At 42.8% G+C, this 144,179-nt stretch overlaps 1 protein-coding gene across 4 annotated transcripts; it reads left to right on the top strand.

Moving 5' to 3' along the window:
• Positions 1–74,136: 74,136 nt before the first annotated feature.
• On the top strand, positions 74,137–140,581 carry hif1aa (hypoxia inducible factor 1 subunit alpha a). 4 transcript variants are annotated; one of them, XM_078562259.1, is made up of 15 exons: positions 74,137–74,431; positions 106,445–106,635; positions 119,578–119,744; positions 120,089–120,173; positions 122,807–122,919; positions 125,160–125,362; positions 127,798–127,904; positions 128,255–128,402; positions 129,084–129,301; positions 131,486–131,757; positions 132,146–132,268; positions 133,354–133,787; positions 134,848–134,965; positions 138,133–138,244; positions 139,093–140,581. In XM_078562259.1, exons 1-15 carry the CDS (start codon positions 74,403–74,405, stop codon positions 139,248–139,250), a joined length of 2,478 nt encoding a protein of 825 aa, XP_078418385.1. In that variant the 5' UTR covers positions 74,137–74,402; the 3' UTR covers positions 139,251–140,581. The 4 variants fall into 4 exon arrangements, with proteins under 4 accessions (XP_078418385.1, XP_078418386.1, XP_078418383.1 ...); XM_078562260.1 differs by having other exon boundaries at positions 106,442–106,635; positions 119,599–119,744; XM_078562257.1 differs by having other exon boundaries at positions 106,442–106,635.
• Positions 140,582–144,179: the final 3,598 nt, after the last annotated feature.

Below are 144,179 nucleotides of genomic sequence, written 5' to 3'. Positions count from 1 at the left end.
CAAGATCTACATGTGTCCTCCCCAAGAGGAGAGCACCACCAATACAAATAGTCTATTCAGAACTAAAATATATATGGTTATATTTTGATTTGCCATGAACCAGCCTATTATATACTTTGCTGTTCAAAATGCACATAAGGAAATGGTGAAATATCCTGCAATGACCAATTGGTTGAAAAATGTTTTTCTAGACATTATCCTGCTTACCACTCACTTTATATTTTATGCTTCAAAAGTAGCATTCCCTGCATTTTAAATTTATGGTATAACACAAGGAATTATTCTTTGTATTTGAATGTTGCAACATTACTATTCATCAGTTAGCACCTTTAATGGTGCAGGTAACTTGCCCTAGTGTGGTGCCAAGAGTGTTTTAATGAATGAATCAAGGTTTACATATGCAAGTTTATAAAATAATCAATGTAGTATTTTAGCATGTATTTACTTTTATTTCCAATTTGGACCCTAAACTGTCTCCCTATTTTAGCATTCTGTTTAGGAAAAGAAGGAAAGGATTAATTGGAGACAACAACAGGAACAAGGAGCTCTTAGAAATTTACAGGTTTTATTATAAGTAATATGATAACTGGGTCTTTTATGGCCTAATGAATCAAGCAAATGTTGTTCACTTATGGAGTATGAAGGGACAGGATTCATAGATGCAAAGATTACACAAATGGGGATTGGCAGTGATAGGTTTGACTGTTCACCCTTAATTAAAAGTAGACTAATTCAGAGTAAGAAAGTTTTTTGTCCCTAAAGAACTCCTGTGAGGGTAAATGACATGGCTTAGTTTTTACACTGCTTGGCTTATTGGTACAAATTTAGGTTTCAGTTCACATACAATCACATCTTGCAAAGTAGATAATGCAAAATGGCTGATTATCAGGAAGACAGTTATTACCATCGTGGACCTGAACTTGCATTGGCATTCTGATGCAGCCACTTTATGGGTGCATCACAATCTCGTGGTTGCATCAGAGCTTGTCAGAAACAGCAAAGAATATTGGATTTCTGATCAAGATTCATCAGTATTGTGGTTAGGCAACCTATTACCATAACTTGAGCACTCTTTTCTCTCCTCCACTAGTAAACCATAGTAAAGTTCAGTCCCACGGATAAATGAAGTCCTTTACTATCCCATCCACATGACAATTCTTCATGACCTTGATATTAATGCCTCATAACAAGCAGGAGAGGGTCAGGGGTGGCGGAGGGGTTGGTTAAATAGTTTCATATGGGAAAGGCAATCCCAAAATTCCACTGGCATTTTTTACAGCAATGGATTCTGCGGCATCTGTGTGATTCATTGTGGAGAGGTGATACACTTAATTGACATCAGTATGGTTCTGTGACTTAAAGAGAGGAGGAGAGAAAGAAGCGCTCAGGTTGGTTGCATAGATTGCCTAACCACAATGCTAACATTGATCAGATTTCCAGCAACCTTTGCTGCTTCTGCCAAACTTCTGATATATCTGTCGGATATCATCAGCTGCATGTTCCTCTCTACACTGTGGGTGCAATATAGGTGCAAATTCAGTGAAAAAAGCATGTGTTCCACTTCTTTGTAGTGCAATAGTGTTGACTATTTCCCAGGGCTTGAGAAAATTGACAGTGAAAGGGCAGCAGGAGCTGCCACTTCCATGAGGTAAATACATTTTTCAGCACACCTTGTGGGCCAGGAGAAGCAGGAGTGCTCCCTCCTAACTCATCAAAAAAGTCTTCAATCTCCCACAGCCCTGATTACCTGTTTCCCCCACCATTAGTGCCCCTTCCCCAATACTACCTTTCCTGAATGCCGGCCTCTCCCACCACCTGATCGGGGACTCTCTCCCTCTCCTGACTGAAGCCTCTCACCCCTTTTCTGACTGCTGACCTCTCTCCTTTCCCATTCCTGCTCATGCCTCTCCTCTTCCCTCCCTATTGAGGCCTCTCCCCGCACAACCGATTGTGCCTCTCTCTCCCCTCCTGATCACAACCTTTCTTCCCCCTTACCAATTGGTGACTGCCCATGATCTAGGAACTGCACTCAAGGCTCCCCAGCAGTGGTCTCTTGTTGCTGGTGTTGCCCCTCCCGCGCCAGCCAAGCTGTGCATCTGGCGGGATATCGGGTGGGAAACAGAAATGAAAAGTGTAGACAAGGTCCTGCTGTTGACCCTGACGCCAGGGAAGCAACATCCTGGATTCAGCCTGTGGCTGCAAAAACGCTTGTCTGTTCTACTGAATCCAAATCCATATTAAGGAAATTAGTCTTTTGAAGCCATTTCAACTTTGCAGGATGTAAATTAAGAAGCAGGTTTTAAACACTGTGGAGACTGAAACCATTGTTTCCGGTGTCCATTCTAAACTTCTTTCCCAGCCACCGATTCTATCCCCTTCTCTGTCAACAGTTTGCGATTAAGCTAGTGTGTTCGCAATGTCGGTGTCACATTGCAAACTGAGATGAGCTACTGGCCTCTCATTCATGCCATCACTAAGATCGCCTACTTCCACCTCTGTAACGTTGCCCAACTTCTCTCCTGTCTCAGCTCATCTGCTGCTGAAACCCTCATTCATGCCTTCATAATCTCTAGATTTGAATATTCCAATGCACTCCTGGCTGGTCTCCCACATTCCACCCCTCATAAACTTGAGGTCATTCAAAACCTTGTGTCTTAAATCGTAGCAAATCCCAATCCCTAATCACCCCATATGCTCGCTGACCTACATTAGCTCCCGGTCAAGCAATATCTTGATTTTAAAATTCTCACTCTTGTTTTCAGATCTCTCCAAGGCCTTGCCTCTGTCTCTGTAATGTCCTCCAACCCAACAACCCTCTGAGATATTGAGTTCCTCTAATTCTGGCCACTTGTACATTCCCAATTGCAATTACCCCACCACTGGTGGCCTTGTCTCCAGTTGCCTAGGCCCAAGCTCTGGAATTCCCTTCCTACACCTCTCCACCTCTGTACCTTGCTTTCCTCCTTTCAGACACTCCTTAAAACCTCTCTCCTTGACCAAGCTTTTGGTCATCTGATCTAATATTCCCTTAAGTGGTTCGGCATAATGTTTTGTTTTATAACCCTCCTGTTAAGTGCCTTGGGATTCCTCTCTATGTTAACGGTGCTATATAAACATAAGTTGTTGTTGTTTCTGAGCTTAGGGCTTTTCAATGACCTGAGCACACTGAATAAAGAAGAGTAGGCTGGATAGACACATACACCTCTAACTGAGTCCACACAGATTTTTTTTCATTAAGTAAGAAGATGGAGTGGGAACTCTAATGGGAGTGCTCCACTAGCCCCAAGTGCAGGAACAGGAAGATCTTCCCTTAAGTGTTCAAACATTAAAAACTAACACTGAAGAGCTAAAAATTCACAACAAATAAAAATATTTAGAAACTAAATTTAGCATTCCTGAGGTAAACAAGGTTTCAAACTTCCACCTCATAAATCACTATTTGTGTTAAAACCTTTTGAGTTGACGGAGTCCCTGTAAATCTCACACATTGACGAAAGATGAGCCCCGAATTAATGGCCCTTCTGTAAACTGGTAATGCTTATGTACTGATGTAATGTCACGAGAACTGGCCACACATAAGTGAGGCTCAGAGAAAACCCACCAAAATCTAAAGGATCTTCCGAATTTACTAAAATTTGGCTACTTTGGTCAGACTTGGATTGTGTTAGTTATGGATGCAGATGAGTGTAATTTGAGTTTCAATGACAGAATGGAAATAGAAATGAACATTTATTAACATTTATTTTTCTTCCGAGCTCACAGCAAGAATATTTTCAGTGGCTCAAACTTGGCCTGTATTTGACTGTTTGTTCATCCCTAAGTGCATGTGACTCAATCCTTGGCATCAAAATGAAACTGCTATGGGGGCATATTAGGACACTGACCCAAAGTAAAACTGAGAGTCATCTAAGATTATTGAATTTCACTTTGCAACTGGAGCTTCGGAATGTCGATTTTTTTCAGGAAAGAAAAAGGATTGTATTTTATTGGCTGATGGACCCTGAAATTTGCAAGTAATTAACCTGAGCTTCAATTGATCCCAAGAAGCTTTACAAGCAACTACATTGTGGCAGGGCTTTAATGCCAGCAATGGGCTCCCCTCACCCCCACTGGTTGGAGAACTTACGACAGCCCCATATTGCTTCCTTGAGGGTGGCCCCGGTATGTTTTGGGCACTTAGCTGGCCAGCACCAGTACTTCCATAAAATCAAAACCCCAGTGGGGTGGAAATCCCGCCCCTGAGAGCTGCTGGCCAATCAGAGGCCAATCAGCTCTACATTGCCGGCAGTGCCACCGGGAGCAGCAGCTGCTGCTGCTAATGTGCCCAGGCCCCAGTTTGAGGATTGCGGGGGTTGTCATAGGAAGGAGGGGGCAGCAGGGTGGTCAAAGGCAAGGGCATGGGGTGTGTATTTCACTGCTCCCACCATTTCTGAAGTTGGGTTGTTCAATCAGGCACTAAGTGCCTGATAATGGGGACATCCCCCCACCCAAACCACACCCCCCACCCCCCGCCCCCTCACCTCTCCACCACAGCAAGGCCTGACAGGATTTGCTGGACAGCATGGGAGAGCCCTGTGAGTCCCATTAAATCCCTGAGCAGCAACAGCAATACATCAGTTGGCGCCAGTGCTTCACAAACAAGCTTTTAACTATTCCACAATATATACTGCAGTGTAGTCAATTTTACACTCAATTCAAGTGGGTTCAGGGATAATTGCTCTCGTGACTCATCGATGAGCCCAATTGTCATCCCGCTGCCGGTGAGTAGGATTCCTGCATCGGGCCCTTTCCACCCCCAACTTGCTTGGAGGCAGTTTTCCTGACGCCGGGAATCCAACATGAGTACTCCCGCCTGATCCTCCACTTCATTCCAGCTCCAGCTAGCTCCATTAAATTGCGCCCATTTGTCATTTCTCACAGCCGAGTGCTCAAACAGAGGCCTTAAAAGGACAGCCAGGTTAGCAACTAACATCACAACCATGCGTCAAATCCCAGCCTACCCATGAATAATGCCAAAAGAGATGTGGGCTGCAAAATACGTAATGCCGGTGGTTTCAGCGCTAGCAGAGCCGGTTGAGGTTAAAAAACGAATCAGGGCACTGCCAGTGTATAACTTCGATTTGATACCCAACCTACCACTTTGGACCTTGCACTCTCGTGAATACCCTCTCTTAAACATGAGTTGTTAATGTGGAATTCAGCTACAAAGAAGAAACATCAACCCCACCCCCCACCCCCATTCTGCTGCAACAGAGCTATTTAAAAGCATCACTATCTAACTTGAAGACAAATTGCTTTGACTATCTAGCTGCTGTTGCAAAGTTAGTGGACATACTGGGTTGTTGGAGGAGTTGTAAAGAGTTGAATGAGTCAGCAGTGATTATACTGGACGCTGTGAAGGTGTTGTGTGATCCTGAAAGGCCTCTGAATACACCACTTGTTCCCAGTCAAGGGACTATATTTGCAGTTCCTCTTGGGCTGCAGCATCCAAGGGAGACGGAGCTCTCTTTCTTGTGAAGTAAGATTACCTAGTACACATTGTACCTCGAGCACTGTTCAGGTTTTGAGATCTGTAACACTCACTTTGGATTAAAGGTCGTACAAATATTAGATGCTGTATAAATCCTCCAGTCTCTAATCTGCAGATGCTTCTAAATCAAGTGACATGCCCCAGAAATAGATTGATTTAGTGAACAGGATGAATGTTAAGCTGCTTAAGCCATCTGTGCCCTTGCCCCATCAGCAAAATACAGTCTCAGCCCCCACACCCACCCCCACTACACTTCAAGTTCAAATGTTTGAGCTGTGTTTAAACAATGCGCGCTAAAGATCTATTTAGCTGAGGGTTAGTAACATTCAGGAAATCATTTACATATACTGCCTTGATCCAGTGGGACATTGATACAAAATATTTGTATTCTTCCTGTAAACAATAACGTTGTGGGTTTTGCAGAACAGCAATACATCAGTTGGCGCCAGTGCTTCACAAACAAGCTTTTAACTATTCCACAATATATACTGCAGTGTAGTCAATTTTACAATTGTTATCATATATAACAATTAAACATTCAGGCTTTTTCCTTCAAAATTTTAAGATACTCAGAAACATAGGGCGGAATTTTACGGCCCCGTCACGGCGGGGGTGGGGCTGTAAAACGCGGTGAGCCATTCAAAAGTCCATTGACTTCGGCAGGACAGTAAAATCCCGTCGGTGTAAAATTCTGCCTGTAGAAAGATTTACCGCACAGGGTGTCATTCAGCCCATCATGTCCATGCTGGCAAAAAAAAAAGCAGTCTAATACCACTTTCCAGCTCTTTGTCCACAGCTCAGTAGGTTATGGCACTTCAAGCACAACTATAAGTGATTTTTAAAGTTGTTGAGTGTTTCAGCCTCTACCACCCTTTCAGGCAGTGAGTTCCAGACATCACAACCTTCCGGGTAAAAAAGTTACTTCCCAACTCCCGCCTAATCCTTCCACCAATCACTTTAAATCTATGCCCCCTGGTTATTAACCTCTTTGTTAACAGAAATAGGACCTTCCTATCTTGCATATTGCTGAAAAAAGAGACATGCTGTCAAAGCTTTTCATTTTGCACTCATCAGGACAGATGCAAAAATGCCAAATTTCAAAGGGAACAACAATTTATACTGTATGAGAAAAGGGTGCTGATTGGTTGACAAGTGGACTCTTACTGGTCAAGGCATTCCCATGGAGAATGGACCAGGGAAAAATTGCCCCCATGCTTTTGTTTAATTGAAAAAGGTACAATGCCTGGACATGTTCTTTCTGCTTGCAGAGGACAGGGCCATGCGTATGAATATTTGCAACTTCTAGCAAGCATAAGTGAGTAACATTGCAAGCCCAACTGATAGTCTTAAATTGGTTGTTAGTGTAATTATTAGTGCAATTGGATTGTTCAGCAATTGTTGTCCAATCACAAAATCACATCTAATGTTGGACACTATGTTCTGAGTTTTGAAATCATAGGCTGGTTGAGTACGGTCAGTACTCTGTCTGTTGTGAACACCTGTAGGGATATGCTGTTTGCTATGATCCACCAGTCTTTGGGACACACAGCCTACATGCCTGGCATCACACCGGCACTGAAATTCATATACCACATTACTTATTTCTATGGTATCCAGTCTATCCTATCTACTCTATCTAGGCCCTCATAATTTCATATCCCTCAATTATGTCTCCCCTTATCCTCTTCTATTCCAAAGAAAACAAATGCAGCATATTCAATCTTTCCTTATAGCTAAAATTTTTCAGCCTTGGCAGTATCCTTGTGAATTCCATCTGCACTCTGTATAATATGATCACATTCTTCCTGTACAGTGACCTAAACTGTATGCAGTCCTCTAGCTATGGTCTTACTAATATTTTATACAGTTCTATCAGAACCTTCCTGCTATATAATAGCCCTTGGCTAATGAAGGAAAGTATCCCATATGCCTTCTTGACCACCTTATCTACCCATCCTGCTATCTCAGGAATCTGTGGACATACATTCTTAAGTCCCTCTGTTCTTCTACAATTTTCACTATCTTACCATTTATTGTGTATTCCCTTGCCCTCATTTGCCCTTACCAAATACATTGCCTTACACTTCTCTGGATTGAATTCCATTTGCTACTTTTCAGTCCATCTGACAAATGCATTGATATCTTCCTGCAGCCTACAGTTTTCTTCCTCATTATCAACCACAGCCAGTTTTCATATCATCTACAAACTTCTTAATCATTTCCCCTGCATTAAATTTTAAATCATTGACGTATACCACAGACTGCAAGACACCCATTACTGATTCCTGTGGAACACCACTGGAAACAGCCGTCCAGTCACAAAAACACCTTTGATCATAACCCTTTACTCCCTGTCACTGAGCCAATTCTGGATCCAATTTGCCACTTTCCCTTGGATTCTATGGGCACTAATTTACTGACTAGTCTGCCATGTGGAACCTTATCAAAATGGTTCCAGGGCTGAGGAATTTCAGTTAGGTAGATAGATTGCAGAAGTTGGGACTGTTTTCCTTGGAGAAGAGAAGGTTGAGAGGAGATTTGATAGAAGTATTCAAAATCATGAGGGGCTTGGACAGAGTACATAGGGAAAAACTGTACCTGCTGGTGGAAGGAGTGAGAGCAAGGGGGCACAGATTTAAGGTTATTGGCAAAAGAAGCATTGGAGGCATGAGGAGAAACATTTTCACACAGCGAGTGATTAGGATCTGGAATGCAATGCCTGAGAGTGAGGTGAAGGCAGATTCAATTGAGGCATTGAAGAGGGATCGGATTGTTATCTGAAAAGGAAGAATGTGCAGAGTCATGGGAAGGTGGGGGAGTGGTACAAGGTGAATTTGCTCGTTCAGAGAGTCGGTGCTGACACGACAGGCTGAATGGCCTCCTACTATAACAATTCTGTGATTCTGTGAAAAGCCTTGCTAAAATCCATGTAGACTGCATCAAACATGCTCCCTTCATCTACCATCCTTTTTATTTCTTCAAAATATTCAATCAAATTAGTCAGTTACAATGGGCGGTATTGAATTGAGGTGACTGGAATCTTGCCCACTGGCCGGAGAGCTGTCAAGAGCCCCGTGTCACCTCTTTTAAGGAGGCCCAATGGTGCTTCAATCGGGCACTTAACTGGACAGTGTCAGGCCTTCCCTGGGTTCAAGACTTCTGGGGGTTGGAAATCCCACCCACAGAGAGCTGCCGGACACTCAGAGGCCTGCAGCTCTACTGAGCAGCAGCGTCAATGGCGAGGCAGGAGCTTCTGCCAGTGTGACACCCACCCAAGGTGTAGGATCGTCAATGGGTCCCAGGCCACAGGAGGGTGATGGCGGGAGGGGATCGGGTGGTGGAGGTTGCAGGGATGAGGGGGATGGCGGATTTGTAGCAAGGGCAAGGGAGTGGCTTTCACTGAGCCTCTGCTTCCCCGATATCGGTTCCCTCGATCAGGGACCCTTGATTCAGGTTCCCGCTGGGAACCAGCAAGCAACCCCACACAGTTTTGCTTGTCATGCTCCCCACATGGCAAGCCTCCTGCCCACTGCTGGGTGAATACCAGTAGCAGCAAGATGAGGCCATTAAGTGGGCATTAATTGCCACCAAACTCGCCAAGGGTGAAGGAATTAAATTCCGGCCAATCTTTCTTTAACAAATCCATGCTAACTGTCCTTGATTAATTTGTACCTGCGCTTGTCCATCTAGGTGGTAGAGATCATGGGTTTGGAAACTGCTGCTGAGAGGAGGGAATTTTTAAGATGGTGGGTGCGGTACCAATCAAATGGGCTGCTTTGTTCAGGGAGGTTTTGAGCTCCTTGAGCATTGTTGGAGCGGTACTCATCCAGGCAAGAGGAGGGTATCCCATCATATTCCAGTCTTGCGCCTTGAAGATGGTGGACGGGTTTTGGAGAGTCTGGAGATGAGTCACTCACCCAGAATTTCCAAACTCTCACTTGCTTTTGTAGCTACAGTATTTATAGGCTGGTCCAGTAAGTTTCTGGTCAATGTAACCTCCAAGATGCTGATGGTGGGAGATTTCAGGAAAGGTAATACTGTTGAATCTCAGGGGAGGTAGTAAGACACTCTCTTGGAAGATGCCCACTGCCTAGCACTTGTGTGGCACTAGTGTTAGTTCCCATTTATCAGCCCAAGATTGAATCTTATCCAAGTCTTGCTGTATGTGGGCATAGACCACTTCATTATCAGTGCTTTCTGCATGTTTCAGCAAGCTACTTTTATAATTCTTATCTTTAACTTACGTATGTAATAAGGCTTTGCCTTCAAACTTACTTAACTGAGTTTATCTCCCTACAACCCAGAAGTGAAAAAAGTTAAAGCAGCAGCTAGCAGTAGTGAAAGTCAGCAGTTTCTTTCGCAATCAAGATGTTTCACAATCAAGAGCAGACAATCGTTAAACTTACATGAGGGCATTAGGCTTGGCCGTGAGTCACTTCCTGAGCTCATTGTTATCAGCTTGCCACTGTCAGGAAAAGCCGGACAATTGCTAATAGATGTAATAGGTAATCTGATAATAACATTGCACTAGCTTTAAAAAGGAGGAAGGATAGCCTGTGTAATTCGAGGCTGGAATTCTGGGCGAGTGGCTCATCTCCAGATCCAAGTCAGGAATGTGATGGAATACCCTCTTCTTGCCTGGATGAGTACAGCTCCAACAACACTCAAGAGGCTCAATACCTTCCTGGATAAAGCAGCCTTGATTGGTACTGCATCCGCCATCTTAATTATTCCCTCCCCTCACCACCAGGGCATGGTGGGAGCAGCTGCAGCAACTTGCCAAGGCTTCTTCAACAGCAGTTTCCAAACCCACGATCTCTACCACCTAGATGGACAAGGGCAGCAGTTGTGTGGGAACACTACTACCTGCAATTTTTTTTTTTTTTTGAAAAATATACTTTATTCATAAAATATCTGGAAGAACATTCCAAACCATTTCAAAATCACCATCACAAAAGTACAATCAGATTCAACTTTACACATGTATCACAAGTTGCATCAATACAATCAATGAATATTACAATCATTTCAATATGGTCAATGCAGACAATCAGACAATGGTATTGGAGTTATCAACATACATCATGTTGCACTCTGAGATGCTTCAATACAATTATAATACAATTAATATTCAATGCAGACATTCATTTTGAGCTGTACAGCCCGAGGGGCTCTCAACAGTTCCCAGTCCTTCGGTGCACTGTGGCAGAAAGGTCTTAGACAGCAATCTTTCCCCATTGCGCCTTTGCAGCAGCTGCCCCAAGCTTTAGTGCGTCCCTCAGCACGTAGTCCTGGACTTTGGAATGTGCCAGTCTGCAACGTTCGGTCAGGGACAACTCTTCGCGCTGTAAGACCAACAAGTTTCGGGCAGACCAAAGAGCGTCTTTCACCGAGTTGATGGTCCTCCAGCTGCAGTTGAGGTTTGTCTCAGTGTGTGTCCCTGGGAACAGCCCATAGAGCACAGAGTCCTGTGTCACAGAACTGCTCGGGATGAACCTCGACAAAAACCACTGCATCTCTCTCCAGGCCTTCATTGCAAAGGCACAATCCACAAGGAGGTGAACAACGATCTTGTCCCCACCACAGCCACCTCGAGGGCAACGTGCAGAGGGGGTGAGACTCCTGGCGTTTTGGAAGGATCTGACGGGGAGGGCCTTTCTCACCACCAGCCAAGCTACGTCTTGGTGCTTGTTGGAAAGTTCTGGCGATGAGGCATTCTGCCAAATGACTTTGACAGTCTGCTCGGAGAACCATCCCACAGGATCCACCCTCTCCTTTTCCCGCAGGGCCTCTAAGATGTTACGTGCTGACCACTACCTGATGGACTTGTGGTCAAAGCTGTTCCTCTGCATAAATTTTTCCACGAGGGACAGGTGGTACGGCACAGTCCAACTATTTGGAGCGTTCCGCGGCAGCGTGGCCAGACCCATCCTTCGCAACACCGGGGACAGGTAGAACCTCAGCACGTAGTGACACTTGGTGTTTGTGTACCGAGGGTCTACGCACAGCTTGATGCAGCCGCACACAAAGGTGGCCATCAGTATGAGGGCGATATTGGGCACATTCTTTCCCCTTTATCTAGAGGCTTGTACATCGCGTCCCTGCAGACACGATCCATTTTTGACCTCCAGATAAAACGAAAGATGGCTCGGGTGATCGCCATCGCGCAGGAGTCTGGAATGGGCCAGACCTGCGCCACGTATAGCAACAGCGAGAGTGCCTCACTCCTGCTGACCAGGTTCTTACCCACAATGGAGAGGGATTGTCGCTCCCACATGCCCAGTTTTCTTTGCACCATAGACACTCGCTCCTTCCAGTTTCTAATGCATGCCCCGGTCTCTCCGAACCATATCCCCACCACCTTCAGGCCGTCAGCCCTGACGGTGAAGGGGACAAAGGATCGGTCAGCCCAGTTCCCAAAGAACATGGCCTCGCTCTTCTCACAATTTACCTTGGCTCCTGAGGCCAGTTCGAACTGGTCGCAGATGTGGATCAGTCTGCGCACCAACAGCGGATCCGAGCAGAAGATGGCGACATCGTCCATGTACAGGGAGGCTTTGACATGAGTGCCTCCACTGCCTGGGATTGTCACTCCTCTTATGCCCGGATCCTTCCTGATGGACTCAGCAAAGGGTTCTATGCAACACACAAACAGGACAGGGGAGAGAGGGCAGCCCTGCCTGACTCCAGATTTAATAGGAAAGCTATCTGATTCCCACCCATTGATTGAGACTGCGCTACTGATGTTAGTGTAGAGCAGTTGGTTCCAATTGCGAATTCCCTCCCCAAACCCTATTTTGGAGAGCACATCCACCATGTAGGTGTGCGATATTCTGTCAAAGGCCTTCTCCTGAACCAGGCTGATGAGGCAGGTGTCCACACCCCTGTCCTGCACATAGGCACTACCACCTGCAAATTTCCCTCCAAGTCACACACCATCCTGGTTTGGAAATATTTTGTTGTTCCTTCATCATTGCTGAGTCAAAATCCTGCAACTAATAGCACTGTGGGTGTATCTACACCACATGAACCACAATCATTAAGGAAGGCAACTCAGCCCCACCTTCTCAAGTGCGATTAGCAATAGGTGATAAATGCTGGCGTTGCCAGTGATGCTTACATCCAACAAATTCATTTTAAAATTTTCAATATGCTAATAACATACTAATATTTGCCTATGTAAAAGTTTGTCAGTATCTGTCAGCAAGTTTGCTGGTTAGATAGTGGGGCTGGAGGCTATTGGAAGGAATCTGTTCAATATTACTTTATCCAGTGCACAAGAATTCAAACTGGAAATACTTTTAGGTCAGCTGATGGTTTCTGAGAATTACATTTACAGCTGCATTTATTTAAGTGCTTACCCAAAAAGGAATTATATGTAGTAAGTAAGCTGCTAATATGTTTTTGTTTTAAATCCTTAAAGGGCCTTTCAGAAACATATCTGACATATATTTTCTGGGATATTTATTTTCTTCAGGATGAGTTGCAGATGTCTTTTTGAGTCAAGTTGTTCCTGCTGTGAATACATTAACTGGCTTCATTTCAGCATCCATTTCATTGCAATGTCGAGGTTTAGAAATCAAAAATATTGGGCAGAATTTTACATTTGGCATGTGGGCGCGGGCGTGGGCCCGAAACGCCGGAACGCAAAATCACGCACGATGACGTCGGGCATGCGTCCCAACATCACCATGCACCATTGCGATGCTTCTCTAGGCGGGCGTGTGCTGAGGACAGAGGTGCACCCACCATTAATTAACGGGCCAGTTAAGGCCCTTGAAGCACCAATTGTCTTTGATTTTTTGCAGCCTGTGCAATTTTCAGGGCGTCATACGGGCAGGTGGGTAGGCCACATTTTCAAAACCTCATCCACGGGCGGGATAAGAAGGGTGAGTGGGCTCACTGATGCGAGTTGTTAGTACTTTAGCTTATAACTTACTGCTGCTTGCTTGTGTGAACAGGACAACTTCATTTTGCTTCAGAGCTGCTTTGACATAAATAATTGGCTTCAGTTCAGGACTCCGGAGGAGTCATACCATTTGCGGCCTTCCAGGCATCAGACAGCCTTCCCTTACCCTGGGAATGGGAATTGTGGTCTCTGCTGGAGGTACTTCCTCTGAGGAGGAAGAGAGCGCCAGAAGAGGGAGGAGGCCAGGTGTCCCTATTCAGCCTCCAGGGGAGCGACCTGTGGGAGGACAGGCGCAGGCACAAGGGGCGCAGGGCCAGCAGGAAGTCCAAGGCAGAAGCGGCCACAGCAGACGCCACTGTCCTGCTGCCAGGGCTTACAGGTGGCGATGCAATTACCTCAATATGTCTGAGGTGCAATGCCAAAGGAGGCTCCACCTCTCAACGGAGACTGTCACCTCCATCTGTCAGATGATCGGCCCTGAGATCAGCTCCAACAGTGTGGGTGGACACCCCATGCCAGTGGCACTGAAGGTTACAGTGGCTCTCAACTTCTATGCCCCCGGCTCTTTCCAGGGATCGGTGGGTGATCTTTGTGGAATCTCCCAATCAGCTGTCCACAGTTGTGTCAAGCTGGTGACAGACGCTCTGTTCAGGCGTGCATTGACTTTCATTCACTACTGCTCAGGCGAGGCCAGCCAGGCAGAGTGAGGCAGAGGCTTTGCCGCGATTGCTGGCCTCCCCCGTGTCCAGGATGCAATAGACTGTACACATGTGGCCATCAACGTGCCAGCTGGTGAGCCCGGTGCCTTCGTCAACAGGAAGGGCTTCCACTCCCTGAACAGGCAGATAATGTGTGATCACAGGATGCTGATTTTGCAAGTCTGTGCAAGGTACCCTGACAGTTCCTATGACGCTTACATGCTGAGACACTCCCAGGTGCCAAGACTCTTCAGTGCTCCAGCCCGGCTGGATGGATGGCTGCTGGGTTACAAGGACTATCCCCTCAGAAGGTGGCTCATGGCGCTTCTCCGCCATCCAAGAACAGAAGCTGAGCAGCGGTACAATAGGAGCCAGGGCACCACGAGGGCTGTGGTAGAGAGAACCATCGATGCGCTTCAGATGCCTGGACTGTTCAGATCATGTGTTGCTGATAGTGATTGCATGCTGCGCTCTGCACAGCCTGCCCCTGGAAAGGGGGGACACAGTGGAGGAAGAAGATGTTGACACAGCTGCTCTGACAGCAGACAATGAGTCCAGTAGTGAGTCTGAGGACGAGCACACGCAGGAGAATGCTGAGGGGATAGACACTGACCTGGGAAACCTCCAGGGAGACAGGGACACCCAGGGGGCTTTGATCCAATGCTCCTTCAGCTAGCCTACCAAAGATGAACCACAGCCATAAGCCAGGGCTGCAGGCTCCATACTCGATACCTGATGGGAACATTTGCTTGGTGAACAACACGCACTATGTGCCATTTCAATTAAGCTCAATAATAAACAAGTCACTTATAACATCATGGGTTACCCTGCAGAACTAATGAAGCACCCAGAGGCTTGTTGAACACAAACAAATTTAATGGTGTGGTGCCTGGCATACATAAAACAAATTAAATGGAAAGGTGTTCTCCATCACACCTACTAATAATTAACGTAAAAGTGGGGGGAAAAAATGTCACCAGTTATAAGTCCGTGTTGTGCTTAAGGTGCTTTAAGTTTTTGTTTGCGGATGCTACATCTAGGTGCTCCCCCCTCACTGGCACCGGCAATGGAGACAGCCTGCTCACTCTGCTGTCCTGTTGGCCTTGATGACCTTGGCAATGTGGGATTGTGACTCATGATCTGCCTGTGCTGGACTCTCCTGGGAGGGAGTGGCCAGTGCCATGGCTGGCATCTCCACAGTCGCCGCAGCCTCATCGGCTGCCATGGTCACTGGCAGAGGGGCTGCTGCCATCATCCAGGGTCCCCTGAGAGGAACCCGCAGAGACAACAAGCAGCTCGTGCGCCAACGTCAGGTTGCTTTAGACCTCCCTGCTCACCAGTGATGGATGGGCACCTAGCTGGGATAGTGGGTGCCCAATTCATCTCCCACACTGACAGTGACCACCTGAGGTCATTGCCGGTGTGAGGGCTTGCAGGACCAAACGCATCCCCAGGAAGCCCTGATTCAGCTCCTGGAGCAGCCTCTCCATGAGAGTCGCCACTCTCTCCATGGAGGAGGCAGTGCACTCGGCCATGAGGGCCATTGCATTGCTGATGCTCCGCATGGACTCCTCCACAACGGAGACCATGGCACGCATTCCCTCATGTATCTCCGCCAGATCCGCCCACACACCCTGCTGGACTTCCAGCATCTGCTGCCTCAGGGACGACTCCAGAGGCACATCATCAGCCACCGACTGAGCATGTTCCTGGCCCCCAGCAGTCCTCCGACTGCCAGTGCCCTGGGCACTCTCTGCCTCCCCCTGCACCTCAAGCAAGTGTGAAGTGGCCTCACCGCTGCACACCAAGATATTATCCGCCGATCTAATGCCCACTGAGGTGCTGGTATCTGCGTTGGTGCCTGCCTGGCTGTGACTGGTGCGTTTATATCATCTATCGCCTCTGGGGTGAGCAGCGGGCCTTCAGACTCCTGACCCCCGACGGGCTTCTGTGAGTCTGAAAGGAAGAACAAGGACATGTGATTAGTTGAAGTCATTACACTGTTACCATGCATGCCTGGCACCCGGATCAGGGCGTCCTCGTCTTTCCATTAGCAATGGGGATTCCATGTTCGAGGCTCACATCAATATAGAGACAACAGTGGAATGGTTGCCATGACAGACATTCTGACCTCAGTGCACTGCACTCTTACCTCCCTGTGGCACCCCAACCTCACCGCGGCCGGATGACCTAGGCGCATGGCGCCTCGCCAGCTCAATTGCCTCCTGCTCGTATCTGGTCAAGGTTAGAAGGTGGAGCGGTTCTCTGCCAGTCCGCAACCTTTCAGCATTGTTGTGGGATGTCTTCTCCTGAAAGGAGAGAGGAGCATTGATTAGTCCACCCTATACCTGCATTGTCATTGCAGCCTGGCCAACCCCACCTGAGGAACACCTCGCAGGGCTCAGCCAATTCGTGACCCTGGAGCTGCAAGACACTCATTCCAAGCAGCCAGGGCTCACCCCCTTGCCCAGATGCTGCCTCATTGACATTTGCCACTCACACTCTAAGAACTCGCTCCTAACAGCTGTGCTAAGTGACCCATGCCAAAACAGTGCTCAACTTTGCCAATCACAGGAGATCATTGAAGCACCTACAGCACTGCACCCATGTGCGCCTCAACACATCATGGGAGCTCACCCTGGATGCCACCTCCTCCCAGGCGTTTTTGGTGAGGTGGGGGGTGGGGGGGGGCTCCTCCTCCCGTCCCTGGGGGTAAGTATATCCCGGCGTGCTGCCACCTCCTCCAGGAGGGCAGCGAGAACCTGTCGGAAAACCGCGGGGCTGACTACCCCGCCAACCCGCTCTCCTGCCTGCTGCATTCAGCACTGACGTTCTCCATAATGAGGGTCCTCCGAGTCAATGGCAGCCCTCGCATGGCTGCCGCAGTCGCTTTTGAATTGGTCGCCGGTTCGCCATTGGACCCTGCGGACACTGAGCTCCCGCCCTCGCCCGCCCTCGCCCGCCCCCTTCTCGCTAATGCCAGAGTCGTATATTACGCTGGGCGGGCCTTAATTGGCCCGCCCGTGTAAAATGGCGGTGCGGAACTGATCGCGGGCTGCGGTCAGGTTCCCAACCACCCCCACCGGCTCCCGCCGAGCCCACCCGACCAATGTAAAATCCTGGCCAATGAAATATTGATGAGTTTATTTAGTGAAAAGAATAGCTTGGAAAATGGTTTTCAATTTGTTTCCATGCTGTTGGTGGAGGTCTCTTTTACTACTATGTAATGACCAGGCAGAAAGCCTACACAATCCACATTAAAGTGGGAAACATCCAAGGGGAAATGCAAGGAGTGACATTACTGATCAATGGGAGCATATCAGATTGCAAACTGCAGAACGATGGCAGTGAGTCAGGCCCACTGAATGCATAAAATTCAGTCATTCGGTTCATCCTCAATATTCCCAAAAATCATGGGCTAAAAATTTATTTGCTCCTGTTTTGGGATGTGGGATTGTGACTCATGATCTGCCTGGCCTGATCCTGTTGAAGTGGGCAGTACACAAACTTTGAGCTGCCTCCTCATTTCCATGATTATAATGTTTAACTGAGTGCGACCCTCACTGCTGGCTGACAGAGCGCTCAGCAAGGGGCCCAGCAATGTGTGTGGCTAGCACATGTTCCAGCTAGCCTGCCCCTTTTAAAAGTGAGCTGCACTGATTGTAAGGAAGCTGCTGCTATTGTCACTACAAGAATTGGCTGTGAGGAGAAACAGCCAACAGGGAAGACAAACGACTCCCAGGTTCCGAGATGTGCTGCTGGAGGTCTTAGTCCAGGAGATCGACAAGCCCCCAGGAGGAGGCTGTACTCCACATCATGGGACCAGCTGTTACATAATATCCAGTCCCACCAAGACCATTCAGGATAATGATATATTCTTCTTTTATTCCTCTTCTCATGTTCCACCTCACTTAAATTCTGCTATTTAGCATGAAGTAGAAGCTGCAGATGGTGTGATCATGGATCTCTTGCTTTCCACCTCATTCCACTTTCTGTCATCCCATCCCTCCTTCTGATTTTCTGCTTTCAGGCACTCAAGAACTGCGACTTAGCTAGCAAGTTCAGCCTCATGAGGAAGAGCAAGAGTCGCTACAGATCACTGACGAAGAAGTATCATCACAATACCTGACAAACTCCCAGTCACCAGCTCAGTTACTGGCACTGTGCAGCCCTTACAGAGTAGTATAGAGTTGAGGCTTGCATGTGGTGTGCACTGAGCATGACTGGGCTGAAGCCAGGCCAGGGGGAAAGGACAGTTTGTACGACAGCTTCCCGGAGCACGAGGTCACAACCAAGTTCTGCTACAGGGGACTTGGATGAGGGCTCTGATGAGGCGGCCAACAGGAGAACAAAGGATGAGCATGGACAACGAGAAGTTTGGTGCATTGGCAGACCTGTCAGACAGCCTGTTGTCACTGACAAGAAGTGTGGAGGAGACCTGCTCCAGCTCAGCACGGGACTTTGTCCAGAGTTTAGATACCATCCTTTCCAGTGTAGCACTGTTGGCCAGTTTAATGTCAGCATTTGGACACCCACTCGTGATGCAGCATCTGATGGCTGCTGGTCTCAGTTTCCACTGCAACACAGGCAGAAGCCAACCAATGTCTCAGTGGAAGCTGAGATTGAGGTCATGAGATCTATGCAGTGCCATGTAAGCTCAGACTGCTGTCATGAGGCTGCAGATCTCACTGCTCAAAGGCAGCCGCAGGTTCTCACAGCACTCCAGCACACTGACATCCAACAGATTACTAGGATAGCTGAGACAGCAACCTGGGCGAGTGACAGTCAAACACAAACCTTTCTCAGGATGACACCAATAACGCTCCAACCTCTGCCACTTGGCCAGTGCCCTTGCTGTTGCCTCTCAGCAAGCCAGCCCAGGGTACTGCTGCCCGTGCTGAGGTGGTGCTGTCCAAAGCCAGACCCTCAGGGTCCAGAGCTGCTCGAGATTGTCTTGCAAGGCCATCTGCAGCCTCCCCAGTGAAAGTCAGCAGCCTTCCACCAGCCATGCTGCAACCACTGAGTTAGCATTGTGCAGGAGCACAAGGCCAGGCAAAGGCACCCACAAGACAGGCACTAACGGGATAGACAAGGGTGAATAGTTCATTTTAGAATGGAAGATTGGATGTATTGTTGGATAAAGTTTGCCATAAAATGGTGACTTATATTGCCAGATTTTGGCTGAGAGGACTTAGTGATAGGACGTCACAGATGGATGGGAAGGTGGGGAATTCTAGAGCAATGGTGGGAATAGGACAATATCCTAAGGGAACTGGGGTCTCAGTATGCACTTACAGACGGCTTATCCAGAGTGAAAGGGACGCGAATGCCTCGTCCTCTTCCCCTTCTTCTCATCCGGTGGCAATGACCGGATCCTCATTATAGCAAGATTGTGGGGGACAAAGCAGGCCATTACAAACTGGAAGACAAGCACCAGCGAGTATTGTAGGATTCTTCTGAGTTATCCAAACAGCAGAATCATTGCTTGAAAACGCTGGTGGTGTGCTCTCTGATGTTCCTTGTGGTTGCATGGCTCTTGTTTTATAGGCATTGTCCTAACATGCTTGGGTGGCAAAGGGATGTCATGAAGAGAGGATATTCCTTGTCATGTAGCCAGCCTCTGGTTTTTTGCACTTCCACAAGGACAGTGGGAATATCAATATGCTTGAGGATGAAGGCATGTACATGGCTGCTCCATCACCAACATGATGAATTGGACATGATGGTACACTAATTGTACATGAATGGAGTACTTTGATGTACATGTGGGGCCTGCAGATTCACGTACTTGCAGTCAATAGCTGCCTGCACCATTGGAATTCCTGTTACCCTGGCAAAGATACTGATCCTGCATCTCTCATAAAAGAGAAAATGCTGAACTCTCTTCCATTACATGGCCTCCGTCATCTCCCAGATGCAACAACAACTTGCATTTATATTACGCCTTTAATAAAATAAAACATCCCAAGGATCTTCACAGAGACATTATAAAACAAAATATAACACTGAGTCACTTAAAGAGATATTAGGGCAGATGATCAAAAGATTGGTTAAAAAGGTCTCCAGGACCATCTAAAAGGAGGAAAGCAAGGTTTAGGGAGGGAATTCCAGAGCTTTGGGACTAGGCAGCTGAAGGAATGGCCACCAATGGTGGAGCGATTAAAACTGGGGATACTCAGGAGACCAGAATTGGAGGTGTTCTGATATCTTGGAGGTTTGTGGGAGGGATGTATAATGTACAGCAAACTGGAAGATATTTACAATATCGCTTGCTCCCGCCTAGACTGATCCAGTCATGTAAAAGTTGAGAGTGAGGTTGACTTTGACGGCTACTGGCAGCACCGCCCTCACCCTGCTGTCAGGCTGCAGGTCCTGTTGAAGGAGGTGGCACAGTTCAGTGATGACCTCCTTGATGAATCTCAGGCACCTCAGGCATTGCTCCAGGCTGAGTTGGAGGAAGTGCTCCCTGGAAATGCTTCTGTGGAGAGCCATCCTATCCTTCCCACAGTGCACAGAGCTTCCCCTCTCTTCAGCCTCAGCTCCATTTCCCTGTCATGTTACAGCCCCTATAATAGTTGTTGCAGCCATTCTGTGGACAGGTCACAAAACTCCTCTGCTCTCCCTTTCAGGGTGCTCCAACAAAATATAACACTGAGTTACTTAAGGAGACATTTGGGTAGATGACCAAAAGATTGGTCAAAGAGGTCTCCAGGAGCAAATCCTTTCGAATCCAACAAGTCACCACAACCTCTCCAAAACACATCACAGTACTTTCACAAACCTTGCAAGAGCAACAGTAAGTCAAAGGTACCCCACCTGCAAGTTGGAAACTGGCCCTTTAAATAACAGCCAAAGGGAGGGGGTCCCTCGTCTATGTTCAGCTGTGGGTGGCTAGCACAGTGCATTCATTGGGCCTGTCAAGTCCAAGCAGAATGTGTAGCCTGAGAGGCTGTTTGAAGTCGCGATCTGCCCACTGTCAAAGCTTCCAGTGCATGTACACTCACACTAGTGCCCATCCTGGCATGTGATGCCATATGGATCACACTGGAAGCATCCAGAAGCACCACATTTTTCATTTTAAGGACCTTTGGTTTCCGTAGCAGTGGTACAGAGCTGAATTTGCGGCCCATGTTTATTATGCATTCTTTTTAGAGAATTCTTAGGGTTGCCATGCAACCACTTGCAAATGAAGTCACTTTCGGACTGGGTGCCTCTGATGATGTCACACCTGTGTCAGCCCCTCTGATGCTGTCACTTCCTCAATAGATCAAACTTGTAGGGTTGATGAATGTACAATGGTTTGTATTTTCATTGAAAGAAAATAAACCTTTTTGAAAGAGTCAAAATTACAATTGCAGGCCAGGAATGACCTTAAGTGTTAACAGCCTATCCCTTCCTAACAGCACTGTGGATGTACCTACTGCACATGTACTGCAGTGGTTTAAGAAGGCAGCACACCACCACCTTCTCAAGGGCAATTAGGAATGAGCCAAGCCAGTGTCCCTCACATCCTTTGAAAGGACATTAAAAAAAACCTAAACAAACTCAAATGACTCGATTTTACTCAAGCGTGTTAACCCATTAATCTTTTAAAAAGTTAACCACCTTTTTTTAATAATAGCAGACAAAGGAAAGCCATTGAAGTGTGTTAAGAATTGATCTGATAGGATTACCAACAGCGATTTCCAACTTTGTGGAAAGTGTTTAAAGGTCACAACAAGTTGATCGCTAACCAAAAGAGTTGAAAACAGATTAATGGTTGGGTGTGACCATTCATCAGGACTCAGTTCTACATTTTAGTTTCAGCAATATTGACTCACCCCTTTTCTTCCTGAAGATACTTGGAAATAAAAGGTGCTTATTTCAAATAGTCAAATCAGCCTGCCATCAATTCAGGTAATCCTGCGTCTACATCCTGGGAAAGGCAACATTTTGGTTCCTGTCCTTCTCCCTGACTTTACTCCTCCACCCTAGACAACATTGCCCAATATGACAAGCCCCTTGCTGATGCAGGAAGAGAGTGCATGGGGTTAGGAGCAGAGACATATTCTGAGCTAGTTTTTCCCTGTGTACTGTTGCTCGGGATTATTGTGGGTATTTGCTGTAAAGATTTCAGATCATAAATTGTCAAGTATGTGGGAGTCAGGTTAACAGAATCCAGTGAATTGCATTGAAGTTCATAGAATTGCTTTCATTTTCATAATTATAGTATCATTCATTATTTTTGGCTTCTAAGAGAGAATTCCAGTCAACATTGACATTTCCTGGGGATGGTTCCAGGTTCCCTTGGAAAGTAAATCTCATGTGCCTAGCATTCACATCTCCTAAAAGTAACTTCTAAACACACCACTGCCATAGACTGCACTCTCCTCCAATAAAAGCGACAAAATGCTGGATGCACCTACAGCTTAAGTTATAACGAGGCCAGTCCCATAGCAATTACAGTCCTTTTTTTTGTCAATGTGCAAGAAGGCAGGTTATGTGTCATAATGTCTGTATTTATGTCTGCCAGTTATTTTTGGAAGTGGGGTGGGGTTAGCTGTCACTTAGCTTATGCCAATTTTCTAGGTATGTGTTTACCCACTGACCTAGTGGAGAAAGCATTGGATCTGCTGGCATAGATGCCACTAAAATGTCACAAGGCCTGTGTCCTGAGACGGAGGTTGACTGAGGCGAATGGTGTTGAAATGGCAACTTGCAAACTTGAAGATTTGCAATGCTAATGTTTTTTTCTCAAAGGGGCCTGGGATTTTTGACTGCAGTACCGGGTAGTAAGTGGGCTACTCAGGGGAAAGGCAACATTTCGGTTTCTGTCCTTCTCCCCAGCTTTACTCCGCCACAGTAGACAACATTGCCCAATATGGCAAGCCCCTTGCTGATGCTTCACCAGGAAGAATATGCACCAGATGCTGCTTCCATCCCTGTAGGGAGGTGTTGAGGCAAGATCAAGGAAGTATTGGGGACTCAAAGACAAATGCCTTATAATCCATGGCATTGTTTGTCACTGTCGGCTGTCCCTCGATTTGAGGATGATGTCTACTCAGGGTTGTGAGTTTCTGCCATGGGTCTTCATGTGAAAATATAGGCCAATTAGCCTAACATCTGTCATAGGGAAAATGTTAGAAACTATTATTAAAGATGTTATAGCAGGGCACTTAGAAAAATTCAAGGCAATCAGGCAGAGTCAACATGGTTTTGTAAAAGGGAAATCATGTTTAACCAATTTATTGGAGCTCTTTGAAGGAGTTAAATGTGCTGTGGATAAAGGGGAACCAGTGGATTTACTGTACTTAGATTTCCAGAAGGTATTTGATAAGGTGCCACATCAAAGGTTATTGCAGAAAATAAAAGCTCATGGTGTAGGGGGTAACATATTGGCATGGATAGAAGATTGGTTAGCTAACAGGAAACAGAGAGTTGTCATAAATGGGTCTTTTTCTGCTTGGCAGGATGTAATGATGTGCCACAGGGGTTAGTGCTGGGGCCTCAATTTTTTGCAATTTATATAAATCATTTGGATGAAGGGAACGAAGGAATGGTTGCTAAATTTGCTGACAACACTAAGATGGTAGGAAAATAAATTGTGAGGAGGATGTAAGGAGGCACAAAGTGAAATAGATAGGTTAAGTGAGTGGGCAAAGATCTGGCAAATGGAGTATAATGTGTGCAAATGTGAAATCATTCATTTTGGCAGGAAGAATAAAAAAGAAGCTTATTATCTAAATGGTGAGAGATTGAGGAACTCTGAGATTCAGAGGGATCAGGGTGTCCTTGTGCATGAATTTCAAAAGTATGCAGGTACAGCAGGTAATTAGGAAAACTAATAGAATGCTATCATTTATTGTGAGGGGAATTGATTACAAAAGTAGGGAGGTTATGCTTCAGTCGTACAGGGCATTGGTGAGACCACAGCTGGAGTATTGTGTACGGTACTGGATTCACAGTTGAGAAATTGTTAAAAATGTTCTTAGCAGCATTGATGAATGGCATAGTCATCATTAATAAGAGAAGCACCATGCTGTGAGCGAAGGAAATTTTGTCCATTTGACCTTTGTCTATAAATAGCCCTAGTGCTTCTAAAAAGTTTCACATGTCATGACGGTCAACATATTGTTGGATCTCTTGGGCTTTCTCTTCCCATCACATGTCCTTTTTCTTCCAGATTTGTATAGGGTGTCAGCCTTGAGCTGTTCCAATGCTGCCTTCTTGGCTTGTGACCTTGGGTTTTCTGCCTGGCAATGAAGGCTGCTAATTTTTGTTCCCAGAAGTCACATATTTCACCATTGTTTTCATCGAACCAGTCCTGATGAAGATGATGCTCAAACCCAATGGCCTGGACACAGGAGTCTACTACACCTGACTTTATCTCACTGTTCTGGAATTGAGTAGATGTGTGAAGATTGTCCAGATTGGTTTTGAGTTGCACCTGGAATTCCTCTCCTTGGTCAGGCTGCTTTAGAGCTGAGACATTGACCTTCTTCCTCTTGGGCTTTTGGACCCTGTGATATCTTGGTGCTAGTGCGATGTTTATTACCAATCGAACAAGCCGATGAAGTGTCCAGCAGGCATCAGCCTCCACATGGATTGAGTGACCCAAAAAGTGACATAACCCAGGACGTGCTAGTGCTTTGAACTAGAATGCCTCCATGTGGTTTTATATTTGTCGTTCTGGCAAAAAAGGATGTTTAATATAATAAGAGCACATTTTGCAGCAAGAAGACACCATTTTCATTGGCTTTTCCCACCCCTTTTTTCCCAAAACTCAGCTCCAGATATTGGAGTTGCGGCCAACCCTGGCATTAAAGTTCCCCAGAAGGATAATCATTTCTTTTCCAGGATGGCAATGAGGACCTCATCAAGGTCAGAATAGAACATTTCCTTAACATCTTCATCAGAGTCAAAGGTCGGGGCATAAGAACTGATGATGGTGCCATGTTGGTTTCGGCTGAGCTGTGGGTGAAGTGTTGTGATCTTTCATTTATACAATTGGGAAGTTCTGGCATTACATCGAAAATCCTATTTTGGATGGCAAAATCAGTCCATGGACCTGAGGGTCATCCTTTCCTTTCTAGTAAAAGGTATATTACCTTGCTTGTTCCTTCAGCTGCCCCTCCCTCCCCAGGAAGGCGGGTCACACTGAGGGTGGTGATGTCAATTTGGAGGCTTGATAGCTCACATGATACGAGTGCAGTTCTTCTTTCCAGACGGTCACTCTTGAGGTTATCCACCAGATGGTGATCTGACAAGGTGTAGTTTCCCAGCCAGGAGAAAGTGGGGCAGCCTATTTTTACGGCATCTTTTCTAGCCCCCTACCCATTTGGAGTGAGCAGAGGGTATTCTAAAGAAGACTGCTCAGTCACATATGCTGCTACCCAAAGACACCTCTGTCCCAACAAAGGTAGCCATCGACTGTCATGTATCTGCCATCTGTGTGCAGATTCTCCATTAGCAATTCCTAGATTCCCAGTTGCCAATTCTTCATTGCCACAGGACTTGGAAAATGGACCCTGGTAGAAGTCTGCATGTGACTTTGTTTAACATGGGGACCTTGGGGTGCCGTCATTGTCTACACAGTCTTGATGGGTTGGTGGTCAGATTTCAGTGATGTGTCAAACCATGGTGACCAGGCCCGCCTTATTGCTTCAGCCTTCTTCTGCCTTCACAACTGGTGAGACGCATAGTTTTCCTTTGCCTGTTTGCTGTTGAGGAATTTTTGGACCACACTTTGTCTGGCACCTCCCCCGTCGTGTTTTTATAATGATGTAAAGGCACCCATCACTAATAAGAGATGGTGTGTTTATTTATTTGAAATAGGCATATGTGAACATATATACATGCATAGAAAGCATGAGGGCATCAGCAGCAGGGTCGTGTCTGCTGTGTTCTGCTCCAGGCCAAAGCAAGGAGCTCCCGCCAGCATCACTCAAGGGGTTGTTGGAATGCACAGGTCTCTCCACAATACCAAGGTGGCGATCCAGAGAGAGGATCATGGCACCACCTGACTGGTTTATCAGGTCGCTATTATACCATGAATGGTGTAGATGATATTTTGGATCATTTGGCCATCTTGGCAAAAGCCTCAGAATATTTTTTGCTGAAAAGAGAGACATGTTGCCAAAGCTTTTCATCTCTCAATCATCAGGACAAATGCAAGAATGCCAAATTTCAAATGATCACATCAAGTTATTCTACAGGAGAAAGGGGTGCTGAATGGTTGGTAAGTTGAGTCTTATTGGCCGAGGCTTTGCCACAGAGAAAGTAATGGGGCACTATAGCTACCCAAGTTCCCAGGTAATTCAAAAAAGGTACAAGGCTTGAACATATTCCTTTTGTTTGCAGAGAACGGGTCCCTGCGTATGAATGCTTATCGCTTCTAGCAAGCGTAAATGAGCAATGTTATGAGCTCAACTGGTTATCTTAAATTAGTTGTTAGTGTAGCTGTTAGCACACTCAGGATTGTTCAGCAAGTGCTGCCAAATTGCAGAATGACTTTGTTTTTGAGGTAGTTTTAATTAAATATTTTTCTGCTTCACTTTTTTAAAGTTACTATAATTACCCATGGAGGTAAAATTTGGAAATATTAATATCCATGGACAGGAATATTGCATATGTAGCTTTACACTGACGTTTCTTTAGGAAACGAGATAGTCACCTTTTCAAATGAAGGTGTCTATGTTAATGGTTGATCACTATAAGCACTCCTCCCATTGGAGCTGAAGAGTCAACAGCAGTTTGATGACTTGCTGCAAACTGCCACTTCATTTATATTTTGTTTTTCAAGTAATTGTGAACAGTCCTGTCAGAAATCAAGGGCTGAATTTTTGGGCCTCGCCTAAGTCAGGAACGGGTTTTTTTTGCAAGGCAGATTTGGGGCCAGCAGGGCTTACCTGCCCCACAAGGCCAGCAGCCAATTAGGCTCATTGAGAGCCTTGTTAACTACCGTTAGAGGAGGCTGAACAGGATTTTCTAGTCAGCCTCCAGTTTCCCAATGCAATAGGGGGGATGTTTCACTGCCTGGAGGTGGTCACCCTGCAGCAGACCAGGCTGCCAGCACCTCCCTGTCTGCCTTGGTGTGGGTGCAGCCAAAGGCTGTCCTGTAGAGGGATGCGCCCCCCCCCCCAACACCTCCCCACCAACCACCACCACCATCCCTACCATGGTGGCCCGTATCTGTCTTTTATTTAAAGTTTTAAGAAAGTTGGTGAGAGAGTGCCTCCCCTGTTGAGGCGCCCTCTCAGTTACTAACACTTTACTGCAGCTGGCTGCTCCTCTGAAGCTGGAAGGTATCAGATTGGCCACTCAACCCACCCATCACTCTTAATTGGACAGGGAAACTCTCTCCATGATAATTAATGGGAGGCCTGAGTCAAAATCCTAACAGTTACTGTTTCCGCCCCCTGGGGGTGAGTTTGGGAGCAGGAAACAGTCCTAACTCCTGCTTCCCTCCCACAACCCGAAAATTCAGCCCCAAGTATTCGTAACTAATTGATGAAAAACAGACTCTTTCAGATGTTGTTCATTAAGCCATCATTTTGGAAGCACTATTCAAGCTGAGAGTGAAGGGTCTGCATGTTGATTTTCCCCTGAAGATTCATGCAGAATTTGAAAGAACAAATATCCTCTTTGCATCGCTGTTATTGATCTTGGCAGCAATTCAAATGAGGTCATATTCTTATTGCCTGTGGCAGGGGGCACCAACAAAAGATATGGTTACAGCTTAAGTTTTTGACAACAGTAATGCTTACAGCAACATAAATCCTAAACATCTGGGCAATGGAGGCAGCTATGGTATTATTCTGGACAGGAGCATTTTGAGTGTTGCTAGAAGCTACATATATTCATACACTGCGAACAGTTCTCTGCAAGCAGAAAAAACATGTCCAGGCCTAGAGCCTTTTTTTGAATTAAACTAAAGCATGGGGAATGATAGTTCCCTGGTGCCTTATCCATGGCAATGCCTCAGCCAATCAGAGTCGAATGGCCAACCAATCAGCACCTTTTTCTCGTGCAGTGCACTTTTTGTTCCCTTTCAAATTTGGCATTCTTGCATCTGTCTTGATGAGTTCAAGATGGAAAAGCTTTGACAGTATGTGTCTCTTTTGAGCAATACTTTGAGTGTTCTTCTACAAGCTGAAAAAGTGAACCTCCCCCAATCCCTATTCATGGACAGAACTTTTAACTTCATGAGGGAGGCTATAATTCTGGCCACAGTGGATCTGCCACTCATTATACACTTCACTCGACTTTCCATCCCACTGATTTTAACATAAAGTGCAATCCCAAGCCAGCTGTCCAGCTGCCAAACTGGAAGCTGCAACTTCTGGGAGTCCAGGACATCCACCTGAAACAGATATTAGCCTCCTTGAACATGCTAATCCCAAAGTTTGTCTTTGACATTCGGCAGATACTGGATCTGCTGCAGTTTAACCAGTGGCCCTGGAGCCCACTGGCAGATGGTTTCAGAGAGCTTTTTAAAAAATTTATCTTAATGTGGAGGTGTTAAATTCTACAACAGTACTGCGAGCCACTACCAACTTAGGTTTGCCCCCATCCCATTTACTTCACCCCACCAGGATCTACCTGCTGGCTTGTTCGGCAGTCACACCATGCAATTTTACAAAGGCCCATAGCTGGCAAGCTATATTTAGACACTGGTTTTAAGGAAATGAGGTTCGAGGCCCATTTTGGAACTAGCCTCTGACTTACATTTCAGGCCAGCTGCCTATAATTTCTGGCAAAGCCAATTTTGCGTCCTTTATTATGCTAGGAGTTTCCACATTTGCTTTTAAATAATAGATCTTAATAATAAACAGGACAGTTAGAAACTATTGCTGTGATAATACACAGGAGCTTTACCATAGCTGGAATCTTACATTCAGTCATTCCAGTCATCCGACTGATTGGACAGCTTACAAGGGCCGACAACAACACGAGTAGGTTGTAGTCAGCTCCTGAATGAACACTATTTGTCATAACTCGCTGCAGGCCATGCCTTTGAAATTTAAGCTGGAAAATGTAGGTATGTAAAATATCTCATAAGAGCATAAGTATTTGGAACAGGAGTAGGCCATACAGCCCAGGAGCCTGCTAGATCATGCCTGATATTTGACCTCAATTTAACTTTCCATACAGATGCCCATACCCCTTAATTACCTTAAAGTCCAAAAATCTATTGTTCTCAACTTTGAACACATCGAACAACTGAGCATCCACAGCCGTCTGGGGTGGAGAATTCCAAAGATTCACAACCATTTGAGTGAAGAAATTTCTCCCCGTCTCAGTCATAATTGGCCATCCCCTTACCCTGAGACTATGCAGGGGCATCTTTCAGAGTCTTACAAGTTTTTACTTTATTCATTCATGGGATGTGGGCTTTGCTGGCTAGGTCAGCATTTACTGCCCATCCCTTGTTGCCTTTGAGAAGGTGGTGGTGAGCTGCCTTCTTGTACTGCTGCAGCCCATGTGATGTAGGTACAGTGCTGTTGGGATGGGAGTTCTAGGATTTTGACCCGGCGATAGTGAAGCAATGGCGATATATTTCCAAGTCAGGATGGTGAGTGACTTGGTGGGGAATTTCCAGGTGGTGATATCTATCTACTGCCCTTGTCCTTCTGGATCGTAGCAGTCATGGGTTTAGAAGGTGCTGTCTAAGGAGCCTTGGTGAATTTGTCTGTGCATCTTATAGAGGGTGCACACTGCTGCTCTGTGCATCGGTGGTGAAGGGAGTGAATGCTTGTGGATGTGGTGCCAATCAAGCGGGCTGCTTTGTCCTGGATGGTGTCAAGCTTCTTGAGTGTTGTAGGAGCTGCACTCATCCAAGCAAGTGGGGAGCAATCCATCACACTCCTGACTTGTGCCTTGTAGATGGTGGACAGGCTTTGGGGAGTCAGGAGGTGCATTATTCATTGCAGGATTCCTAGCCTCTGGCCTGCTGTTGTAGCCACAGTATTTATATGACTAATTCAGTTCAGTTTTTGGTCAATGGTAACCCCCCAGGATGTTGATAGTGGGAGATTCAGTGATGGTAATGCCATTGAATGTCAAGGGGCGATGATTAGATTCTCTCTTGTTGGAGATGGTCATTGCCTGGCACTTGTGTGGTGTGAATGTTACTTGCCACTTGTCAGCCCAAGCCTGGATATTGTTCAGGCCTTGTTGCATTTGGACATGGACTGCTTCAGTGTCTGAGGAGTCCCGAATGGTGCTGAACATTGCACAATCATCAGCGAACATCCCCACTTCTGACCTTATGATGGAAGGAAGGTCATTGATGAAGCAGCTGAAGATGTTCGGACTGAGGACACTACCCTAAGGAACTCCTGTGGTGATGTCCTGGACCTGAGATGACTAACCTCCAACAACCACAACCATCTTCCTTTGCGCTAGGTATAACTTCAACAAGCGGAGAGTTTCCCCCCTGATTTCCATTGACCACGCCCAGCCCCTCATCCCCCACCCCCCCTTTGAATCAGACTTTTTAATTTGAATGACCCTATACCAATTTGTGCTTACTAGTAATCAGCTAGAAATCCTGAGATTATTATCTTTGTGGTTCTGTTTATTAATTTGGACCCTAGCTCCTCAGGTTCCCACTACAGAACTCCTAGTGTCGCCTATTTAATAGGTTCCTATGCGGACCATGACAACTGGATCTTCTCCCTGCCACTTCAAGCTTTTCTCCAATCCTGAGGCAATCTTTAGGTTTCAAGGTCACATGCAAGGCATTAGTGATCTGGAATAAGAAAAAAAAATGCCAGAAATACACAACAGATCCATCAGCATCCTTAAAATGTTGATATACCAAAGTACAGCATATGAGAAATCAAACTGAGGAATGAGAAGCTTGAATAGAAATTGAATATCATGAAATAATAAGTATAATTGAACCTTGGCTGCATCAGTATCAGAATTGTCAATTTAATATTCTTTTAGTGAGGCCGAAGGAAAGAGGTAAGGCAATGGATGGATAGCAATATTAACAGAAATAATACCACAGCATGGAGTAATAAGAATTTACATAGAGAAATGATCCAAACAGAAATCCTTAGAAATGAACAAAGAAAAAAGCAAGATCTCATTACTATGAGTGTATTATAGCACAGCAAATAGTGGATTGGAAGTTGGCGATGAAATTTGTGGACAAATTGAAGAGGTACTTCTTGACAAAAGAGTTATAACTACAGAGGATTTTAATTATCCAGAAACTGACTGGGTTACAAACTGACTGTAATAAAGAAGAGGGAGGTTTTTTTGAAATGCATCCATGGCCGTTTTCTCAGTAAATTATGTTGCTAAACAAGGAAGGAAGCATGACTTGACTACAATTGAATTAAGTACTTAAATGTAAAGTAATTTTTGGGAAACAGTGACCACAATATAATCAAAAATAGATAAGTTAAGGAAACGGATTTTTGATGGGGAAAGGCAAAATATAGCATGGATTTTCAAGGGACCAAGTGCCCGGATTAAACAGAACAAAAATTGGCAAACCAAATTGTGGAATATATTTAAACAGTAAACTGAATGGGTACAATTTAAGTATGTTCCAGTTAAGGAAAATGAAAGTGTGTTGAAGACTAGTGTTGCAGGGTTTTGGTTAACTGTATGTATGTAGGTTAACTGCATGTTTTTATTAACTACAAGAGCTATGGCCAGGATTTTCGGCCCCTTCCACCCAATGGGATATTACGTTCCCGCTGAACTGAATGCAGATTTAAATGGCTCGCCACATCCACCAGGGGACACGCCATGGCGGGGCCATAACATCCTGGCTTATGTTTATATACATAGTATAGGGTTCAAGCTGGGAGCTGTCTCCATGCTTAGTTATGCACATGGCTTTGTCCTACACTAGACTGATTCCTAAGTGCAGGTCATATGTTCTCTTACATCACTCTGTGGGCGGTACTGTACCCAGTCCCACGTTATTCACTATATGTGCCAGACCCTTATACTACAGCTAGAGTGCCATGGATGAACAGGAAGATTAGGGAATTTTAAGGTAGAAATCGAAGCATTTAGCATTTACAGGGCATATAAAAAAGACAAGAAAAAAACAGAAAGTGCAGGATAGTTGCGAAAGGGAACATTGGAAACAAAGAAGTCACATTTTCATAATGCCTTCCATGACCTCAGGACATCCTAAAGCACTTCACAGCTAAATAAGTTACTTAATGAAATGCGGTCACTGCAGCAATGTAAGCAAACTTGGCAGCTGATTTGAGCACAGCAATGTCTCACAAACAGTAATGAAATAAATGACTGGACTATTGGCTTTAGGTGTTGGTTGAAGAGTATACAGTAGAAATTTGACTCAGGTGGCGGTGCAAATGCGGGCAATATTGGATCAATTGCCTATTATACACAGGTCCATTGACTGCAATGGAACTGAATATCAGGCATTGCATATGATGGACAACCGATCCGATATCACTCATTTTACACCACCAGCCCCTGAGATGAATTTCAACCCCGCATATTTGCCAGGACACTGGGTCAACTTCTTTTCTTCGAATAGTGCCTGCAGATCATCTTAAGTCCACCCTAAAAAGCATATGACAGTGCAGCACTCCCTCAGTGCACTGAAGAGTCAGCCTGCATTATGCGCTCAGGTGTCCGTTGTGGGGCTTGAGTTCAGAACCTTCCGACTCAAAGGTGAAAGTGCCCCCAATGAGCCAATGCTGGCACCAGAGTGGTTAAGAGAGAGCATGAAAGAAAATTAGCAACAAAAAAGGGCAGTAACAAGGATTTGTATGGGCACATTAATAACACAGAATAGTTAACGTATGGGTAGGATCCCAGCGTATGACAGAAATACTAAATAAATACTTTGGCTCAGTTTTCATAGAAACAGTGGATCCTGAAATTGTAGAACCAGCAGATCAGTTTAAAATAGTTATTGAAGGTCATGGTATCAAAGAAGTTACTGAAACAGTAGGTATTCACAGGAAACTTGGTGGTTTACTTGGGTCGGAAGCAGGATAGTGGAAGTAGACCAGGTGGCTCCTGCCAAGAAAAACACCAGCTCAGTGGGCTGCTTCTGTTCTTCAAAACTTGATGATTGTGAAGAGAAATTATAGGTTATCACTACATACAAAATGAACGACAGGAGGTGATTCGCCAGTTCATTGAGACTGTCCTTCACTATTGAGGTATATGATTACCCCCATCAGCCTCCTCACCAGCAAGGTGATCTCCTGGGAGAGGCAAAAAAAAAAGGGAAAGGAACCTTAGGCTAATTCCAGAAAAAAGCTCTGGGAAATTCCTCTCCAACCCACAAACACATGTTCCAGGAGACCACAGTGACTGAGAGGTACGCCTCCCAATACCCAAACGTTGCAGTTATGATGGCCACACTCAGCCATACATCCAGTTCCCCTTTGAAAGCCTTCAGTGAATCTGCACTCACCACCCATGCTGAAACTTGTTTGGTAATAGCTTCTCGTTCTGATTTCGGTTCTGATGAAGGTGCTACATCTGATTTGTTAGATATTTTGTCCCTTTGTCAAAGTTAATGGACCTGCTCTAGACCAACATTTGCATTTTGTTTATGCTTTTTATATTTTTAAATGATTTTAATTGCTAAAATTATCTGAAACTATTAGTGATGTGTGTAGAGGTGGTCTCAGCATATTGTGCGTCATTGTCACAGTGAAAGAACATGTCCCTGCAGTTTCCTACTTATTTCATGATCATAACTGTGTTGTTTTGGAGGCTCACTGACTCCCCAGCCTTGTGGCCAGTGCAAAAGCAACATTAGCAGAGGCCCAGAGGCTGATCTATTGCATGGATCATGCAAATTGTGGGGCCAAAAATGCATTAAAAACGGCGTCAGTTCTGAATTCAAATGATTGCCGCTGACGTGCTGGGACAGGAAGCAAAAGAAAACTTGTATTTACATAATGTCTTATCACATTGTGCCAAAGCATTTAAAATTATTTTGAAGTGCATTCACTGTTGCTATGTAAGCCAATGAGGCAGCCTATAATGCACAACAACATCCCACAAATAGCAGTTGCTCACTGTGGTGCCTTTACCTAATGATTTTTTTTTAACAGACAGAAATGGATAACTCAAAAATAATTTGTATTTATATAACTCCCTTCATTAATAAAACATCTGAAAGTGCATGGCAAGAGAATTATAAAACACAATATGACACCGAGCCACATAAGGATATATTAGGACAGGTGATCAAAAGCTTGGTCAAAGAATTGAGTTTTAAGGAGTGCCTTAAAGGAGGAAGGAGCGGCAGGGAGGCAGAGATGTTTAGGGAGGGAATTCCAGAAATACAGCCCAGGCAGCTGAAAGCATAGCCATCAATGGCAGAGTGGCTAAAATGAGGGATGCTTAAGAAGCCAGAGTTAGAGGAGGATATCCAGGAGATTGTGGGGCTGGAGGAGATCACAGAGATGGGATGGTTGAGGGCTCTGGAGTGATTTGAAAACAAAGATGAGAATTTTAAAATCAAGGCATTGCTCAACTGGGAGCCACTGTGGGTCAGCGAACATAGAGGAATGGGTGAACAGACTTTGGTTCAAGTTAGGATAGATAGGGCAGCAGGATTTTGGATGACCCCAAGTTTCGGAGGGTATAAGGTGAGAGACCAGCCAAGACTATGTTAGAATATTCAAGGCTAGAGGTAACCAAAGCATGGATGGGCATTTCAGCTGTGGAAGAGCTGAGGCAGGGCTAAATTCATGCAATGTTACAGAAGTGGAAATAGTGGTCTTATGTAAGGTGCAGATGTGTCATTGGAGGTTCATCTCGGAATCAAGTATGACAACTCACAAACAGTACTATAAGCAAGAATTGAGGAGGCTTCAAAACAGCAGATCACATTTTATTTCAATTTCCTTACCAATTTGTAATATTTAGAATCTCGTTGATTTGATGAAAAAATTTTTTTTTATTTTTCCCTTCCTAAAATGAGTTTTTACTTGGCATTTTCCAGCTGATCATTGCTGAAATTTGCAAAGGCATGATTAATTAAATGACACTTATACTACCTGACATAAGGCAGAAGGAGGAAGACAATGGAAGACAATTAAGTAAAACATTGTGTAAAGAATATATCTTCTTATTTCTATTGGACTGTGGATTAAAATTACAATGGCTGCAGTTTGAAGGACATGTCTACTGGAACAGTGTGAGGTATATAAACACTGGGCAGAATTTTGCCCTTGATGGGCAGGTGGGCCCGACTGACTCGGCAGCAGGCGGGCAGCCGATCGGCAGTGGCCCCGCCGCCATTTTAAGTGGGCAGGCCAATTAAGGCCCGTCCAGTGTGCCGCCCGACGGGAAGCGCCATGCGCCTCCTGTGCAGGCAAGGGGGATTCCCCAACTGCGAGAGTGCGCTCTTTTGCGCACGAAAGAGAGCACATCTCCCTGAGGCAAAGTGCTGCCTCAGGGAGATTGCTGAAAGGCTGTCAAATATTAAAAATAGAACAATAAAAAATTCATTAACATGTCCCCCTCATGTGAAAATGTCACACGAGATGGGACATATTAATGAAGTACACAAAACCTTTATTAAACGTTTCTAAATCCGATATCAAACCTCATCCCGGCACTGGATGAGGTTTGTAAAATTATCACTTACTCGCCTGCCCGTTGGGCCCATGTGCCGAGCCGAAGTTTGCATGGGCCCCTCAAAATCCTGGTCAATTGGAGAGTTAATGGCCTTAACAAGGCCTTTAATTAATGGCGGGCGCATGTCCCGCTGCATAGCGTGCCCGCCGACTGAAATATCGCAATGCCACGTGCTGACGTCTGGACGCTCGTGCGACATCAGCGCGTGACATTTTAAGTGCTGGCTTGCAGACTCCGCCGCCCACACGCCAGCCAGAAGATTCAGCCCACCGTTGCTGTCTTAGAACAGACTGTGCCATGAAAGACAGGATGGTGCCATGGAGGAGTCTGGTCTAATGGGGGACTGCCTGGCAACAATGTTTTAATGGGCTCCTGACCAGGTGACCAGGGTTTGTGTGAGAGCAGTGAAGCAGAATAGCTCTTAGCCTGAAAGGAAAAGGACCTAAAATCTCTGTCTCCTGTGTGTGTAAGATTCCAGTAATTATACAATAATAGCTAGCTGGCTTTTCCTCCTCATATCTCAAAACCTGCTCTCTCTCTGAAAACTCCTGTCAAGAGGCAAATGGGAAAATCACTGTTAGAGACGTTGAAAGGCAAGTGCTCAACCAATGAACTAAAGACTGAAAGTGCTGGAAGACCACCTCATGTCATCAACAAAGAGCTGAAAGGAACTTGGAAGACATCGACCAAGATCAAATCATCGAATCCTGTACTCTGGAATTGGTGCTGTTGAACTGTTTTATTCCACCCTTAAAATCCATGTTTTTGTGTGTCTTATGTGTTTTGTGTGTGTGTATAGGGATTTAAGAAGGGGTAGAGTTGAGGTTACGGAGTTAGAAATTAGCAGTTCATATTTCTTTCTTTTGCCACTGGTTAAAGACAATTTGATCAATAAACAGTTATTTACTTATTAAGTTTACAAACCTGGTTCTTGTATTCTGTTAACCTAAATTAAACAGCTAGGTGGGTTAATCAAACTTTTTCATGTTTGTTGTGACTCGGGGAGCAGTGGGGCTTGATATTGCAGTGCACTATCCCCAGTGAGTCGTGACAATTGCACAACAGGTTGTATTTATGTAGTGCCCTTACCTAGTAAAATGTCCCAAGATGCTTCATAGGAGCAATTATCAACCAAAATTTGATACTGAACCACAAAGGGAGACATTAGGACAGGTTGTAAGAATCCTAGGAAATCTCTACATCATTTTTCTTGCTAATTAATGAACACTAACATAAATACTAAGGCGCAGAATTTCGTTCCAGGCTGGCGTCGCTGAGTCGGGAGATTTCCCTGCTCAATGAGCCCGACCTTGAATAATGGTCGCTGGCAGGTGGGATTTTCAGTCAGGTTGGGGGTGGAGGGGGATGGGTGGAAGGGGGGATGGTGTGGGAGCGGGTTGAAACAGGAGTCGGGGCGGGCAACCCGGAATGCATAGGCTGCCGGGTGCAGAGGCCAACCTCTGCGCCCCAGCTCTGTGTTTAAATAACTAAAAAAATTAAAAAACAAAAAACATTCCTCCAGCCTTCACCCCACACCACAACCCCACACACTCCATATACTCCATCCATGCCAACCTATGCCAATCCATGCCCCTCTATCCTCCATAGCCCCCATATTCCCATGCCAACTTAATGCCCCTCTACCCACCCTCATTGCCCCATACCTCCTATGCCAACTTAGTGCCAATTCACGCCAATCCATTTTCCCCACCCACCACCCTTTGGCTCTTACCCCTCCCTGCCAACTCACCTAGTATCCTTGAAGTATTACTTGACAGCTTTTAAACTCCCTGGATAGTTTTGACAGCTTTGACATTTTCTGGAGAGATTTGACAGGTTTGACAGCTAGACAGTTTCTTGACAGCTGGACAGCTCTTTAACAGTTCCTTGAAAACTGGACAGCTCTTTAACAGCATGACAGCTCCTAAGATTTAGTGCGTAAAAGGTGCATAATTATATTTACTTCTAACAATCCAAAAGGGTGCCTTAACTCTCCCAAAGGGTACCTTACTTCTCCAAAAGGTGTCCCGGGACCCTATCCAAAGGGGTACCCTGGTTATCTAAACACATCCACTAAGTTCAGACCTCCTCTTACTTGTTCCAATCTGCACCTTCCGGATTCCACATTTCTATTGTTCCAAAATCCCACTTCAGTGGAGGCAGCTGGTGATTTAAATGGCCAACTGCCTCTGTGAGTTGCGTGAACCCCAGTCTGACTCCAGTCCTACACCGGCGAAGCAGGGAAATGTCAGGTGTGGGGAAGGACTTAGAATTTTTGGCCATTTCCAGGATTTTCGCAGAGTCTTTCTGTCAAGATGAAAGTCCAGGCCCATGACTGGCTGCACATTTCTTTAATTTCATTGTTCTACTTAATCTTATACTGAGCTGCATTTTTAATCCTGCTGGTAATACACTCTGGGCAAAGGCAGCTGAGAGTGACACAATTTGTGTTTTGGCCTATCATTGACCAAATGTTATATTGGCCTGAAAGGTTTACAAGGGACCAAATAATCAAAAAGCAAACTTCAACTGAAATCCAGCAGGGCATGAAAACAGGAAGCCTGCTGTGTGAGAACTAAAAGATAAACACTTTAACAAAACCTCAGAGACCCAGATGTAGGTAGAGCTGGGACAAAATAGCCGGATGCCAAGGCCACCAAGTTTTTCTTTAGTCAAGCTTGGCATTGGAATATTTACAAGCTAAGAAGGGACTGGAGGAGTCTGTCCTAGCTTGGGCAGGTCGATGGGCAAATCCAAGTAGACAAGTAAGTCGTGAGCCATAGTCCACAAAAGGATCTACCTCCATTAGAGAGAGACGATTGATTATATATAGCTTGAGGGGCAACAGGCCATTTAAATAATAGTGAGGTAATTATTGGGTTAAACGGGTCTCCTTAGGCTTTGCTGTGTAAAGAAAATATTAGAAGGGGTTTCATGAGCGGAGAGGGTGGAGGTATTCAGCCGGAGGAGGTTTTGGACCATCCTGCAGATGGATCCTTGAGGAAGGACCTGGCTGGCAGAAGGACCATGTGTACAAGTCACATTGACTGTCTCAACATTGCCTGGTGTACAGCCATTTGGCATTGCCATGTGGCTTTTACCTAGAGCATAATATTGCTTTTGCGCTTTGATATTACTGCTCAGATATTAGCATATGTCAAGTCTTATTTATACTGAATAAAATATAACTACTGTCACCAATAAGGGTTATCACTTCAAATCATTGCTGAACTTGAGAGTGAAGGAGTCAAAGGGTTAGCGACAGTGAAGGGGATAAACTGTTAGTTACCTGTTAACCCAGTCCCAATGAGGTGAATATGAACTTAATTTAAAGGGTGGGTTTTAAGGAATGTCTTAATGTATGAAAGAGATGGAGAGAGCCAGTGAGGTTCAAGGAGTGAATTCCAAAAGTTCAGGCCTAGGCAGCTGAAAGCACAGCCATTAATGGTGGAGTGAAGAAATAAAAACAGAAAATTTTGGAAAAACACATCAAGCCTGGCAGCATCAGTGGAGGGAGAAACCAGGGTTAATGTTTCGAGTCTGTGTGACTGTTCTTCAAAGCTAAAGAAAAGTAGAAATGTGATGGATATTAAATTGTTTAAGAGGGGGTGCATCAAGTGGAGCAATATAGGTCAGGGATAGGTGGGAGCTCAGGAGAGATTGACAAAGATGTTGTGGGCACAAGACAAAGAGTGTGTTAATGGTAGTGATAAAGACTAAAGAAGGTGCTGATAGTGGCATAATGGTCAGATAGAATGTGTTAATAGCAGAACAGGGTCAGTGCTCTGTGAATGCACAACATCGAAACAAGTGGCAGATGGCCCTGTGGGGTGGGCGGGGTGATGGGGGGAGAAAAGGGATAAAAACATTTTAGAAAACATAAAAAACATATTTAAAAAATGAATAAAGAAATAAATATTTAAAAATTGGATTAAAGAGGAGTAAAAATGGGGGAGAGAGTTCATGGTCTGAAGTTGTTGAACTCAATGTTAAATCCAGAAGGCTGTAAAGTGCCTAATCGGAAGATGAGGTGCTGTTCCTCCAGTTTGTATTGGGCTTCACTGGAACATTGCAGCAGGCCAAGGGCAGACATGTGGGCATGAGGGCAGGGTGGTGTGTTGAAATGGCAAGCAATAGGAAAGTCTGGCTCATGACTGGGGACTGAGCAAAGGTGTTATGCAAAGCGGTCACCCAGTCTGCATTTAGTCTCCCCGTTATAGAGGAGACTGCATTGGGAGCAGTGAATACAGTAGACCAAATTGAAGGAGATGGAAGTGAAGCACTGCTTCACCTGAAAGGAGTGTTGGGGGCTTTGGACGGTGAGGAAGGAGGAGGTAAAGGAGCAGGTGTTGCACCTTCTGCGAATGCATGGGAAGGTGCAGTGGAAAGGGGATGAGGTGTTGGGGTGATGGAGGAGTGGACCAAGGTGTCATGGAGACAACGGTCCCTATGAAATTCTGACCAGGGGGGTGGTGAGGGGAAGATGTGTTTGGTGGTGCCATCATGTTGGAGCTGAGGGAAATGGCGGAGGATGATCCTTCGAATGCGGAGGCTGGTGGGGTGAAAAGTGAAGACAAGAGGAACCTATCATGGTTTTGGGAGGGAGGGGAAGGGGTGAGGGCAGAGGTGTGGGAGATGGGTTGGGCATGGTTGAGGGCTGCCAGACCTGCTGTGTTTTTCCAGCATTTTCTGTTTTTCCTTCAGATTTCCAGCATCCACAGTATTTTGCTTTTATCTTAGTGGAGTGAAGAAAACAGGTGGTGTGCAAGAGGCCAGAATTGGAAGAATGCAGACAGCTCAAAGGATTGCAAAGCTGGATAAGGTTACAGAGACAGGGAAAGGTTAGACCATGGAGGAATTTGATAGCTAGGACGAGAACTTTAAAATGTGAACCATAGACTGGGAGCCAAGCTAGGTCAATGAGCACAGAGGTAAAGGGTGAGTAGGACTTGGTGCCAGTTAGGATATGGGCAGCTGAGTTTGGATGTAAAGTTTCTGCCTATCACATGTAAAAAAATGGCGTAATTAGGAAGGTATTCAATAACTGACCTCCAGGTCAAGACACCCCTGGTTTTGTTCCCAGTCTCCACTGAGTGAGAGGGCTTCAGGCAGCTAGAGTGACAGTAAAATTGGTACAACTGGTACTTAGTGTCTCTGGACTGCATGTCAGCCTTGGTTCAGCTGTAGCCGTCTTCTTTCTAAGACGGAATATTGTAGTTCAAGCCATAAACAGCTAATCTAAACTGAAATATCAGTACAGTACTGAGCAAGGAGCTATCTTAAACTGAGGCCTTGTCTACCCTCTTAGATAGATGTAGAATATCTCGTGGCACTCTCTGAAGAACAGTAGAGGCATTGTTCTGGCCAACATTCATACCTCATCCATGGCTCTTGGCCAAAATATCAGCGGTTGATTGAAATTTTAGGAACTGTATGTCAACAAGGAGACGACAGGAAGAAATCAGCCAGGAACAAAAATGAACATAAAAGTATTTTATTTTAATATTATAGACTTATTTTAGATAGCCATTGGGGCATTTATAATATAATTCTGACATCCATCTTGCATTTCACTTTTCATAGGATGATTTTGCTATTTATAGGGTTAAGTGCAAGCTCATAAAGTCTAACTTTTATGAACATTTTTACCAGCAAAATAATTAGGCACAAATACATTACTGAATGCATTATCCATTTACACAGCACTATGTCTGATAAGCAATACTAAAATATGGCAGTGCAAAAACCAACACAGACTACAACCTGAACTTTCTACACAATGGTTCCTTAAGGACAATTCGACACACAGTTAAACTGCACTTAGCAATTCGCATTATAACAGTTACACTTTCCTTTTAGTCCCAGTTACCTCTTACCTGCTGCATTTTCCATGTACTCCATGTACTCCAAAATGACCCTGAGTCACTCAAAATTATAGCAGGACAGAAATATTTTCCCTTGAAAAGCTCAGTAATCAGTATTATACTTTTAAGGATAGATTTTGAGATCTCATATATGATGAGGAAATTTGTACCATTGCAAGTCCACATTGGAAAATGGGGACAGGGGAGATGTGTGGAGGGGTAACATGCCCATGGTGCACCCATGCATCCTTACAGCATTTGAGGCACCTTGTATGAGTGCTTGGAAAATCTACTTTATATTGTGTTTTTCTCCGAATCTCCATTATAGTGCCTTAAAACAGCACAATTTCAAGCAGTTGCAAGTACATTAAGGTCCAGGCTAATGCTCTGGGGACATGGATTCAAATCCCACCATGATAGCTGATGGAATTTAAATACAATTAATTAAGTCATTAATTAATTCATTGTTTAATTACTAGTCCCAGTAATGGTGGCCATGAAACTGTCATTGAGTGTTGTAAAAACCCATCTGGTTCACTAATGTCCTTTAACCTTATCCGATCTGGCCTACATGTGACTCCTGACCCACTGCAATGCGGTTGATTCTCAACTACGCTTTGAACTGGCCTAGCAAGCCACTCAAATCAAGGGCAATTAGGGATGGGCAACAAATTGTGGACTTGCCAGCGACGCCCACATCCCATGAAAGAATTTTTAAAATCTAGAAAAATAAGTTATTGGATATCTTATAGGATGTCTTTGAACATTCATGTACATAGAATGGAGGAAACATTGCTGTTGTTGTTGTATGTAGCAAATTCAAAAGCAATATTTGAATTTACTTGATGCAAAAAGTGACTTGAGAAGCTCTTTCCCTGCTGTCCCTTTTCTACCCACTTCTGTTCTCACTTCCACCACGTCTGAAGAAAAGGCTGCCAGAAATTCTGAAACACTTAGTTCAGGACTAGAACCATACACCATTTTCTCTGACAGTACCCTGGCCCCATAAGCATTTGACCCACGTTGACTGTTTTCAATGAAACGTCTTTTGCAGTGCGTAAAACCAAGTAGCCCACAATAATAAATAAAAACAGGAAGTGCTGAAAATACCCGGCAGATCTGGTAACATCTGTGGGGACAGAAACAGAATTAATGGTCGGAATTTTCCAGCCCCCCCCCTCCTCCCCCGCAGCAGGTTCCCCCCGTGGTGGGGCTGGTGAGCCATTGAAATCTCCATTAATATCAGTGGGACCGGAATATCCTGCCGGCGAGAGGGGCTGGAAAATTCCGGCCAATATTTCAGGTTGATAACCTTTGATCAGAACACAGGTCATCATAGTTCAGGTCATCGATCTGGAATGTTAACTCTGTTTCTCTCTCCACAGATGTTGCCTGACTGCTGAGTGTTTCCAGAATTTTCTGTTTTTATTTCAGATTTCCAGCATCTCTGGCATTTTGCTTTTGCATTAGTCCACAATAGTCTTGAGGTACCCTGTACTTCCAAAAGTCCTTTTTCTGTTTAAAAACTGCTATTTTTGAACTGCTGGTGCAATTATGTGGTACTTAATTCCATGGTGTTATCAATGTCTTTTCTGCTTAAAGAATTGGACAGGATCTTGGGGTACATAAAGGGAAGAATTTTCCTTAATGCGCGTTAGTGTGTTCAGCATCTAATGGAGGAGTTAACATAATGGAGGCCAAAGTGACACTAAGCAACAGGTATTAACATCTTAAACCAGAAAAATGTGTTTCCCAAGCGAAGAAGTATACCCATCAGTCAGTAATTTCTTGTCACATTACTCTTAACCAAGCAGAGGATCTTGTCCTAACTAAATATGGTATGATTTGTAAGTTCTTAGGTGGCTCACTAGATGATACACCTTTGAAAACAGTTGGTGGGGGTGGAACTGGAATAACCCCATTACAAACAGACTGTTTGGAGACTGAGGGACTGCATGCCAGTGTTGTTTAAACTAAAGCAGTGCTCTAACTTGTTTGTGTGTTGAAATCCATTGAAACATAAGCCTCGAGTTCCAACAGTATAAAGTGAATGTTCAGATTCTCTGAAAATTTCCAGCATGTTGAAAAGAATACTTTTCCCCCATTTTAAAACCATTATCCAAAGCAAAGGGTTAACTGTGGTACAGGATAGTGCATTTTGCTTCAAAGTTAGTATATGCTTTTCCACATATTGGTGGTTTTTAAAAATGTTCGCATCTAAAACTCAAAAATAACCATTCTTCACCTCCTTGGACTAAGTAAGTGACATGCAAGGTACATGTTTCAATAGGTCCATGTAAACAATTCCACTGAAGCAGAAAGATCTTGATTTTTCAAAGGATGGTTTCTTCTGCTTTGATGAAATGAGCTGCTTTACTATCATATAATTGGCACATTTGGTGTTGCTACTTTAAACTAACAGTTTAAATTATAAACATTTATATATTAAGTGCTGATTTATTAGGTTATAATGAAAGAAAACAGTCCTAGATCTCTACTGATTAACCATTTGAAATGTTAACAATTGTAGGCCTGTCTTCCATCCATGCTTTAGTTTGAGCCTATGTCCTAAACAACAGTATGGATTTTCCAAGGATAATAATGGTGAGGCCTGCACCCCTCATTATTATAATGGAGCAAATCAGGCAGCAACTTCTGGCATCCGCAAATGTGCAGTTAAATGTTGAAATCAGGAAGTTGCTGTCAGAGGTATCCTGCTCTTCACTATACCAGTTCTTGCTTGTAAACTTGGCAATGAAATAAGTAGAATAGCATGAAGCTGAGTACTTGTCCACGAGTTCTCCATTAAACATGTCAACAAAAATTAGAGTTGGTGCATTCAGGGGTAAGGGAGCTTTCAACAGCATTATAAGTTATATTGACTCAAACAACCTTTCCAGTATTAAACATTTAGTTTTACAAATGTGGAGTTTCATTCCTTCAGAAGTTAATTAGTATTGGAGATTTTTAATTTTTAAAATCTTTTTCTGTCTCTCTTTTATCTCTCTCTCGCTCTTTCTCTCTCTAATTCTATCAGTCTTTTCCGATCTTTATTGTGCTTTCTATACCTGATTTAAATCTAATTTCTAGTTCCCGCTTTATACTTCCTTGTTTAGAATCTGCATGGTTCAGTGAGGATTCTTCAATCTGATTGGTTGAAGACCCTCATGGTTTCGTAATCTGTTCACAAATTCCACAGATTCTCTGTAGAGGGTGCTGCTCTGAATCAGAAACAAGATTAGTGCAAGTCTCCACTCTAAAGCCTGCAAAAATCTTGTGAACTACTGTCAGTGAGGTGAATGGCAAGTTTGTAAGAGTAGCACAAGCAAACCGTGATATACCTCAAATCCCACGGAGATGAAATAACTTCTAAAACAAAATACACTGGAGGTGGGAAATTGATCACATGTTGCATATTTCATGGATGAACTTCAGTAACATGTTCAAGCACTAAATGCTCCAAGGTGGCCAAGATGAGCATCTTGAGCTTAGCACTGATTTAGCCTATGTTCAGTGATAGATGCCATCATGGTGAAGGAGTTGAAGCCAGGGCTAGGTTCACCTACCCAGGTGATCGCTCATGGGCTGATGCCTGCCTCGTTCATGCCTGTTAGCACTCATTATTGAGGCTACAAAACACTTTGATGGCTGGCGCTTATGCTAACACCCTCTTCTAACAGCAACCAGCTGGTTGGGAGTGAAGCAGGCAATGATTTGGATTTCAAGCACAACTTAAAGGGATACTCACCATTACATACAAAGCAAAATACTGCAGATGCTGGAAATCTGGAATAAGAACAGAAAATGCTGGAAATACTCAGCAGGTCAGGTAGCATCTGTGGAGAGAGAACCAGTGTTAATGGCCAGAATTTTCCAGCCCCGTTGGGGTTGGGCGTCATGGCGGGTGGAGCCATGATGTGGCAAGACAGCACTAAATCGGTTTCACGGTGGTGTGAAGCACAGCGGAATCATCCGATTGTGTCCGTCATTGCGGAATGCCGATCCCACTGGAGGCATCCCAAAGTAAGGCCCAACCAGAATCATCCCCCCATGCCAGATTTACCATTATGCCAGCGGGAAAACATGCCAGCCCAGAACATGTCTGAACATGTGTGGGATGTGCAGAAGTCAGGACTTACCGTTACGGCCTTGCTCACATCGCAGACATCAGAGGAGCAGAAGATGCTGGAGCTCGACAGCTACCAGACCCTGGAGGAACACATGTATCACATGTGGCTGGATTCCCATGGCCTTGGCTCCACCACGAAGTAGCTCACAGAAGGTGGGTCTCCGTTGATGTCTTGGGTCTGCTTCGGAACATCACGGTCTTGGCCATGGGCTGCTATGGTTGATCAGCAAAGGAGTGGGAGAGGGAGGTGTACTGTGGGGGGGTGGGGGGGTAGGAGAGGAAGGTCTACGTTTGACTGGGAGAGGAAGGCATACTGGGGAGTGGGCAGGGTGGGGGACGAAGGTGTCAGTGGGGTGAGGTTGGGAGGGGGATGGCAAAGGTGTCGGGGGTGAGGTTGGGAGGGGGAGGAGGGGGTACAAGGGTAGGAGGGGGTAACGGGGGAGAATGCGGCAAATGGGGAGGTAGGTATAAGGGGAAAGGAAGGTGTAATGGTCGGACCTCAGAGCGGGGAAGAAGTTCAGAAGGGGGAAGGAGTCTGGAGGGAAGAAGGAATTTGGAGGGGGGAAGGAGTCCAGGGAAAGGAAGGTGTCCGGGGGAAGAGGGAGTAAGGGTGGAGGAGGGAGTCAGGAGGTGGGGGTGCCCAGGTGAACTCACAAAGAAGGGGTCTGTGGAGGCAATGACTGCCTCCTGCGGAGAAAACTATGGGTGGGCATGGTAGGGAGAATGGTGAGTACAAGAGGGGGCAGAGAGTGGGAAGCTGAGGATGCGATGGTAGTGGTAGAAGGCCTGGCGCGGGTGGTTGGTGCGGACTCGGAGATAGACACAGACCCTGGGGGTGGGAAGGAAGAGGTCGGGGATGTTAATGTGGATGGGGGTGGGATTCTCAGGAAGATAGGGAATGTGCACATTCACCTGGATATCCGGGAAAGAAAAGGGTTCAGGTTGATCGGTGACGTGGGGGATGGAAGGTGATGCCAGGCGGGTCAATAATGGTGGGGGCAAGGACATGGATGACTGGGGAAGGAGAAAGGATGGGGGAGCTGATTAGAAACTTAACAACCACCATAGTTGTCGAAATCGAAAGTGAGTGGAGCTTCAAGTTGGACGGGCACAGTTGCTGTATGGGAGTGCGATCAGTGGGCGGGCGGAGATGCAGGTTGGCTCAGATGGACAACAGAAAGAGAACCCCAGTAGGCAGCATTGAAAATGCTCGGGACAGTGAGTTGAGTGTGAAGGATGAAGAATCAGTGTGAGTGGGAGAGTGCTTGCACGAGGCTCTGAAAGACCCTGCCACAGGCACACTTCTCCTTCCAGAATTCACTCATAGTCTGGCAGTGTGCAGCTCAACTGCTAGTGGGAGGCTCAGGGATGCAGTCGGGAGGATTTGTGAAGCCTGTCAACGAAGTTGAAAGGCACCATTACACATTCAGTGAAAGTGAATATATTTTCAGATTATAAAGTGGCAAAATCTGTTCACCCGTGCAACCACTTTCTAGGCCTACCACTTCTTCTAGGTGCTGCCCTGACATCTGCAGCAGAGGTGGAGACAACCTGTGCAATGGTTGGCCTGTTGCCTCTGATGATTTTGGTGTGCATCCTCTGGAGGCCTTGAGGGCCCCGGCTTGATTTGACTGTCCTCCTGTGGGCCAGCCGCTCCCTCTGTGGTGACAGAGGACAAGGCTGAGGGGGGGTCACAGGCAAAGGGGACTCAGAGGAAGAGGTCAGCCTCTGAGATTTCTGATTGGATGACCAAGGGAGGTCCAACTGCTTCCACTCCTCCCTTCAGGGGTCCAAGGGTCCCAGCCTGACTCCTTGAAGGGAAGGGGCACCTGGAGGGATGTTGAGGTGCCCTGTTTCCCTCTCACGTTGCCACTGCAGGAACTCACCCATGGCTATCACAATGGAGTGCAGGTCCGCGCACATCTCTGCATTCTGCTGGACCAGGGTCTCCATGGTGTCTGCCATCCTTCTCAGGGAGACCTCCAAGCGTGCACATGTGTGCACCACTTCATCAGAGAGCAGGCGGACACACTCCTCCGACTCGCATCCATCTCTGTTGAGGGTTTCCAACAGCTCTGTGTGATGTTCCCTCGCCTTCAGCTGGTTCTCCAAGATGAGTTGGATGGCTGAATCCAGAGGCTCGTCACCTGACTCGGACCTCACAGATGCCTCTTTCCCAGCAGTCCTCCGAGTGCCAGGGAGCTCAGCTAAACCTGCCTCCTCCTGCTGCGGACATGTGCCTGTGCAGTGACTAACAGATTGTGAACCTGAGCCTGCTCTAGAGATATGTGTCTTTGCACGGGTGGAGGGCATGGGTATGCACTTTGATAGGTCTTCCAGGCTGCTTATTTTCAGCTCTTCAATGGCGGAGGTGCCCTCTTGGCTGGAGGGGAGGACCTGAATGGAGCTGAGTGATTGGCTGGCTGAAGGCATCAGTCACTTGGCAGAGCTCCCTGTGATACTAAATAGAGATAATTAGTGCATAGCAGCAGAGTCAAAAGCAGGAGAGAGAGCACTCACAGCTGCATTGAGAGAGGGATGATATGATGCAGGATCCTCTCATGGGTGTTCGCCACCAACCTCACTGTTGCCACAGCACAGTCCATGTCTTCACTAGTCAGCAGTCAGCACGATGGCATGCTCCACAAAGTGAGTGAGAGGCCTAATGCGGGCCACTCCTCCCCCGATCTGGGACCTCTCCCTGCTTGTGTGAGCCAGCTTCTCCTGAATGAAAACTGATGGAGAGAGTGTGAGCAGGACACATGGCACTGCATGGAATATTTGTGTGGTGGGTGGAGCCATGGACGGGATGAGGACGCGAGCTCCAGGGGATATGAGCCTGATGGAGATGTGAGGGTGCGTGTGAGAGTTAGTGGTGTTGTCCCTTGTGTTGTGATAGGTGTGATGGGCTTGTGAGTGTGTGATTTGAGAGTGATAAGATTGTTGACCTACCCTGGCAGAACAGATGAGAGCATTCATCCTCTTACTGCACTGGATGGCTGACCTCCCCTGTGCTCCGGTGGTGCTCACTGCTGCTGCCACCACCCCCCAGGCCAGATTGGTGGCTCTGGTGGACCTCCTGTGGCCAAAGCGGGTGTAGGGAACATTGCGGTGGCCTTCCACAGCATCCCGCAGGCACCTGAAAGAGGCGTCATTAAATTTGGGTGCTGCCGTCTTCTTTGCTTTTGGGGCCATCCGTCGCCTGCAGCAGTCCTGGTCTGTAGACATGAAGTAGGCTGCGCTCTGGTCAGCTTTAAATATGGTGCCCAGGGCGAGGAAGCACTGAGGTCACGGCAGTGCGGGCAAATCTGAGCCAGCCCCGCCTGTGATCCGGCGTTTTTCCGGTGAATTATTAACGAGGTGGGATGCACCAGGAATGGGACGATATGGCGCAAAAACCTGCCATTGCAGCCGGCAGGTAAAACATCCTTTTTCCCACCCGCTGGAGCAATTTGTACAGATCTGGAACAATTCCGCCCAATGCTTCAGGTCCTTTCATTACTCTCAACACTTCATGTTTACTTGTTGTTGAAGCTGTGAAAAGCGTCACTGAGAAACATCAGGAAACCTTCTGGGATATATTGTCAAGACATCACTGATGCTCTAGCAACATTCATTTCACAAGTTTTCTGAGGAATTCACCTAAAAAGAGTAAGTGCTGTGCTACTTTACCGTATTAGCCATGTAGAAGTCACCAGGAGAAAGGGAATGCCTGCTCATGGAAATTTTGCTAGGGGCTCTGATTGGCCAGGACAAGGAGTTGAAAGGGGATTTTCCAACTCATGTCTGCAATCCGCAATGGTGAACGTTGTTCCTGAGACACTCCAACCATAAAGACTTTACAATTATTGCCAACACAAAGCTTTTATTAAAATAACCATGTCGACTGATTCTTTGTCAAACAATGGACAAGAAATCGGGATCATTTGCATATTTTTTTGGGTACTACGATTGTCTTTAGTGTTCAAAGATGGCATCCACTGCAAACATGCATATTTTTGTGGCAAATTATGCCAGACATAATATCGGTGACAACATTACTGCACGCAGTGAACAGCTGCCAGGAGTATGCAGAGTAAGGAATATCACGATGCTGATTTGACACCAGAGTTGCCATTTTGGAGCTTAATGCTTTCAGCTAATATCCTCTTTTAACATCATACAGATAAACACATGTTCAGTAACAGGAAAGGGCCCCCCCACCAGTGCTAATAACAGGGAACATCAACTACTTACAGGTTATTGGCTCTTTGATTTCTTCTGGCTGTTGCTCTGATTCTACAAGTGTTTAGTACATTGTATAGGTGCTTAAAGCCGCTGAAATCCATAGGAAGATGTGTGGCAGGTGCTTCTTTGTTTTATACATTTTATGTTTTCTTGCAGAAAGAAGCAGGTGGCAGGACCACACATCTTCATGAAGATTGAAGACTGCCCATGGTGCAGGGTGCCATTGACTGTACACACACGATTTGTGGGCACTGCATGCCAACACTGCTCTGTACCAGAACTGAAAGGAATTCCAGCCCCTCAACATCCAGCTGGTGTGTGACTATAGTCAGCAAATCATGCAGGTCACTGCCCGGAATCCTAGCAGGAGTCATGAACAATGTTCCATCTAATATTTTTTTGTTGTGCACAGCCTGTTCATTTAGGTGTACGGGCCATTTAGGTACCACAGTAACTTAAAAGGGGCAATTTGCGCTTGGCCTGCATGCAACTTCCAGGTTGTTGCACAGCCACAAGGCTCAGAGGGAACATTCAGCACGATACCTTCACTCTGTGGCAGTCTGTTGTGCCAGCTACCTTTGAGCCACCACAGAAAATCAAAGAGCAAAAGGGTTATCCATTGGCAACATGGCTGAAGACTCTAGGACACAACCCACACATGTCTGCACAGCATGCAAACAATGAATGCCATGTTGTCACATGAAGTGTGATAAAGTGGACCATTGGCATGCTGAAAAAACACTTCCGTAGTCTGGACTATTCTGGACAAGTCCTTCAGCGCTCAACAGAACAGGTGCTGAGATTCGTGGTGGTTTCCAGCATGCTGTACAGCAGGACAAAAGCACGAGAGTAACACTGCAGTGTGGTGGGATGGGGAGAAATAAGACCATGCTTATACCATCTGCAGCTTGTACATCAGAAGAGAGAGTGGGATGGGGCGGTGGGTGGGAGATGAGAAGGAGGATTAGGTATAACAATACTGTTGTCATTGACAGCATTGGCCACGGCCTCAACAATCCCAATAATGGCCAGAACCCTCTTCTCCATTGAGGTTAGGAAATGTAGGTTTGTAGGTTTGTCTGCCCCTCTCCAATTACCTCCTGCTGCTTCCAGCAGTTTACCACCCCTCCCGACATGAGAGAAGGAAGTGTGTCAGTGAACAATCTGTTTGAGTGATGTGACTGTCATGGTTATGTAACTGCTTGCAAACTGTGAGATGTGAGTATCAAGTTTACAGCTATAAAGTTATAATGGAGAATATGAATGTCAGCTATGAATCCTGATGGATAGAGATTGTTGGCATGTGAGTGATGGGGATGTGGTGAACTGAGGAGTGACTGTGGCTGGTGGTGCAGTTGGTAATAGGACATTCATTGACCTTGACCACTCATGTGAGGTGATTGAACTTATTGTGGCACTGCACCTAGGTCCTCAGGGCTTGACTCCAGTTATTGATGTCGATGGCAATCCACTCCCACTGCCTTCTGAGCATGTGTCCAGAGAGCCTCCTGGCCTCCTTTCCATCTCATCTACCTAGAGAAGACAACCCACTGGATTTTACATGCCCCCCTGCCTTCAAACCCACTGGCGAGTGAGAGTAAAATCCAACGCATAGAATCATTACAGCACAGGAGGAGGCCGTTTGGCCCATCAAGTCCGTACCATCTATCTGTGAAATAATCCAGTCAGTCCCATTCCTCCACTCCATCCCCGTAGTCCTGCAAATTTATTTCCCATAAGTGCCTTTCCAATTTTCTTTTGAAATTATTGATCACCCTGGTAGTCAGCGAGTTCCAGGTCATTAACACTTACTGCAAGAATAAGTTCTTCCTCACATCCTCCTTGTATCTCTTCCCCAAAACCTTAAGCCATATCCAAATCTGTCATAATCTTGTACACTTCTAGTAGGTCTCTCCTCAACTGTGTTTGTGTGATATGGGAGTGACTGACTCATCCAGCGTTTATTGCCCTTCCCTGATAGCCTTTGAGAAGGTGTTGGTGAGCTGCCTTTTTGAACTGCTGCAGTCCATGTGGTATAGATGCTGTTAGGGAGGGAGTTCTAGGACTTTGACCCAGCGACAGTGAAGGAACAGTGATATAGTTCCAAATCAGGATGATATGTGGCCTGGAAGGGAGCTTACAGGTGGTGGCGTTCTCATGTATCTGCTGCCCTTTTCCTTCTTGGTGATGGAGGTCCTAGGTTTGGAAGATGCTGTCAAAGGAGCCTTGATGAGTTACTGCAGTGCATCTTGCAGATGGTACACACTGCTGTCACTGTTCGTTGGTGATGGAGGGATTGAATGTTTAGCTGGTGGATGGGGTGTCAATCAAGCGGGCTGCTTTGTCCTGGATGGTGTCAAGTATCTTGAGAGTTGGAGCTGCACTCATCCAGGTAAGTGGAGAGTATTCCATTACACTCCTAACTCGTGCCTTGTCGATGGTGGACAGGCTTTGGGGAGTCAAGAGGTGAGTTACTCTTCGCAGAATTCCCAGCGTCTGACCTGCTCATGTACTGGTTAGTCCAGTTCAGTTTCTGTTCAATGGTAACACCATGGGATGTTGCTCCAAGGAGAACAACCCCAGCTTGTCCAGCCTAACCTTGTGGTTAAATTCCCTCATCCATCTCCTTTGCACCTTCTCAAGGACTTTCAAATCTTTCCGAAAGTGCAGTGCCCAAAACTGGGCACAGATGTCTAGCTTGTCTAGCCAGAGCTTTATAAAGATTTAGCATAATTTCCCTGCTTTTGTGTTCGACACCTCTATGTATGAAACCCAAGGTCGCATATGCTTTGGGAACTAGTCTCTCAATATGTCCTGCAACTTCAAAGGTCTATGCACATGAACCCTAAAATCCTTCTGTCCCTGCACACTCATAAGAACTGTGCCATTAAGTCAATATTGCCTCTCTCAATCCCTTCTGCCAAATGCATTACCTCACATTTCTTTGTATTCGATTCCATATGCCACTTGTCTGCACATTCTGCCAGCCTATCTATGTCCTGTTGCAGTCAATTGGTAGCATTCTCACTGTTTGCCACACCTCCAAGATTGGCATCATTTGCAAATTTTGCAATTTGACTCTGTGTTCTGATGTCCAAGTCATTTATATGTATCAAAAAAGTAGTGGTGCTAGCACTGGCCCTTGGGGAACACCACTGTCCACCATCATTAAGTCTGAAAAGCAACCATTTATCACAATTTGCTGTTTTCTGTCCTTAAACCAAATTTTTATCCAAGGTGACAGTAACTCTCCTATTTCATGAGCCTCAGATTTGTTGACCAGCCTTTATGTGGTACTTTATCAAATTCTTATAATCCATGTAAACAACATCCACCTGCATTCCCTTCATCAACCCTAATTCATCCGAAAATTTGATTAGATTAGTCAAACATGATCTGCATTTTACAAATCCATCCTGGTTCTCCTTAGCTAACTCAAACCTCTCCAAGTTCTGTTAATTTTTTTCCTGATTATTGTTTCTAAAACCTTCCCCTATCACTTTAGGTGTCTAATCTGGAGGAACTAGGAATATCTTTACACGCTTTTTTGAACAATGGTGTCACATTTGCCATTCTCCAATCATCTGGCACTACCCAGGTACCTAGGGAAGATTAGAAGATTGTGGCTAGCCCTGCCGCTGTCTCCAATCCCATTTTCCTTAGCAAAGTGGGATACAAGCATCCAGACCAAATGACTTATTCCCACTAAACATAGCCAGCCTTTCCAGTACATTCCGCCTATTGATTTTCACCCATCCATTACCTCTATCATCTTCACTTCTAGCGCTATTTTATCAGCAACCTCTTCCTTTAGCAAAGCCCTCATGAAGTATTTTAGCCATTTTAGCCTTGCTCTGAGCCTCTTATCAGAAAGAAAAAAATATTGTTGCACAATATCTTAAGTGAACGGACCTGAATTGTGCAAGCTTTTGGCATGAACCAACTAGACACATGAGGCAGGAAACTGTGCCTCTTACGCCATTCGTCTTCCCTTTAACTTTAAATAACTTTCTTCTGTTTTAATTTCCCTGATAATTTCTTTATTGCATCACACACATCATTGAAACCAGGATATACTGAATGCAATGACTTAGGGAAATGATGCAAAATGATGCACATAAATGTGAACAAAAGAAGGGTGAATTTTTTTCAGCTCTATGCAACCCAATATATATTGTAGTCTTAACTATCCTGTTTTTTAAAGAAACTTAAGCTTTTAAAACTACTCTTAAGCTTGGCTATAGTCTTTCAGATTTTCTCCGTATTATAATAACAGAGAATGGTGGCTATCAAGAGAATTGTCCCACATAAAGTTACAAGGAAAAGTCCAGCTGGTTGATGGTAATGCAGCACGAACCAAATTCCACAATTCTACGCATAACACATAGGCTGGAATGTTCCTCTCGGGTCATGAAGCAAATTCCATAATCCTACACATAACACGTAGGCCAGAATGTTCCCCTCAGGTCAGGCTGGCAGGTGGCGAGGAAGTCACAAAATTGGGTGCTGTGCCCATCACCTGCCTGCCCACCGCTGCCCCAAGTGTGTTTACCTGAGGTGGGGGTTGCATCAGAGGTCCCATTTGCCTGTGAGCCAATTGAGGCCCTTACATGGCCAATTAATAGCCACTTCAGGGCCTCCTCCTGCTGCTGCTGTGATTTTACCAATACCAAGGGAGAGGCCCACGCCAGGACTCCACACCATCCAGCAAGCTGTTGACATGGTGGATATGCTGTATGGAGGCATGGGAGCTGCCTCATTGTCAGGCACCCTCTGCCCATTGGAGACCTGCCTCCCCCATCAAGGAGTGAACTCCCCCCGAGTATTCCCCCCTGACTGTCCCCACTGTCCCCAAATCCCCCTCACCCCCTCCCCCAACCAGATCCTGCCTGCCTCGCCCTCATCAAGACCCCGGACTCAACTCACAGTCTGGGCTCCATTGCTGAATGCCTTTTTCAGGGACTGTTGCAGTTCCAGCAATGCCACGGCTTCTGGGAGCATTGTTGGGGCAACAGAACTGCCAGCCATTTGATTGGCAGCTCTCTGAGGCAGGACTTCCTCTTGAAATGGGACAGAAGGCCCCCCTTGAGACAAGTTTAGGCCTGACAACCTTTAAATGGCTACAGAGCAAGTCGGCTAAGTGCAGGCGGGCAAGCCGCCGACTTTTACATTAGGAAGGCGAGTACCCTAGCCCTAGGGGACCATTCAGCCCATGGTATAGAAATCAAAAGATTTAGTCAGTGCAAGATAGGAACATTTGTAGGCCATTTAACCCTGCAGGACTTTTCTGCCATTCGATTGTTATCAAGCTGATTTGTACCTCAAGCCACCTGTTCTTCATATATCTCAATACCAATGCCTAACAAAAGTATTGGGCCTCAATGAATTCTTGGGCTTGATAAGAGGAAAATCAAGCACCATTTTAATGAGGTGTGTATTGGGGTTCAGGGGCTGGGGAAAAAAATGGCCCTGGAGCATAGGGCCTGGGACAACTCCAGGGCCTCAAGTACAACCCCCAACACTGACTCCCACCACTGTGGTGGATGAGATTCAAAATTAATTGCAGATTGTGACTTTGTTGGGGGATGGGGAGGTGTGGGTGGGAATGGAGGAATGTCCACAATCAGGGTGCATGCACAGACACAGGAAATGTCCAGGACAAGAGAATACTTTCATTTTTCAACTTAAAATTCACTCACCTGCACCTCTGGTGGCTAAGATCCTCACTGCCATCGCTTTCACCAATGGGTTTCAAACTTTGAGGGCGTTGTTCTGACTCCCAGATAAAATAGCACAACCTCAACAGGATGCAACTTTGCTGTTGAAATTAGACCCCTACTCCTCATTGTCTAAAATGGTGGGGTCCAGAATTAAGTGGAAACCAGCCCCCATCTTAACCTGCTTCGCGCACCATTCCTGTCAGGTGAGCTGGGTTAATACCAACCCTCTGATCAGACCTCCTGCTTCTGATGATGACCCAGTGATCAATCACAGTCCTCTTCCCAACTGAGAAGGAGCACATATATGGATCTCAAGGGAAGGTAGAACTGAACTTGTTTGTATTGCCGTTCATGGTCTAATAGTTCACTTGCAATCTTGGTCTAGTCATGAGTAATGCACACCAGGCTGGGGCAGCAGTCTTGTAATCCTATTACAACAAGAGTGAATGATTTCAGAAGGCAGAAAATGATGGGGCAGAGTGGAAAACTCATAAAGTTTATCCTCCCTGTATCCTAAGGAAAAGTAGCAATGTATTTCCTTTCTTTGACTATTCTGTCAAGGTTCAGAAGCCACTGTGTGTAAAATTGCATTGCAATATTACTGTGATTTTAAAGTAATTTCTTTCTTTTTGCTAGTTTCCTCCCTGCCACACCACCACCCTCCCCACTTTCCTGAAGACATAATTTAATTTTATGAGGCTTCTCCGCACTGCCACTTTTGTGAATTCTTTGAATTTTCTACCTGTTAATGTCAATGGGCCAAAGTATACAGACAAAGCATCCATGAGGTCGCCTGCATGTGTAAGGTCCTATTGGTATTGTGGGAAGATTCTGCCCAATGGCTTCTTGCTGAGGCATGGTTTGCATGGCTGCTGGACCCTGCCCAAAGAGCATTGTTCACGAGTGATCATCGATAGTAAGTGTTGGCCAAGCTTCTAGCTGGAAAATGTGGATGTTGATAAGGAAAGAAAGTTTTTTTTTGTTACTAATTTCCCCAGCTTAACAAAACCTGATCTAACTCAACCCAAGTACACTGAAAGAAAAGCCAAATACTATGGTTGCTGAAAATCTGAAACATAAACAGAAAATGCTGGAAAAACTCAGCAGATCTGGCAGCATCTGTGGTGAGAGAAACAAAGTCAACATTTTAAGTCTGTATGACTCTTCTTCAGAGATGAAGAGAGGTAGAAATGTGATGGATTTTATACTGTTTAAGAAGGAGCAGGTGGAGCAAAATAGAAGGAGCTCAGGAGAGCTTTGACAAAGATGTCATGGACCCAAGACAAAGGGCAAGACTAAAGAAGGTGCTGATAGTGGCATAAAGGTAAGATAGCAGAATGTGTTAATAGCAGAACAAGGGTCAGCGCTCTGTGAAAGCACAACATAAGAACAAGTGACACATGGCCCTGTGGCGATGGGGCAGGGTTGGGGGAAGTTGGGAAAAAAGAGGATTAAAAAAGGGATCAAGATGAGAAGAGAGCTCATGGTATGAAGTTGTTGAACTCTGAGGTCAGTTGTAATAATGTCCTGACCACAGTCCTAAGTAAGATAAAAACTGGGATCTTCCTGCTCTGTTTCACTCAATTCTACACAACTTTAAAGCCAGCTGGGTCTTAGGGAGGGACTGGCGAAGCTTTTGAATGTCTTCCTTACATGTTGCTCATGTTTTCTTTCATTAAATGCAATGGAAAGTATTTTTTCCAATCTGCATTCTCATTCTAAGTTAAAACCTGTATTTCTTTTTAGCTATTTCTTTCCATGATACTACAGATTGCTATTGGAGTTCAAAAGGTTGTAACATCCATTCGATCAATGTAATGAGCTGCCGGGTAGTCATGAGTCATAACTGCTTTGCATAAAATGAAGTAATCATTGAAACATGTAATCCAGAAAATATGTAATAAAGTCTTCTTAAGTGGTATGATTTTCATCCCTAAAACAACTTCAGACCTTGCTCACCCAAGGCTGGCAAATTATCCTGAGCCTCTGCTAATAATTAAGCTCTAGGAGGTGTCCAAGAGCAGCTTGAGATGACTTTTCTTCTAATTTACTTACTTATTCTCCATGTGAGGAAATGTCTGGCCGCCACTTAGCTCTTCATTATAATGGCACAGTTGCAGTCAGAAACCTATTACCTGAACAGAGCTGTAAACCCATATCTTAGCACTCTAGCATAATATGTTGACAATTCAATATGATGGATTAACATCCTAGATTACTATTGTGAATTGATTGGAGGGTAGGACACTCCAGATGCCTCAAATGCTTATGTCCACCAAATAGTATAAGTGTTTGGTAACAAGAGGACATAAATTAAAGAAAATTGGGAAATAATTTAGAGGGGGAAAATGAGGAGATTTTTTTGAACACAGCAAGTTGTTATAATCCAGAATATGTTCCCTGAAGAGGTGGCGGGAGTTAACAGTAACTTTCAAAAGCAAAGGTGTGGGACTTATTAGATTGGTCTTTCAAAGAGCTGACAGGAACATAACAGATCAAATGGCCTCCCTCTGTGCTGTATCATTCTAGGATTCTATGACTTTTAGACTCATTCATTTGAGTTGCACTTTGTAGACACTAGAACAGTTGTTTTCACCAGCTTTCAAGCAAGGGCCAATTTAGGAAAAACCCTGCATTATGAGAGTCACATTGACGACTAAATTATCATTGCTTACTACTCCAGTAACTCATTTGACCAAAAAAATATACTACATCAATGGTTGAATACTCTGCTAGTTCTGTGGTGGTTGCTATGATAATACAACTGTTACTATACAACAGACATACTTAGATATACTTATTGGCTCACATTGTACCATGTGGTCAATGTGACATGTAAAGAAGGCTGACTTTTGATAGGCCCAGTACTCATTTTTTAATGTTAAAAATAAAATAAATAGGACTATAGTACTGGGTTAGGCTCTGGCTCGCCACAACCCTCTAAGGAAAAAGTGGGCACTGAAAATTGATGGATGGAGTCGGGGAGCCGCATTTAGTGTCAATGGGAGCTGCCACTGGTTTGAGGGCCTTGCAATGAAGAACACTGCACTAGAGGCTTGATATTATGGGGTGTCGGCCCTGCCGGCCACAGCTAAAAAGTTGCCATGCAGCTATTTAATGGGCTGGAGGCGGGATTTCCACACCCCAGTGACAGGGAGTGCCATCTCAGAGAGCTATCGGTCTATAAGATTCCAACAGTTCTCCAGTACCAACAGCATCACCAGGAGCTGTGGCCACTGCTGGTAATGCATTTTGGGCTGAGAAAGTGTTCAGAGCTGGATCAGGACTTGGGAAATATTTAGGAGCCTTGCTGGGGCCATTCAGCAGGACATGGTGAGAGCGATGGGGAGGTGGGGTGGGTTTTGAGAGGCCATGGGAGCCCAGGGATACAGTTTAGGAGGACATCCCTCCTATCCACCACCAGCCTGCATTGGGAAACCTGCACGACTGGGCGTTTGGCATGGACCTCTCCCACTGCCGGCTAAATCCTGGTGCTGGTGGGATGAAGCTCTTAAGTGGGCATTAATTGCCCAGCTCAGGGCCTCAATTGGCCCACTGGCAGGCAGGCTGCTGAACAGCACCCCTGGCCCTGATAAAATTTCAGTATAAGCAGGGGTGGCGGTAGATGGGCAGACTCCCTGCAGAATTTTATGTACTCCCTGCCTTCAATCCCACCAGTGGGAGATTGTGAAATTCAGCCCAAGAGTAGAAAAGAGCAATTATAGGGTATTCCTTAAGGGTAAGCACCTGGGTAATACTAGCTACCAACCTGTGCACTAACTCCATCCCTTTCCCTGGCAAATGTCTAAGGCTAAATCAGACTGTTTATAACCATGGTGTCACATTTGACCCTGAGATGAACTGCCGACCACATACCCATGTCATCGCCAAGACCACCTATTTCCGCCTCGGTAACATTGCCCATCTCTGTAACATTGCTCGCTTCTGCCCCTGCCTCAGCTCATCTCTTGCTAAAACTCTCATCCATGCCTTTGTAACCTCCAGATTGACGATTCCAACATGTTAAACTCCAGACAGCCAGTTGGTGATGGATGAGACCAGAAGCCAATACTTAATTTTTGATTCCTTCACAAGGTGAAGCATTCCAAGTATATAGCTCCTAACTCTACAAGCCAACACCAGTGTCAATAGGCATCTTTTTATAGTCTTATGAGTATCAAATAAATTAATTGACTGATGAACCACCCCTTAAAGGGGGGTATCTATTTATATGTTCTTTTGATACCCATAAAATAAACTAATCAACAAGTAACTAATTAACTAATTGAAAGCCCCTTAAAGGGGCATTGTAACAAAAAACAAAACTTTCAAAGGAAACTTATCAAACTAAGTTAAAATAGTATTCCCGGGGCTGGTGTCTCTTTATGTATGCTCAAGTAATTATCCAATGAATGCCCTCCATCTTGTATATACTTAACCTGAATTTATACACTCAACACAAAACATTTCCCAAATTCTACCCTTTGTAAACTTCAGGTCACCCAAAACTCTGCTGCCAGTGGCCTAACTTGCGCCAAGTCCTGCTAACCCAACACCCCTGTGCTTTCTGACCTACACTGGCGCCTGGTCAAGCAATGCCTCAATTTTAAAATTCTCATGCTTGTTTGCAAATCCCTCTATGGCCTTGCCCCTCCATATCTCTGTAATCTCCTTCAGCTCCACAACCCTCAGGGATATCTGCATTCATCCAATTCTCATATAGTATAAATTGTTGTTCCCTTTACATTTGGTATTCTTGTGCAGTGTCCTGATGAGTGCAAGACAAAAAGCTTCAACAAACAATTTCTCTTTTTTCAGCAATACTCAAAGTCAATCTCTTAACAGCAGGTGAATATTGAGTTAAACATGACCTTAACTCTTTTCGAGTCAAAACAATTAACAAAATTAACAAAACCAGGGGAGAAATCAAGCACAGCCCCTAAGTCAGGTCAGCTGTAAAATCAAGGAAAAACTTTAAAGGAACCTTACAAACATCAAACTAAGATGTGATTAAAGGGGTCAACAAAACACCCCAGTCCCCGCGGTGCCCACCGGGCACGGAAGGCCTCGATGGTGCCGGCAGACACCGCGTGCTCCCTTTCCAGGGACATCCAGCCGCGAACGTAGCCGCGGAAGAGGGACAAACAATCGGGCGGGACTCCCCCGTCGATCGCCCGCTGCCTGGACCTGTTGATGGCCAACTTGGCCAGGCCCAGGAGCAGGTTCACGAGGAGGTCCTCCTCCTTCCCGACCCCCTTCCGCACCGGATGAGCGTAGATCAGGAGCGTGGGACTGAAGTGCAAACAAAATAGTAACAAAAGATTTTTTAAATAACTAAAAAGGGAGTGCAGCCTAAGACATCCTATATATGCATGGTCCATGGACTCCACAAGACCGCAAAAAGGGTTAAACATGACCTTAAACTCTTTCGAGTTACCAACAGTCACAGATTGCAACTCTTTCGAGTACAATCACAGTTCTTGGTTTCCGGGAGTGGGACACGAACCCACAACCCTCTGATTCAAAGGCGAGTGTGCTATGAACTGAGCCACAGCTGACACCTCTCTAATCGTGTTCAATTGGTCATTTTTAGGAGAGGTTTTTAATTGCAATGTTAGCAAGCAAAATAACATGCAATGTCTTTAATGAGTGCCAGCAAGTAACTTAAGTGTCAATCAGGGCCTTAATGATCCTTGGGATGGCCATTCCTAGTGTGCACACCATAAACACTTTTTATTCTTTTTCATGTCTAAGTTTTCTCTTCTCTTCTCAGCTCTCCTTTCACCTCCTCTTCTCTTTGCCGGGTATGATTTCACTGTTATTACTCCCCTGCTCATTTTTCATCCAAATATCCATTCTTTGTGTGTGATTATTCACAGTGAATGTTGGCAGACCGTTCAACCACTGGGAGCATTGTAACAGACTCCAGTTCTGCCTTCATGTCATATTCAGACGTGTACTTCCAAGTCTGGTGTAACCATTATAGACCTGTCATCAGCCTAAGTTTGGTCTGTGTTAAAAGACTAATGCTGAAGCTCGCAAGGATCGTCAAAATACTATGCCTACTATGGACAATGCTGAGCAATGAGCAGCCAAGTTTCCATTTTGGTGACAAAATCAGCTCACCCTGGCTCCTCAACACGGACTGCCATGATGTTCAATACTTCCACCAATGCTCTTCAATGTCTGCTCAAGCCATATGCCACCAGCAAAGTTGCACTAATATGCAGATGTGGGGGACCTTACCCTGGCAACGCAAGACAACACCTTAAATGACATTGTTTCACCCTGAACGTGGATCTAAACACCATGGAGGAATATTTGTGCAAATGGAAGGTCGAGCCAAACCCATACAAAATAACAGATGCTGCATTTGTCTTGATAACAGGAATGCTAAGTGAGCCCTGGAAGTGACTTTCTGGAGAAATTCTGTGTAATATGACAGCACTCTTACCTAACTTGGAGTGAAGCCAGACTGCACATTAACCTTCCACAGCCACCTGGAGGAGGTAGCTGCCGAGGTGAAGACAAGGGTCAACTTGGCCCAGAAACTGCTTAACCTTCAACAATGCAAAGATCAATGAAAGACTCGATGCAGAAGGCCCCTCACTTTAACCTTCAGCAAAGTTAATGGGCAACCCTAAACCACAATCGAACAAACAATGGCAGATACGGATATGAGAAGAACAAATTAAAAATTAAAAATTCATCAGTGCGCGATGGTGATCACCCAGGACAAACCGTGGAACATATGCCCGATTCACAAATATGCAGGAGGCATCACAGTGAAACTCTCTACTACCTCTGAGGCAATTATCTGGCTTAACCACCTGGATGTAAAATTATAGTCATTACTCTACATCTACATCAGAGGGAATAAACGTGCCAAGCCATCATTGCTGTTGCCCCGAGTCTGTGCTACCTCACCACGAGGTGCACTTGAAAAACTGTGAAGCTGGTCTCAGTTTGTCCAGATTAGTGGATGCGATAGCTTTGCCTGACTGATAGTCTTCATACCCAAGGAGTGAGCATTCAGCATCCAGTTCCTAAGTCAAATTTGAAAGGAAAAATCCTAGTGAATTGGTTTCCTCTTAAACACACTGACATCTTGGCCTGAATTTTACCCTTGGCGGGAAGGCGCAATCGGCGGGCCCGGGACCAGTCGGGAAACAGGCCCCCACCCGCGTTAAACCCACAACCGCGATTTCATGCTGGCTGGCGAATCAAGGCCCGCCCAACATGAAACACGGCTTCCCAATGGTCAGGAAGGGGCGGGGGCCTGACGGGCACCGGGTCCAATGGCGACCCAGCAGGCAGTTTAAAAATGGCACAGGCAGCTCCTTGAAGGCTGCCAGGGAAGAACATATCTTCTGTGTTCTGGAGAGTGAAACTATGGCCTCAACAGTGGCTGGAGATGCCAGGCAGGAGGGCAGGCCGGGTGGGCACTCGGCCCACCAGTTTTCAGACGTGTGCCTCGCGGTGCTATTGGAGGAGGTGGCTACCAGGAGGGACACCCTTATTCCCAGAGATGGAAGGAGGAGGCCACCGCACCACACTAAAAAAGCTTGGGAGGAGGTGACAGCCGAGGTCAGCAGCCATGATGTTGTGTGGCGCACATGAGTGCAGTGCCGCAAAAGTTTCAATGAACTGCTGAGCTTGGGAAGGGTGAGTACCATGTCAGTTTGGATCAGCGTGGTGAAGTGCTAAGGGCTGACCATTCCGCCCCCCCCCACCCCCACCCCCAACCAGATTTGAGCTGGACACGTTGGAGCCGGAGAGGCACCACGCACCTCATTCAGCCGGCCATGGAGAGGCTGGGATGTCAGACAAAGGTAAGAGTGCAGTGCACAGAGGTGAGAGTTTTGGATGGTGCCAACATTCTTGTGTAGTCTCTTCATTGATGGGCACCTCAAAACTGGAGCCCCCATTGATCATTGAAAGATGATGGCACCATGATGCAGATCTCCACTGTCTCACCAGGCTGCCTGGCATGCAGTGACAGTGTGGCGACTTAAACTAACGACATGTCGTTATTTTCCCTTAGATTCGCCGGCAGACGCTTATTCGCAGGACCCCAAGGAGCCACCCCTGACACTGGGAGACTGCCAGGCTTCAGCTGCACCTGCGTCACACCCGTTCTCTGAACCAGGCGCCAGTGCAGATACCAGCACCTTGGCGGGTGTTAGATCTTTGACTAGAATGTTGCTGCACAGCAGTTAGGGCACTTCACACTTGCTTGAAGTGCAGGCAGAGGCAGAGAGTGCCTAGGGTGCCGGCAGTCGGAGGACTGCTGGGGACCAGGAACATGATCAGTTGAAGGCAGATGATGAGCCTCTGGAGGGGTCCATTAATGGCATTTCAGACAAAGGGTCATTTCAGATATCCGGGATGGAGGCAGCAGCCATGGCATGAGGTGGAAGGAAATCTTTGGCAGCCTAGCTGAAGGAGTGTTGGACCAAGGCATCCCTGGTGTTCCTGCCTCCCTGAAGGATACACAGGTCTGCCTTCATGCCCTTAACGTTCTCCTCACCATGCTCCTCTTCTGACTTGCTACTGGATTCATCCTCTGTGGCCTGTGGAGCTGTGTCAAGATCCTCTTCCTCTAGCGGGTCTTGTCTTGCCAGTGCCAGATTGTGGAGAGCGCAGCATGCAACCACTATCACTGACACCCACTCTGGGGAGTTTTGTAGTTCTGCCCCTGAATGGTCCAGGCATCAGAAGCGCATCTCCAGAAGACCTATGTTCCTATCATGGCCCTTGTCGAGGCGTGACTCCTGTTATAAAGCTGCTCTGCCTCTGTTCTTGGGTGGTGGAGAGGCTCATAAGCCACCATCTGCGGAGATAACCCTTGTCACCCAGCAGCCGTCTGTCCAGTCGGGCTGGAGCACTGAAGAGCCCCGGCACCTGGGAGTGTCAGGATATAAGTGTCACGAGAGTTACCTGGGTACCTTGCACAGACTTGCAGAATCTGCATCCTGTGGTCACACACTATCTGCACGTTCATGGAGTGGAATCCCTTCCTGCTGATGAAGGCACCGGGCTGACCTGCTGGCGCCTTGATGGCCACATCTGTGCAGTCAATTGCACCCTGGACGCGGCGGAACCCAGGAATTGCTGCAAACCCTCTGGCTCGCTCAGCCTGGCTGGCCTCATCCGTACGGAAATGAATAAATGTCATTACCCACCTGAACAGTCACCAGCTTGACACAACTGTGGACAGCTGACTGGGACACTCCACAAAGATCCCCCTCGCCCCTGGAAAGAGCCAGATGCTTAGAAGTTGAGGGCCACTGTGACCTTCAGAGCCACTGGCATTGGGTGTCCATCCACAGAGGTGGAGCTGATCTCAGGCCCAATCATCTGACAAATGGAGGTCATGGTCTCCCTGGAGAGGCGGCGTCTCCTTCAACATTGCACCTGGACATATTGAGGTAGCTGCATCGCTGCCTATAAGCCCTGACAGCAGGATATTGGTGTCTTCTGTAGCCCCTTCCACTTTGGACTACCTGCTGGCCCTGCACCCCTTGTGCCTGCACGTCTCCTCCCAAAGATCACACCCCTAGAAGCTGCATAGGGACACCTGGCCTCTTCTCCCTTCTGCCCCTCTCTTCCTCTTCAGAGGAGGTGCCTCCCGCAGAGGGCACAATCCCCATTGCCAGGCTTACAGAAGGCTGTCTGATACTTGGGAGGGTCCACACGGTCAAAATCCTTTGGGGGCCTTGGAGACACCAATGAGTCCTGAAATGAAGCCGAGAAATGCTAAGAATGAAGCTCAGAACTGAGATGAAGCAGTCAAGTTCAAATAAGCAATCAGCACAAACTATCTCCTAAACTCCTCACTACTCACAATGGCAATGCTGCTGAACCTTTTATCCCACCCTTGGATCACGTCTTGCAATATGTAAGCTGCCTGCCTGACCATGCAAAATTGCACGGGCAACATAAAATCTGGATCAATTGGCTTTTTAATGGCCTTAAGAGGCCTTTTAATTGAGGGTGGGTGTGGCTCCAACACCCACGCGCGCCCACCGACCTGAAGATTGCACGCGTGCGGGGTGACATCGGGACACTCGCCTGACGTCTTCTCGTGCTATTTTATGCCAGATCAGGTCGGGCGCCTGCCCGCGAGGCGTAAAATTCTGCCCCATGGTTTATTTGTCAGTATCTCTACTGACCTCAAAGGTCTTGTTTTATGTTCAGCAGCACCAGTTTGCGTCTTTAGCATTAGACAAATCATCTCTTGAAGTCTTTGAAAGTAGGCCAGCAGTGTTCCATGCCATCTTTAAGGTTATCATTATGCTCATTACGAATGACTAACAAATTGAAATTTGAATTTTAAAAATATCTTCCTGGAAGGATTTGAGTACTTCTGTATTTGCAATGCAAACTTATGCAGAATATTGGCACATAGATTGATGAATGATAGTCATATAAAATAAGTGGTTTTTAATACATTGTTGTTTTATTTAATACTGTTTTGGAAAGCTTCTCTCAAATATCTATTATTAAACATTAATTGGTTACTCTAAGCCAAGGAACCTGTATGGTTTTTAAGATACTGCCACTCGTAATACAAAGCTAGTAAATATATTCAACTGCTTGGGCAGATTTTAAAAATTTCGGGAGCTGACAATGAAGTGCACTGGTCACCTGCCCATGCTGAGAGTGAAGAGGCTGAAGCTTCACTGAGTTAATACAGGAGGTATGTTGAAACTTAGGCTTCGTTTAAGTAGATCCAGTGGGTAGTCTGTCCCAAACAGGCATCCCAATGCGGCTGACCCGATTTAGGCCGGTGCAGTATTAGGTGACCCAGAGGTTATACGGCTAGCAGCAAGTTAAGACTTAGGAGAAGGGTTCACGGCCCTGGTGGGCAAGCGAGAGAGCCTGTTGTGGCAATGTTCCAGATTATTTTTATGGGGTAGGAGGAGCACTGGAGGAAACTTACTGTTTTTGGTCCTATTTGGTGGTACCACCTGTAAATCTGGTCGGTGCATGGGCAGCAATTCTTCACCCAGTTATCTCCCAAAGTTTCAATCAGTTATTTACATCGTACAACCTCAATTCAAATAGCAAGATGGGCCTACTTCCTGAAGCAGGCAGGCACACCAAGTGGTAGGCCGCTTTAAAAATGGAAACGAACAAAATATCTGCATTAATGGGACATTAAGCTCATAAATCCTATTTTGAGGCAATTAGCATCTCATTAATACCAAAGTGACTAAGTTAAGATTGGCCACCTTCAGAAAGATGCCTTTGTTTGCTGCATCCAGGATATCTAATAGCATCAGGTATAGAAAAATCTGCCCCATTGCTAAATATATCTCAACTTCAATCTGACAGCAACATTTTGTTTCCTTTATGAAGCTTTCTTATATTTGTTGGACTTGATGTTTATAGCACAATAAAGTTTCAAAACACATTTACGTTACTCAAAATTCTATTAATTTTTGCAAATGTGATTTACATTTGTCCATTGTGTGCATATCTGCTCAGAAGTTAAGAGAACACAGCTGTCATTTTTTTTACTTTAAAATATAGTCACGTTAACCCAATTATCTGTAGCATGGTTTCAGAGTGCAAATTTAATGAATGTCTTGTAACTTCTCCCCCTTGCTCCTCATCTACCAAAGGTGCTGAATTACTGTAAGCTATTGCAGCTCTCTGATACTTTAGCCAAGTCCTACTCTCCATGTTTGAGCCTCGGCGTTGAGCATTTGTACGTTATTTTGTCATGGAGAACATCCAGGTAAATTTATCCTGACTTAGCCTGATTTTCCCAAATTGAATCCTATCATCAGAAAATAGTGGAAATACTTAGCAGGTCAGGCACATCTGTGGCAAGAGAAACAGAGTTAATGTTTCAAGTCACGGGGAGGTGATGTTGTAGTGGTGTTGTTACTGGACTAGTAATTCAGAGACCCAGGGTAATGCCCTGGGTACCCGGGTTCAAATCCTGCCATGGCAGATGGTGGAATTTGAATTCAGTAAAAAAACTGGAATTAAAAGTCTAATGATGATGACCATGAAACCAATATCAATTGTTGTTTAAAAACTCATCTGGTTCATGAATGCCCTTTAGGGACGGAATATCTGGTGTCCTTACCTGGCCTGGTCTTCATGTGACTCCAGACCCACCCCACCCCACAGCAATGTGGTTGACTCTTAAATGCCCTCTGAACAAGGGCAATTAGGGATGGGTAATTAATGCTGGCCTAGCCAGTGACACCCGGCGAAGCCCAAATCTCATGAATGAATGAAAAAAAAGTTGACGACTGAGATTAGAGATGTAACAGGTTTTAAGCAAGTGCAGTGACTGGGAAAAGAGAGGGGGCAAAAGAATAAAAGAGAAGGTCTGTGATAGGGTGAAGGGCAAAAAGTGATTAAATGACAAAAGGGATGATGGTACAAGGCAAAATGGGAGAAGTAAAGAAATCAGAGATGGGTATAGAGTGGGTGTAAATGGGAATAGCAGAATAATTGTCAACAACTGCTATCTGGAAAAAATGAGGATAGAGGTCATGATCTGAAATTATTGAACTCACCGTTGAGTCCAGAAGGCTGTAAAGTATCTAATCGAAAGATGAGGTGCTGCTCCTTGTGCTTGTATTAGGTTTCATTGGAAAAACTGAGGACAAAGAGGTCAGAGTGGGAGAGGAGAATTAAAATGACAGGTGACCGGAAGGTTGGAGGGTCACACTTGCGGACTGAATGGAGGTATTCACAAAGCAGTTGCCCAATCTGAATTTGGCCACGTCAATATAGAGGAGACTGCATTGTGAGCAACAAATACAGTATGCCATATAGAAAGAAGTACAAGTCAATCACTGTTATACGTGTTGGCGTGTTTAGTGTTTTGGATGGTGAGGAGGGAGGAGGTAAAAGGGCAGGTGTTGCATCTCTTGCACTTGCATGAGTAAATGCTGTGGGAAGGGAAGGGCATGTTGGGGGTGTCTGAGGAGTGGACCAGGGTGTTGCAGATGGAATAGTCCCCTCAAAATAGTGATAGAGGAGGGGAGGATGTTTTTGTTGGTATCGTCATACTGGCGGTGGCAATAATGGTGGAGGAAGATCTGTTGACGGGATGATGGGGCGCAACATGAGGACAAGGAGAACCCTATGGAGGGAAGATAATAGGTGAATGCAGAAGTGTATGAAGTGGAACAGGTATGGCTGAGGACTCTGTCAACCACTGTGAAGGGGAATCCTCAGTTAAGTAAAAAGGAAGACATATTGAAAGTATTGGTATGGAAGGTGACATTGTCAGAACAGATGCGATGGAGACAGAGAAACTGCAAGAATGGACCAGAGCCCTTCTGGTGAAGAGTCATTTGGACTCGAAACGTTAACTGTATTCCTCTCCTTAGATGCTGTCAGACCTGCTGAGTTTTTCCAGGTATTTTTGTTTTTGTTTTGGATTTCCAGCATCCGCAGTTTTTTGCTTTTATTTTCCCTTACAGGAAGTGTTGCAAGAGGTTGCGTAGTCAAGGTAGCTGTAGAAATCAGAGGGTTTATAGCCTATCCCCAGGAATGGACACAGAGCAATCAAGAAAGGGAAGGGAAGGGTCAGAGGTTGATCATATGAAGGTGAAAGAAGGGTGGAAATTGGAAGCAAAGTTGATGGAAATTTTCTGTTCAGAGCGAGAGCAGGGCATGGCTCCGATACATTCATCAATGTACCAGAAAAAGAGGTGAGGGAGGGGGCCCAGTTAGTACTGGAACAAAGGATTGTCAACATATTCCATGAAAAGGTGGGCAGAACTAGGACCCATAATGGTTCCCAAAGCAACATATTTTATTTGAATGAGTCAAAAGGGAAAATTGTTCAATGTGAGAACAAGTTCAATCAGGCGGACGAGGGTGACAGTGGGTAAGGACTGATGGCCCTCTATTCAAGAAAAAAGCAGAAGGAATGATAAGGGATGGAAGTGTAGAGAGATTGGATGTCCATGGCGAAAAGAAGGCAGATAGGACTAGAAAACTGTAAACTATTAAAGTGGCAAAGAGTGTCAGAAGAGTCACAGCAGGAGACTAGATGGGGAGAGAAAATAGAGTCAAGATAGAAAGAAATCAATTCTGTGGGGGCAGAACAGGCTGAAACAGTGGGTCCAGCAGGACAGGCCTTTTTGTGGATCTTAAATAGCTGAGAGAAGTGGGCTGTGTGTGGTTGGGGGAGTATGAGGCGGGAGGCTATGGAGGGAAGACCTTTACAGGAGATAAGTTCAGTAGCAGTCTTGGAAGCCCAAATATTCCCATATGTGCACTTTTTAACCCAGGAATCGCAAAAAAGCAATCAGAAGCAGAAACTCTGCGGGTAGGAACTGGCAGACAGGGTCTATTGAAAGTCCTGAGTGACGTTTCTTACTCCCGCCACCGCCCCCCACCCCCCACCTTCAACTTAGGGATACTTGAACCAATCGAAGTGTCTTACCATCAGCTAACTTGATATAACAACAACAATTTGCATTTATGTAGCATATTTAATGGATTGAGATGTCCAAAGGCATTTCACAGGCACATAATCAAACAAAAAATATGACACTGAAGCAAATGTATGTATGCAAGTGTGACTAAAAGTTTGGTGAGTTTTATGGATTTTCTTAAAGGAAAAGGAAAGAGACGGAGAGGCAAAAAAGTTCAGAGAGCAATTTCCAAAGCTTAAGGCCAATTCAGCTAATGGCACAGACGGGAAGAGACGCCATTATAGGAGATTCTCTGGTTTCTTCTTGTTCAGTTCTTTGCCTGAAGGCAGGTCAGACCCACAGCGTGACAACTTCCACCTCCGGTACACCAAGGAGGCAGGTCCCAAATTCACCCCGGCTGGAACAGGGATCAAACCTCATGCAATTAGCACCAACCTGATCGACACCAACCATCCAGCCAATTGAGCCAGCCGCCACCCTCCAAGGAGTTCAAGTCTGCACTTTTACATGGATGTTGTAGTCTGGAGCTATGAATAGTGATGGTAGATTTTCTTTCCATCACATGACTGACCACAAATCTCTCCTGCTCTTATTACCTGCCATTGGCATATGTTGGAAGGATTTACAGGCTGATACTCTAACCTGTTTGACCATGTTATGACTGCACCTTTCTTGGTCATTAAGTTCTGGATTAAGTTCTGGGAATTGAACCCAGAGCTCAGGCTCAGCGGAAGGGACACTAGCCATTGCACCACAAGACCTCAATATGATCTGGCTAAGTAAGAGTAGAACCAGGTGAGGGCAATCCCACTCATCTACACAATGGAGAAGTGTTGGAGGAGGATGTTATGTGTCACGTACTAAAGACAGGTCGAGAAGGATGAGGAGGTATAGTGCATCAAAGTTACAGACTAGTGAAGAAGTTTGGGATCATCTACAATCGTATTACTTGGTATTAACATAGTACAGTGTCAAACCACTGAGGAGCCTGGCACTTTTTTTTAATGGTTTTCCATAGAATACAATAATGGTCTGCTTGACCAGTGGTATAAAAAGCACAGTTTCAGTTCAATTCATGCAATGTAATGTATTCAATTCATACTCATCAAGGGACATAAAGGTTAGGATTAAGAAAAAAAGAGAAGCTTGTGGCAGATACCGAGGGCTCAATACAGCAGAGTCCTTAGGGGAGTATAACAAGTGCGGAGGGAAACTTAAAAAGGAAATTAGGAAAGCTAAGGGAGTGCATGAGAAAGCATTGGTGAGAAGAATAAAGGAAAACCCAAAGGGTTTTTTAAAATATATAAAGAGCAGGAGAATAACTAGGGAAATAGTAGGGCCAGTTAGGGACCATAGAGGTAACCTGTGTATGGACCCGGAAGACATGGGTGCAGTCCTCAATGAATATTTTGCTTCGGTCTTCACAATGGAAAAGGACGATGCAGATATAAACATCAGGGTGGAGGACTGTGAAATGTTAGAGGAAATTAACATAGAAAGAGAAGAGGTACAAGAGGGTTTAGTGGCCTTAAAAGTGGATAAATCCGCAGGCCCGGATGAGATGTATCCCAGGCTGTTGAGGGAGGCAAGGGAAGAGATATCAGGGACCCTAGCAGTAATTTTCTAAACCTCTCTGGCCACAGGTGAAGTGCCAAAGGACTGGAGGACTGCTAACATTGTCCCATTATTGAAAAAGGGAGGAAGGGATAGACCAGGAAATTACAGGCCAGTCAGTCTAACCTCAGTGGTGGGGAAGTTACTAGGAAGATCCTGAGAGACAGAATATACGTGCACTTAGATTAATCAGGGATGATCAGCATGGATTTGTTAAGGGAAGGCCATGTTTGACAAATTTGATCGAAATTTTTGAGGAGGTAACCAGGAGGGTAATGCATTTGATGTGGTCTACATGGACTATAGCAAGGTTTTTGATAAGGTCCCTCATGGCAGACTAGTCAGGAAAGTAAGAGCCCATGGGATCCAAAGCAAAGTGGCATGTTGGATCCAAAATTGGCTGACAGGCAGGAAGCAGAGGGTGATGGTAAAGGGATATTCTCTGACTGGAAGTCTGTTTCCAGTGGGGTTCCACAGGGCTCAGTGCTGAGTCCTTACTGTTTGTGGTGTACATAACTGATTTGGACTTAAATGCAGGAAGTTTGTGGATGACACGAAAATTGGTGGGGTGATAAATAGTGAAGGATAGCTGTAAATTGCAGGAGGTTATCAATGGACTGGTCAGGTGGGCAGAGCAGTGGCAGATGGAATTCAGCCTTGAAAAGTGTGAGGTAATGCATTTGGGGAGGACCAACAAGGCAAGGGATTACACCATGAATGGTAGGACCCTGGAAAGTACTGAAGATCAAAGGGACCTTGGTGTGCATATCCATAGATCCCTGAAGGTAGCAGGGCAGGTAGATAAGGTGGTTAAGAAGGCATATGGGATACTTGCCTTTATTAGCCGAGGCACAGAATACAAGAGAAGGGAGGTTATGTTGGAACTGTATAAAACGCTGGGGTTAGGCCACAACAGGAGTACTGCATGCAGCTTTGGTCTCCACATTATAAGAAGGATGTGATTGCACTGGAGAGGGTGCAGAGGAGATTTACCTCTATCTGCCTGGGCTGGAGGGTCTGAGCTATGAGGAAAGTTTGGATAGGCTGGGGTTGTTTTCCTTGGAGCAACGATGGTTGAGAGGGAACCTGATAGAGGTGTATAAGATTATGAGGGACGTAGATAGGGTGGATAGGAAGGCACTTTTCCCATTAGTAGAGGGGTCAATAACTGGGGGGCATAGATTAAGGTAAGAGGTAAAAGGCTAAGAGGGGAGTTGAGGAGAAATTTTTTCACCCAGAGGATGGTGGGAGTCTGGAACTCATTGCCTGAAAGGGTGGTTGAGTCAGAAACTCTCGTAACATTTAAGAAGTATTTGGATATTCACTTGCGTTGCCATAGCCTCCAGGGCTATGGGCCAAGCGCTGGAAAATGGGATTAGTGTAGTCAGATCTTTGTTGACCAGCGTAGACACAATGGGCCCAATGGCCTCCTTCAGTGCTGTAGACATCTATGAGTCTTTACTGAATTATTGCTTGAAAAAGTATTTCTGTCATGAGAATTAGATTATATTATGCTTAAAGAATATATTGTGCTTCTCAGCTTTACCAACATGCTTATCCTTTGAGTTTCTGGCATGATAGTCACAACTCTGTTCAAACTGAAATATAAGGCTTAGCAGTCTTGGAATTTATTTCGCTGGGTGGCAGGCATTCGTGTTCTGTTGGGAAAATAATCCGGGAATACTGCATTGTTGAAGGTGCCTGCTTTTGGATGAGACATTAAACCAAAGCCTTGGTTCTTTGTACAAGCGTACATTAAATATTCCACGGCACAGCTTGAAGACCAGTGCCTGCTCTTCGAAAGTAATTCATTGGCTGTCTAATACCTTGGACGCCCTGAACATCTGCCAGGTGCTGTTCCTTTTCTTTCTGACTATTGACTTGAAGTATGATGCATGCTCACTAGGCACAAGACTTTTAGATTGATCAATATCAAAAGTAAATGGCATATGTACGTTTCCAGTTTTTTAACAATTATTGTTATTTTAACAAATGGTTTCTTTTTCACATTATAACGCAAATTTGCCAGACCACCAGAAAACCATCTTCGTTCTATGCACCAACCTTTTTCAAACAAAGAACAGGAAGAGCTGTTTACAAATAAAAAGGTGTTTAATAATATTTGGGTTGCAAGGCAATGCAAATCATGAGAACTATTTGCATTCAAGCAAAATGTTATTGTGACCCTTTGATTACAAATAGCTTTCTTCTCCAAATGATGATCCTGTTTCACTGTCCATAGGTGTTCAGTATTCGCAGCGTTCGTTTCTCATGCTGTTTTGAGTTTGCTGGACTGTAGTAACGTTGTAGCGCTGCTGTCCAGCGTGGCACTGGCAGATGGGTGGAGCTCTCGGCACGAGGAGCCTGGAACCCGAAGGACGGGGGCGGGCGGGCTACGTCCGCGCGCGCTGATGACGCAGACGCGTCGGCCGTGCGTGTTAATGACGCACGGGGGACGAGTGGCCGATAGAAAGTTGGTGCTGGCGGCGGTGGAAGTTAGCGGCGCCATTCTGTGTTGTGGTGGGATTGTGAAGCGATCACTTGGATGTGACAGTCCAAGCGGCTACCTGACTGACCGAGCCTTAACAAGAGAGCAAGAGGGATCGCGGCCTGCTGGCTCAGCGGGGATTCGGGGCTCCGTGTTTACCCTGAGGTTTAAAGAGATCGAGAGAAAGCCCCGGGCGAGGACAATAAGCCGAGATGCAGGCGCTTGGCAGCGAGAAGAAGTGGTGAGTGCGGCCGCTTTACGGCTTCCGTGGCGGGGGACTTAGGGAAAGGGGCGGACCTGCGGCTTCCACTTGGCGCCCGGGCCCCGGGTTTGGGGGGAATGGCTCCAGCTCCCGAGTGTCCAGCTCCGGGTTCCGCGTCGCCATTTTGTGGAGTTGGAATTCGGCCTGGGCTCTGTCCCGGGGAGAGGCTGCTGCCTGCTGGCAGGAGGGCCGGCGGGCCGTCCTCTCCGGGTGACCTTGGGCCCTTTGTTTAAGGGATTTCCCCCCCCCACCGGATCGGGCTGCTTTTTTTGGTTGGGATCTGCCTGTAGTTGTTGCCAACTACAGGCGGGAGACCGGGATGAAGGGGCATCTCTGCCCAGGGTGGAGGCTGGGGAGGGATTAACTAGAGATCGGGCTCCTTTGCTTAGGTTTCTAATATGATTTCTATTTAGTTTTTCTGTTTGCAGAATTATAGAATTGCCTATAATAACCCACGGGTATTTTCCATCATTTCATTTGATACTCTTGTAGAACGATATGCATCGAAATGTGTGCCACGTTAGTTTTAGAGGCTCAAACCAGTCTAATAGCATTGGTGGAAATGTCATATCGACTGTGTTGTGGTGTTGTGGAGTTGTATTTAAATAGCCTGGCTTAATTGTCACAAGTTACCTTTGAGCCACGCGAGCACTTCATTTTCTGGACGCTTGTAAGCTCCAGTCGAACGGTGACTGAAATCGCGCACCTATCTATCTATCCCAGTCCACTTGGAGGGGGAGAAGAGGCAACGGGTTTTTGCTGAAGTTCTTTTTTTTTCGGGACAGTATTCATGCCGCGGCTGATTCTGATTTTTAAAAAGTAAAATAAGAAGCATTGTTTTTTTTTTATTGGTTCAGCTGGAAGTTCAATGCTTGGCTTTCGGAGGTGTTTGCATATTCAGCCAAATGAGGTGACAGGAGAAATTGTTATTGGGTTACATTGGCTTAATGTTTTTACATCATCTCAGGATTAATAATTTCCGTTGAGTAATTCCGCATAACTGCTAAATGATTCTACGAGTGTGCGCGCGCTTAAATTATTTGCCAGTGTGTGCTGTTTTAACTTTGTGAACCTGGCTTTAGAAAGGGGTCATTAATGGTGGATAAATCTTAAATCAGGGTTTCAGTAAATTACAAACAAATGGGAACAATAATTCAAACTTATTCATGGATCCCCAAGCTCTGGTGCATATTAAATTGAATACCAAAAGAGCATGAAAACCAAAAGCTTAGATGCCCTTGCCTTGAATCCCTGGAGCTCAAGATATGTTCTAGTCATTAGTTATATAAAAAAAAAGAGTAAAATGTAGGTGTTTAGTATTTTTAATGTTCTGTATTTGTTTTTTTTGCCATTGATTATATTTGCAGTGAATTGCATTTATAGTAACATGGTCTTGTATTTGATTTTTTTTATCATGCTTATATTCACTGTTTTATACTGCAAATAACACTCATGCCACCACAGTGTTGGGCGATGACCATCTCCAACAAGAGAAGTGCCTGCACCTCCCCTTGACATTCAGTGGCATTACTGTCAACATTCTGACCAGAAATTTAACTGGACCAGCCTCTAAATACTGTTGCCACAAGAGCAGGTTAGAGGCTGGGAATTTTGTGGCATGTAACTCATTTCCTGACTCCCTGAAGCCTTTCCAGTATCAACAAGGCACAAGTTAGGAGTGTGATGGAATGCTCCCCACTTCTGTGGGTCAATGCAGCTCCAAGAAGATTCAAGAAATTCAGCACCATCCAAGGAAAAGCAGCACACTTGATTGGCTCCCCCTTACTTACACATTCGTTGCCTAGACCAGCAGCATTCCATGTACGTTGTACAAGATGCACAACAGCAATTCTCCAAAGTTCCTTTGAAAACACCTCTCAAACTTGCTGCCTTCATGCCTAGAAGAACAAGGGCAACAGATGCATGGGTACACTACCACCTGCAAATAACACACTATTCTGATTTAAAATATATAGCCAGTCCTTCAGCATCACTGGTTAAATTTCCAGAACACTCTACCTAATGGTACTTTTTGAGTACCTTCACTGCAGCAGTTTAAGGTGGCCCACCACCACCACCTCAAGGGCAATTGAGGATAACAACAGCCCGTATTTATATAGCACCTTTATTGTAATAGAATGCCTCAAGTTACATCACAGGAGTGTTGTCATACAAAATTTCACTTTTGGATGGGCAATAAATACTAAAAGAAGAAAAAGGATAGTGGCACCTCCGATTATTCACTGTAATGGAGGAGAATCTTTGACAGCTATCAGCAATTTGTGGATGTTCGGGAGCACCGGATTACTGTATACTGGTAGCTGATCTGTCCACTCCACTTACCTGTGCATGCATCCAAGACTCCAGCTGCTTGACCTGCCGCAGAGAGACCCAGGAATTAATGCTTCTCTGATGCCAGCCATGGACCTATAACTATAAAAGTGAACGCTGAGTATACATTGCAATTTTCGCTTTTAATCTTGTAAGTTCTGCGCTCTGAATAGTGCCAGAGATGAGTGTCTGCTGCTTTTGGTGCTTAACTGTAGCTGGCTATGCGTTTAAAATTGGGAGAGCCTTTTTGGCCTGCTTTTTTGGGTCTTACAACTTTGGAAGCCGAAGGTGTGCACTTTAAGAAGCTGTGAAGTGGCAAAATCTTAAAGCAAAAAAAAATCTGAGACTCCTGCTGGTTGCCTTGTTTTCCTCAAAATGTTTCACACACAAGTTCCACTGTAAGCAGATTGTTCATAATTTTTTTTGGGAAGGTGAAGTTCTTGTTAAATGGAAACATAGGTATTTCCATGCTGGATAGTTTAAATTTTATGTTTTTAGGCAGTTTCTGGTGAAAACTAGTCTTACCTCAGTGCATGTGACTTAAATTAGAAATTTGAAGGGATCTATTAACATATTGCAGCTTAAGATCCTGCAACAAGAAATGGATGGCAGAAGACACAACTCAGACATACCATCTGAGAGATTATAAGATCAACTGGTTTTTGTATTGCCTGTTTCCTCTTTGGCTCATGTTAGGATCATCAGGTTGTCTCCTCAGTATAATTCAGGGAGGAAAATTGTAGTTTATGATCCATGGCTTAACACGTACTGATTTGAGGTTATATTTGAATTATCTTTTTCTTTTAGAATTGATATTCAGGCTTCTCCATGGAGCCTAAAGATTTAATGAAAGTGAATGTAACAATTCAAATAATTTAATGTTGTTTTAAGTATAATCCTGAACCCAGGATAATTAGAAATCTACTCATTTACCTGAAATAAATCAGCCAATGTTCACTCCAGTACCATGCGACGGATGTGATCCATGTGAATCGACATGGTTGATTTCAGTGGAGTACATCTGCGTATGTTCATGTGCATGATTGGATGCTGCACTGAGTATTGATTGTGTTCAGGTTGTTGGAAATGGAGATTAATCCACATTTTATTTCCACCCTTGCGTTCAAAGAAATTGACTAGTGCTACATTTTGGTGAGTACCTGCAAGCTATTCACATGTGATTTTTATCCTCATCTGATATCCATGCATCAGTTTTGAACAAAAGGCACTGGATAATGATCAGAAGTCAGAATCTTGGCTCCATTCCTCCCTCCCTAGCCCAGAGGCACTAAGCCTAATTGTAGTACAGATAGAGTGCCTCAAATCCGGTTTGCCGAAAACCAGGCATTTTTATAATCTTCCGTTCGTCAATTTTAAGTTAGTAAAATTAGGAAAAAAACTAGACAATTTGGTTCAGTGCTTGCATTGGTGCAGTGTGGCCCCAGACTAGTTACCAGCTTCCCTGCTTTGTGTGCTGCTCTGTCCTGTGCTCCAAGTGACCCTTAACCACCTTACCCCATGCACCTAAGCTGGCTTGACCCGAGCTGCTCCACCCGAAATTCTGAAATATCCGAAATCTGGCACAGCCTTGGTCTGGAAGGCACCACATTTGAGGTACTGTACCTGTACCCCATTTGTTGCCAAGGCTGAGTTCAGTTAAGCCAGCATAGACCTGAGTTGCACCCAGGACTTTCTGTTCCCACTTACTACTTTTTCTGCAGCTACCCCTAGCCTGGCAGAATGTTTCCACCCCCCACCCTTTCCTTGCAGTGCTAAGACTCATGGTGGCTATGAGCATGATTACCCCAGCAGAGATCGCTGGACCAGGAGGATTAGTGAGCAGGAACAGCATTTTTTTAAATTATTATTCCGTTTAGGGAGCTCAGTGTCAGGATAAGGAGTCAGTCATTTAGGACTGAGATGAGAAATTTCTTCACTCAAAGGGTTGTGAATTTTCAAAATTTTCTACCCCAGAGGGTTGACTATAAGGCTGAGACAAATTTTTGGCGTTCCAGGGAATCAAGGGATTATGGGACCTGGTGGGGAAGTGGAGTTAAAGCCTAGGGTCAGCTATGATTGTACTGAACGGTGGAGCAGGCTCAACGGGCCATATGGTATACCCCTGTCTCTTTTGACCATGCAGGTTTAAAGCATTGTCAATTAGGAATGCTCACCATAAATCACAGTGCCACTCCATCTCCCCCATTTCCAGTTCCTCTCGTAATACTCTATGTCCCATGTCTTTGCCCCACCGAATATTTCTTTCTTTGGTTCAGCATCCATTTCTTGGATTATACCTCTGTATGCCATCTATATTGAAGATGTTGTATAAATGCAAGTATTTGTTTAAGCATCCATTTTTTTTTCTCTCCCTGTCCCCTGAAGTCTAGGACTCCTGATTGAAGTACAGTACTAGTGTGCTGTTTACCATGTAAAAACAGTTATTCCTTGTCACCCCAAACTAATTAGTAGATATAATATAGACAAGCATATGGCTGATAGTATGTCTGGACTGCAGTATGTTAGAGGTTGATGGTGAGATTGTCCTGTGAATATGACTGCAGTGGATCTGTCACTTACTAGCTTGGAGTTCTCGAGCCAGTGTACTAGTTGGAGACATGGTGACATATAGCAAGGGGGAGCAGTATCTGAACAGTTTAATATAGATCTCGTTCTCATCTCATCGTGTGGTGCAGGATCAGAATGGGGTTCTCGTGATAATTCGTGTACAAAGTAAGGGAAATACAGTTTAAATGGAGAGCAGTGATCGGCAGAAACTGATCCTAGCCAAAAGGCACAATGCACATGGTAGTTGTGAGGGTAAAGTTAGGGAAGAACAGCCTGAATGCCGACTATAGCAACTTGGAGCAGGAATCATAGGATTCTTACAGCACATGAGGCCATTCGACCCATCGAGTTCATGTTTGTTCAAGGTGGGGGTGTAGTAGGGGGATGTCTAATATAGTTGTAAGGAATTTAACAATAATTAGGGATAAGATAATTTGGATCGATCCAAAGTAGCTATTATAATCCTAGGGAGTGAACTTTTTACCACTGCCCCAGCAAAACAAAACTTCTCCTTTTGAACTACAATTACCCCAGGTCCATTTGAATTGCACTTACTTCAAGGTTGTTTGCCAGTTTCTCAATCAGGGCCAGGATTTTACCCTCGGTGATTTGGGGGCGAGGCCCACTCGCCGAGGGGAAAATGACGTCGGGAGGAACCCCCGATATCATCCCAGTCCATTTAAATCTTCAGGAAGGCGGGCGGACAGCCAAATCAGCTGTCCGCCCGCAGACCTGTCAGTGGCCAATTAAGGCCATTGACAGGCTAATTTACCTTGTTAAAGACCCTGCTCGTCCAAGCTTAAGGCTGGCGGGCTCCAGATTATTCATGAAACTTCATCCACTGGTGAGATGAAGTTTCATGTCTGCTTTTTAAAAATTGAATAAACTATGTGTTACTTATTAACATGTCCCATCTCGTGTGACATTGTCACATGAGGGGAACATGTTAATAATTTTAATATTTCTCTATTTTTTGACTTTTCTTACCTATCAGTAAACTCCGAGACAGCACTTTGCCTCCGGGAGCAGTGTGCTCTTTCGCGCACATGCATGAAAAAGCGCACTTTGACAGATGGGGAATCCCTCCACCCCCCTCACAGGAAGTGCATAGCGCTTCCTTTCAGGAAGGCCACCGGGCGGGCCTTAATTGGCCTGCCCATTCAAAATGTCGGCTGGCCCCATTTCGGCGGCGGAGTTCGGCTGCCCGCCCGCTGCCGAGCCGGTGGAGCCCACCTGCCATCCGAGGGCAAAATTCTGCCCCAGATGTTTCCACATGTCTACATTTAAAATCCTATTCCTAAAACTAAAAGTTATGCCTCAAAAACACATGAATTATGAAATCAGATATTTGCAACAGGTTCAAGAAGGTGGCTCATCACCAACTTCTCAAGGGCAATTAGGGATGGGCAACAAATGCTGACCTTGACAGTGACTCCCACACCCCATTAAATAGGGAAAGTGTTATCTTCTGTAAGGACAGGTGCAGGTGAGACTATGGATAATAAGGAAATAGACTTGTTAAATGAGTACAAGGACAATTGTTCTTTAATTGTGGAAGCAAACGCACTATACCAGCAGTGTAAGGGAATCTAAAATTAATTCGGGGAGAAGAACTTTTGTATTTTATGCAAGTAAGAAAATGGTAACATAGCAAAGACTGGGACTTAAAGTAGGCAAGTTTCCAAGACCTGGTGATATTAGACCCCAGAATATTAAAGGAAGTGAAGAAATCAAATGTGTGTTATGACTCTGATTACTGATTGTTTAAGAAGGGAGGGATGAAGAAATCAGGAAACCCCAGAAGGCTGGGTATGTCTTTTGTGACTAATCTGATTATATTTTGTTAGAAGGTAACTAGCATGGTAAAGATATATTTGATTGTTTTCCATATGGACTTTGAGAAGGCATTTAATATTCCACATAAGAGATTACTAGCAACATCACTTTTTCAGAGGGGTTTAATAGCCTGCTGCTGTTTTAGAGCAGTTTTCCCTTGTGTCTAGTGCGAGTTCTTATAGCATTGTGCATTGGGGCTTGAAAATGTGAACCACAATAAAGATGACGCACAAACATGTAGCACGAAGATGCTGGGATGTTTTTTTTTTGCATTTTCTCTCTCCTGAAATTGTTGACTTATGTTGAAATGTGATTTTTCCCAGTGCTGCTGGCCCTATGCTACCTTACCCAGGGGACTGTTCTTTTGTGTGTGTGCCTAGGGTATTTGTCAGTTGACCTGACCATGTCCTCACCTGACTTATCCAGCAGGGAAAAATATGAAATCAGTGGAATCCTGGCAGAAAGGTCAACTGACTCTCGCTGGGGTACATTTCTGTAGGAGATGGTAGCCCCTGGTACCCCCTGAAGTTTTCCCAAGTGCTGCAACCTATTAATGCGCCCCAGTTGACATTGACTGTTTCAGCATAAAGGGTGGAGAATGAAGGAAATCAATTGTGGTGCCTTTATAGTTGGTTAACTTTTAGTCTTAGCATTTTGACAAAAAACAAATCCAGGTAACTATTAGTGAACAGTGATCATTGTCCCATTGCTATCAACGTATGTTTGACCCACTAGCTAATGAAGGAAAAAAAACTTTGCTTTCTTGTAGCCCAAAAGAATATTTGTTTTCTGGGAACATTCAGAGCAAGCACTTTCTGTATAACCTGCTGCCTATTATCACATCACTCAATTTTTCTTCATATCTTCCAACTCCATGTAAGCAAAGCCATATGAGATCTGTGGGTATATCTTTGCTTCTGAAGGAATGCTGAATGCATTTCCTACAAATATAAATGGAACATTTAACATGCTTACAAAGTCTTGAATTATGTAACAGAGCAAAGGCTATGGTGTTGATACGTTTTACAGCTACATTGATTTGTAGACTATGATCAGAATCCTGATGACTAAAATCCATTACTTGACTGGAGGCCTTTCACATGTGGAACACATCTACTATCAGATGGTATGTTTTGTATTATCTCTTATCAAGTATATGCAGTTCTGAGAGTAATGAGTTTCTTGGACAGTGGGGGTCAATTTTTTTAAAAATTCGTTCATGCATATGGGCATTGCTGGCAAGGCCAGCATTTATTGCCCTTGAACTGAGTGGCTCGCTAGGCCATTTCGGAGAGCAGTGAAGAGCCAACCACATTGCTGTAGATCTGGAGTCACCCGTAGGCCAGACCAGGTAAGGGTAGCAGATTTCCTTCCCTAAAGGACATTAGTGAACCGGATAGATTTTTACAACAATCAATAGTTTCATGGCCATCATTACTGAGATTAGCTTTCAATTCTTTTTTATTTTAATTTGAATTTAAATTCCACCAGCTGTCATGGTGAGATTTGAACCCATGTCTCCAGAGAATTTTTCTATGCCTGTGAATAACTACTCCAGTGACATTACCACGACGCAAGCATTTCCCCCGGTACTGACTAAGTTCTGTTTTTATATCAAATGGTGTTCTGAGATTTTTTTTTTTACGTGTGTTTTTGGGTTGAGTTCTGCATTCTGTTGTTTTTCCTGTGAAAAACATGAATCAGTGACCTTGAGCTTTGTTGTTGTGGTCCAGGCTAAACTGGTTTATCAGCGTCAGTGTTTAGGGTGGAAGTTAAATGAGCTTTTATTATCAAAACATTTGACATTATCTAAAGGCCTGTGCTCTGCAGGCACCTTTTAACAGGTCTGATAGGTTCTACGATCATATGACCAGGGCAGTATTGAGTGCTAGTTGGTATCTACTTTGCTAGCTGAAGTTTGTTCTTTAGCACTCCATCTATCCTTCTGGGATGATTATTTACAGACTACTTTCTGAGCCCTTCAGGACCCCGTCTGGTTGTTTTCTTGGTTTGACAACATATCTGTTTTGAAGGCTAGGGACAAAATACCTTGCTTCGAGGTTGTGAAAGATATTTGCAAGTTCTCCTGTTTATTTTGAGGGTGGAACAATTGCCACTACCCACCCCCCAAACTTAGCGAGCACTGGATCTCTTCTGAAGTTTAGCTTCCAAATTCCTGGATTTTCTGAACATCAAGATTGTTTCTGCGCTCGACTACACCGTAAGTCACAATCTGCGGTTTAGTTTATTTTAAAAGTAACCTTGATTCGCTTATTGCTCTTTCTCCACTGCTGCTGTTCCCTACTGAGCCTGTGACTGGCCTGCTGGTTCAACTGGGGCTTTTCGGACACCGTCTGGTTCCTGGCCAGAGGTTCACTCGCCTGGACTTAAGATTCAGAAGCAGCGGAGAAAATGTTTACGGTGACCTCCAATTTACTCACCATTTTATTGCCCCACGATCAATTCTGCAAACCTCCTGATCGATCTTCTATCAGGAAATAATTCCTTCAATGTTCTGCAGTTCAAATAGCTTCTGGGCTTTACTTGCCAGCCACACCTGTCACTGAACTTGGACAACAGTTCATTGGCACTCATCCTACCATCTCGCTGACCTTCCTGTCCAATACCTGCTGGGACTAATTTTGACAATCTGCTTTCATCCAATTCGCCCCTCCCAATGCTGACTTTGTACTCTGTCGGTGAATCGGGTATCGTTTCTCTCTACATCTCCCTCCAGGACATCCGTTCACTTGTAAACAAGGCCTTTTCCACCCATGAGCTTATTTTGGATGGTTGCATCAACATCGTGGCCTTGACTGAAACTCTACTGACAAGTAATGCGCCTTTCCCCATGCCTGGCTATACCTTCCACCACTTGTTCCTTCCAGATCACTGTTGTGGTGGTGATGGTGTGGCTCTTGCCACCAAATCACATCATGGCCTGTCACCTCGTTGCCTCTGGACTTTCTCCTCCTTGAGTACCTCACCTTGTTCCACCCCCCCTTGCCTCTCAGTTAAATCTTCATTCTCTATCGCCCACTAAAGTACCTTAAAAACCACCACCACCTCATTGAATTCTTTTCACTGCTTTCTTTCCTCAGCCTCTACAGTAAGTGTCATCTCATCCTCAGTGATTTTTACCACCTCCTCAATTCACCCTGTGCACTGTCCTCTTAAATTCACTACTGTGTTCCCATTAAACGGCTAACCAACCAACTTCCTTCTTGGCTCCCGTGTTAGTCAATATAGTTAACCGATACGTCGTCTTGGGTACTATCTGTGTCTCCTTGTCTGCTCCACCACCCCTTTCAAAAAAAACACCTTTGACCCCTCTGTTATTGCTAATTACAGCCCCATATCTCAAGTCCTTGAACCTGCTGTCACTTTCCAAATCAGTGTCTGTCTTTTCCAGAACTCCGTGTTTGAATTCCTCCAGCAGGTTTCAGTCCCTGCCACAATACAGAAATGGCTCTCATCAAAGTGACAAAGTGTGTAACTGTGACAGTGGTAAGCTATTCCTCCTCGGCCTGCCTGTGGCCTTTGACAGGATTGACTACACCATCTTGTACCAATACCTGTCCACCAGCATCCAGCTGGGCTGGACTTCATTCACCCAGTCCCATTCTTAACTATTTAGTCATAGAGAATTATCTGCGGTGACTTCACTTCCCACGCCATACCATTACCTCTTATGTCCCCGAAAGATCTACCCTTGGCCCTTCCTATTTCTCATCAACATCATCTCCATTTGCTCCTTGTGAAATCATCAGGAAACAGTGGCAGTTTCCACATGTACCTTGACAACCAGCTCTACCTCACTACCACTATCTCTCCCTTTCACTGTCTCTAAATTGTCTATGCCCTTGACCAACATCCAGTATTGGATGGGCAGAAATTTCCTCCGGACTAATTACTGGGAAGACCAAAGGCATTGTCTTCTTTCCCCGCCACAAACACTATTCCTAACCACGAGCTCCACCCTTCTCCCTGGCAACTGTCAGAGGTTGAACCAGTCTGCTGATAACCTTGGTGTCATATTTGACTTCAAGATGAGTTTCTGACCATAACTGTGCCATTGCTGATGCTATCTATTCCCACCTGCATAACATGTCTTGCTTCCATCCAGCTCATCTGCTGCTGAAATCCTCATCCAAACCCATATTACCTCTAGACTTTCTCATTCCAATAGGTGTCTAAACTCCTACATTCTACCTTCTAAACTTGAGGTAATCCAAAATGGCTGTCAGTGTCCTAACTTACGAACATACAAATTAGAAGCAGGGTGAGGCCGCTCGATCCTGCTCCGCCATTTAATAAGATCATGGCTGATCTAAATGTAACCGTAACCCCACATTCCCGCCTACCCCCAATAGCCTGTCACCCCCTTGTTAATCAAGAATCTATCTAGCTCTGCCTTTTAAAAATATGCAAAGACTCTGTTTCCACCACCTTTTAAGGAAGAGAATCCCAAAGACTCTCAACCCCCTGAGAGAAGAAAATTCCCCACATCTCTCTCAAATGAGCAACCCCTTATTTTTAAACAGTGACACCCTAGTTCTAGATTCTCCCACAGGAGGAAACATCCTCTCCACATCCACTCTGTCAAGACCCCTCTGGATCTTAAAGGTTTCAATTAAGTCGCCTCTTACTCTTCTAACTTCCAGTGGATACAAGCCTAACATGTCCAGCCTTTCCTCATAAGCTAACCCACCCATTCCTGACATTAGTCTGGTAAACCTTCTCTGAACTGCTCACATGTTTACATCTTTCTTTAAGTAAGGAGACCAGTACTGTACACAATACTCCAGATGTGGTCTCACTAATGCCCTGTATAACTGAAGCATAACCTCCCTGCTTTTGTAATCAATTCTTCTCACAACAAATGATAACATTCTATTAGCTTTCCTAATTACCTGCTGTACCTGCATACTAACCTTTTGTGATTCGTGCACTAAGACACCCAGATCCCTCTGAATCTCAGGGCTCTGGAATCTCTCACCATTTAGCTAATCATTTTTATTCTTCCTGCACCAAGTCCCATTCACCTATCACCTCTATACTTGCTGACCTGCTCCTGGTTAAGCAGCACTTCATTTCTTTTTAAATTTTCAACCTTTTTTTCAAATCCCTCCCTATCTCTGTAATTTCCTCCAACCCCATGTTGGTTGTACATGCATAAAGTGTAAGTTAGATACCTTTTAGCTGACTCTTTTTTTCAGTTATCTAGTATGATAGTGGAATTTTACTGTTATGGATCGTGGCCTCTGGATATGTTTGTGTTGCCATGAGAACATACTGTGTACTTGTGCTTTGAAATAGTTTGTTTAATTTAAGTGCCAGCGCCTTCCAATGAAGCATACTTCCTAACTCTACAATCAGAAAAATTCAAGGCCCCCAATTCTGAACATTAGCAGCAATTCCCTTTCTTAATAATGAATTTCTACCACAGTTTGCAAACATGTAGCTGTGTTTTCTTATGCTATACTCCACTAAGTGTTGCTGTCAGCAAGATCTCTTTCTGAAGTTTACCCATTTGATTTGTACTTCTCATTGTCACCAGAATTGTAAATCAGCCTTTGGTCTTGCAGAAGACATGCTGCCCCTTGATAAACTGATCAGACTACAGAGGTGTTTGAAGATTACTATGATTTTTGTATTGTTGCACAATGGAACAGCTTAAAGATTGTGCAAAACGAGTTAGTCTCTATATGTCTCTTGCCTGTCAAGGTTCGAGTCTTTCTGTGCCATACATTGATAGTGTTCAATTTTTTTAAAAAAGTAAAATGAAAGTAAAATACTGCAGATGCTGGAAATCAAAAGTCATACAGACTTGAAACATTAACTCTGTTTCTCTCTCCGCAGATGCTGCCAGGTCTGCTGAGTTTTTCCAGCATTTTCTGTTCCTATTATTTTTTATTATTTATTATTTTGCCCAATTTTATTATTTTTTTTCTTGCGCCTCTGAAATTCTCTCTGAAATTAATAGACCTATAAAGTAAATGTTGACAGCATATTTTACTCTTGAACATAGCTACCTATCCTTATCATGTAATCACTGCCGGATTGCTGTGTTTTCCACGAGGGTTATAGGATTACTATCAGGGATTGGAATTCCTGCTGAGCACTCCTAACAATGAACCTTAGAATATTGAGCAAGTTTACCTCAAGGTTTGCTGCCAACTGCACATAATCTGTGTTAAAGATGTTGACTTTAGTCACAACATTACTCTGTGTGGTGAGTCTTGTTTTTTGTTCGTGACTCTCGCTGAACTTGAAATCTTGAATTTTTTTTTGATTTCTTTGTAATGGCTGCTTACTGATGTTCAGTGTCGCAATAAGATGATAACATACCAATGAAGGAGCATTCAGCACTCACTGTTTTTGTTAAAATGTAGTGTCACAGAAGCTTATGTAGGCTGGAATGTAAAGCAAACCGATTTTATATATGGGTGCAGAAACAGAATTGAGTTTAAATGAAGGTTTTCAGGTTCATTAAAGTTTTAATGTTTTTAAGAAGCTGTGTTATAATTAAAATTATTAAAACTTGTTTAATGGCTAAATTCTGAACAATGTTAAGAGCTGAATATTTGCTCTTTTAAAGGTACAAATTTACTTCAGACATTTGGTATCCCATGGGCATCACAACCAAGTGATCATGGAGGGCTGCTATTGCTGCTTAATAGATTCTCATTTTGTATTTTATGTAGTGCTGCTTGCTGTCCAGTCCATCATTTATAATGTCACTGATGCAGAATACTGTTGCTGGAAAATGCTGAAGATAAACATTTTGGTCATACTCTTTTTGTAATGGCTTAACCTTAGTTTATAGCCCTTTTAAGAGCCTATTTCTTGATATACAGTTCCTTGCTTGTTGAAAAATGATCATTTGGCTGAGATCCCTGAGGGGTACAAATGTCTCTACTAAGCCAGCAGTTTACAAGAGAGAGAATTCAGTGATGAGGAAATTTGTCAACTATAGTTGCAGATTCATGTGTATACTTTGCACTGAAATGAGCCTACAGAAAATATTAAGGCTGAGTAGTATTTTGGTCTAATGTAGTTTGGGTACAGTTTGGTGCTTCATTAGCATTTTATTTTGCAAGCACTTCTAGATTTTTTTTAACGTCAGTACAGGTACTATTGAAGCTTTAGTAACTTGCAACACCTTTACGTTATGAAATGGGTTCAGAGAGAGAAGTATTTTTGTAATATATGAATGCTCCTGATGCAGTGGAATTTGCATTGGGGTTTAGGTTCCACAGTGCTAGTGGCAACAGGGAGGCAGCTACATATGCACAAAGGCTGGAGAAGAATGGAAGAAGCTGGCAGCAGCGCTACTTCTGGGCAGCCTACCTTTTTTAGATGTGATTTTCCATTTTTCTGGAACGTTTATGCCAAAGATAAGCATTGCTTGTGGCCCTTATCTCAGAAACGTTGTAACGTAAAGCTGATGATATAATGTCTTTTTTTTAAACTTGAATGCTTCCAGTCATAGCTTTGATTGCCATTTGCACAAGATCAGTTGGCATAGTTGATGGATATTTTAGCATAAACTTTGAGGTATGTTATTCTGTATTTTAATGTGTCTGATTTGGTTGTCCTTTTACTTCAAATTGCTGAATGTTTAGATTGAACAAGAGCTGGTTCAAAAATTAGCTTTGGCCAAACTGACGTGATGGCGTAACTTATGATCCAAATGTCGACTTGAATGCGTATTTCCTGTCAATTTGTGGGGAAGGAAAGAAAGTAGAATGTTAGCTTGAGGTTAGTACTTGGGGAGTTTTTATTATATAATAGTACATTGGAAAATTACTGCATTCAAACACCTTCATTTCTGGGGCCCTCTTTTTTTTATATATTTTTAAAAAGTACTGCATTTGAAAGAAGCCTTCTCACTGTCATCCTTTCACACCTGTAAGACCAATCTTGTTTAGCTCTGGAGGAATAAATGCTTTTTATAAATGCAGGGCCTGTGCAACAGCTATTTCCTCTCTCTCTCTTTCCCCCCCTCCCCAGTTAATCAAAGGCTCTTTAAGTGCACAGTATTTATTTCAATTACTTGAACTAGGCCCTTTTTTTGGTCCTTTTGGGCAAGAAAAGTAAGGTTTTAAACTATTTAACCAATACCAACACAACTACATTACTTATTCATTCATTTCCTGTTCCAGACTTCAAGCATTTATAGGGCTGATTCCCATATCTGCACCCAACAAAAGTTGATACCTTCACTTAGTTTAGCTTGTCAGCTGAGGTGACGACGTACCAGAGAATTATAAAGTACATAGAGTGCAATATAAATGTAAATTTGTCCCATGTGCTTGGTTTCCTTTGTTTCATCTGTTTCTATTCTCGTTCATTCCTGTGTGCTTGCATAGTGTTTCTTAATTTGGCAGAACTGTTCATTTTGTATGCGTATCCATTGTTCTCAAAGTCTGTGTTATAACATGGAGCGTTTGCAGGCCTGATCTAAAGCAGTAAATACACAAGGTTTTCTACAAATTATGGGCATTAAATTTTTTTAATGAGATTATATATTTGAAATACAGCATTTTTTAATAGCCTGGTAACTACCCAGATTTCAACAGGTCTGGGTGGCCTTGTTCCACCTTTCAGCCTATGTATTCACAGTTGTTGAATGTCATTGGCTTAGGGTGGCCCCTTTAATCCAATCATATCATTAAGGAATCTGTCCATTCATGTCCTTGGCTTAATTAGATACAAATAGTAATCTCTTAGCAAATTTACATGAAAGTGGAACGACTTGTATTTACATAGTGCTTTCAAGGTGAAAAAAATCAGTGTGCTTCATAGAGGCTGAAGAGGAAATGATTACTGAGTGACAGGACAAGGTATTGGGAAGGATGACCAAAGCTTTAGTCACAGAGGTGGTAAGGTATAAGCATTAAGGGAGGGAATTTTGCAGCATAGGGTTGCCAATGGTGGAGCCTGCTGTAATGGTTGAAGGATGGGGTTGGGAGGAGAGTCAGATTCTTAATCTGATGGCAGAATGTTGTCCACATTAGTTGTCGGTACACTGTGTACTGTTTAGTGGTGAATTAAATGCACTCCTACGGTACATAAGATCTGTAAGGTGACGAAGGTGCTCTACAACTTGAGTCTGGCATCCTGCATGTGATCAAAATCTGCCATATTGATGCAGAACCGTTCCCCCATCCTGTTGAACATGGCAAGCATTTTGCACACAAGGCCCCACAAGTGGCACTATGATATGTAAGTTTGAGGAAAGCATCTTTAAACTGAGACTGCCAGTTTTAAAAAAATAATAATTTTTTATTCATTCACGGGATGTGGGCTTTGCTGGGTGGGCCAGCATTTATTGCCCGCCCCTAGTTGCCCTTGAGAAGGTGGTGGTGAGCTGCCACCTTGAACCGCTGCAGTTTGCCATTGTGATTCCTGATGTGTGTAAATGTCTGCATGACTTGAAATGTCAGCTCGGATTATGTGCCCAAGTTCTTGAGTAGACCTTGAATCTACAACCTTCTGATGCTATGGCAAGAGTGCTACCAATTGTGTTTTGCACAAACCTTGGTATTACCCTAAGCTTTCCACAGAAGCTTTCATACGTCTATCCCTTCATCAGTGCATTGAGCTGTTCCATTCTTGATATCTCCTTCCGTAAAATTTTCTTTTGCTGGCAGTGCACTAAATCTCATTAAAATCAATGTGTGGTCCAACTTTGGGTGGCTGGCTTTGGAGGAGGTTGTGCATCAATGCCCAACATTATGCAGACAGCACCAATTAAGCAATTTGATGCTAATTTGACTTGTGTGATTTGGAAGGGGTCCTAATTAGTCAACTCTGACCCACAAGTCATTGTGCTCCACTCAAACCACCAGGGTTGATTTTCCCCAGTTATTTTACTCCTCTCTTGCTAGTTTGTTTTTCCCTACTATTACCTGTTTATTGACTTATGTGGGCAACTTGAGTGGATGCAGAGAGCATATGTCTAAGGTTGAGGTTAAACCTTTGGACTATATGCCTAATTTGAATTGCCCTTTTCCCTCAAACTTACAAACTTTTTCTCATTGGCATCCAAGTGCTATATGGAATAACCTATTCAATTCATTTAGAAGATCTTGTGTGCTTTCATGAATAACAATTGTTGAAGCAGTTTTTGTGTTATAATTCTGATTGTCAGGAGATATCATGGGGTGATGAAGTTGATTTATCCCAGTGACAGCTACCATATTCTGTGCATTAAGCAGATTTCCTTTCCACTAGTGTCAGGCCTAAGCTTTACAGTATTTTGATCCATTTGATCCCTTAATACAAAGCAATCTTTGTTAAGCAAGCAGCGTTTTACTGTACAGGTCACCTACCAATTTCATGTACAGCAATTTGAGCTAAATATAGAAAGTTCAGAGGCGAGGTGAAAGAGGACATTAGTGAGGCAATGAGAGAGCATGAGAAGAGACTTGCAGGTAACACAAAAGGGAATCTAAGCCTTCTACAAGCATATGAATATAAAAGCTTAGTTATAGGAACTGTGGAGCTGATTAAGGACTGAAAAGAGAATCTACACAAGGAGGTAAAGGAGATCTACACAAGGAGGTACAGGGCATGGCTGAGGTATTAATGAACACTTTGCACCTGTCTGTACCAATGAAGAAGATACTGTCATAGTCATAGTGAAAGAAGAGGTGGCTGAGATACTGGATGGGATGAAAATTGATAGGTGTTAGAAAGGCTGCTCTACTTAAAGTTGATAAGTCACCAGGACCGGATTAGATGCATCTGAGGATGTTGAAGGAAGTAAGGATAGAAATTGCTGGAGTACAGGCTAAATCTTCCAATTCCCCCTTAGATTCATGCTGAGATGGTGCCAGAGGGTTGGAGAATTGCAAACAATACACCCTTTCCTTAAAAAAAGGATATAAGGATAAATCAGCAACCAAAGGCCAGTCAGTTTAACCTGGGGCTGGGAAAGCTTTTGCAATGATAATCTGGGACAAAATGAAGTCATTTGAACAAATGAGGATTAATTGGGGGAAGCCAGCGTGGATCTGTTAAAGGTAAATCGTATTTGACTACTTGATTTGAGTTTTTTTGAGGTAACAGAGATGATTGAGAATAATACAGTTGATGTGTATGTCGACTTACAAAAGACGCTTGATGAAGTGCCACATAATAGACTTGTTAGCAAATTTGAAACCCATGGAAAGGAGCAGTGGCAATAGGGTACGAAGTTGGCTGAGTGACAGGAAACAATAGTGGTTAATTGTTATTTTTCAGACTGGAGGAAGGATATTCAGTGGGGTTCCCCAGGGGTCAGCACTGTGACCACTGTTTTTCTTGATATATCTTTAATGGCCTTGATTTGGGTGTGCGAGGCACCATTTCAAAATTTTACAGATAACTCAAAACTTGGGAATATTGTGAACTGAGGAGGATTATTGTGATAGACTTCAAAGAGGCTGGTGGACAGACAAATTTCTGATCAAACTAAATGCAGAAAACTAAAGTGGTACATTTTAGAAGAAGAAAGAGAAGAGGGAATGAAGGGGTGGGCAGGAACAGAAAGACTTGATATATATGTGCACAAATCATTGAAGGTGGCAGGGCAATTTGAGAAAGTGGCTAAAAAGGCATTCAGGATCCTATGCTTTACAAATAGAGGCATAGTGAATAAAAGCAAATAGGTTATCATGAACCTTTCTAAAGCTCTGGTTTTAGCTCAACTGGAGCATTGTGTTCAATTCAGGGCACCATACTTTAGGAAGGGTGTGAAGGCTTTAGAATAGGTGCAAAAAGAGTTCATAAGAATAGTTCCAGGAATGCAGGACTTCAGTTGGACAGATTGGAGAAGCTGGAGTTATTCTCTTTAGAGAAGTTTGAGAGTAGATTTGTTAGCACTGTTGAAAATCATGAGGGGTTTAGATTGAATAGAGAGAGAAACTGTTTGCATTGGCAGAATGGTCAAGAGGCCAGATTACCTCAGTGTAAGGTGAATGGCAAAAGAACCAACTATGACATGAAAAATTTTTATGCGGTGAGTGATCAGAATCTGGAATGCACCATCTGAAATTGTGGTGGAGGCAGTCACATTCAGGGCTTTCAGAAGGAAATCCAGTAAGCACCTGAAGAGGGAAAAACATTGCAGGGCTTCAGGGAAGGAAGCAGGGTTGTAGGGCTCACTCTTGTGGAGAGCATGCACAGACACAATAGGCTTAACGGCCTCCTGTGATGTGACTCTTTTGTGATTCTGATGTGTGGTACTTGAATTTTTAGTGTTCTCAGAAAGAAGTGCCAGCTTTCTTGTATTAGAAACTTTTAAGCTGCCCTGATTGCATGGTTTGATTATCTTTGACACTGAAGATCAGTAGGGTAATATTTTTGCCCATTAGTCTGTTTTTCTGTAAAGAATATATCTCAAAAATGAATGGATAGATTTCAACAGAAGTTTACAGAAATAGGGCATGGCCCAAGAAGAACTGATTAAGTTGTAGATCCAGATCCGTTAACTTTGGGGGAATAGGGCGAGTTGACTCTTTCAGAAGGTTGTTGATTGTTTTAGAACAGGGGTGTTCAAACCTTCTAATATGGAGCCTCATACGATAATCTTCAGACATTCAAGAGCTGCTGGACACAGAAAATTGTAACTGCCTACTGAACAACAAATTTGAATGAGTTCCTATGTCCCATAGTCCCATACAATCCCAAAGTGAATTCTTGTATTCCTGTTCTGTATTAAACTGTTTCTTCCCTTTCCAGACTCCCTTGCCACAAGTTGGAGGGTCAGTGGTGAGAGGGTGGGTTAGGGAGCCAGGGAAAATGTCTATTTTAGCTGAGGGTCACATAGCACTTCTTAAGACTGGTGGAAAACTACAAAAGAAATCTCATGACGGTGCCCGAACGAATCATCATCTTAACTCTCCTGCCAGTGCTACTGCCTGCTGTCTGCTTCTCTCCCTCTGTGAAGCTGTTCATGGCCGAGGCTGCACCCAGCTGTTTACGTCCCTCCAATGCGCAATTTAACGGGTTTCACAGCACAAGGAATAAGCTGCAGTCTGTGTGTTCAAGAGCCGTATGTGATTCCCGAGCCGTAGTTTGGCCACCCCGTTTTAAAATGTTGTGGATTGCCTCAGCTGCTGCGTTGGAATTTTTTACCTGTCAAAATGCAAGCAGAGTTTTCAGAGCAGGTTGTTGGGTGTAGATTGGCCTGAAACTACCTCCATGTGATAGAAGCTCTGAATAAAAAGATTTATTTTTTTCAGCTTTATAGTTACAAAGCATCAACCAGGCAGGGAAAAGCCTCCAGGAAGAACTGCATAACTCATTGTAATAGCACTTGAGTTAACACAGCATGGTAGAGGTATGCACTCTTAGTGCCCCCTTCATTTGTTTTCAAACTATGTCCCCTAGTTCTAGATTCCATTAAGAAGGGAAATATCCTCTCAGCATCTACCCTCTAAAACCTTCGCAGAATCTTGTATGTTTCAAAAAGATCATTTCTCATTTTTCTAAATCCAGTGAGTATAGGCTGAACCTACTCAACTTTTCCCTACGAGGCAATCCCTTCATACCAAAAATCTACCTAGTGAACCTTCTTGGAACTGTTTCCAAATGCAAGTAAATCCCTTCTTGAGTAAGGAGACCAAAACTGTACAGAGTTGTGGTCTCACCAATGCCCAATACAGTTGCAGCAAGACCTCCCTACTTTTATACTCCATCCCTCTTGCAATAAGGGCTAACATTCCATTTGCCTTCCTAATTACTTGCTGTACATACATGTTAACTTTTTGCGATTGATGTACAAGGGCACAGAAATCCCTCTGTATTACAGCATTCTGCAGCTTTTCTCCATTTAAATAGTACTCTCCTTTTCTATTCTTCCTGCCAAAGTGGACAACCTCACATTTTGCCAAATTCTTGCCTCTCACCTAACCTATCTATATTCCTTTGCACACTCTTTGTATCCTCCTCATAACTTGCTTTCCTACCTATCTTTGTATCGTTAGCAAACTTAGCTACAATATAGTGTTATGACATGGCAGATGATGTGTGCCTGGTGAACCAAATCCCCAAAGGGAAACTTACGGTTTTGCAATTTGTATTTATTATAATAAGATGTGTGCACTGAATTCAGAAGTAATGAGTACACCAATACCTTTAGAGATTTTAAAAAGTAAATTAAAATATTTATTAACAAAATAAAAGATTTCAAGCACATACATAAGACTACAATTACTTACTACTATAACAAATCCTAAAATTCCTAATTTACCTGACTCCCAGTTATGCATCCCTTCAAGGCAACAGTCCAACATGGATTTTAGATTTAAAATGGAACCAGCCAGTTAATACAATACCCACTTGACAGTGGAATTCCAAATGGTTTTCCCAAACTTCAGTTATTTTACACAGCAGACTTATGCACAAATGACTAGAGGCTTCTTGAAAGCTTCTTTCACACACTCCTGTTAGATCTTACATGGCCTTCTCTCACATAGCCTTTCATTCTCCTTTATATATGTTTATATGTCTTTGAAACTATGTTCCTCATAATATAAAAACTTTCATGGTGCTAATATTGTCGGTAACCTTTGGGAGAAATTAACACACTCCTTAGCCTTGCTTATCTGGCTAGTTGTAAACAGACTGACATCCCTTGGAAATCCAACAATCCCTTCAATTATCTAAAAATGCAAATTCCTTTCACACTTTACATGCTAAACCAGCATCCATCTCATTCGCATGTCAAGCACATTTCTACACCTAGCTTCTATTTGCTAATTTCAAGCTTGCAGTCTACTTGACTATAAATGTATTTAAATCATACAGACCCAACTATAATCACACCCTAAACCTACTTCACAATAAACCAGAAACATATTATGTAAATTATACTTTTGTCACAATAGTCACTCCCTTCATCTAAGTCATTAATATATAGATTGTGAATAGTTGAGGCCCCAGCACTGATCCTAGTGGCATTCCACTAGTTACAGTTTGCAAAGTTGAAAATTACCCATTTACCCTCACTCTGTTTTCTGTTATTTTAGTATGGATAGCGGATTGGTTAACTATCACCACCAACACCATAGGCTCTTATCTTGCTATGTCATAAATTTTTATGTAACACCTTAAAAGAGTGCCTTTTGGAAATCCAAATACACCACATCTACTGGTTCCCCTTTATCTATTGCATGTTACATCCTCAAAGAACCCTAATAGATTAGTCAAACGCTATTTCACAAAACCATGTTGATTCTGCCTGATTGTATTATGATTTTCTAAATGTCTTGCTACCACCTTAATAGAAATGGATTCTAGCATTTTCCCAATGACACATGTTAGGCTATCTGGCATATAATTTCCTACTTTCTTCCCCCTCCTTTCTTGAAAGCAGATGTTAAATTTGCAGTTTTCCAATGTGCTGGGACCTTAACTGTATTTCAGTTCCATTTCCCTTAGTATCCTTACGTAATAAAAATTAATTGATCTCAATCTTGAAATTTTCAATTGACCAGGCACTCTAGCACTTTGGGGTTGAGAATTACAGATTGAGCTCTACTTTTTAAGGTTATGCAATCTTGTGATGGCTTCCTTCACCAGAGGAAATAATTTCTCTGTATTTACCTATTGAATCTTTTCATTTTAAACACCTCAATTAGATCACCTGTCAACTTTATAATCTCAAAGGAATATGTCTATTTTAGCCAAGCTGTTCATTTAACTGTTTAAACTCATTGTGACAAATCTGCTATATAACACCACCTTGAGGTGCATTGCACAAATCTGAACTTGGTACTCCAGCTGAGGTCTGACCAAAGCTCTGTACAGCTAAAACATCACTTCATCCCCACTGTATTCCAGTCATCTTGAGGTTGAGGTCAGCATTCCATTAATCTCTTTATTACTTTTTGCACCTCTGCACTAGTTTTTAATGATGTGTCAACATGAATACCCAAAATTCCTTTGCTCCTCCACCATTTCTAGTCTTTGTTGGATCCAGAGTAGATGACCATCACTTCCCCAAGTTGAATTCCAACCTACATAACTTTGTCCACTTGCTACAATCTTGTCCTTTTGTAACTTCCAGCTCACTTGTATACAAATTAATATGCTTTCTAACTTAGTATCATCTCCAAACTTCGACATGCAATTTCCTCTTCCTTCATTGAATAATTAACATGTATGGGGAAAAGCTGAAGCCCAGATACAGATCCCTGGGGAGCAACACTTTACATAACCTGCCAATCAAAGTATATTTCGTTTTTTTCCTACTCTGACTCTGAGCTCCAGACAGACCCATGTGCCAGCTTTATCTTTAATTCAGCATACTTTTATCATGGTCATCTCTAGTGCAATGCCTTATCAGTTGCCTTCTGGGAGTCATACAGACATTATCCATTGCCGTGCCCACCACGTTTGCACCCTCATGATCTACCCATCACAAATCCATGCCCATTCCCTTTGATCTACTAATATTTGTTCAAGCACTCAGTCATTCTGCTACTGGAAGTTTTTAGTAACTTACCCACAACGGCCAACAGGTCTGGAGTTTCCTGGTGTCTCCCCCCACCCATTCTTTCCTGCATTTTTCCAATCGAAAGCCACAGTTCCAAAATTTAGAATGCTTTGAAATATTATGACTATTGCATCTGCAGTTTCACCGTTTTTTTTTTTAACACCCAAAACATCAGGTTCTAGAAATATGTTTTTCATAAGTCCCATTATTTTCTCCGTTAATCTTGTGTTATTTATATTAAATCACCTTGACTTATTTTGGATTTCTTTGTACTGCTGGTATTTTGTAATCTTCCTCTTTTATGGAAATCAAGGGGCCTCTGCCTCAACTTGTGTCGCTCATATGCCTCGGGACCCTGAGGAAGTCCTGACATACGCATGTCCCGGTACTTAGTTAGGAAGTTTAAAGATCTGATTGCTGGTTTTACCCTGCCTAGACTATTCCGTGATTTCAACAACAGTGGGATCAGATGACCAGAATCTTGGGTTTTTTTTGCACTAAATTTACCCTGATTTTTATGCAGATTTACTTAGAATTTTCATAGCAGATATAAAACCAGTGTAACTCTAAATCAGCTGGAGTGTCAAAGCATTCCAGCACCCACAGCAATGTTCACCTCCCTCTTGGCAATACAGTCGCAACCCACTCCAATCCCAGTTTGGAATGTACATTGAAAGAGGAAGGAGTGACTGTGCTTTAAACTCTCCTTCAGTCTCAATGTGTAGAACTTTCAGAGGGCCAGCGAGCAAGTGTTTAACTGGGTGCTTGAAAGTATTGCCCAGATCACCTGCAAAGTCACTGTATGGGTCAGGTCACCTTACATGTGGGGGTATAGTAAGAGGGATCCTCACTAGCTGTCCACCAATGCATTTGGGACAAGGAAGAAGGGCAGCAGTGTCACACATGCAGCCAGGAAACTAAGTGCAGTAGGTGGTTAACTGATTCAGCCACCCTTGTGTGTTTTGCATCGCCCTCCTGACAGGGCTCACCCCCTCTAACGACTCACCTTCCGGAATCCCTGGCTCCTGTCTGGCCGATGTCGAAATAGGCAGCATTGTTGGGGAGTGTGGGGTTGAGTGTGAGGAAGGGGAGTGAGTACAGAGTGGGATGAGGCTATGCAGTTTCAGAGGTTGATAGCTGCACTTAAAACAATGTCTAAGTCAGCGAACTGAAGACTGACCTTAAGGGGCATGTCTTCAGTTCATGATGAGTAAGGGGGCGTGGTTGTGCTGGAATGACCTCAGACAATTGACCTCCCAACCCTGTTTATCTCTGCATCCCTACTGGAGACAGCATCAGAAGGTGGAAAAGCTCCACCATAAAATGGCAAGTGGCCAATTTAAATCGCAGTCAGCATCAGGCGCACCCTTTCTGACACTGACTGGGAGATCTAAGTCACTAATTTACTGAGTCTGCTTGAACTGGTTTTATTTTGTTCCAAAAAACCTCTGAAGCTTCTCACTGTTTGTCTATTTGCTTATTCCACTATTTTTTCTGGTATGACATTCCTTATCCCCTCAGTCTTGTGCATAAAAATTCTCGTAATATTCTTCAATTGGTATCTTAAAGAATGCTTTTTGGTTACTGACTCTACCTGCTCCAGGCTTCAGTCACTTAATTGGAAGCAGGGTAAAAGGAATTATTTGACCTTGGAGATCAGCTTGTTGCAGTGCCAGTAGGGCCAGTGGAGCTGAGTGCTTCACATAGGAACGTGAGAGCACGAATGATGGAAGCTCAGATAATTAAGATATCAATGTGTCCATACTAACCATTGTTGCTAAAAGTGGCTGATAAGTAACAACTATGCTTTTGAGTTAATGTTCAGAAACTGGATTTTTCTGAAATGCTGTTGAGAATTTCTCTGAATTCCTTTGGTTACAATATAGCCTGGGTGTTGCTTTTACTGTGCAGAATCAGCTGTGACTAAAATACTGCATTTACCATTTGCCTGAAATTTGTATTACCCGTTGGCATTTACCAATATTCAACACAGGAACCAAAGAAGTTGGCGTGGGGTAAGAAACTATGTATTTGACTTAAATTTTCCAGTTTATTTATTTATTGTTTCTTCAATTTGTCAAAAGAGTGCAATATTATCCCTTCAACCTCATCAGTCGATTAATTTTCAAAATTACACACTTTGAGTACAGATGTCCATTACCCTATATTCCTCTTCACTTGCCTCTGGTGCCCTCAGTGATAAGGGAATTCTTAATGAAGAGATTTCTCTTTTTTTGAGCTTTGTAGTTACAGCGCATCAACCAGGCAGAGAAAAGCCTCAAGGAAGAGCTACAAACAGTAATAATGTTGAACTGGTGGAGGTACGCACTTTAGTGAGTGTCCGCTTCAACTTGTTGGAGCTGCTTTTATCGAGGCAAGTGGGCCAAGTCACATGCCTGACTACCTAGATAAACTGAAGAAGTCAGGGTTGTTCTCCTTGGGGAAGGGAGGCTTGAGAGAGAATTTATTAGAGGTGTTCGGTTATGAGGGGTGTAGATAGCATAGATGAAGAGAAACTGTTCCCACTGTTGGAAGGATAAAGAACTAGAAGATACAAATTTAAAGGTGATTGGCAAAAGAAACAAAGGCAACATGAGAAAAAACTTTTAGGCACCAAGTGATTACAATTTGAAATGCATTGTCTGAAAGGGTTATTGAATCCACTTCAATCATGACTTTCAGAAAGGAAATGTATAAGCACCTGAAGAGGGGAAAAAACATTATGGGGCTATGGGAGAAAGGACAGGGTTAGGTGAGTTACTTGCTGCAAAATTCCAAGCATCTGTCCAACCTGCTGTTGTGGCCACAGTATTTGTGACTGGCCCAGTTAAATTTCTGGCCAATGGTAAGCCCCAGGGTGTTGATCGGGCATTCAGAAATGGTAATGCTGTTAAATGTTAAGGGAAAGCAGTTATGTTTGTGGAGTGAATGGCACTTGCCACTGATGAGTGGCAATACTCAGTCCAGGCCTGAATGTTGTCCAGGTCTTGCTGCATGCAGGCACAGACTGCTTTATTAACTGGGGAAACTCTTTCGAGTTACCAACAGTCACAGATTGCAACTTCTTTCGAGTACAATCACAGTTCTTGGTTTTCTGGGAGTGGGACATGAACCCACAACCTTCTGATTCAAAGACGAGGGTGCTATGAACTGAGCCACAGCTGACACCTCCTTATTAACTGGGGAGTTGCAGATGGGACTGAACATGTGTAATCATCAATAAAATCCCCACTTCTAACCTTTATGATGGAGGGAATATCATGATGAACTGGGCTGAGGATACTGAGCTGAGCAACTCCTGCAGCGATACCCTGGGGTTGAGATGCTTGGCCTCTAGCAACCACAACCACCTTTCTTTGGGGTAGATATCATTCCAACCTGTGGGGAGATTTCCCCTCTTTTCCCATGCACCCTTCTCCTCCGCCCCCTCCCACCAAAACCCACGGATTCATATATTGACTTCAGTATTACTGGGACTTTTGATGCTACCTTTGGCCAAGTGATGCCCTGATATCAAGGGTAGTCTCTTGCATCATGCATGTAGAGTTCTACCTCTGTTAGAACTGTTCCGAAAATTCATGTTAGATCAATTTGTTAATTTTAGAACTGAGTAGAGCTTTGTTAGCCAGAGATATTAAGGGATATGGGTCAGAAGCAATTTTATAGAGAGAAACTGCAGACCATGTGATCGGAATAGGCTTGAGGAGCTAAATGGCCTAGTCCTGTTCGTATGTTCCTAAGAATGTAGTAATTCTGATTTATTGTGCAACATATTGCTTCCTCACTGAGAGTTACTGGCGCTCATCATTTTAAGAAAGCTATGGGTTATTTCCTAAATGAGCTCACTTTTGAGGCCAAGGAAGCTTTTTATCTGAAATAAAAACAGAAAATGCTGGAAGCTGGAATGGTCTGGCAGCATCTGTGGAGAGAAGAACAATGTTAACATTTCAGTTCCGTGACCTTTCATCAGATAGTTTTTATTTGCCTTCATTCTTACTCCCTTAACTCTCATGTTGTATATCACTTCACCTTTTCTTTCATTTCTTTTCCTTTAAAGATTGCAAGATTATTGCAGTATTTGGCACTGTTCAACCTAAACATATACCCAATTGAAATTCTATTCGCCTACTCCAGAAGGAATCCAAGGTGTTCAAATTGGGTAGTTTGCATAATGTGAATCTCAGTGTAGTATTGATGTTCTGCCTCTAAATGTTACCTTCATAGTTAGCATTGTTGTATTTTAGAAAACAGTGATGTTCAAAAACCGAGCACTTCATTGAAGTAACTTTTTCATGTCATTTGAATTTAGCATTGACACTTCAAAACATGTCCGAAACCAGTTTGTGTTACATGTAGCCAATTCTTGGCATTGGTGTCAGTATTGGTTTTGTTATAGTGTCATCTAGTGGTAAAGATGAGTATTAAGGAAGTAAAATGTTGCAGAAAAATGCCAGACTTTGGGCACCTTGGCTTTCTGCCTTCTCCCTTCCCTCCCAAAACCTATTGAATTTTGGCATTCCTTTGCCCATTTGTTTTAGGCTACTGGAAATTGAACTTCAGATCTTTGCGAAAGACATAATCTTAACAATGTGTATCACTGAGCCATGTATAATCCATTTTTATTAATGCAGCCATTTTTGGTTGAAAAAATTGGTTTGTTTTAATCACTTGAATTAAAGATGTAAAACACAACAGCAAGCATTAAAAATATTTTAATTAACACATTCAACTGGTGCATAGACTGGAAGGCCACAGGCTTGATCTAATTCATTGATTGGCCTCCCCTGAACTGCAGCTGGGAGAAATCAGCTAAGGTTCTTGTACCTGTTCTCTTGAATGACCTTTGGGAAGTGTGTGTGTGTTTGTGTCTCATGGAGCAGAGAGACATTTTGGCAAACTGATAATGGGTTGGGTCCATTGGCAGGAATGGGATTTACCTGCCCTGATCCAAGTCTTTATGCCTTTCACACAATTTAAATCTGTCCTTGTAGCATACTTTGAAGTAACTTGCTGACCTGAAGAGGCTGGCTGAGAGCTGGGACACCAATAGACAGAATAAAAATGTTAAAAACAAAAAACTACTGCGGATGCTGGAAATCCAAAACAAAAACAGAATTACCTGGAAAAACTCAGCAGGTCTGGCAGCATCGGCGGAGAAGAAAAAAGTTGACGTTTCGAGTCTGTGCTGGGGGTAACTATACACCTTACCAGTTGACAGTTTTATTCACTGCCACAGGAGAAACAAAAATCTTTTAAAAAGTAGTACAGCTTATTAAGAGTGGGTGCTTGTTGATTTGTATAACAAGCGTGTCATACAAATGGGATAAAACACACACTCCAGTAGTTCAGTGAGTAATTAGAATTCCAGAAAAATCTAAACCCCTGGACCAGTCAGCTTTCAGCTCAGCGACCTGAACTGAATCCTTGTACCACTTAAATCATAATCTCAAGTTCATTTCTACTACCTGTGTTGTTGTTTTCTCCCCACCTTCCATTCATTCATTCTTTCAGATTTTATTTTTAAATTTATACTCTAAAAGGTGGATGCCATTTAAGGTCGAAGTCCTATTCTGAAGGTAGGACTCTTAACACTCAAAATTGCCTTTAAACTGCGAACCAGCTTCAAAGGCAATCTCTAAATTTTAAAATGAAATGTTATTTAAGGTTCAGACTTTTAAAGATTACATCGGATGCTCCATTGAAGCAATCAAGTTGTTTTTGTGAGTTTAAGTGCAGTGTTGTACATTCTGGTCCCATAGTTGAGCAAGAGGAGAGGCTGCTGTGTCTATATTGGAGATGCTGTTGAAAAGTCCAAGAGCTCATTTCAGAAACAATTAGTCACAAAGTGTGGCCATGGAAACTGAAAACATAGGCCAACTGTTGATGTGCTGGACTGATTATGTGTTTTTTATGGACATCATACGATGTCTGGCATGAAACTGCTTTTAGAGAGACATTTGGCCATGTGAAGTCAAGTCAAATAGTATGCAGTACAGCCAGTTTGAGGTTTGCTTAGAACACAGCATGCTGCTGAGTCACGTGAACTGAGGGCAGTTAACTCTGAAATTTGATCCTGCTGGGAACATGGTTATTTTGAGGATTACATGATGGCTTTCAGTGGCAAGTCTGATTCATCCAATAATAGGTTTAAATATTTAGGGTTAGGGCAATAATTCATGTTTGTCTCAATATTTACTGCTACAGTATTTACTGCTGAAAACAGCCAGGTGACCCACAGGGAATTACCCTGAAGTTACTGCTGTCCTATAAGTTGGTCTAAGTAACTTGCAGTTATATTAACTGAAGTGGAAAGGCATGGACTAGTCAGAGATGGTCAGCATGGATTTGTTAAAGGAAGGTCTTGCCACACAAATTTGATTGAATTCTTTGAGGAAGTGACAAGAAGGGTTGATGAAGGTAGTGCCGTGGATGTTGTGTACATGGATTTTAGCAAGGCATTTGACAAGGTCCCACATGGCAGATTGGCCAGGAAAGTAAAAGCCCATGGGATTCAGGATAATCTGGCAAACTGAATAAAAGGTTGGCTTTGTAACAGGAAACAAAGGGTAATGGTCGATGGATGCCCTTGCGAATGGAAAGTTGTCTCAAGTGGTGTTCCACAGGGCTCGGTGTTGGGACCCTTGCTGTTTGTGTTATATATTAACGATTTGGACGTGAACGTGGGGGGCACGATTGGGAAATTTGCAGATGACACAAAGATTGGCCGAGTAATGGATAGCCATAATCTCCAAAACGATATGGATGGGTTGGTGGAGTGGGCGGTAAAGTGGCAGATGGATTTTAACATAGAGAAGTGTGAGGTCATACATTTAGGAAAGTCAAACATTTTACAGGGATTACACAATAAATGGGAATATACTAAGAGGGGTAGGTGAAGTGAGAGATCTTGGCGTACAAGTGCACAGGTCCCTGAAGGCGGCAGTTCAAGTAGACAAGGTTGTAAAGAAGGCATCTGGAATGCTCTCCTTCATTGGCAGAGGTATAGAATATAAAAGTGAGGATATAATGTTGGAATTGTATAAAACACTGGTGAGGCCACAACTGGAGTATTGTGTGCAGTTCTAGTCACCACATTACAGGAAGGATGTAATAGCTCTGGAGAGAGTGCAGAGGAGGTTTACAAGAATGTTGCCAGGGTTAGAAAAGCGTAGCTTCAAGGAGAGATTGGATAGGTTGGGGTTATTTTCCTTAGAACAAAGAAGGCTGAGAGGTGACTTGATTGAGGTGTACAAAATTATGAGAGGAATAGATAGAGTGGACCGGATAAAATTGTTTCCATTGGTGAAGTATTCTAGAACCAGGGGACATAGATTCAAGATAAGTGGTAGAAGGTGTAGGGGGTACATGAGGAAGAACATTTTTACGCAGAGGGTAGTGGGTGTTTGGAATTCACTGCCCAAGTTGGTGGTAGAGGCAGAAACTCTAAACTCTTTTTTAAAAAGTACCTGGATCTGCACCTTAAATGCTGTAAGCTGCAGGGCTATGAGCTGGGTGCAGGAAGGTGGGATTAGAAAGGGCACTTGGGTGTCCTCAGGCTGGCATGGACACGATGGGCCGAATGGCCTCCTTCTGTGCTGTAACCTTTCTATGGTTCTATGGAAGTTTTCAGATCATGATTTAGCAATTGTTTTGGGTTTCATTTGCTAAATTACAATTTGGATAGTCTGATATGGATATCTATTCTCATCTGTGCATAAGTTGAAGAAAGGTGGCAGGCAGGTTGAGAAAGTGGTTTTAAAGCTTCTGGGACCTTGGGCTTTATAAATATAGGTATGTGGTTCAAAAACTAGTAAGATAAGACATAAAACACTGATTCAGAAAATGAAATGTTGTCCAATTCTGGGCATCACGCTTGGAATGATATGAAGGCTTTAGAGAAGGTACAGAAAAGTTTCATCTGAATGGTTCCTGGGCTGACGAGCTTCAGTTAAATGGATAGATTGGAAAAGCTGGGCGGCATCTCCTTTTAGAGAAGGGAATGTTGAGAGATGATTTGATAGAGGTGATCAAAATTATGAAGGATCTGGACAGAGAAAAATTGTTCCCATTGACAGAAGAGTCAAGAGCTAGAGGACACCGATTTAAGGTGATTGGCAACATGAGGAATAGCTTTTACGCAACGAGTGGCTATGATCTGCGATGCATTGCCTGTGTGAGATGGAGGCAGATTCAGTTGTCACTTTCAAAAGGGATTTGGAGATGCACCTGAAGAGAAGAAAAATGCAGCGTTACAGGGAAAGGGTGGAGGAGTAGGACTAGCTAAATTGCTTTGTAGGGAGCTGGCATAGGCTTGACAGGTTGAATGGTATCCTGTGTTGTAACCATTCTGTAATTCTGTGTCCTGGTGTAAAGCATTGCAAAAATATAATTTTTTTGTTGTTGAATTTTAGTCTATACCTACTTCTTTGAATCATTAGAATGATAAAGCACAGAGAGAGAGAGGCTATTTTGCCCATCGTGTCTGTAGGAAGGAGACAAATTTACACTTTACACTTTGTTTTCCTCAATGAAGTTTGCTGTGCTCTGTGTAATAACTGTGTATTTTTCTCTCTGCTCAAACTGAGGTTTTGCATATTTCCTGCTGTTTCCTTGGCTGGATTAGAGACTGTTTGGTACTTTGTGTAACAATTGGTAGTACTTGCCACACATTCCCTGTTGTAGAATTGAATTTAGGATAGATACTAAGCTATCTGTCACACTGTTAGTTGACAGGGACTCTGAAGTTCTTCTTTTAATCCCAGCAGTGGTAGTTCAGAGCGAAGGAAGGAGAAGTCTCGTGATGCTGCAAGATGTCGAAGGACCAAAGAGTCAGAGGTCTTCTATGAGCTGGCTCATGAGCTGCCTCTTCCTCACAGTGTCACTTCTCATCTGGATAAAGCCTCTATCATGAGGCTGACTATCAGCTACCTACGAATGAGGAAACTACTTGATGCTGGTGAGTAATTTGTAGTTTAAGCTGTTTATTTTAATTAATGTAAGTGAATTTTTTTTTTAGTAAAGGATGATGCATAAGTACAAAGTTCTTTCTTTGTAACCGGCTGCATTAGTTTTAAGAAATTATTTATGTAGGTTTCCCGGCAATAAACCACATATTTATTTTGTACTTAACGTGTGTAGAAAAGTTGGAATGTCATTTTATTCATTTGTTTTTGCTTCCTTAGGTCTCATCTCAATGAAACTCAAGTTCTGTGCTGTCAGCTTGTTCCAAGCATGACCTCATTTATTTCATGTTAAATGGAGAATTGCTCCACACAGTTACAAAGTTATGGCCCGGATTTTGTGATGGTAATGACAATGAAACTGTCAGCATTCACTGTCATTACTCTACTCACTGAAACTGACATGAACTTCAGGAGTCCGCACATGAGCAGAATAATGCGGAAATCCAGAAGGTGCTGTCAGCAATTCTATGTTTTGCCAGAGACTGTACTATTGAAGCACTACCCCACCACCCACCCCTGTCCCCACCCCCTCCGCAACTGCAATCAATGAAAATCAGTTGAATTGATGAAAACTTCCACTCTTGCACTGTTTATCTCGCTGTAAAAACCCTTGGGGAAAAGAATTGCACTCTGTGGCTACTGCTAAACTCCTTCACTGGCCCTGAAAAGCAGATATTATATCTAAAATGTCCGATTTTTATTCACAACAAAAGTTTCACTCACTTTTAATTTTTCCTTTTGGATTAGGACAGAAGCCAAAATAAAGATACACAGTCATTTATTCCATTGTCTGAAAATTTAAAATGAATTAAGGATACTAAGTGTTTTAAACTCTTGGTTTGCTGTCTGTGAATATTTCAATGTTATTGGCTGTTTAGTTGCTTGCTGACATCACTACTATTACCATTACTACTACATCACTACCAAGACGTCCCTTTGGGGCCAAATTTAAATTGCTGTCAGCAAAAGGGACAACTGTGCCTTTGAGGTGGGGTGCTTGGTGTAAATGGCCTTGCTTTGCCACTGACGGCAAAATCCAGGCCAATCACTCTTACAATGTGGCAGTTTTTTAACATGCATGTAAATCCAATATCCCTTCAGGCCCTACATTGCACAGTACAATCAAATGGTAATTGGAAACCTCCAGGACATACTGATTACTGAATCCTAATTGTAAAAAAAAATGCAATTTTAAAATAATATTTACCTTATACTTAAATGAAAGTTGTTCTAATTAGTCATTACCATGCCTTTAACACACAAAACACCCAGGACGCTTCACATAGGTATTTGGCAAAATGGCTACCAAACCTAAAGTGACTAAAAAAATGATTAATGACATGGCTTTTAAGGAGGGCATTAAAAGGAGGAAGTAGCAGGGTTTAGGGAGGGAATTCCATGGAGCCGGGAGGTTGCAGGCACAGCAGCCACTTGGTGGGATAGGAGAGTGAGGAGTGCGAACAAGGTTGGAGTCAGAAATGTGTATTTTTTTTTTACTCACATCAAATCTGATTAGTTAAGATGATCAGGAACTTTTCTGCCCCTGTCTTATAATGACTTCAAACCTCCATACTGATACTTGCATTTTCTTCAAACTTATCATTATCTTCTATTAAATTGCAGCTACAGTATACGTTATGTGGGTGTGAATTTTGAAATGCATTATTTGAGATGCAGCCATATTTTGACATTATACCTAAGTGCTTATTTTGTGAGCCATGTTTGTTTCTTGAAATAGTAAATAATATAATCCTGCTAACTGGATTTAGACATTGTGCCACAGCATATACACTGAAAAAAATGTTCAGTATTTTACTAACAAACCTAGATAGAAGCCAACAAGATTGTAAACTGTAGTTTGTAGACCAAGTTTGTGACATCGGGGAAATTACACGTTCACCAACCTCAGACATGCACAGGTATCCATCGGCAAATCATTGAAATATAAATAACAACAACATATTGAAATGTTGGCACAACTGGAACCAACAAATACTGGTGATGACTTTGAATGGAAATAGTTGTGGTATAAATGTATTTATTAACCAGATAAGATCATTCTTATCTGAGACACCAAACGCAGACTGGGTGACCGCTTTGCGGAACACCTTCGGTCTGAGCACAAGCATGACCCAGACCTCCCTGTCGCTTGCCATTTCAACACACCACCCTGCTCTCATGCCCACATGTCCAGTTGCAATGTTCCAGTGAAGCTCAACGCAAACTGGCAAAACAGCACCTCATCTTCCGACTAGGCACTTTACAGCCTGCCGGACTTAACGTTGAGTTCAACAACTTCAGATCATGAACTCTCTCCTCCATCCCCACCCACTTTCCGATCCCCTTTTTTCCAATTATTTATCATTTTTAAAAAATATATATTTTTCTTTTCCCACCCGTTTCCATTATTTTTAAATGTATTTCCATCCATTGTTTCATCTCTACCTTTTAGCCTATTTCGATCCCTTCACCCCACCCCGACTAGGGCTATCTGTCACTTGCTCATCCTGCTTTCTATCCTTCGTGTCACCATTAGCACATTCCTTAGCTAACGTCACCACCGTCAACTCCCCTTTGTCCTTTTGTCTATGACATCTTTGGCAATCTCTTCTTTGCCTCCACCTATCACTGGCCCTCTATCCAGCTCTACCCGTCCCACCCCCCTCAACCAGCTTATATTTCACCTCATTTCTCTATTTCCTTAGTTCTGTTGAAGAGTCATACGGACTCGAAACATTAACTGCATTCCTCTCCGCAGATGCTGTCAGACCTGCTGAGTTTTTCCAGCTATTTTTATTTTTATTTTTGTTTCAGATTTCCAGCATCCGCAGTATTTTGCTTTTATCTTAAGATAATTCCAACCCGTTGACCAGATTAAGCATTAATGTTAAAATAATTACAATATAACACCAGCGCACTGATGTCGCACAGTAAATGACTGTGCAATGCCTGTGTGAAATGGCAGTTGCTTTTAATCTGCAAAACAGTGGAACATATTTTTAATAATATATCCCATGCAGCAATCAAAAAAGAAAGAAGGTTCTTGTGCTTTGTCAACTATTGAAGAATAGAAAAACATTTTTTGGCTCAAAAGGCCTATCCTTCTGTTCTCAACCCCTGCTTTCTATTTTTCACTGTCCCACAGTTGCCTCATGCAAGTCCTGAGTCATGGCCCACATTTTGCTGTACTGATAACTGCGAGGCTGTCAGCCCTGGCTGTTTTTGCACGGAAAACAGACAGTAACCCTGGCAACTGCATTTGCACAGTTAAATGTAGAAATCCAAAACTTTCTGCCGGTGAAACCCTGTTTCTTATGAGACTGCACTGTTGTAGTCGTTATCAATGGAATCTGCACGGAAATTACTGATAGCATGAACCTAAGTTAATGACCCACTAGTCTTGCACTAAAGATGGATGTGAAAGCTGGTGCTTGTGCACTCAGGAGTGAGTGCATTTTTAACGGCATAATATGTGATAATTACTGCTGAACAACCTGGAAACTACAGTCTCTTTCCCTCCAGAGAAAATTCAGGTTGCAAATCAAAAACCTGTTTTTCTATTTCTATTTATTTATGTCTCTCCCTTAATCCTATTTGCATGTCCAAATCTCTATTTTGCTTCCTGTACAATGATATAAATGAAGGTAAATTTGCTGTATTTGACTTCTGGTTTAGCAGCCTGTTCATCTAAGAGGATTTTTCAATCTAGTTGAAGAGCCTCCCTGTCACTTGACCTACTCACAGATTACTCTGTAGAGGGTGTGCAGCAGATTAGACACTCAATTACTAAAAATCTCCACCGACAAACCCACAACAAGTGCCTAGGGAACTTCCACAAAGTGAATGGATTAAGGCCTAGACAGCTGAAAGTGCAACGTTAAGGCAATCTAAGACATGGATTCACAACAGACCGGCTCCTATTCCTACAAAACTGCTGACCAGCAAGCTTTTCTTCTTGGCTCCTGCGCTTGCTGTTAGTGTGTTTAGAACTAGGGATCACAGTCTCAGAGTAAGGGGTTGGCCATTTAGGACTGAGAAAGCAATAAAATTCATTTACACAAAGGATTGTGAATCTTTGGAATTCTCTACTCCAGAGAACTGTGGATCTCAGTCATTGAGTACATTCAAGACAGTGATTGATAGGTTTTTGTATACTAAGAGAATCAAGGGATATGGGGATAGAGGAGGAATAAAAATTCTGCCACGATCCTACTGAATGACGCAGTAGGCTCAAAAGACTGAATAGCCTATTCCTTTAAAACCTGCCTTAAAATTTGAGGTGGTAGTGGATTGGGCAACATTGTAGCTTAACGAGCTCAGAGGTGATGTTTAAACAGGGCTTAATGTGTGCTAGGATATAGGCAGCAGATTCAGGTGGGCTCAAGTTAATGGAGGATTGAAAATGGGTGGCTGGTCAGGAGCTGGGAAGCATGTCCTGCAGTCAGCATCGCGGTGAAGTGGTCTGGGAAGAGTGTCCTGCAGTCAGCATCGCGGTGAAGCGGCCTGGGAAGAGTGTCCTGCAGTCAGCATCGCGGAGAAGCGGCCTGGGAAGAGTGTCCTGCAGTCAGCATCGCGGAGAAGTGGCCTGGGAGGAGTGTCTGGCAGTCAGCACCGTGGAGAAGCGGTCTGGGAAGAGTGTCCTGAAGTCAACACCGCGGTGAAAATCACACGTGACATCACAAGGCAGCAGAGAGATCTGAACTAGCACGAGTGCGGGGAAGCTTCAAAAAGTGACGTCAGCACAAAGGTGAGAGTTGATTGGTGAGTAGTGGGTAAGTGTTTTTCTCCAGTTTAAAATAGGTTAAGCTAAGGAAAGGTAAGAGTTCTAGTTTTTATTTAAAGTACATAAATCAACTTTTTTTTTTTACTGTATTTAACTTGAAGTAAGGGTTTTTTTTCAACTAGAGGCATGGCAGGGCAACTCAGTCCCGTGTTATATACCGCCTGCAACATGTGGGAAGTCCTAGACGCTCCTTGCGCTCTGACCAACCACGTGTGCAGGAAGTGCCACCAGCTGCAGCTACTTGAGCTCTTGGTTTCAGAGCTTGAGTGGCAGCTGGAGGTACTGAGGTGCAATCGCGAGGCTGTGTTTCGTGGATAGCACGTTTTTAGATGTGGTCACCCCACAGCTTATGGAAGTGCAGACAGAGAGGGAAAGGGTGACCATCAGTCAGAAGAAAGGTGTCAGGCAGGTAGTCAGGAAATCCCCAGGGTGTATCTCGCTCGAGAACCGTTTTTTCTGTGTTGGAAAACGGTGAGAGTGACGGTTCCTCTGGGGAGTGCAGCCACATTCATGCACTGAGTGGCTCAGCTGCACGGGAGGGTGGGGGGGGCGGGGAAGAGAGGAAAAAGAGGGGAAGAGCAATGGTGGTAGGGGACTCAATAGTATGGGGAACAGACAGGCATTTCTGCGGCCGTTGACGTGACTCCAGGCCCAGGGTGGTATGTTGCCTCCCTGGTGCCAGGGTCAAGGATGTCACTGAAGGGCATTCTAAAGGGGGAGGACAAACACAGATCATGGTACATATTGGTACCAACAACATAGGTAGAAAGAGGAATGAGGTCCTGCAAGCGGAATTTGGGGAGCTAGGAAGCAGATTAAAAAACAAGACCTCAAAGGTAATAATCTCTGGATTACTTCCAGTGCCACACGCTAGTGAGTATAAAAATAGATCATCAGTCCAGATGAATGCGTGACTGGAGAGGTGGTGCAGGATGGGACGGCTTTAGATTTCTGGGACATTGGGACCGTTTCTGGGGGTGGTGGTACCTGTTCAAGGCGGAGTGGTTATACCTGAACTGGAATGGGACCAACATCCTTGCGGGGAGGTTTGCTAGTGCTGTTGGGGAGGGTTTAAACTAACTTGACAGGGTGATGGGATCCTGTGAGGAGGTTCAGCAGGGGCAGGTGCACAGCCAAAATTAGAAGAGAGAGCAGGTGAGTCTGGAAGGTATAGAAATTATAGGCCAGTTAAGGCACAAGGGAGTTTGGCACGGTTGGATGGTATTTATTTTAATGCAAGGAGTCTGACGAATAAGGTAGATGAGTTGAGGGCACAAAGTAACACATGGAAGTATGATGTCATTGCTGTCACAGAGACATGATTGAGAGAGGAGTAGGATTGGCAGCTCCATATTCCAGGATATAGGGTCTTCAGGTGAGACAGGGAAGGAGGTAAAAGAGGAGGGAGTATCGCAGCATTGATCAAGGAATCAATTACAGCAGTAAGGAGGGATGACATCTTAGACTCCTCAAATGAAGCCGTATGGGTAGAACTTAAAAACAAAAAAAGGAGCAATAACATTGCAGGGAGTGTACTATATGCCCCCAAACAGTCAGAGAGAAATAGAAGAACAGATATGTAGGCAAATTTCAGAGAAGGGTAAAAATAATAGGGTGGTAATAGTGGGGAAATTTCAACTTCCCCAACATTAACTGGGTTAGTCATAGTGTGATAGGTTTAGAAGGAGCGGAATACTTAAAATCCATCCAGGAGAGCTTTTTAAGCCGGCTACAAGAGAGGGGACGATCCTGGACTTAATTTTATGGAATGAAGCTGGAGCATTTTGCAGATAGTGATCATAACGCTATTAGATTCTAGGTTGTTATGGAAAAGGACAAGGATGGGCCAGAAATCAGTTCTAAATTGGAGTGAGGCTGATTTTAATAAGATCAGATATGATTTGGCCACAGTGGACTGGGAGCAGCTTTTTTTAGGTAAATCTGCGCCAGAGCAGTGGGACTCATTCAAGAAGGAAATAAGGAGAGTACAGGGCTGACATATTCCAGTAAAGATAAAGGGTGGGACCAACAAATCCAGGGAACCCTGGATGTCGAAGGATATACAGGATTGGATAAAGAGGAAAAGGGAGGCTTATGGCAGATACCGAGGGCTTAAAACAGCGGAAGCCCTGGAGGGGTATAGAATGTGTAGGGGGGAACTTAAAAAGGAAATCAGGAGAGCAAAAAGGGGGCATGAAAAAACATTGGCAGGTAAATAAAGAAAAATCCAAAGTTATTTTACAAGTACTTTAAGAGTAAGAGGATAACTAGGGAAAGAGTAGGGCCCATTAAGGACCATAGTGGTAATTTGTGTGGAGCTGGAAGACGTAGGTAAGGTTTTAAATGAATATTTTGTGTCTGTGTTCACAAGTGAGAGGGACAATATGGATACGGAAATCAGGCAGAAGGACTGTGATATAATTAAAGAAGTTAGCATAGAAAGGGAGGAGGTTCTAAGTGGTCTGGCAGGCTTAAAAGTAGATAAATCTCCAGGCCTGGATGAAATGTATCCCAGGCTGTTGAGTGAGGCAAAGGAGGAGATGGCAGGGGCGCTGGCAATAATTTTCAATACCTCTGGCCACAGGAGAGGTGCCAGAGGACTGGAGGACAGCCAATGTGGTAAGGTTATTCAAGAATGGAGGAAGGGATAAACCAGGGAACTACAAGCCAGTCAGCCTAACCTCTGGTGAGGAAACTATTGGAAGCAATTCTGAGGGACAGAATTAATCTACACTTGGAGAGGCAGGGATTAGTCAAGGAAAGTCAGCATGGTTCTGTTAAGGGGAGGTCATGTCTGACCAATTTGATTGAATTTTTTGAAGAAGTGACCAGGTATGTAGATGAGGACAATGCATTTGACGTAGTCTAATTGGACTTCAGCAAGGCTTTTTATAAGGTCCCACATGGGAGACTGATAATGAAGGTAAGAGCCCATGGGATCCAAGGCAATTTGACAAATTGGATCCAGAATTGGCTGAGTGGCAGGAAGCAGAGGGTGACGGTCGAGGGGTGTTTTTGTGACTGGATGCCTGCATCCAGTAGGGTTCCACAGGGATTGGTGTTGGGTCCCTTGCTGTTTGTGATTATATATAAACAATTTAGACTTGAACATAGAAGGGTTGATCAGTAAGTTCGCGGATGACAGGAAAATTGGTGGGGTGGTAAATAGTAAGGAGGATAGCCTTAGATTACAGGAGGATATAGACGGGCTGGCCAGATGGGCTGATCAGTGGCAAATGGAATTTAATCTGGATAAGTGTGAGGTGATGCACTTGGGCAGGACAAACAAGGCACGGGAATACATGATGAAAGGTAGTACCCTGGGAAGTACCGAGGATCAGAGGGACCTTGGTGTGCATGTCCACCGGTCCCTTAAGGTAGGCGGACAGGTTGATAAGGTGGTTAAGAAGGCTTATGGGATACTTGCCTTTATTAGCCAAGGCATAGAATATAAAAGCAGGGAGGTCATGCTGGTTAGGCTACAGCTCAAGTATTGCATGCAATTCTGGAATCCGCATTATAGGAAGGATGTGATTGCACTAGCGAGAGTACAGAGGAGATTTACCAGGATGTTGCCTGGGCTGGAGAGTTTTACTTATGAGGAAAGATTGGATAGACTGGGGTTATTTTCCCTGGAGCAGAGGAGATTGAGGGGGGGGGGGGGACATGATTGAGGTGTATAAAATTGAGGGGCATAGATAGGGTAGACAGGAAGGAACTTTTCCCCTTGGTGGAGGGATCAATAACCAGGAGGCATAAATTTAAGGTAAGGGGTGGGAGGTTTAGAGGGGATGTGAGAAAGAATTTTTTCACTCAGAGGGTGGTGGGAATCTGGAACTCACTGCCTGGAACAGAGGTAGAGGCAGAAACCCTCATAACATTTATGAAGTATTTGGATGTGCACTTGTGATGCCATGGTATACCAGGCTATTGTTCTAGTGCTGGAAAACGGGATTAGAATAGTTAGGTATTTGTTTGACCTTCGCAGACTCGATGGGCCGTAGATGCTGTAGACCTCTATGACACTGGGCATTGGAATAGTCAATTCTGGAGTTAAAGAGCATGGATGGCTGTTTCAAGGCAGAGACAGCTGATATTACAAAGGTGAAAGTAGGCAGTCTGTGTGAGGGGGAAGATTTCTTTCAGTTGCCCTCTCTTCCATTTATCTATTTTATGTAAAATAATTTTGCCTAAATTACCTTTATTCCTAATTTCCTACTTCCTGAAGTCCTTTCTTGATTTCTTCATCAGTGTAAACAATTTGGATTAGCTTTATAAAACCTTCAGTAATTTTGCGTGTTTCAAACAAACTTGTACAATGCAATTAAGTGGACTTCCAACAACCACAAGTTGTGGTTGTTGGAGGTCAGTCATCTCAGCTCCAGGACATCACAGCAAAAGTTCCTCAGGGTACTGTGCTTGGCCCAACCATCTTCAGCTGCTTTATCAATGACCTTCCTTCCATCATAAGGTCAGAAGTGGGAATGTTCGCTGATGATTGCACAATGTTCACCATGTGCGGCGACTCAGATAGTGAAGCAGTCCATGTCCAAATGCAGCAAGACCTGGACAATGTCCAGGCTTGGGCTGACAAATGGCAAGCAATATTCGTACCACGAGTGTCAGGTAATGACCATCTTCAACAAGAGAGAATCCAACCATCGCCTCTTGATGTTCAATGGCATTACCATCATTGAATCCCCCACTATCAATATCCTAAGGGTTACCACTGACCAGAAACTGAACTAGACTAGCCATATAAATACTGTGGATACAAGAGCAGGTCAGAGGCTAGGAATCCTGCAACGAGTAACTCACCTGACTCCCCAATGCCTGTCCACCATCTACATGGCACAAGCCAGGATTGTGATGGAATACTCCCCACTTGCCTGGATGAGTGCAGTTCCCACAACACTCAAGAAGCTTGACACCATCTAGGACAAAGCAGCTCGCTTGATAGGCACCACATCCACAAACATTCACTCCTTCCACCACCTATGCACAGTAGCAGCAGTGTGTACCTTCTACAAGATGCACTGCAGGAATTCCCCAAGTCTCCTTCGACAGCAACTTCCAAACCCATGACCACTACCATCTTGAAGGACAAGGGCAGCAGGTGGATGGGAACACCACCACCTGGAAGCTCCCCTCCAAGTCACTCACCATCCTGACTTGGAAATATATCGCCGTTCCTTCACTATCATTGGGTCAAAATCCTTGAATTCTCTTGCTCACAGCACTGTGGATGTACCTACACCACATGGACTGCAGTGGTTCAAGAAGGCCGCTCACCACCATCTTCTCAAGGGCAAATAGGGATGGGCAATAAATGCTGGCCCAGCCAGCGAAGCCCTCATCCCTTTAATGAATAAAAAATAAAAATTAAGATGTTCACAACTACTGAATGTCTCATGTTTTTTTACAGCTAATGCAATACTTTTGAACTGTAATCATGTTGTAACATAGGGAATGCAGCAGCCAATTTGTGTGCGCCAACTCCCACAAACAACAATACGATAATGACCAGATAATCTGTTTTTGTTGATCAAGTTGATTTGAGGGATAAATATTGGCTAGGACAGCAGGAATAACTCCACTGCTGTTCTTTGAATAGTGCCACGGGATCTTTTATGTCTACCTCAAGATGGCGAATGCAGCCTTGGTTTAACGTCTTATCTGAAAATATTTCATCTCCGACAGTGCAGTACTCACTCAGTACTGCTGTAGAGTGTCAGCATAGACGACTTTTGTAAGTTTTGTAGCCCTGTATTCCTTTTCTTTGTATCTTAATTCCTGGGATTTGGTATTGTCTTGGTTGTTCTAATTCACACCCAACATCTTTCTTGTAGTTGGTGCTGGTAACTAGTATTGCTTGTAGGCTTTACTTGTGCCCTATGAAACATCAACTTACTTGATTAATTCTTTTTATAATCGTGTATACTCATGACACTATATCTTATTTGACCTTTGCTGCAGCTGAAGTTATATTTTCATATCCCTATGTCAGCTGTGGCTCAGTTGGTCACACTCCTGCCTCTGAGTCACAAGCTTCTGGGTTCAAGTCCCACTCAAGGTATTGTGCACAAAAATCAAGGAGGGCACTCCAGTTCTGTACTGAGGGAGTGTTGCATTGTCAGAGGTGCCATATTTTGGATGAGATGCTAAACCAAGCTGCCTGCTCAGGTGGATGTATAAGATCCTGAGACACTATTTTGAAGAAGAGCTGGGGGAGTTATCGGCAGTGTCCTGGCCGATATTTATCCCTCAATCAAAAAACATCATCTGGTCAAAACATTGCTGTTATGGGAATTTGCTGTGCACAAGTTAGCTGTGTGTTTCCTGTATTGCAACAGTGTCTGCACTTCAAAAAGTACCTCATTGGCTGTAAAGTGCTTTGAGACGTCCAATGGTTGTGAAAAGTGATAAGTACAAATCTTTATTCCTTTCATGATCATTATACTGTGTGAGTAACATTGAGAAAGCAAAGGAACCAAAACTAATAATTCTGGAACATTGCTCTTATAGTAATACATTTGTCATCTATTGCTGATTTCCTAAAATATGTGAAACGTCCCTAAATTGTTTTTATTATTTCTCTTGTAATTTGACTTGAACATTTTCTATGTTTCCTAGCTACTGGCTCCATACCCCTTCCTGGCAATTGTCTGGGGCTGATCCAGACTGTTTGCAACCTTGATGAACTTCCATCCACACAGTCTGCTCCATCACCAAGAATTGGCCACTTCCACCTCTGTATCATTATCCATATCTGCTGCTGAAATCCTCATCTATGCCTTTGTTACATCTAGACTTCACTGTTCCATTGCATTCATGGTCAGTCTTCCATCTTCTCCAGAAGCTTGAGCTCATCTAAAACACTTGTCGTCCTAACTTTCACTAAATCCCATTCATCTATTTCTCCTGTTCATTGACCTACATTGGCTTCCAGTTGAGCAACGCCTCCGAGTTTAAAGTCCCTTGATTTTCAAAACCCTCCACGGCCATGTACCTCTCCTACTCCTGTAACTTCATTCATCTTTATAACCTTCTGATATCACACCTGCATCTTCCAATTCTGTCCTTTTACACACCTGTGATTTTAGTCACTTCACCATTGGCTGCTATGCTGTCAGCTGCCTAGGAATTTCCTCCTAAACCTACCTGCTTTCTCTCCTTTTCTCTTTTAAAACAACTGTTTGACCAAGCTTTTAGTCATCAGCCCCAATATCACCCTTTTTGACTTGAGTGTCAAATTTTGTTTGATAATACTCGTGCAGGTAGAGTACCTCAAATCCAGCTACCCAAAAACCAACAGTGTCCAATAAAAAAGACGTTTTTATAATCTTCCATACATCATTTTAAGGAAGTAAAAATTTTTTTAAAAACTTGCCAGACAATTCAGTTAGGCGCTGCATTGGCGCAGTGAGAGTCCAGACTAGTTATCAGCTTCCGCGCCTTGCTCATTGCCTGCATTCCAAGTGACCCGAGACCCCACGCAACCTAATTTGACCCAAACTACCCATGGCCTAAATCGCCTGACCTGAAATCTGGAAATATCCGAAATCCGGCACGGTCCTGAGGGTGCTGGATTTGAAATACTGTACTTGTACCACACAAGCGCAATTTGTTATGAAATAGGCTTTTTCAGGAACTAGGTGTCCTGTCCTTAACTTAAAATTACTCAACTTCGAACTAATTGATCATCATGTGCCAAATTTTCTATGGAAGTGCTTGCACCTTGTCATCAGAAGATTGTGGGTTTAAGTGCTACAGCTTTCCCATCATTTAGACCTGACGGTTATATGAAATATTGATAGTGTACTGTATTCAGATGACATCTTTTGAGAGTTTCAGTTCAAGTGCACATTGAATCCCATGAACAATGGGATTTTTTTTTTTAAAGTTCCCTTGGTATTTTGGCTGATATCACCTAAAGCTGATGTCACCTAAAACAGATCAATGGCTCGTTAATTTAAATGCTGAGAGTTTAGTGTGCAAAATGATTGCTTAAATAAGTCTCAACACTTAAAAGTAAATGTGTATGTGTGTGTGTGTAGGGCTTTGAAGCATGCAATACAAGATGTTATACAAATGAGAGCCTTTTCTGTCACTTTGCAGTCAATTTTTTTCAAACTTGTGTTTGATTAAAAAGGAATTTACCTGACTTGTGCAGGGGATGCTGAGGTGGAAGCTGACCTGGAGAAACAACTCAACAGCTTTTACTTGAAGGCCTTGGAAGGATTTGTCATGGTGTTAACACAGGATGGAGACATGATCTATATGTCTGAGAATGTCAACAAGTGCATGGGACTCACCCAGGTATAGATGATCATTTTTGCCTACTCTGAATAGGCCTTATATAATTTGGACATTTTTTGCAAAGGGAGGGTGACTAAATGGAAAGAGTTGAAAATTTGGCAATTTTAAAAATATTTATATTCATTTTGTGGAACACTTGTTTAACACTTTGAACATCCATTCTGATTCTATAGATAAATCAAGGTTTGAGAATCATGAAGGAAGAGGCTTGTGTTGTCCAGTTGTTTTTTCTAGTTGTGTATAAATCCAAAACCTCCATTTTCAAATATTGCTGCCTATATACTTGGCACATTATTGAATACCTATGTTGATCAATGCCTTTTTTTCCCCTTTTATATAAACAGTTTGAGCTGATTGGTCACAGTGTTTTTGATTTCACCCACCCTTGTGATCACGAAGAGATGCGGGAAATGCTCTCACACAGACAAGGTGAGAAAACATTTTGGTATTAATACTTGTCCTGAGTACATATAGCTGATAACTTAGTCATTTAATTGCAACTAGTCTCTGCCTTTGGCATCCAGTAATTCATGCCCCATAACCTTTCACAGTAGTGCACATCTAGCATTTCAGCTGTAAAATGAGTGAATGCACTCTATAACTCCATTTTTGTGCATTTTCTTTTAAAGGCTCTTGCTATTTTTGCACAGTCCATTTTCAGTCTTTGGGAAGTAAAACATGTTCTTGATTGCACATACAATTAATGTTGTTTTCCGACCAACTGCCAGAAGATGCTGTTTTTTTTGTCTCCCAGGAAGGACTGCTTTAATACAAAATACTCATCCGTATAAAGATTAATAGAGGTGGAGGGAAGCATGAAAAATCTGGCAGAGGGGAGAAGGTTTCCATGGCAGCTGAATGTGGTGGAGAAAGATGGGTAGACCTCCGGGGGTTCTGAAACTCCTCCAGCTCTAGGAGATTCACCCCAAGCAATAGCCCAATGCTTAAGCTGCTTTCAGATCAGGAATAGCACAGCCGTATGCCCTAACACTGGAGAAAAACCTCTGGCTCTGAACAGCAAGGCGTGTTGCATCATCACTATGAATGTTCTTTTATTGTACAAATAATTTTTTTTTTACTTTTACCAATTTTGTGTGGATTTATGAGCAGGTTTTGTTTTGTGCTTCAGCCTGCATTCACTATTTCGGAGTTATTTTTTGCTCAATCTTTTATACACTTTTTTATTGGGATTTCAATGTTTTCAATTTAAAGCTGCAAACCAATGTGTATCTAATTTCTGAAAAGCTGTCCTTTGCATTCTTTATCAATATAAATCATATAAGACAAAATAAGTTTTAATTTTTTCCTCATAACTGCTGGTTAAAGGGGTTGGGGGCAGGAAAGAGAGATATTGAAAGATCAACACAGCTGATTTAAACAAGTAAACCCCACTTAGAGTTAAAGTTAGCAGCTTAATGGCGATAACAATGTGTTATCAATAGGATTGCTGAAGCTCAATGCATAATATTAGGAGGTGATGTTTATCTTGTTTTTTTTCTATCATATAGCAGATCCAGCCTCTAGATTCATGTGTGAATAATGGTAGTGCTGTGAGAGAACAGATCAGATTCTCTAAAGGAGAGAGCTACAAACTTTAAATTGCAATAAGAGCTGTAGCCACACATGTTTATGATGATAGGCCCAAGTCAGAGTCAGGTCAAAGCAAAGGTCAACATTGCAATCAACTTAAGTAATCTAAATACATGATTTTTTTTGACACCGCATATCAAGTTTCTTAGTGCTATAATTTGATATGAATTTGACTTGGGCACAGACAGCACAATTTCAAAATGTAGATAATGCTGAAGACAGGACCTTTATCTAATTTGTTGACTGGATTAAACTGAAATAGAAATAACTGTGCTTATTTTTAGCCTCTGGACATTTAGTGTCAGTATGTCACCTGCTTGCATGTATATATTGGATTCCTGCATCAGCATTTCTAATTAATTATACATGTCTTCGGTTTCATCATTGCATCCCGCCTAATTCCTGCTCATGAAAATATTCTGTATCCTGGAGATAAATTTTACAATGATTGACTATCTGACCTAATAGCTTATCTCAGTATCTGGCCTTTTCATTAAATTGTTCAAATAATACATCAATCTGTATTGAGCCTTGGTTGGACCACACTTAAGAGTACTGCTTGCAGTTCTGGTCGTCGTATTGTAAAAAGGATATATAGGCAATGGAGAGGGTGCCGAGAAGATTTACTAGGAATACGTGTGTATATGTTCTCAGGAAAGAATTAGCAGGCTGAGTCTCTTTTCTCTGACAATAAGCTGAGGATCTATAAAGTTATAAAAATAAAATTATGAAAGGTTGTGATAGGGTTAATGCTGAGAGAATGTTTGCTCCTGTGGGTAAGAGCATAACTAAAGGCCATCAATTAAGATAGTCACTAGGAAATCCAATAGGAAATTCAGAAGAAACTTCTTAACCCAAAGAGTAATGAGAAACTGTGGAACTCGTTGAAGCAAATAGTACATTTGCATTTAAGAGGAAGCTAGGCAAGCATATGAGGGAGTAGATTTAGATCAGGAAAGATGAGAGGAGGCCCAAGTAGAGCATAAACACCACCATGGACTAGTTAGGCCGAATGGTTGGTTTCAGCACCCTCTCCATTACTTCCATATGTTCTTCTTAACATGGCAACCAGAACTGCATATGGTACTCTGTGTGGTCTAACCAAGGTTCAATACAGGCTTAGCCTAATGTCCTTACTTTACAATTCAGTCCCCCTAGAAATAAAACCTAGTGCTTGGTTTGCTTTTTTTTTTATGGCCTTGCTAGCCAGTGGTTCAACTTTTAGTGATAAATCCCAACCTTGCTCTTGTTAGATTAATATTGAGAACTTTTAATAAGTTTTTTTTCTTGAGCATCTTAGTTCAAAACAAGATTTCTGACCTGGTTGGTAAAGGAAAAATAGAACAAGAAAAAATCTGCTTACTTCCTCGAATCAAAAGTTTCTTTTGTTTTCAAGCACGACAGCTTTATTTCGATTATTTGGAAATGCCTGGTACGTGTTGGTAACTCTGGTTGTGGTTTCTGCAATTTAGGACTTCTGAAGAAGGGGAAGGATCAGAACACTGAACGCAACTTCTTTCTACGAATGAAGTGTACTTTAACGAGTCGAGGTCGCACTGTCAATATTAAGTCTGCAACATGGAAGGCAAGTTGTTTAATTCAATGCCCTCGTTAATCTCCGGAGCAGTTTAAAAAAATTTCTTGAGTGTCGCTGGCATGGCCAGTATTTGTTAACCATCTCAAATTGCCCTTAAGAAGGTGGTGTTGAGGTGCCTTCTTGAATTACTGCGGTCCATGTGGTCTCGGTATATCCATGTTGCTGTTAGGAAGGGAATTCCAGGATTTTGACCCAGCAACAGTGAAATAACTGCAATATAGTCAGCATGTGTTCCCAAGCGTATGCTGTCCTTGTCCTTCCAGTTATCTTTGCTGAATGAGAATATTTTGACTTGAAATCTTGTGTAGTTAAGACCTCGATTTCTTCAAGGAAATGACATTCCACATAGGCAGGGGTAAGCTCTATAACATGTTAGACCTTGATGTCCAAAAAACTTTTGACAAATTCCTAGGTGGAAAGCTATAATTAAGCTCAAAGCTGAAGGGATTAAAGGTAAATGCTACGATCATGCAAGAAACTGAAGGAGGAAAACTGGCGTTGGAAAAGTAACTCAGAAATTACAGAATGATTTGGATAAGATATATAAATGGGTAGAAAAATCACACATGAAATACAATGCAGGAAAATGTAAAGTGTTACACATAGATGAAAAATGCCAATAGGTGTATATATGGGAATAGTGTTGCAATATCTTCAGGATGAATCTGAAGGAGACCTAGGAATCTTAGTAGACTAGGTGCTAAAAATGTCCATCTAATGCAGAGCAGCAATCAACAAAGCCAATTGGATATTGAACTACATATCTACAATGGTAAATAGGAAATAATGAACAAACTGCTTCTTAAATACCAAGTCCAGCTTTGGTTGCCTAGCAAGGTTTTTAAGTATTGGAGGCAGTATCAAGTAGAACCATGAGTTCAATCTCCATTATCAGAGGTATGAGTTAAGAGAACAGACTGGTGAAAGTTGGGCTTTGAAGTCTGGAAGAGAGATGTCTGAGATGTGATCACTGGAATTGGTTCCCAACTCTTTCAACCTCTTCACCTCCTTCCTCCCCTAAAACCCAACTCTTGACCAAGTTTATGGTCATTCCTCATAATGTCAATTTTTCAACCTCTGAAATGCCTTAGAATGTTTTTCCATGTTAATGGTACTATGTAAATGCTTACCATCCTCCAGATTTTTGTTTCATGCCACGACATACATGTGTAAGCAATTTGTTAAAGATGTTATTAATTTGGCCAAGAAGGCCATGTAATGAATAGATTTGTATGTTACTCAGATCAGCCTTAATCTAATTGAATGGCAAACAGGTTTGAGGGACTGAGCAACCTGTTCCTATTTTTTTTTAAAAAGTTAATTAAACTCGGTTTTTTAAAAAATGCAAAAATTAATGTTATATAATTTAACTTCATTTGTATTGAAACATCTTTAACAACTTGCATTTACATGCAACATATTAGTGTAAACCTGCTCAAAACTGACATCCTTTGCTCTGGCTAGTCAAGTCGCCATTGTATGTCCAGCTTTTGTTTGGAAATTAAAACCATAGATTAACAATTTTAATTATATAGACCGGCATACTGCTGCTGATCAACAAAGATTGCACATGTTCCAGATTTAATCCCTAATCTGAATTGCGTTACATGGTTTTGGGTGGTAGAGCCTTTCCATCATTTTCATTGTCCCCGGGATGAGTGAGTTTGAATCAATCAAGATTGCCATTTTTGATTACTATTTAGTGGCTCTTGTTGAAAAGTGCCCAAGTGAGGATAGGATGGGAATTAATCAGCTATTAAAATGTAAAATCCAGTTCTTGATTTTTCTGTATAAAATGGGAAAGTGCCAAAAGTATTCTCAAGATTTTCCTTCCCCCTTGAAGCAACAAAAGCAATTAGTTCTTCTTGATGAGCTGGTGGAGGAGATGCCACTGTTCTATGACAGATGTAGGATTAAGTTTGCATTTTGTCGTATTGAAAGAGTTTAGTTGCTGTCTCCCTAAAATGGCCCGGGAATATCGTAAACTGATCCAAACTGTTCTTTGCCAGCAGTGGTATTTAAAGCCAGTATCTTAATAGTACTGTTTCTGTTCCAGCGAATAACTTTTTTAAAAAAAAGTTTTTACTGACGTGCAAAAATTCTGATCAAGACTAAATTAAAATCTGCTTCACGAATCTGCTCTATGAATACTGCTGAATTACTTTAAGTAGATGAGGTGCTTAAAACCCTGGGAACTACCAAATGCTGACTTTCATGGTTTTCTGTAGGTCCTTCATTGCACAGGACACATTCGAGTGTACAAATCCAATAATGAGCAGACCCATTGTGGTTACAAGGAGCCACCCATGACCTGTCTAGTTTTGATCTGTGAACCCATTCCACACCCATCCAACATTGAGGTACCTCTGGATAGCAAGACATTTCTGAGTCGTCATAGCCTGGATATGAAGTTCTCCTATTGTGATGAGAGGTGAGTTACGTAACATCAGAATAAACTCTCTGTTCTACTTTTATTTAGATTTATCATTTCAGTCAGATGAAAAGCTTTTGTTCAGGTTGAATTTATCAAGGCCTTAATGTGTTTGAATAGTTCAAACATGTCTCAAATTCTCTTCAGCTAAAGGATTTATTCTTGTAGATTGAAGTGAAAAAGGAGTAGCAAGAAAAATAATTTCTCAATGAAAATGCTAATTACTTTAGAAGTCTAAAAGAGGAATATCATCAAGCAAAGCAATTTTAATGCTGAGAAATTAAACAGTTTAAATCCCATTTCCCTAAAGACACAAGATTTGTTGCGCTGTTTTATTAAGTCCAGTATTTTGGGCCTGCAAGCAGTTTGCTGTGAACTCTTGGAACATAATCAGCACTATGAAGAAAATGCAAAATCTTATTCATGTTTTAGTATTTTATTTGAGCCTGTAATATAAGATTCCTATCTTAAAAATAATTTGGCAGAACCAGTCAGATGTGTCTATTCCAAAAATAACTGTCCAAATAAATGAAATGTTAATTTCTACTTTTGTCTGTTTTATTGGATATATAGGAGCTATTGGATGGTTCGCTTGTTACTAACATGATGTAATTTGTATTTTAGAGCTCGAGAGTGCATTTAGCTCATCTGTTTAATTATAATTAAAATAGCTGAGGTATGTTAATAACTTGAGTTTATGTAAATATTGAAGACTATAAAATCTACACTTGGTACATAATTTCTCTTGACCATGAATTAGTTATGCATTGGACTAATTAGCTTCATGCATTTTGCACATAGTCATAGAATAAAAGGTCTTTTCATCATAAATTAGCACCTAGTTTGATTTTATTTTTGGCGTGCTATCCGTAAATCTATACATATCCTAAAAGCAAGTATCTAAAGAATGAAAGGTGCTACGTAAATGCAAATCTTTCTTAGCATCAGGATGTCCCAAAATGCTTTACAGACAATTAAATATTTATGAAGTATAGTCACTGTTATAGGAAAAGTGGCAGCCAATTTGCTCACCGCAAGCTCGCACAAACAGCAGAGTGATAATGACCAGATAACCTTTTTTTTTATGATGTTAATTAAGAGATAAACCAGGACTCCAGGGATGACTCCCGGGATAACTCCACAGCCGTTCTTTGAAACTGTGCCATGGGATCTTTTGCCTCCACCTGAGCCCTTTGTTTAACATCACATCTGAAAGATGGCACCTCATGATGCAGAACTGTCTCAGTAATGCACTAGAGTGTCAGCCTAGATTTTTGTTCCAGTCTCTGGAGTGGAACTTGGAACCCACAACCTTCTGACTAAGGCAACAGTGCTGCCAACTAAGCCAGCACTGACACACAAAAAGAACAATGATATTTACTGATGTTTGAACAAAATCAGTTTAAAAAAAAATATGCACACACAAGTTTGTGTTTTGTTATACCAAGCACATGCTACTAAATTTTAAAATCAGTAAATGTGTATATATCACTAGGAATGGTGTTCGATTAAAATCAGTAACATTATATTACTGGACATTTTTTCCTTTATTGAAGTGGGTCATTAGCAAGGCCAGAATATATTATTCATCTCTAGTTGCCCTGAGTAATAGTAGTAAAACCCTTTTGTAAATCTCAGGCAAAGTTGTGCAACATGAAATAAAAACAAAATGCTGGAAATACTCAGCAGGTCAGAGAGCATCTGTGAAGAGAAACAGAGTTAAAGTTTCAGGGTTTCAAGATCTATCTTCAGTTCTGATGAAAAGTCATCTCAATCTGAAATGTTAAATCTGTTTCCCTCCACAGATGCTGCCTGACCTCCTGAGTATTTCCAACATCTTTTTTGTTTTTATTTCAGATTTCTAGCATCTGCAGTATTTTGCTTTTGTGTTGTGCAACATGATTCTGTTAAGCCACCTTTTTACCTAATGCTACTTTCAGCTATACCTTTAAAAAAACATATTTGAAAAAGATAAACCAGCCCTACAGTAAGGTCTTCTCTTGGTAGATGAACAAAATTGGGACAATTTAGAAAAAACTCTGGAAATCCCTCACTGCTCCCCCCCCCCCACACAAAGGCAATCAAGCAAACTGAAGGAGATCATGATAACTCACGAAAATCGCTACTCCTAGCTCCTACAAACCTGCATTTTATAATTTGCAATGTCCTCCTCTCTCTCATTGCTCTTTTTATTTTTGAATGTAAATTCTGAAATTATAAATTTGTGTGCTGACCAAAAATGCATTTATGCTTCCTCAAAAGAATATCTTGAATAAAATCTTACAAATAAAGCTCTGATCAGTATACCTAGTCTAATGCTGGATTGAAAGAGTTGCGGCATTTAATTTTGCCACATGACTGGTTTATAGTGAACCTTTACACAAGTTATTTTTTTCATGTATATGTATATATGTTTCTTTTAATTTCCAATGCAGAATAACTGAGTTAATGGGTTACCAGCCAGAAGAATTGTTGGGCCGCTCTGTCTACGAATTTTATCATGCCTTAGATTCAGACCATCTGACCAAAACCCATCATGACTGTGAGTCACATTTTTTCAGTTAACTTTCTTGTCATTTTTCTCTCCCCTCTTGAATCCTTGTTGGTCTACAGTTTCAAGGATACTAAGCACCTTCCCAATCCCTTGCTCAAATGTCATTGAGCTGTGATTGTGGCAAATTATGCTCATCCCAGCTGGGTATGATGTTGGCCACTTAAACTTCTAATAACATTCAAGTACAGGTCCCCCTCCCCCTCTTTGATAATGAGTATTGCACTTTTAGCCATGATACTTGAGTTCACTTCATATTGACAAATGCTGGTCATAGCTGAAAACACTTCCTGTGCTGCTATATGACAATTAATGGTAGTTTTTTACTTTCCTTCCTTTAGTATTTACTAAAGGCCAAGCCACCACAGGCCAGTACAGGATGTTGGGCAAGGAAGGCGGTTATGTTTGGGTGGAAACTCAGGCCACAGTAATTTACAACAGCAAAAACTCCCAACCCCAGTGCATTGTCTGTGTGAATTATGTTTTGAGGTAAGGATCTGTAAATGGTTATGAAGATTATTATAGAAAGCTCATGATTTAATGTAATGTGCAAAGCAACTTTTAATTTGTAATTTTCATTTTAATTAACCAACTAGACGGGTGAAAGTTAGAATGTGTCCATTACTACGTTAATACAATATATTTCTTTTTGTGGAAACAACAGTAGTAAGCTCTATTATCCAATTGTTCAATATGTAAGTGTAGCACTATAAAACATATTTGGAATAAATTTGACTAACCGCTTTCTTCAAGCATATATTCCCCATTATTTGCCTGTTAATAGCAAAATGGGTAGATGGAAGGAAGAAGACTATTGTGACCCAGAAAGTATACCACCTCTTAGAGAATGAGCAGTGTATTTGGTACCATGAACATGTCTGGCCTAATTATTATTTTCACCCGAAATACATGATGGAATCTTGAAAGCAGTGGGGATTGGGGGAGATGGAGGAATAAGAAGAATTGATTTTAAAAATGCTTTTTTTCTAAATCCTATGACTTGCAGAGTTGCGCAAAGCTTGTGGCTTCAAAAAGTTGATCTGAACAGATGTGCAACTTTTCACATCTGTAGAGGAGTAGATGCTTGAAGTGAATAAGGAGCCATGTAGCTCATTTGTCTATTAAGCTCATGGAGTAACTTTTACTGATTTTGTTTTCCCTTCCCCCTAGTGGTCTAGTTGAGAAAGAAGTGGTTCTTTCACTGGATCAGACTGAGTGTGTACCTGTATCTGTTGAGAAGCCTGAGGAACCTAGTAAGAGCCCTGTTTCATCCAGCAATGAAGAGACCAACAATCTTTTTGACAAACTGAAAGAGGAACCAGAGGCTTTGACTCAGCTTGCACCAGCTGCAGGCGATACAGTTGTTTCACTGGATTTTAGCCCCTCAGGTTGGAAACTGTTGCTGTGCATCATATTAATGTATTTTTTGTGTCTATTATGAATTCTACAGGGGACAGATGGTTTTGAAACAGGCATGCTCTTAGGAACTAGAAACAGTTGAAATTTAAAGAAATTATAATGCCCAGGATCAATGTTTTTTCTCATCTATTTCTGCTGGTCCAAGAAAAGAAAGGGAACAAGCACTTGTTGACAACTGGCACATATATAGCATCTTTGAATATAGCAAACTATCCCAAGAGTACACCAGGAGGATCACCACAAACTGAGCAGTAATGATTAGAGGAATTAGGAAAAATGACTCATAGAAGCTACATGTGTTTAGGAAGAACATTCCAGAATGGTGGAGTGTGATGGCTAATGGTTGTTGCATTGATAGTCCAACAGAAATGGTGTGGTGGTGAAAGAAACTAACTGGCAGATTGAAGTTGAACACTGAAGGGCTGAAACGAATTCCTGAGGCACAGTGGAACAAGACCAGCAAAAGAGAAGTTCAAAGTTGGATGAAGTATGCTGAGAAACAGGAAGGCGTTGGGGATCAGTAAGGACAGTATTAAGGCAAAAGCATATAGGCAGCAATGTTGAGGGTGAGTTGGACTGAGTTTTTATAAGTGGATCTCTAGGTCAGTGATAGAGTTGGAGACATTGAGCATGGAAATGACAACTGAGCAGATGAGAATCTGAGCAGCATTAAGGGTGATGGCAAACAGCAATGCTGCTCACTGTTGAAGTCAGCCTGAATGAGCAGTTGGGAAGAAGATGGAATTTAGCCTTGATATAAAATTTAGTAAAAGCTGTACAGGATTGGCATCATTAAACTGAGCAGTGTTCTGGCTCATTCAGGACTTGATGTCCAACAGGCAGCCTGAAGGCAGTTGTCAAGTTCACTGTGGTGACCAGAAGGGAAATGCTGGGTATCTTTGGCATATGTATGGAACTTGGCCTGTTGCTGATTAGTGATGGAAGGTGGTTAAGGATGAAACATTTTGAGCATGCATCCATTGAGGGATAAACCATAGTGTGAGATATGCTGGCAAATAAATAAAAACGTTCCTGGTGGCAAATAATGACACGAATCCTGGACTACTTTTTCTAAGGTCTAATATCTAGTCTCTACTGCGTTAGCTGACATCACTGAATTCCCATGGTGTGAAGAAGGAAAAATTCAACTTTGCTGATTGCTATTCAATAGGCATTATTAAAAATGCACATTTAGAAATTTCTGACAATAGGATTGGGATTGATTGCGATGGGAAAATATTCTGTTAATAATTGGTGTCCATGCTCCTAATGCAGAGCCCTATGTAGTACTGGGGGGATAGAGGAAAGATTTTAGTCTTTTATTTAGTGCATTTTAATTTTTTTGTTCTTTTGTGTATTCAGTTGTATTTATCTTATCCAGCTTACCCTGCTTTTTTATATTTCACATCCTTCTGTTAATGTGCTTCATTGTCCCTGAATCTCCTCCTATCTTCCGTGAAATTCTTTTATAGGCAGCTAATTGTATGGGCTGCAGAAAATCTCAGATTTCTGTATACATTTGTAATTTATGCGTTGGAGCCATGGGGAAGTTCAAGTGTTCCCAAAGTATTTCTGGATCCCGAATCCCAAGCTAGCAGAACATATCTGCAGGACTAGAACTTGATAAACAATATACTATGCAAAGTGAATGGAAATTGAAGATATTCTTCAAATTGAAAAAATAAATTAGTGCCTTTCAACTATATTTTAAAGATGATATTGAGTGAAAGAGAGAATTTACATTTATGTTGCACCTTTCATAACCCCCAGAGGTGCCAAAACACTTCAGTCAATTGTACTTTTTTCAGTGAAGCCATTGTTGTGAATTAGGTAAATTGGTAGTCAACCAAGTCCCACAGACAGCAGTGTAATAATCACCAAATGATCGGTTTTAGTAATATTGATTATGGGATTAACATTCACCAGGAAATGGTGAAATGGTAATATTCAGACTTGCAGCATTCAACTTGGAGAGCTGAGAGTTCTAAATTGCATTCTCATAGTTGTAAAAGCAATTTGAATTATGCAAATTCACTACACTGCAGTCAGGATTTGGTTTGTTCACATTTGTAAACTTAGTTGAGGGGATGGATAAGTCTTTCCAAACTCAAATGAAGTTGGTAAACCTAACAATTTTTTTGTTTTGAATTCAGAAATGCAGCAATTTAATGAAGTCCCTCTCTACAATGATGTCATGTTGCCCTCCTCCACCAACGAGAAGACTGTAGACATGGCATTGTCACCCCTGCCTCCCTCTGACACAAAAAAGCCACTGTGCAGTAACACAGACCCAGCCTTGAATTTAGAATCCATTATCAAGCTTGAAACGAACCAAGAGTCGCTGGAATTTTCATTTACCATTCCACAAATGAATGAGCAGTCAAGCAGTTCTTCCTGTCCCTGCACCAGTCAGAATTCACCACAAGTAAGTTTCTTACCAAATGTTTGTAAATAAGTCATTAAATATAACTGGTGTACTTATTTACTACTTGATGAGTTGTATATCAGTTGTAAAAGTTTATAGCCTTTAACGTGAGCTGTACCTTCATATGTGCAATAAAACATATGCTCCCCTGTATGAGAACAGAGTGGACTGCATCCTCCTAAGTCTCTACCAGTGCTGCTGTTAACTTGGCCACAATGAAGTGCTTGATGGCAGCATTAGGGAAGCAGCAGAAAGCCCAACAATTTAAATCCCTCCCTGCATCAGATGTCCATACTTAAATTTTAAAGTTAAGGTGCAATATTGCTCTATACTCTTTGTTTCCTGATTTTTTTTTTTCACTAAAATCATTGGCTATTTATTTTCACAGCCAAGCAGCCCTTCAGATTACTGCTTTAACGTGGATACAGACATTTCCAATGAGTTCAAACTGGATATAGTGGAAAAGCTCTTCGCAATTGACCCAGAAGCCAAACACCCATTCTCTGTTCAGGTATGACAAGATGGCTCCACATAAGAGATTTCATGTGTTAAAAATAAAAGGCAATTCTGCTTTCTAGTTTAGCTGTATTATAACTATAGTACTTTTAGTAAAATAAAAACAAACTAAAAAATAAAGACAGTAAAAGAAAGATCCTGCATTTCCACATAGGCCCTGCTACTCATAGGGTGATGCATTTGGGGTTAGTGGGTGGGAGGGGAGATAGGGGTAGGAAACCGTAAGTACATGTTTCCCTAATGCCCTGGAGTTTTAACTGTATGAAGTCTGAATTTTGTTCTCCAGGCTTTGGCACAAGAACCCAATACAAAACAGGCATAGAAAGATTGCAATAGCTGTTTGGTATGGAGGAATGTAATTCGTGTTATGGTAAGGGACCAGCTTTCTCGGTAGCTTGTTGGGCCTGAAGAAAACATTTCTGCTTCTCCCAGCCCACAAGCATGCTGTAAAGGCATTTTACTTTATGAATCCAGTCCTTTGTCTCCTTTTTATCTGTTACGAAACCAAGCCAGCATGGAATAAAAGTAGAAACAAACATTGTTAAAATGAAGACATTCAGCCTTTATAAAAAGGTTTGAGTGGCCATCCTGCCTTGGAGCCGATTGGTTGCCCACTGTTCCTCCCATCTTCAAGGTGGTTTGGGTTCCTATTTCAGCTTTTTAACTTGAACCTGACCTTTTTTATTGCGGGTTAAAATTACCCCTATCCCCACCTGTCAGTATGTTACAAGGTACTTTTGTTTAAATGAATCCTTCAACGATACTACAGTTATGATAGAATATCCTTGTTGCATGCACTTAAATCTTTCACTAAATGTTGACATGAATTCTATTTTATAGAAATAATTAAGCCAGAGATCTGGTGTTACATAAGCCTCTAATGTAAATGTAGAGCCACTGATGTGAAAATAATTAAACTTGGTTTGCAAGTGTTGTTCATTTGATTAAATCATTTAAAATCTACTTGTCTATAATATTTTACATCTAAAATTGAAACTAGTACTAATTTTAGTTGAGGAAATTCCATGCAAAGCTTAATTATGTTCTGACTACTTGATAATGTAATGATTCATTCACTAGGACATTGATAACTTGGATTTGGAGATGTTAGCTCCTTACATCCCGATGGATGATGACTTTCAGCTTCGTTCACTGGACCAACTTTCACCACTCGCTGATTCTCAAACCACCTCTGCTAATACACCAAGTCTGAACACCATGGTTGACGTCTTCTCAGAGGCTGGAACATCTGTTAACAACACTTCAGACAAATATGTGCAAGCATTAAAAAAAACAGTGGAAAATACAGAGCCTCCAGCTGCAACAAAATCATCATCTTCCCTGCACATAAATCAAATAGATAGTACTCCAGGCTCACCGCAAAATGAGAAAAGCAGCAGAACAGCTTCACCTGTCCGAACCAGAGGAAAAAGAGTGGTGACACAGCAGACTGAAATTTCACGTCCACAAAGTCCCGTGTCTCCAGCGAAGGCATTGCTTGCTTACAGTAAAAGGTAATGTTACTACAAGTTTTAGGACTGCCTTTAAATATTGTCATGGTTACAGTGGTGCTGGTCACTCAAGCAGTCCAGCATCTACCATTTATGAATGTGCCCGCGCCACCCAATAGGTAATTATGCAGTAGTGTAAATGTGGGTTATTGTAATAATAGGATCCTGCTATGATCGTTAATATTTCTACTATCTCTCCGAAGCTAGACTGGGAAATATTAAGTGAGATGAGGGCATATATGAATTGCATAGCCTATCTTGTAGATAGCAACTAAATATTAGAATAAGAGTTTGAGTAAATTGCACTTCACTGAATCCCACATCTTTCTTCAAAAATGCTGGGCGCAGTGCAATTAATAAACTGCAGCCCGTTCCTTTTTGTGTTTTGACTTCTTTAGACATCTAACTATAAATGCTTATCCTCCTGTGTTTTGGTTTAGGCTCTGGAACAAGGACTCTCTATCATAGTTCTTTGTTTAAAATTTGACTGCCTCCAACCTAGATTTTTGTTCCTCTCCTGTTCATATTAAGTTCAATTTTATATACATTACTTGGATTTTTCTCTTTCCCCTATCTTTTTATTAACTTTACATATTTTTACTTCTAACATGCCCTATTCTATACATTATTTTAAACTTTAAAAGAAAAAACATTTAGTCTCCCACTCTCCTCCACCTTAATTCATTTTGAGCCTTTTGTTGCACAGAGGATCAGTCACCCTGGTGCTCTGCAGCATTTTCACCACCTGGCGCTGGCTTCAGCCCAGATTTAATGGGCGCTGCATATTTTCTGTGAGGGTGTTGAGTAAAGTTGGGCAATCCCAATTCAGTTTTCAGTGGGATTGGGCTTAAATAGAACTACTAAATGGCGAACAGGAAAGATGGCTGATTTGGTAATAAGACTAGGAGTTTGCACTGCTTTGCATTACCTGACTGTAGTAGATGCTAGCACTGTAGTCAAAGAAAATTTAGCATTCTCCAGTGCATAATTTTTTTTAAAAATGGATGTTGGAGAGGTTTGTATTAATACAATTGCACTATAATTGTGTTTTGATTGCTTGAAGATCTGCAATAGGAGGAGCTTCAAATGAAGAGCTGAGCCCTAAGTTGCTGGTCTTGCACAACACACCGAGGAAGCGCAAACTGGAAAATGCAGCCTCCCTGTTTCAAGCGGTTGGAATTGTAGGTGTTAGTTTTATGTATTGCCTCGTAATATTTTACCTCAAGTTTGATATTTGTCTCAGCACAGTATGTTTAGCAAGTAGCTGTTGGGATATAATAAACAGTACCAATTGAGGAAATTAAGTATGATTCCATAATCACACTTTTGAATGCGGGCAGGAGAGTGGTTTTGAATTGATGCCACCAGGAGTGTAGAAAAGTTTGCTATGGAATGGAGAGTACAGTTGAGTAATTCCTCACTTAACATTGTAGCTGTATTCCTGATAAGTGCAACTTTAAATGAAACAACATTAAGCAATTCAGATTTTCCCATTACAACCATTACAAAAGCTTTAGTTAAGTTCTGTAGGACATTTTCTGTCAGAAATAAATCTTAAAACATTATACCCTGTAAGTTGAAATACTATGTATTGCTAAATTACTATATTTTTAACCAAAATAAATTTTAAAGAAATATGCTAACTCCTTTTATTTGGCCCCAGTTTGCCATCTGTTACTTTCCGCCTCTCCCACTCCCTGACCCACACTTTCTGCCGATCATGTTCACTAGTGCTCTCGCTTGCACTTCCCTCTCCCAAACCCTCGTTGTCAGCAAGGACTCAGGAGATCGGTGGCAGGAGGGAAACTGGAATGAGAGAGCTCCGAGTTGTGCAGGGTTGGGGAGGTAAGCCGCAAGCTGAAGAGGCGGTGATCAGGGAAGTCGGGGAGCGGCCACTCCAAAATGGCACTGATTGGGTCATGTGCCCCTGCGTGACACCTGGCGTGCAGCAACATTGCAGCACTGAACACTAATCTCAGCCCCATCAAAAACACAACATTAAATCAAAATAACTTGAAATGGGGCAATTTAAAGCAAGGACTCAATCCTTCAGATTTTTAGAGTATACAGTATGTATTTTTAATATACTTAGGAACGTTGGAACTCAGTTATGCATGTTGAACTACTGAAAGAAATATGGTGACTGGAGAAATTAGAATTCCTACAGATTTCTTCTTTGTATCCTGCAACAGATGTTCATTTAAAAAATCCAACATTTAATGCCCCCTTTTTGCTGTACAATATTGCAGATTGTTGTAGTACAAACTTCCTAAACTGTATGACATTATTTTTAACAATAAACGTAAAATTAACATTTCTGTAAAGGAAGTTGTAAAGAACTTTTTGTATGGTGAAGCCCACTTAGAATCACTGACCAAAAGGCATTCATGTACAAAACTATGTTTGAATTACTGCAGATGGGGTCTTCAGAAATCCAAATGGAAGTTGCATCACTTCCATTCTGTTTAAGATTGACATAAACCTGAGCAATAAAAGTATCTTTTAAGCAGCTACAAAGCTTCAGCAATTTACTTACTTTGAAGAGCTGTGGCGCACTGGACAACTTCTAAACTGAAACAGAAGTGACCACATGAATACATTGTAATTTAATGTTTCACAAACTATATTTTTAAAAGTGCATGACAGCAATTACAGTACAGTAACAAGAAAAAATATTTTGCTTGTATGTGATGTGAAATCAATTATATGATTTCAGCAAACTGACCAAAAATATTTGCTGGGATTAGCAAGACAATTAGACTTAGTCTAATAAGTGGGTGACAGGCGTATTAAGAATAGAAACTAGGAACCTTGTGCAGTATTTTATAAGTGACTGATTAGGATTGTAAGTGTTTTTTCTTTTCCCCTTGTTACCAACAAAACTGCTCTTTAACCAGCTATCTTCCACAGACTGTCATCCATTTCCCCCCTTCAAACAACCCATCTCGGTGAATTTTCACTATTGGGAATTTAATGGTAATGGGAAACATAAAATTGAACTCTGTTTCTAGCACTGCTAAGTGTTTGGCAGGGTGTGAAATATGATTAAACACCAAATTCTCCTGTTGGATTTTTATTGATCCTGAGTGAGATCAGAATCAGACTTGTTTAACCATCAGAGTATCATAAACATTTCCTGTACAGGTTTGTGCATTAAATAGTTCCATCTGAACCGTCTGAATAATTATTTTAATTCCAGCATTTTGCAATGTTAAAGAACTGCTAATCAGCTATAAGATGCAGCTGCTCAAGGCTTGCTGCATTGGTGCAGTTTCTTATGAGCTAAAAGTTTACAATAAGTCATTGGCATGAATTTTCATGTATTAAGAATGTGGATTTGCAATAATTTGTATTCAGAAAGATTAGATACAAGGTATTTGCATTTCAAAAAACTGCAATATCTACTTCAAATTGACTTGATATCTATGCTTATTGTCTCACTGAAAAACATTATGCTTCCATGAAAGTCAGTTTTTTGAGATTATTCAAACAATTAGAAGTTAGGTAAACTGAATTTATATCTGCATGACCACACAGCTGCAATTAATTCTAAGCTTTTCTGAAAGAGCCCGAACTTGGTGGGGCGGGGAGGGTGGAATAACCAATTCAATTTTTAATACTTGCTGCAAGTTGAGGAGTCAGACTACCATTTGGATAAGAACGAAGTTACATTGTATTTTTACACGTGGTTAGGGGTGTGCATCAATATACAAGTGACAGGAATTACTAAACAAACAGAAGTCCTGTGGGGTTAAATCCTCCAGAGTGCATTGTACCACCACCTGAACATGTGATTGGTTGCCAAAATTTGATGCAACTCATTAACATTTATAATTCACTAATCCTGTAAGCAGAGCCACTGACTTGGAATGAATGGGCCCATCTCAGTTTTCGTTACATTTAATTCTGGAACTTTTACCAGTGTTTTTGAGATCATTTTCCAAGATTTTGTCCATTTCTCTTTTTAAAAAAATCGCTAATTTTTCCTTGACCACATTTCTGCTCATAGAAAATTGTAATTAGTTAATGCACAAACACAAACTGGGTAATAACCACTGCAAATGCAACAAACATTACTGTAGTATTTACATAAAATACAATTCAAGATCATTTTCTTGCAATAATTTTGTTTTAAACTTCAGTGAAGAATTGAAGATCTTTGCCTTTATGTTCAAATAAAATGCCAAATTAATACAATCAAGTGCTTTACTAAATATTTTAGTAAAGGGTTTTAGCCATCTGAAAGGATGCACACGTTTAAGCTTTCACTGTCAGAAATTTGCGTTTTGCTGATTACCAGATTCCAGTGGAAATGCAGTATACATTTGATATCCTTTCTTTTGAACAGGGATTATTGTTCCAAAGTGACACTGACCCTCCAGTGAGTACGTCACAAGCTTGGAAACGTGCAAAAGGGTTTGATGCCAACAGCGGTGAACAGAAGACACTCGTGCTGTTACCTACAGGCAAGTTTGTGATTTTTATTGTTTTAAATACCTTGTCTTCCCATTTTTTTTATCTCTATCCTGCCCCACCTTTGCTGAATAAGACTCCAAGGGTTGCCAACTGTCCGACTGATACCTTTCTAAACCTTATTTGTGATAAGTCGGGTTTCTAATAGCTGTGTGCCTTTGCTCATGATTGTGTCAACAGTTTGATGTTGACCACCTTCGAAACTCGCATTACTTAAGTTTAAAATTATGACTCGTGACTCTTCTTCTCTCTCCCAAGTCTAATGTAAAATTTGATCTAATATGATGCCAGCTCTATGCTCAAGAACTGTATCTCTTTTCCAATGATTTTAGTTCTAAAGATTGGTTGGGCATGTTGCGGTGATCATCAATAGATGATTAGATAAACCAATTTCTAATCCATTTAAAAACAAAACTCTGTACCCACCTTCCTTTAATGTGGAAACTGACCTACAAATAACACTGGGAAATTACCTAAAAACCGTGACGAAAATAAGCTCTTAAATGCAGCATGGCCAAGTCTTTTGTAGGTTGAATCAAGAGATCTTGTATAAGACAACAAAATTAAATTGATGATTAAATTGATTCAATCATCTGCATTCTGTTTGGGCAGTGTGATTCCTTTTCAACATTTAAAAAGGACTTTTAAATGTTGGGATCATTTACAAAATTGTATTTTTTAAAAAAAATTTATTTAAAAAGGCTTTAAAAACTCAATGATATGGTACTGTTAAGCTGAATAGAGCATTTGTGTTCTGAAAAATTGTGTAAAAAGCTTTTTAAAATATTTTGATTCAATATATCTGGTTCTTACATTTGTCTGATTTTTTTCAAACTTTCAGATATAGTGACAAGGCTTCTCACTCACTCAGCAGAGGGCAGTAGCTTGCCAACACTCACCAATTATGACTGTGAAGTGAATGCACCTATCCAAGACAACAGAACCTTGCTTCAGGGTGAAGAAGTTCTCAGAGCATTGGATCAAGTCAACTAAGTTCACAGTGCTGAACAAAATAACGGACAATGGTGAAGCCCCATCACCCAAAGCAGTCTATTTATATTTTCTAAATCTGATTATTATAGAAGCCTGGCTACAGGACTGCAGTTTTTCTGTTAGCAGTGCTCCTCCACTGACCCCATCCATGACCTGCTCTTTATTTGCAGTGTTGGTCTAGGTCTGTAACCCACAATTTAAAATATCTTATTGATACTTGATGCTTTTAGGCACATGGACAAGCCTAGGGTGGTATTTGGAGGATCAATTGTATGACAGTGACACACCGTATATGTAAATGAGTTTTAGTGGTCTATTTTAAAGAGCATTGATAACATTTTACATAAGTGTCTAATTCTTGAATTTATAATGGTTTTCAATCTAAGATGTTGAGCAAATCTTAATAAAGGGAATACAGCACCTTTTCTAGTTAGTCAGGCTGTGACCATTCTTTAACTAGATGGGCAAGATTGTCTATGATGTCTATACGATTCACTTATTTCAGGATTCTTGCCTGACGAGCATTGTTGCTTTGCCAGCTGTTAATTGTAGCCACAATTGCACAAAATATATTTTCTTAAGAAGTACCAGCAGTCCTTTATGCAATATGTTTTGCAGTTATAAATCTAGTTTTTAAGAGGATAAAAGCTACAACTGATTTTTTTAGTTATTTAGTAAAAATCATGTTAAGCATGGAATGCATACACAAATAATCACTTTAATTTCTGTCTTTTAAATCTAGAACAGCTTGTGTTGGTCAGCTATGAGGAACTGACTTCCTCTCATGTAGCTGATTGTTGGAAACAGTGAATGTTGGCAGCTTGAATATGGACAATATCTTTATTGTGCAGTTTAACATTTTATTGATAATTAGTCACTTGTTTGCCAGCGCAGGTAAATCCTACTGTAGTTGTGCAAGTTCATACTATAATATCATAGCAATACTTTAAGTCTAAAGGTTGCTGCTTATTCTGCATTGTGTAGGTAGTAATATCCGGTGTAAATGTAACTGAAACAGCATTGTATTAGAAAAGTTCCTAGTTTGTTTGGTTACCCAGTCTCTGTCTTGAAACTGAAGCCCTTCGTCACTTCTAAATCCCAATTAAGATATCAAGTAGATATGTTATTTTTCTTTCCTGTTCTCCCCCACTTACTATTCCCAGCCCCAAACCAATTCTTGAATGAAGCAGTCTAATGGTCTCTCACTTTTTAAAATTTTATTTGCTCGTGCAATTGTACCGTATGCTCAGTCATCTTTTACTGTTTTGTGATTGGATCTAACACTAACTGTATTGTTTTATTACATCAATAAACATTATATGTGGACCAGGCTCACCCATTAGATTGTCATCTTTATTCATTTTATTTCAACATTGTATGGCTTGTTTAAAATTTCCTTTGAAGATGAATTCTGTGGAGAAATCATCCTAGATACAGAATTTCTTATTTAAGCTGGTAAATATAGATGTTCAAAAGACAGGTGTCAGTTAACTGTACTGTCATTTCTTGCATTGTATTCAAGATTTTAAGCTCCCCAAATGCTTACTGACCATACAGTTACACAACCCATTATTTTCTTTGGAGAGAGATTCATTACCAGACCAGCTGAGTATTTCCAGCATTTTGTTTTTCTTTCAGATTTTCAGCATCTGCAGTCTTTTGCTTTTGATTCCATTATTTTCTTTGCTCTTTTTGCACAGAATGTTTAGAAAAAAATATTTGCTGTCCCTTGGTAAGTTAAATGTTAGCATATCAATCATTGACAGAAATGAATGTTGCTGTTCCTGAGCGAAGTGACAAATCTTATTGGGGAAGCCTGACCACACCTTATGCAGAGTGCAGGGGGCTTCTGCCAGTTGTCTGAATGTGAATATCAGTGAGTAATGTGATTATTATTAGTTAAAGGTAGGTTATTAGGGTGTTCTGAATTATTGTATTACTGTTTACAAAGGGAATCCAAGTGTTACCAGTATATTATTAGTTATTGGTGCAGGTTCAGTTACTTACCATTAGTTGCTGGTGGAATGAAAGTTCCTCCCACTAGTCCCTCACCACCTTGCAAATTCCGCCACCTTTGTGTGTCCCCCTCTGCCTGTCCCCCTGTCTTTACCTACTCATGGTGGATCTTGGGTTATAGAACCCATATACAGCTCAAAAGAACTATCTGGCACATCAAGTCTGTGCCAGCTGTTATGATCTCAAGGGAGACCAGTAACTTTTGAAAAGAATTTGAAATCCCAGTTATTAACAAAAATTACACTGCAAGATTTTGCTTTTTAAACAAAAACTGTACAAGAGTTAAAGCAAGTACCAATAACTTAAAACTAATTTCAGAAACATGTACTCTTTTAAGCCTGGAAATCTCAATAGGACCCTCCCCTGTCTACTTTTATTTACACTTCTGGGACCAAACCAAGGTGTGCCACAGCTTTCAGTAATTCGCTTTGATTCTCCTCAATATTTCTGGTATTCTCCAAGGTGTGAGATTTCTTGGAGTCATTCTACTATCATCCAGCTAAGTGACCTTCCAACTCTCCTTAAGCACCTCGTGATTGTGGACACCCCACATAAGCATGGGCCTCACTATACTCTTGCTTAGTGGCTTCAACTCAAAAATGCCCCTGATTTCTGATGGTCCTTTGCCACAGCAAGTTCTCTCTGCTTCTAAAAGCTGCTCCCAGGCTTCAACTAGCTGCTTCTGTGAAAAAAATCACACCGATAAACCCAAAAAAAGTACCTCCCTGCAATCAATCCCCATGGGAACATGGCACACCCGGGATGTCCAAAACTAACTTTACTTTCCAAAACTTCCATTTAATTCTGGGACCCACAAATAATTTCTCTCCAATCAAATAACTGCACGCTGGCTCCATTACGGAGCTAAGAAAAGGCCACCTACTATCTGTTTTCCCACTTCCAACCATGACATAGATAAACAGAGGCTACCCGTTGAATTGTAATTACTTGAGGTCTGTTTACCAGCATCCCCAAACCAGGTGCCTCTATTATCTTACATTTAAAACTTCAATCCCATTAAAAGTTATACTCCCAACTTTGCAACACCACTCAGAATATCTCCAGTTCTCTTTTGAAAGTCATTATAGAATCTGTCTCCTTTTCAGGTAGTGCACTTCAGATCACAACTTGATACGTAAACCCCAGATTTTTGTCAATTACCTTAAAATCTGTATCCTCTGGTTACTGGCCTTCCTGCCAGTGGAAGAATCTTTTCCTCCTCTGTGCTATTAAAACCCCTCACAATTTTGAGCATTTATCAGATCTCTCCATAACCTTCTCTACTCTAAGGAGAACAATCTCAACTTTTCTAGTCTCACCTGGTAACTGAAGTTTCCCATCCCTGGTACCATTCAAATAAATCACCACTACATCCTTAAAAATGCAATACCCAGAATTAGGACATTATACCTCAGCTAGTGTATTATCAGTGACCTATTAAGATTTGCCATAACTTCAGTTGTCTTGGCCTCCATAAAGCCAGGATATTGTGTATATTTTTAACAACCTTCTCAACTTGTCTTACCACCTTCAAAGATTGTGAACACCCGGCTCTCACTCGGGCACCCTCTTTAAAATTACACATCATTTATATTACCCCTCTTCATTCTTCCTTCCAGAATGCATTACTTTACACTTTTCTGTATTAAATTTCATCTGCCATTTGTATGACCATTTCACCAATCTGCTACTATTTCCAAGCCATGTCGCCTGAAAGCTTTGAAATTATGTGCACAGTACCCAAATCCAAGTCATTTTTATCAGAGCAGTAATCCAAATACTGATCCCTGGGGAACACCCCTTTATACTTCCCTTCAGAATGATAAAAAAAAACATTCACTACCACAATCTTGCTTTCTGGCTCTTTGCTTCCATGTTTCCTTTGTTTCCATGTTTTCTCTGCCCCTTTGAACCTCTGGGTTTCAATTTCACCAAAAAGCCAATTATGTGTCTTCTGAAAATCCATATACCTATCATTGGCACTAATTTGATCAATCCTCTTCTTTCATTGACAAACTCAAGTCTGTCAGATATGATTTGCCTTTAACAAATCCATATTCTTCCAATTGATTAATTTCAACACAGACTATTGTCTCTAGATGTTTTCCTACCACTGACATTAAGCTAACTGGCATGTAGCTATTGAGGACCTTGGAACTTCTTGCATAACAGCTGCTGGAGGAAACCATAGAAATATAGAAAATAGGATCAGGAGTAGGTAATTCGGTCCTTTGAGCCTGCTCCACCATTCAACACAACCATGGCTGATGGTTTACCTCAATGCCATGTTTCTGTTCTCTCCCTATACCCCTTGATGCCTTTAGGGTCCAGAAATCTATTTCCTCAAATGTGTTCAGTGACTTTACCACAGGTTCACCACCCCCTAAGTGAAGAAGTTTTTCCTCAGCTCGGTCCTAAATGGCCTACCCCATATCCTGAGACAGTGGCCCCCTCCCTTCTGCCCCATCCGGTCTGTCCAACCCCTGTGAGAATTTTGTTTCAATGAGATCCCTTCTCATTCTTCTAAACTCCAGAGTCAACCCGACCTCTCATACAACAATCCTGCCATCCCGGGAATCAGTCTGGTGAGCCTTCGCTGCACTCCCTCTATGGCAAGTATATCCTTTCTTAGGTAAGGAGACCTAAACTGCACACGATACTCTAGGTGTGGTCTCACCAAGGCCCTGTACAGCTGCAGTAATACATCCTTGCTCCTGGATTCAAGTCCTCTAGTAATGAAGGCCAACATACTATTTGTTGCCTTAACTACTTGCTGCACCACATGCTTGCTTTCAGTGATTGGTGTACAAGGACACCCAGGTCCCTTTGTACATCAACATTTCCCAATCTATCACTATTTAAATAATGCTCTGCCATTTTGGTTTTCCTACTGAAGTGGATAACTTCACTTAT

Source organism: Cetorhinus maximus, chromosome 18, assembly GCF_964194155.1.
Source record: "Cetorhinus maximus chromosome 18, sCetMax3.hap1.1, whole genome shotgun sequence".
Classification (NCBI taxonomy): Eukaryota; Metazoa; Chordata; class Chondrichthyes; order Lamniformes; family Cetorhinidae; genus Cetorhinus; species Cetorhinus maximus.
This window is presented reverse-complemented; position numbering and strand designations above follow the sequence as displayed.

Bases quoted from the DNA above. Each gene is read 5' to 3' on its own strand.
- hif1aa (XM_078562257.1), top strand. From the start codon at position 74,403: ATGCAGGCGCTTGGCAGCGAGAAGAAGTG. The intron at 134,966-138,132 runs GTAGGTGTTAGT...TCTTTTGAACAG, and splicing joins TGTTTCAAGCGGTTGGAATT to GGATTATTGTTCCAAAGTGA. The intron at 138,245-139,092 runs CTACAGGCAAGT...TTTTTTTCAAAC, and splicing joins GAAGACACTCGTGCTGTTAC to TTTCAGATATAGTGACAAGG.